The following is a 142,738-nucleotide window of genomic DNA, read 5'->3' as shown; positions in this document are numbered from 1 at the left end:
CACTGAGGGGCATGGAGGTGGAAGCACCTGCTGAGACAGCACATCACTGAGCACAGGGCCCAGCCACAGGCCCAGGTTCTTATTAGTTAAGGTCCTTAATGTGCAGCTACATTGGGATGCCGGGGCGGTCCCACAGCGCCCCCTGCTGGTGGCAGCACGCACCTGCCCTTGGCCTTGAGCTGAGTGCACAGCTGGACCTGCAGCTCAGAGGGGACTGTCTCTGGCCACACATCCTGGCCTGGTCCCAGGTCCTGTGACTCTGATGCCCTGTAGCCTCCCTGCAGCGCCTCACTCCCAGGAGGAGTCCCGTCTGTGGGAGGAGCCATCATGGACACACAGGACAGATTGATTGGTCTCCCCTCCAGTGAAGATGGTGCAAAAGTCAGTGCACAGTGTCTGATGTCACAGACCAGAGAAACCTCCGTCTGGCTACTAGGACTCACAGGGCTGTTCAGGGAATTTCCCGGGAACACACTCAGGCAAGGTCAAAGGAGGACTTTCCACCAGACCTTTCAGGTCCTGAGCTGCATGTGCAGGTCCATGGAGATCGGATCGATGGACTCAGACACAGTGTGGCTCCTCAGGCCTCACAGCGGCCAGCGGAAGGTGTCACAGCGCCTTCATTTCAGGAACTGACTTTTTATCTCGTGTGCGCTGATCTGCATTTCTGGGTCCTGTGTTTCTTCTTAGGATTTTCTTCGGTGTCCTAACATTTGTTCATATTTTAAATAAGACTTTACCTACTGTACTTTCTGACTCGTCCTATTTTTGTGACAAATGTGAGAGTGTGATGTGTGTATAGATGCAGTGAAATTGTGGGCGGTTGATTGTGTGTTGTCACCTCAGGATGGATAGGAAGCTGGTTGTGGTGCCAATTGGACGAGTGAAGGAGGGACAGGGATTCCTATGCATGGAGCTGTGAGCGACATGGGTGACATGTTGGAGCAGAATAAAGGCTAGACCAGCCCACATGCCCTCAGACAATCATTTCCCAGTTTCCTTCCCCCACGTCACAGTGTGCAATCCTGTGTTCACTGACACAGAGAATCAAACCCTTTGTTTTTCCTTCATGAACTCCGCCCCACCCCCTGCCCAAGCTCCTCTGTGGGACTTGGGGCTCAAGAAATGAATATTATCTTTTATTGTTCCCATGGTGGACCTTAAGCATGTATGAGTGTCATGGGACACCCGGTGACCTGACAGACTGTACGTTCAGTCGAATGTGAGCAGTCGATTGTCGGCCTTGTGCTCTGCAGGTCATGTGCCCGAGGGTGGCGTCCTGGCTTCCACCCTCATTGTCAGCTCCTCACCCGCCTGCCCCTCCTGTCTGCTCTCTGGGACCCCACAAATATGGAGACTCACAGGTGGGAGGCCTGGTCATGAGGTCATTCGTCCTTTATCTCATGTGTGAACTCCTCCCCGAGAGAATAAAGGAGGATGGAGCGGGGTCATGGATGTGCATTGGGTAGGTTTTAACTGTTAAGTGTGCTCCTAGTTTGGCCAGAAATGGCGCGCACTCTGGATGAGAGGGGATTGCACGTGACTGGGTCACAGGCTCTCTGACCTCAGGTGAGTTTGTGTCACTGTTTGGTCTGACAGGTGGGAACACACAGGCACAGGGAGACGGCACATCTAGTCCCCATCCAGCTGATGGGCATGAACAGGCCTGAAGGTCAAGAGCTGCCTAATAGCTGTGAACATGTGCTTTTAACAAGTGTTTCTCAAACTGGGGTGATTTGGCCCCCACGGGGGCTATTTGGAAATGTCAAGAGGTGTTTTCTAAGTGAGAACCTAGAGAAGAGGAGCTACTGCATCTTCTGTGTGGAGCCCACAGGAAGCTTCCAGATGCCCCACACGCGCAGAGCAGCCCCCTCCACAGGCCTCGCCCCCACCCCATCGTCAGACGTGCGGAGGCTCAGAAACCCTGTTCTGAACGAGCCCGCCCCCAGGGAGTGACTGCACAGGACACAGGGCCCATCCATCAAGACAGGGAGATCTCAGTGACAGACAGGGGCTCAGAGCCTCCCGTCTCACACAGACGTTCCAGCAGGAGGCAGCAGAGAGCACCCCCCGTGGGGCAGGTGAAGGCAGCCCCAGGACCCAGGCTCTGGGGAGTTTTTGTCTCACTTCCCCGTGAGCCTGGAGCCCTGTGTGCTTATAGCCACCATCATAGGACTGACAGTAGTAGTCGGCCTCGTCCTCGGGCTGCAGCCCCGAGATGGTCAGGTGGGCGGCGTTGGAGGAGCTGTCGATGGAGCCAGAGAACCGATCGGGGACCCCCGAGGGTCTTTCGTTATCTTGGTAGATCACCATGGTGGGGGCCCTGCCCGGGCGCTGCTGGTACCAGGACACATAGTAGCTTCCAATGCTGCCGCTGCTGGGGGTGCAGGAGATGACAGCCTTCTGTCCCGGAGACCCCGACACAGAGGGGGGCTGAGTAAACACAACCTCAGCCCAGGACCCTGCAAGGAGGGGCGACACAGACATCAGAGGGGACAGCACAGACCCCTGGCCCAGGGAGGGAGGGAGAGGTCATACTCCCGGGTGACAGTCAGGTGCCCCCCCAGACCCCCCTCAGGCAGCACCTGTGCAGTGAGCCAGGAGGGCGAGGAGAAGGGGAGCCCAATCCATGGTGCACACGCCCCCACACTCTGCTCCCTGAGCCGCACAGCCAGGCTGAGCCCTCACCTTCTTATGAGCCCTGATCCCCAGGGGGAGGCTCCATGCAAATCTGCCCTGTCTGCAGGCTGCTCAGCTCCTCCTTCGCACTGGGCCTTGGTTCCACCAGAGAGAAAAGCCTGAGTGGGCCTTATTCCCACAGAAGACCTGCCTGAGGCTGGGGGCGGGGCGGGGAGGGGGTACAGCTGAGCTACTGGGGAGCAGCCAGCAGGGGCTTCTACCACAGCGCCCCCTGGGGGACACGGGGCGCAGGTCAGCCCTTGGGGAGTGAGAGGGAAGCATGAGGAGGAGAGGGTGCAGGCCAGGCGCACAGCTGGGCCCAGAGTGGACTCGGCAGCCCTGCGCTCCCCTGGCAGCCTTGCCCAGGAAAGGGCTGGTCGTGGAGGTCTGGCCCCACTCCTTCTGGCCGCCCCTCTCCCTGCAGAGTCCCGGGCTGGGCGGTGCCTGACATTCCCGCACTGGGCCTCCCTCCGCCCCTAGATGGCCCCACAGCTCCTGCCCCTCCTGTCCCAGTCACGCTCTGGCCTTTCCCATGGTCTGACTTCCTGTCCTCTGCCCTGGCCGCTGGCTGGTCACAGGGATTTAAAAGCCTGTGTGGCCAGAGCTTCCACCACTTCCAACGTGACTCAGATTTGTGTGTGTTTGTTAAGCTCACCCGAGGGTATTTACCCACTGATGTTTACGGAGAGCGGATGGGAGCGGGAGAGACAGAGAGAAACATCGATGAGAGAGAAACACATCGAATGGTTGCCTCCTCCTGCAGGTGGACCGACCAGGCCCAGGCTGGGAGGAACTTGCAACCAAGGTACATGCCCTTGACCTGAATCAAATCAGTCCACAGGCCTACACTCTAGCCACTGAGCCACACCCTCTGGGGCCTAATGCGACTAACGTTAATACATTCAGTGTGCTGTAGACACTGACACCTTATAGCGGAATAATTAAGTAAATAAATAAGAAGCAAGAGGAACGCTGCTGGAGAAGTGAGCTGTTGCCTGAGAAACCCTCCATTCAGGATGAACAGGGAGTTACAAGAGCGGATTATTCCAGGCAGCGTTACCTCTTCTTTTTTTTTTACCTCAAATATTTCTTAATTTTTCAATTACAGCAGAAACTTCTCACTTTCTCTGAAACCCGCATGTCAGGTTGGAGTGAAGAGCTGAGGAGCCGGAGGGAGAGGAGAGGGTGAGGGAGGCAGCAGCAGAGGAGGGAAGAGGGGGAGGGAGGGTGTCACTGAGAGTCTGTGCTGGTGGTGACCAACCTTCTGTGGGTTTGATCAGAGAAGGAGAAGGTGGTGCCCATGACCAGGGTGGACACTGACATATCAGACAGGATGGGTCAGTGGTGACACAGGGTTCACACACATGACATTAATGTGTGGGGGAGCATGGCTGTCTGGGTGACCATGTGCAGGTGCAGACACAGGATGTGAGCTGATAGGAAACATACGCTGGTCTCGGCCCCTGGCCCCGGCACAGGCTCCTGAAACCGTTGTCACTCCCTGGGTGACGGGCGGGCCATTTGCTGATGAGTGGACGCTGGGTGGGATCCTGTGATTGACACCCTCAGTGCAGGAAGCTACCTCTGGGCCCAGACGTTTTGGTCTCACTTCCTCATCATCTGAGACACTGTGAGTAACGGTAGCTGCTCCCACTGCTATAGTGTGCAGCACAGTAATAGTCAGCCTCGTCCTCAGGCTGCAGCCCCGAGATGGTCAGGAGCCCCGCATTGGCCGAGGCGTCTTTGGATCCAGAGAAGCGGCTGGGGACCCCGGAGCCCTGGTGCTTATCTGAGTCTGATTTATATTCCAGGAGAAACCGGGGAGGGCTCCCTGGCTTCTGCTGGTACCAGGCTAATCAATAACCACCAACACTGAAGCCACTGCTCAAGGTGCAGGTGAGTGTGGCTGTGGCTCCCAGAGATGCAGAGAGGGAGGGCGGCTGAGTCAGCACAGGCTGGGAGAGGGACCCTGCAGACACAGACACTGTCAGTGATGGGCAGGGACCAGGGGACGGTTCCCAGGAGCCTGAGCAGGAAGGGAAGAAGCCGGGTCCCAGGCCTGTCCCTACCTGTGCAGTGAGAGAGGAGCGCGAGGAGCAGAGGAGTCCAGGCCATGGTGCTCACAGCCCTGAGCCCACAGTGGGGCTGGGCTGCCCAGGCCTCCTTTTCTCCCCCACCCTTTGCCAGAGGAGCGGCTGCCATGCAAATGGAAGTCCCTCCAGGGACTGCTCAGCCCCTCCCTGGGCCCTGGGGCTGGAGTTCAGCTCACACCCCAGACTGAGGGGCATGGAGGTAGGCTCACCCCTTGGGGGCCCTGGCAGGAAGCACCTGCTGAGACAGCACATCACTGAGCACAGGGCCCACCCACAGGCCCAGTCTCCTGGGATGGATGTGCCCCAATGAGCAGCTGTGCAGGAACCACAGGGCGGTCCCTCAGCGCCCCCTGCTGGTGGCAGCACACACCTGACCTTGGCCCAAAGCCCTTAGAGCCCAGCTGCACCTGCAGCTCAGAGGGGACTGTCTCTGGCCACACATCCTGTCCTTGTCCCAGGTCCTGTGACTCTGATGCTCTGGAGCCTCCCTGCAGCGCCTCACACCCAGGAGGAGTCCTGTCTGTGGGAGGAGCCATCATGGACACACAGGACAGATTGATTAGTGTCCCCTCCAGTGACGATGGTGCAAAAGTAAGTTCACGTGAGCTGCAGAGGAAACACCTTTTTTAACAGCTCATAGGCTAAGCTCCCTGTTCACCAATCGCAGTGTCTTGGTATCTTGGGTAGTAAGAATCCAAGAAGGTGATCTAGAGTTTTTCCACCCCACTCCTCTAGGAAAAAATGAAGGTCCGGTGCTTGAGGAGCTAATAAATGTTGTATCCTGCCCTAGCCAGATTGACTCAGTGGATAGAGCCTCGACCTGTGGACCGAGGGTCCAGATTCGATTCTGATAAAGGGCATGTGCCTAGGTTGCAGGCTCCTCCCTGGCCGGGGCCCAGGTCAGGGCTCATGTAGGAGGCAACCAATCGAAGTGTCCATCTCACAACGATGTTTTTCTCTGTCTTTCCCTCTCTCTTCATGATCTCTAAAATCAATGGAAAAATATCCTCATGTGAGGATAAAAAAAGAAAAAACAGAAGGAAAGAAATGTTATATCCTGTGAAAGAGGCATCTTGAAAATGCCTAAAGAAAGTTATCATTTTTCAGTGGTGAAGGGACTAGAGTCCGTGTTGATGAAAACACCTTGGCTGCTGTGGCAGCTGGCAGTGGCAGCAGCAGTGGGATGAATGGGGTGGTTCCTTCCCCTGATCAGCCAGTCACCTCCTGCAAAGGGAGGCCAGACTCTGGCTTAGGCCCGCTCCCCATGGACATTTTCTGAGGGCTCCCAGACTGTGAGAGGGGACAAGCTGGGCTGAGGGATGCTCCTCCAGTGCACAAATTTCATGCACCAGGCCTCTAGATTCAAATAAAACTTTACCTACAATACTTTCTGACTGATTGTCCTATTATTGTAACAAATGTGAGATTGTGATGTGTGTGCAGATGTGGTGAATGTCTGGGCTGTTGAACAAAGAAACCCTCACATCCTCAGTGAATGGAAACCACAGCAGGAACTTGTCACTTTGCCATGAAACCCTCACGTGAGGATGGAGTTAAGACCTGAAGAACCTGAGGGAGAGATGAGGAGGTGAGGGAGGCAGCAGCAGAGAGGGAAGAGGAGGAGGGAGGTGTCACTGAGAGTCTGTGCTGGTTGTGACCAACCTTCTGTGGGTTTGATCAGAGAAGGTGAAGATTGTGTCCATGACCAGGGTGAACAAGAACATATCAGACATGATGGGTCAGTAGTGACACAAGGTTCACGTACATGACATTAATGTGTGGGCGAGCATGTCTGTCTGCGTGACCATGTGCAGGTGCAGACACAGGATGTGAGATGATAGGAAACATCCGCTGGTCGCGAACCCGGGCCCTGGCACAGGCTCCTGAACTCTTGTCACTCCCTTGGGGAGGGGCGGGACTTTCCTGATGAGGGGATGCTGGGTGGGCTCCTGTGATTAAAATCTAAGAACAAACAGTCATCAACTCTGGTCACAGGGGTTTTGGTCTCACTTCCTCGTCATCTGAATCACTGTGACCATTGCTATGATATGCAGCACAGTAATAGTCAGCCTCGTCCTCAGGCTGCAGCCCCGAGATGAGCAGGAGCCCCGCATTGGCCGAGGCGTCTTTGGATCCAGAGAAGCGGCTGGGGACCCCGGATCCTTGGCCCTTATCTGAATCTGTGTAGTAATTCAGGAGGTACAGGGGAGGGCTCCCTGGCTTCTGCTGGTGCCAGGTTATCCTGTATATACCAACATTGAAGCCACTGCTCAGGGTGCAGGTGAGTCTGGCTGTGGCTCCCGGAGATGCAGAGAGGGAGGGCGGCTGAGTCAGCACCGGCTGGGAGAGGGACCCTGCAGACACAGACACTGTCAGTGACGGGCAGGGACCAGGGGACCTTTCCCAGGAGCCTGAGCAGGAAGGGAAGAAGCCGGGTCCCAGGCCTGTCCCTACCTGTGCAGTGAGAGAGGAGCGCGAGGAGCAGAGGAGTCCAGGCCATGGTGCTCACAGCCCTGAGCCCACAGTGGGGCTGGGCTGCCCAGGCCTCCTTTTCTCCCCCACCCTCTGCCAGAGGAGGGGCTGCCATGCAAATGGGAGCCCCTCCAGGGACTGCCCAGCCCCTCCCTGAGCCCTGGGGCTAGAGCTCAGCTCACACCCCAGACTGAGGGGCATGGAGGTGGGCTCACCCCTTGGGGGGCCCTGGGAGGAAGCACCTGCTGAGACAGCACATCACTGAGCACAGGGCCCAGCCCCAGGCCCAGGATCCTATTAGTTATGGTCCTTAATGTGCAGCTGCATATGGACCACAGGGCGGTCCCTCAGCGCCCCCTGCTGGTGGCAGCCCACACCTGCCCTTGGCCCAAAGCCCTGAGAGTCCAGCTGCCCCTGCAGCTCAGAGGGGACTGTCTCTGGCCACACATCCTGGCCTGGTCCCAGGTCCTGTGACTCTGATGCCCTGGAGCCTCCCTGCAGCGCCTCACTCCCAGGAGGCATCCCGTCTGTGGGAGGAGCCATCATGGACACACAGGACAGATTGATTGGTTTCCCCTCCAGTGAAGATGGTGCAAAAGTCAGTGCACAGTGACCCTCATGTCTGACGTCACAGCCCAGGGACACCTTCCTCTGGTTACTAGGACTCACAGGGCTGCTCTGGGAATTTCCCGGGAACACACTCAGGGTCAAGTTCAAAGGAGGACTTTCCACCAGACCTTTCAGGTCATGAGATACATGCGCAGGTCCATAGAGATCTGATGCGATGGACTCAGACACATCGTGGCTCCTCAGGCCTCACAGTGGCCAGTGGATGGTGTCACTGCTCATTTGTTAAGAGCTGAGGAGCCCGAGGAAGAGGAGGGGGTGAGGGAGGCAGCAGCAGAGGAGGGGGGAGGGGGAGGGAGGGTGTCACTGAGAGTCTGTGCTGGTGGTGACCAACCTTCTGTGGGTTTGATCAGAGAAGGAGAAGGTGGTGTCCATGACCAGGGTGGACACTAACATATCAGACAGGATGGGTCAGTGGTGACACAGGGTTCACACACATGACATTAATGTGTGGGGAGCATGGCTGTCTGGGTGGCCACGTGCAGGTGCAGACACAGGATGTGAGCTGATAGGAAACATTCGCTGGTCTCGGCCCCTGGCCCCGGCACAGGCTCCTGGACCCTTGTCACTCCCTGGGGGATGGGTGGCCTTTACTTGAGGGGACGCTGGGTGGACTCCTGGGTGAGGATGGGCCAGTGGAGAGTCCGGGAGGATTAGAAGCTTGGAAACCCCTCACCTGCCCCCCTTTCCCATGAAGGGGAGAGGGCTCAGGTCAGTTAGCAAATTCACTGAACTGAATGTAGGGTATGGTGGGTACTTTTGCTGTATTGCCAAGACAGTGGTTCTCAACCTTGGCTGCACATTAGAATCACCTGGGAATCTTTTTAAAATGCTGATTTAACAGAATTTCTGGAGGATGAGGCCCAGAAATCAGTATTTTAAAAAGACTCCCAGGTGATTCTAATGTGCAGCCAAGGTTGAGAACCGCTGAGACAAGAGGTTGTGTGATTCTTAGCCCCTCTCATCTGTGAATGGCACCTTGAGGGACTGGCCCTTTACCTGTGGGTCCGACACTGTCTCCAGCAGAGGCCTCCACAGAAGCTTCTTGCTAATGGAGGCTCAGGGCCACCATCTCGGGGCCCAGGGGTTTTGGTCTCACTTCCTCATCATCTGAGACACTGTGTGTAATGAAAGCTGCTCCCACTGCCATGGAATGTAGCACAGTGATAGTCGGCCTCGTCCTCAGGCTGCAGCCCCGAGATGGTCAGGAGCCCCGCATTGGCCGAGGCGTCTTTGGATCCAGAGAAGCGGCTGGGCACCCCGGAGCCCTGGGTCTTGTCTGAGTCTGATTTATATTGCAGGAGAAACCGGGGAGGGCTCCCTGGCTTCTGCTGGAACCAGTTTATCCAGTAAGCACTGATAGGATCCGTAGCACCACTCAGGGTGCAGGTGAGTGTGGCTGTGGCTCCCGGAGATGCAGAGAGGGAGGGCGGCTGAGTCACCGCAAACTGGGAGAGGGACCCTGCGGACACAGACACTTGTCAGTGATGGACAGGGACCAGGAGACGTTTCCCGGGAGCCTGAGCAGGAAGGGAAGAAGCCAGGTCCCAGGCCTGTCCCTACCTGTGCAGTGAGAGAAGAGCGCGAGGAGCAGAGGAGTCCAGGCCATGGTGCTCACAGCCCTGAGCCCACAGTGGGGCTGGGCTGCCCAGGCCTCCTTTTCTCCCCCACCCTCTGCCAGAGGAGGGGCTGCCATGCAAATGGGGTCCCTCCAGGGACTGCCCAGCCCCTCCCTGGGCCCTGGGGCTGGAGCTCAGCTCATTACCCACACTGAGGGGCATGGAGGTGGAAGCACCTGCTGAGACAGCACATCACTGAGCACAGTGCCCAGCCACAGTCCCAGGTTCCTATTAATTAAGGTCCTTAATGTGCAGCTACATTGGGACTCCAGGGCGGTCCCACAGCGCCCCCTGCTGGTGGCAGCACACACCTGCCCTTGGCCTTGAGCTGAGTGCACAGCTGGACCTGCAGCTCAGAGGGGACTGTCTCTGGCCACACATCCTGGCCTGGTCCCAGGTCCTGTGACTCTGATGCTCTGTAGCCTCCCTGCAGCGCCTCACTCCCAGGAGGAGTCCCGTCTGTGGGAGGAGCCATCATGACACACAGGACAGATTGATTAGTGTCCCCTCCAGTGAAGATGGTGCTAAAGTCAGTGCACAGTGTCTGATGTCACAGACCAGAGAAACCTTCGTCTGGCTACTAGGACTCACAGGGCTGTTCAGGGAATTTGCCGGCAACACACTCAGGGGCAAGGTCAAAGGAGGACTTTCCACCAGGCCTTTCAGGTCATGAGCTGCATGTGCAGGTTCACGGAGATCGGATGCGATGGACTCAGACACAGCGTGGCTCCTAGGCCTCACAGCGGCCTGCGGAAGGTGTCACAGCGCCTTCATTCCAGGAACTGACTTTTTATCCTGTGTGTGGTGCTTGCATTTCTGGGTCCTATGTTTCTTCTTAGGATTTTCTTCGGTGTCCTAACATTTGTTCATATTTTAAATAAGACTTTACCTACTGTACTTTCTGACTCGTCCTATTTTTCTGACAAATGTGAGAGTGTGATGTGTGTATAGATGCAGTGAAATTGTGGGCGGTTGATTGTGTGTTGTCACCTCAGGATGGATAGGAAGCTGGTTGTGGTGCCAATTGGACGAGTGAAGGAGGGACAGGGATTCCTATGCATGGAGCTGTGAGCGACATGGGTGACATGTTGGAGCAGAATAAAGGCTAGACCAGCCCACATGCCCTCAGACAATCATTTCCCAGTTTCCTTCCCCCACGTCACAGTGTGCAATCCTGTGTTCACTGACACAGAGAATCAAACCCTTTGTTTTTCCTTCATGAACTCCCCCCCCCCCACCCCCTGCCCAAGCTCCTCTGTGGGACTTGGGGCTCAAGAAATGAATATTATCTTTTATTGTTCCCATGGTGGACCTTAAGCATGTATGAGTGTCATGGGACACCCGGTGACCTGACAGACTGTACGTTCAGTCGAATGTGAGCAGTCGATTGTCGGCCTTGCGCTCGGCAGGTCATGTGCCCGAGGGTGGCGTCCTGGCTTCCACCCTCATTGTCAGCTCCTCACCCGCCTGCCCCTCCTGTCTGCTCTCTGGGACCCCACGAATATGGAGACTCGCAGGTGGGAGGCCTGGTCATGAGGTCATTCCTCCTTTATCTCATGTGTGAACTCCTCCCCGAGAGAATAAAGGAGGATGGAGCGGGTCCATGGATGCGCATTGGGTAGGTTTTAATTATTAAGTGTGCTCCTAGTTTGGCCAGAAATGGCGCACACTCTGGATGAGAGGGGATTGCACGTGACTGGGTCACAGGCTCTCTGACCTCAGGTGAGTTTGTGTCACTGTTTGGTCTGACAGGTGGGAACACACAGGCACAGGGAGATGCCACATCTAGTCTCCATCCAACTGATGGGCATGAACAGGCCTGAAGGTCAAGAGCTGCCTAATAGCTGTGAACATGTGCTTTTAACAAGTGTTTCTCAAACTGGGGTGATTTGGCACCCTCGGGGGCTATTTGGAAACGTCAAGAGGTGTTTTCTAAGTGAGAACCTAGAGAAGAGGAGCTACTGCATCTTCTGTGTGGAGCCCACAGGAAGCTTCCAGATGCCCCGCATGCGCAGAGCAGCCCCCTCCACAGGCCTCGCCCCCACCCCATTGTCAGTTGTGCGGAGGCTCAGAAACCCTGTTCTGAACGAGCCCGCCCCCAGGGATTGACTGCACAGCACACAGGGCCCATCCATCAAAACACGAGGAGATCTGAGTGACAGAGAAGGGCTCAGAGCCTCCCGTCTCACACAGACTTTGCAGCAGGAGGCAGCAGAGAGCACCCCACGTGGGGCAGGTGAAGGCAGCCCCAGGACCCAGGCTCTGGGGAGTTTTTGTCTCACTTCCCCGTGAGCCTGGAGCCCTGTGTGCTTAGTATCGCCACTGTCATAGTAGTAGGACTGACAGTAGTAGTCGGCCTCGTCCTCGGGCTGCAGCCCCGAGATGGTCAGGTGGGCGGCGTTGGAGGAGCTGTCGACGGAGCCAGAGAACCGATCGGGGACCCCCGAGGGTCTTTGGTTATCTTCGTAGATCACCATGGTGGGGGCCCTGCCCGGGCGCTGCTGGTACCAGTGCACATAGCTGTCCCCGATGCTGCCGCTGCTGCGGGTGCAGGAGATGACGGCCTTCTGTCCCGGAGACCCCGACACAGAGGGGGGCTGAGTCAGCACAAACTGGGCCCAGGACCCTGCAAGGAGGGGGCGACACAGACATCAGAGGGGACAGCACAGACCCCTGGCCCAGGGAGGGAGGGAGAGGTCATACTCCCGGGTGACAGTCAGGTGCCCCCCAGACGCCCCTCAGGCAGCACCTGTGCAGTGAGCCAGGAGGGCGAGGAGAAGGGGAGCCCAATCCATGGTGCACACGCCCCCACACTCTGCTTCCTGAGCCGCACAGCCAGGCTGAGCCCTCACCTTCTTATGAGCCCTGATCCCCAGGGGGAGGCTCCATGCAAATCTGCCCTGTCTGCAGGCTGCTCAGCTCCTCCTTCGCACTGGGCCTTGGTTCCACCAGAGAGAAAAGCCTGAGTGGGCCTTATTCCCACAGAAGACCTGCCTGAGGCTGGGGGCGGGGCGCGGAGGGGGCACAGCTGAGCTACTGGGGAGCAGCCAGCAGGGGCTTCTACCACAGCACCCCCTGGGGGACACAGGGCGCAGGTCAGCCCTTGGGGAGTGAGAGGGAAGCATGAGGAGGAGAGGGTGCAGGCCAGGCGCACAGCTGGGCCCAGAGTGGACTCGGGCAGCCCCGCGCCCCCCTGGCAGCCTTGCCCAGGAAAGGGCTGGTTGGGGAGGTCTGGCCCCACTCCTTCTGGCCGCCCCTCTCCCTGCGCAGTCATAAGGCCCTGGGCTCCCTCTGTGGTTGGAGGAGGCGGACAGCTGGTCCCGCTGTCCCCTGGGAGCAGCCTGGGAGAGGCCGCAGCTGGGCAGCCCCTGTCAGGAGGTGGGAGCAGGAGCTTCTGCTCAGAAGCCTCTGGGCCGGCATGTCCCTCTGTGAGCACAGAGCTCAGTCCCGGGCTGGGCGGTGCCCTGACCTTCCCGCACGGGGCCTCCCTCAGCCCCTGATGGCCCCGTGGCTCCTGCTCCTCTGGCCGCGGTCACGCTCTGGCCTGTCCATGGCTCTGACTTCCTGTCCTCTGCCCTGGCCGCTGGCTGGTCACAGGGATTTAGAAGCCACCACTTCCAATGGGACTCAGATTTGTGTGTGTGTTAATCCTCACCCGAGGGTATGTTCCCATTGATGTTTACGGAGAGTGGATGGGAGAGGGAGAGACAGAGAAACATCGATGTGAGAGAAATACATTGATTGGTTGCCTCCTGCAGGTGCCAAGCAGAATCTGGGCCAAGGAGGAGCCTGCAAACGGATGTACCTCTCCTTGACCTGAATCAAACCCAGGAACCTTTGGTCCACGGGCCGACACTTTATCCACTGAGCAACACTGGCTAGGGGCTAATGTGACTAATGTTAATATATTCAGTGTGCTGTAGACACTGATATCTTAAGGAGAATAATTCAGTAAACAAATAAGAAGAAAGTGGAACGATCTTGGAGAAGTGAGCTGCTGCCTGAGAAACGCTCCATTTTGGATGGACAGGGAGTTAAAAAAGCGGATTTTTCCAGGCAATGTTACCTCTTCTTCTTTTTTTACATTAAATATTTCTTAATTTTTCAATGACAACAGGAATTTGTCACTTTTCCCTGAAACCCCCCGTGAGGATGGAGTTAAGATCTGAGGAGCCGGAGAGAGAGGAGGGGTGAGGGAGGCAGCAGCAGAGGAGGGAGGAGGGGGAGGGGGGTGTCACTGAGAGTCTGTGCTGGTGGCGACCAACCTTCTGTGGGTTTGATCAGAGAAGGAGAAGGTGGTGTCCATGACCAGGGTGGACACTAACATATCAGACAGGATGGGTCAGTGGTGACACAGGGTTCACACACATGACATTAATGTGTGGGGAGCATGGCTGTCTGGGTGACCATGTGCAGGTGCAGACACAGGATGTGAGCTGATAGGAAACATTCGCTGGTCTCGGCCCCTGGCCCCGGCCCAGGCTCCTGAACCCTTGTCACTCCCTGGGGGACGGGCGGCCTTTGCTGATGAGGGGACGCTGGGTGGGCTCCTGGGTGAGGACGGGCCAGTGGAGAGGCCGGGGGGGATCAGAAGCTTGGAAACCCCTCACCTCTCCCCATTTGCTTGAAGGGAGAGGGCTCAGGTAGAGTTTGCAAATTCACTGAACACAGGGAGGGATCCTGGGAACCTTTGCTGTATCGCCAAGAGTTTGTGTGATACTTTGGACCCTTCACCTGTGATTGGCTTGTGGGCCTGGCCCTTTAACTGTGGGTCTGACACGGTCTCCAGCAGAGGCCTGCACAGAAGCTTCTCATTGAAGGAAAGCTCAGAGCCACCACCTCGGGGCCCAGGGGTTTTGGTCTCACTTCCTCGTCATATGGGACACTGTGGGTAACGGTGGTTGCTCCCACTGCCAACGGGTACAGCACAGTAATAGTCAGCCTCGTCCTCAGGCTGCAGCCCCGAGATGGTCAGGAGCCCCGCATTGGCCGAGGCGTCTTTGGATCCAGAGAAGCGGCTGGGCACGCCGGAGCCCTGGGTCTTGTCTGAGTCTGATTTATAGGCCAGGAGAAACCGGGGAGGGCTCCCTGGCTTCTGCTGGAACCAGTTTATCCAGTAAGCACTGATAGGATCCGTAGCACCACTCAGGGTGCAGGTGAGTCTGGCTGTGGCTCCCGGAGATGCAGAGAGGGAGGGCGGCTGAGTCACCGCAAACTGGGAGAGGGACCCTGCGGACACAGACACTTGTCAGTGACGGGCAGGGACCAGGGGACGTTTCCCGGGAGCCTGAGCAGGAAGGGAAGAAGCTGGGTCCCAGGCCTGTCCCTACCTGTGCAGTGAGAGAGGAGCGCGAGGAGCAGAGGAGTCCAGGCCATGGTGCTCACAGCCCTGAGCCCACAGTGGGGCTGGGCTGCCCAGGCCTCCTTTTCTCCCCCACCCTCTGCCAGAGGAGGGGCTGCCATGCAAATGGGGTTCCCTCCAGGGACTGCCCAGCCCCTCCCTGGGCCCTGGGGCTGGAGCTCAGCTCACACCCCCAACTGAGGAGCATGGAGGTGAACTCACCCCTTGGGGGCCCTGGGAGTAAGCACCTGCTGAGACAGCACATCACTGAGCACAGGCCCCAGCCACAGGCCCAGTCACCTGGTATGGATGTGCCCCAATGAGCAGCTGTGCAGGAACCACAGGCGGTCCCACAGCGCCCCCCTGCTGGTGGCAGCACACACCTGCCCTTGGCACAAAGCCCTGAGAGCCCAGCTGCACCTGCAGCTCAGAGGGGACTGTCTCTGGCCACACATCCTGGCCTGGTCCCAGGTCCTGTGACTCTGATGCCCTGTAGCCTCCCTGCAGCGCCTCACACCCAGGAGGAGTCCCGTCTGTGGGAGGCGCCATCATGGACACACAGGACAGATTGATTGGTGTCCCCTCCAGTGAAGATGGTGCAAAGTCAGTGCACAGTGACCCTCATGTCCGACGTCACAGCCCAGGGACACCTTCCTCTGGTTACTGGGACTCACAGGGCTGCTCAAGGAATTTCCCGGGAACACACTCAGGGGCAAGTTCAAAGGAGGATTTTCCACCAGACCTTTCAGGTCATGAGCTGCATGTGCAGGTCCATGGAGATCTGATGCGATGGACTCAGAAACATCGTGGCTCCTCAGGCCTCACAGCGGCCAGTGGGAGGTGTCACAGCGCCTTCAGCAAGAGCTGCCTGTTTATCATGTGTGCGCTGATCTGCATTTCTGTGTCCTGTGTTTCCTGTTAGGATTTTCTTAGTTGTCCTAAATATTTTTTATATTGAAATAAAACTCTACCTACTGTACTTTCTGACTCATTATCCTATTTTGTGACAAATGTGAGATTGTGCTGTGTGTGCAGATGTGGTGAACGTCTGGGCAGTTACCTCAGAAACCATCACATCCTCACTGAATGGAATCCACAGCAGGAACTTGTCCCTTTTCCCTGAAACCCTCCCGTGAGGATGGAGTGAAGAGCTGAGGAGCCCGAGGGAGAGGAGGGGGGAGGGAGGCAGCAGCAGAGGAGGGAGGAGGGGGAGGGAGGGTGTCACTGAGAGTCTGTGCTGGTGGTGACCAACCTTCTGTGGGTTTGATCAGAGAAGGAGAAGGTTGTGTCCATGACCAGGGTGGACACTGACATATCAGACATGATGGGTCAGTGGTGACACAGGGTTCACACACATGACATTAATGTGTGGGGAGCATGGCTGTCTGGGTGACCATGTGCAGGTGCAGACACAAGATGTGAGCTGATAGGAAACATACGCTGGTCTCGGCCCCTGGCCCCGGCACAGGCTCCTGGACCCTTGTCATTCCCTGGGGGACGGGCGGCCTTTGCTGATGAGGGGACGCTGGGTGGGCTCCTGGGATTGACACCCAAAGTGCAGGCAGCCCTCACTTCTGGACCCAGGGGTTTTGGTCTCACTTCCTCCTCATCTGAATCACTGTGAGCACCGCTATGATATGTAGCACAGTAATAGTCAGCCTCATCCTCAGGCTGCAGCCCCGAGATGGTCAGGAGCCCCGCATTGGCCGAGGCGTCTTTGGATCCAGAGAAGCGGCTAGGGACCCCAGTTCCCAAGCTTGTACTTGTGTAGTAGTACAGGAGGTACCGGGGAGGATTCCCTGGCTTTTGCTGGTACCAGCTTATGCCATAGCTGCCAACATTGGACCCACTGCTCAGGGTGCAGGTGAGTCTGGCTGTGGCTCCCGGAGATGCAGAGAGGGAGGGCGGCTGAGTCAGCACAGGCTGGGAGAGGGACCCTGCAGACACAGACACTGTCAGTGATGGGCAGGGACCAGGGGACCTTTCCCAGGAGCCTGAGCAGGAAGGGAAGAAGCCGGGTCCCAGGCCTGTCCCTACCTGTGCAGTGAGAGAGGAGCGCGAGGAGCAGAGGAGTCCAGGCCATGGTGCTCACAGCCCTGAGCCCACAGTGGGGCTGTCTGCCCAGGCCTCCTTTTCTCCCCACCCTCTGCCAGAGGAGGGGCTGCCATGCAAATGGGGGTCCCTCCAGGGACTGCCCAGCCCCTCCCTGGGCCCTGGGGCTGGAGCTCAGCTCACACCCCACACTGAGGAGCATGGAGGTGGGCTCACCCCTTGGGGGCCCTGGGAGGAAGCACCTGCTGAGACAGCCCATCACTGAGCACAGGGCCCAGCCACAGGCCCAGGCTCCTATTAGTTAAGGTCCTTAATGTGCAGCTCATATGGACCACAGGGCGGTCCCTCAGCGCCCCCTGCTGGTGGCAGCACACACCTGCACTTGGCCCAAACCCCTGAGAGCCCAGCTGTACCTGCAGCTCAGAGGGGACTGTCTCTGGCCACACATCCTGGCCTGGTCCCAGGTCCTGTGACTCTGATGCTCTGTAGCCTCCCTGCAGCGCCTCACTCCCAGGAGGAGTCCCGTCTGTGGGAGGAGCCATCATGGACACACAGGATAGATTGATTAGTGTCCCCTCCAGTGAAGATGGTGCAACAGTCAGTGCACAGTGTCTGATGTCACAGACCAGAGAAACCTTCCTCTGGTTACTAGGACTCACAGGGCTGTTCAGGGAATTTCCCGGGAACACACTCAGGTAAGGTCAAAGGAGGACTTTCCACCAGACCTTTCAGGTCCTGAGCTGCATGTGCAGGTTCATGGAGATTTGATGGGATTGACTCAGACACATCATGGCTTCTGCAGGCCTCACAGCGGCCAGTGGAAGTTGTCACTGCGCCTTCAGTCCAGGAACTGACCTTTTTTAAAAAAAATATATATTTTATTGATTTTTTACAAAGAGGAAGGGAGAGGGATAGAGAGTTAGAAACATCCATGAGAGAGAAATATCGATCAGCCGCCTCCTGCACATCTCCCACTGGGGATGTGCCCTCAACCCAGGTACATGCCCTTGTCCGGAATCGAACCTGGGACCTTTCAGTCCACAGGCCGACGCTCTATCCACTGAGCCTAACCAGTTTCGGCCAGGAACTGACTTTTTATCACGTGTGTGGTGATCTGCATTTCTGTGTCCTGTGTTTCTTGTTAAGATTTTCTCAGGTGTCCTAACAACACTTTATATTTTAGATAAAACTTTACCTACTGTACTTTCTGACTCATTGTCTTATTTTAGTGATATATGTGAGATTGTGATGTGTGTGCAGAGGTGGTGAACATCTGGGCAGTTGAACGCAAAAATCATCACATCCCCACTGAATGGAAAGTGCAGCAAGAATTGTCACTTTTCCCTGCAACCTGCCCTTGAAGATGGAGTTAGACCAAATAGCCATGGGAGAGGAGGTAGGCCGGCAGCAGCAGAGGAGAGAAGAGGAACGTGGGTGGGGGAAGGTGGTGCTGTCATTGAGAGTCTGTACTGGTTGTGAACAATTCAGTAGGTTTGTTCAGAGTAGAAAATGGTGTCTGTGACCAGCATGAATATTAACATCTACACTAATAAAAGAGAAAAATGGTAATTGGCATACGGCGATACTGTTTTCATTGGCTAATCAGGGCTATATGCAAATTAACTGCCAACTAATATTGCGGCTAATTTGCATATGTAGGCACACTGCAGGGAGGCGAAAGGGAAAGCAGGAAGAAGCCCCCTGCCACTGACAGTGATCAGAAACCCAGTGGGGAGGTAAGAGCTGGGGGGCAGGGCAAAGGCAGCCCTGGGGCCGCCTTTGCCCTGCCCCCCAGCCATGATTGGAGAATCAGGCGCCTTTGCCGCCCTGGCCAGTGATAGCAGGAAGTAGGGGTGGAGCCAGCGATGGGAGCTGGGCAAGGTTGAAGCTGGCAGTCCCAGGAGCTAGGGGTCCCTTGCCTGGGCCTAAAGCGAAGCCCACGATCGCGGCGCCCCCCGCTGCCACTGCAGTTCCCCGCTGCCTGGGCCAGACGCCTCGGCCAGAGGCGTTAGGCCTGGGCAGGGGCGGAACCTGCAACCGCGGGGAGCTGGGGGTCCCCTGCCCAGGCCTGACACCTCTGCCAGAGGCCTCAGGCCTGGTCAAGGGGCCGATCCGGTGATTGGTGATTGGAGGGTGATGAGGGTCAACTCCTCTGGCTGAGGCATCAGGCCTGGGTGGGGGGCGGAGCCGGGGATTGGAGGGATATGATGGTCCCCTTGCCCAGGCCTGAAGCCTGGGTCAGAGGCGTCAAGCTTGGGCGGGGGGTGGAGCAAGCGATCAGAGGGAGATGAGGGTCCCCTGCCCAGGCATGATTCCTGGGCCAGAGGCCTCAGGCCTGGGCGGGGGCCAGAGCCAGTGATCGGGGGGAGATGGGGGTCCCCTGTCCAAGCCTGACACCTCTGGCGGAGGCGTCAGGCCTGAGCAAGAGGCCGATCAGGCGATCGGAGGGTGATGGGGGTCAACACCTGAGGGCTCTCAGTATGTGAGAGGGGGCAGGCTGGGCTGAAGGACACTCCCCCCCCCCCGCCACGCCCAGTGCACGAATTTCATGCACTGGGCCCCTAGTCCTATATAATAAAAACCTAATATGCTAAGTGTCCACTCGTCCGGGTGGCCATTCAACCAATCAAAGTGTAATATCCTTATGATATGCTCAGGCCCTCAACCACTCGCTATCACACACACTGACCCCAGGGGGCAGACGCTCAATGCAGAATTGCTCCCTGTTGGTCAGTGAGCTCCCACAGGGGGAGCGTGGCTCAGCCTGAAGCCAAACTCACGGGAGCAGGCCTAAGCTGTCAGTAGAACATTCCCTGAAGGATCCTGGATTGTGCGAGGGGACAAGCTGGGCTGGGGGACACTCCCTCCAGCACGTTATTTTCGTGCTCCAGGCCTCTAGTTTTAAATAAAACTGTACCTACTGTACTTTCTGACTCATTATCCTATTTTAGTGACAAATGTGAGATTGTGATGTGTGTGCAGAGGTGGTGAACGTCTGGGCAGTTGAACGCAGAAACCATCACATCCTCATTGAATGGAAATCACAGCAGAAACTTGTCACTTAGCAACAAAGCCATAATGTGAGGATGGAGTTAAGACCTGAAGAACCTGAGGGAGAGATGAGGGGGTGAGGGAGGCAGCAGCAGAGGAGGGAAGAGGAGGAGGGAGGGTGTCACTGAGAGTCTGTGCTGGTGGTGACCAACCTTCTGTGGGTTTGATCAGAGAAGAAGGTTGTGTCCATGACCAGGGTGGACACTAACATATCAGATAGGAGGGGTCAGTAGTGACACAGCTTCACACACATGACATTAATCTGTGGGGAGCATGGCTGTCTGGGTGACCATGTGCAGGTGCAGACACAGGATGTGACATGATAGGAAACATACGCTGGTCTCAGCCCCTGGCCCTGGCACAGGCTCCTGAAACCCTTGTCACTCCCCGGGGGATGGGCAGCCTTTGCTGATGAGGGGATGCTGGGTGGGCTCCTGTGATTGACACCCTAAGTACAGGCAGCCCTCACCTCTGGGACAGAGGTTTCTGTCACACTTCCTCGGCATCTGAGACACTGTGAGCAGGGCTGTGAGGTGTAGCACAGTAATAGACAGCCTCGTCCTCAGGCTGCAGCCCCGAGATGGTCAGGAGCCCCGCATTGGCCGAGGTGTCTTTGGACCCAGAGAAGCGGCTGGGCACCCCGGAGCCCTGGCCCTTAATGGAGTCTGTGTGGTAGTACAGCAAGTACCGGGGAGCGCTCCCTGGCTTCTGCTGGTACCAGGATATATAGTAGCTGCCAACATTGAAGCCACTGCTCAGGGTGCAGGTGAGTCTGGCTGTGGCTCCCGGAGATGCAGAGAGGGAGGGCGGCTGAGTCAGCACAGGCTGGGAGAGGGACCCTGCAGACACAGACACTGTCAGTGACGGGCAGGGACCAGGGGACATTTCCCAGGAGCCTGAGCAGGAAGGGAAGAAGCCGGGTCCCAGGCCTGTCCCTACCTGTGCAGTGAGAGAGGAGCACGAGGAGCAGAGGAGTCCAGGCCATGGTGCTCACAGCCCTGAGCCCACAGTGGGGCTGGGCTGCCCAGGCCTCCTTTTCTCCCCACCCTCTGCCAGGGGAGGGGCTGCCATGCAAATGAGAGCCCCTCCAGGGACTGCCCAGCCCCTCCCTGGGCCCTGGGGCTGGAGCTCAGCTCACACCACAGACTGAGGGGCCTGGAGGTGGGCTCACCCCTTGGGGGGCCCTGGGAGGAAGCACCTGCTGAGACCACACACAGGTCCCCACTCTGCTGACTTTTTTAAGCCACAGAAGACACAGCTGCTGATTCCCCATTAGTGAGCTTAAGGCCCAACTGCCAGGCCCAGGCTATTGCTAGTGAATGGTCCTCCCTGAGCAGCTGGTGGAGGCCCAAGCGCCTCCTGCTGGTCACAGGCGCACACCTCCTCATGGACCAAAGCCCAGGAGCCCAGCTGGGGCCTTCAGCTCCCCAGGACATTGTCTCTATTCACACAGCCATGGTTTGATTGCCATGTACTTTGATTTTAATACATTGTCGGTATACACGTCCTCTTAGGTATTACTGAGCTCTATTTTGTAATCGTGTCTTCAGAGTTTATGTCTTTATTTGTGAATAATATCTTGTGTTATTTTCATGTTTTTGTATCAGGAAGTGTTTGGCACCGTCTCTTGATCAATAAATTTAGGAAGAAATAATATCGTAACCAAATTCAGAGTTTCTATCCACAAATCAGGAATACCTGTTTATTTATTCGAGTTTTCTTTCCTTTCTCTTGCAAGGTTCTATAGCTTTCCATGTTCAATACTGTTAGTTTTTCTCAGACTGTTACCAGGCTCAAGGGGTACGTTGGCCTGCACTCCCCTGAGCTGCTGTTCTTTGGGCCTCACACCCGTCTGCAATGGGAAGGGAGAGAGTGTAGAACTTTGTCATGTTTTTCTTCCTCTTTGCATCGCACACTTGAAAACCCCTCACGGAGGGAAGCAATGAAGGGGGGTCTCTTATACGTTCATGGGCTTTGTTAAAGGTTAAACATGTTAACTGCACACCTGGTCTGGCCACAAGTGTGCTCCACACTCTGGTCAGAGGAGAGTCCGTGTAGTTGGGTCGCGGGTTCTCTGACCTCACGCGAGTTCGATGTGCTTGTTTGTCTGACAGATGGGAGGGCAGAAGCACAGACAGATGTCACCTCTCGGCCCCTTTGTCCAGCTCAATGGCATGAACAGGAGTCAAAGCCAAAGGCCTCCTCGTCGCTGAGCACATTTCCAGTTCACTTGGCGGTTCTCAGACCCGGGTGGTTCCCTGCCGCGGTGGGAGGGGGCACTGGGAAATGTCTGCAGGGGTACGTGTCGGCCATGACTTAGAGAACAGGGCGCTACTGGCTCCTGAGGGGGGAGCCCTAGGATGCTTCTAGACGCCCCACATGCACATGACCGCTTCCCCCGCAGGAGTGAGGGCTCAGAAACCCCGTTCTCACTAACTCGCCTCCGGGAGGTGAGCGCAAAGCCATCAGGAGACCATCCGTCAAGACATGGGATGACATGTTCACATTATGGAACTAAAATAGAGGAACTCATGAAATTTCACTCTAGCATGGCAGCAGAGACAGGAGAGCGCCCGCTCCTGGTGGGTGTGGGAGGAGTGCAGCCCAGGACAGAAGGCTCTGGGGAGTTTGGGTCTCACTTCCCCATGGGCCTGAATCACTGTGCTTATAGCTGTCATAACTAGACAGACAGTAGTAGTCGGCCTCGTCCTCGGGCTGCAGCCCCGAGATGGTCAGGTGGGCGGCGTTGGAGGAGCTGTCGATGGAGCCAGAGAACCGATCGGGGACCCCCGAGGGTCTTTTGTCATCTCTGTAGATCACCAAAGTGGGGGCCCTGCCCGGGCGCTGCTGGTACCAGTGCACATATCTGTCCCCGATGCTGCCGCTGCTGCGGGTGCAGGAGATGACAGCCTTCTGTCCTGGAGACCCCGACACAGACGGGGGCTGAGTAAACACAACCTCCGCCCAGGACCCTGCAAGGAGGGGGCGACACAGACATCAGAGGGGACAGCGCAGACCCCTGGCCCAGGGAGGGAGGGGTCCTGCTCCCGGGTGACAGTCAGGTGCCCCCCAGACGCCCCTCAGGCAGCACCTGTGCAGTGAGCCAGGAGGGCGAGGAGAAGGGGAGCCCAATCCATGGTGCACACGCCCCCACACTCTGCTTCCTGAGCCGCACAGCCAGGCTGAGCCCTCACCTTCTTATGAGCCCTGATCCCCAGGGGGAGGCTCCATGCAAATCTGCCCTGTCTGCAGGCTGCTCAGCTCCTCCTTCACACTTGGCCTTGGTTCCACCAGAGAAAAGCCTGAGATGGGGCCTTATTCCCACAGAAGACCTGCCTGAGGCTGGGGGCGGGGCGGGTGGGGGCACAGCTGAGCTACTGGGGTGCAGCCAGCAGGGGCTTCTACCACAGAGCCCCCTGGGGGACACAGGGCGCAGGTCAGCCCTTGGGGAGTGAGAGGGAAGCATGAGGAGGAGAGGGTGCAGGCCAGGGGCCAAAGCTGGGCCCAGAGTGGACTCGGGCAGCCCTGCGCCCCCCTGGCAGCCTTGCCCAGGAAAGGGCTGGTCGTGGAGGTCTGGCCCCACTTCCTTCTGGCCGCCACTCTCCGTGCGCAGTAATAAGGGCCTGGGCTCCCTCTGTGGTTGGAGGAGGCGGACAGCTGGTCCCGCTGTCCCCTGGGAGCAGCCTGGGAGAGGCCGCTGCTGGGCAGCCCCTGTCGGGAGGTGGGAGCAGGAGCTTCTGCTCAGAAGCCTCTGGGGCCGCAGGTTCCTCTGTGAGCACAGAGCTCAGTCCCGGGCTGGGCGGTGCCTGACCTTCCCGCACGGGGCCACCCTCAGCCCCTGATGGCCCCCGGCTCCTGCCCCTCCGGCCGCGGTCACGCTCTGGCCTGTCCATGGCTCTGACTTCCTGTCCGCTGCCCTGGCCGCTGGCTGGTCACAGGGATTTAGAAGCCACCACTTCCAATGGAACTCAGATGGGTGTGTGTTTGTTGATCCTCACCCGAGGGTATGTTCCCATTGATTATTAGGGAGAGTGGATGGGAGAGGGAGAGACAGAGAAACATCGAGGTGAGAGAAATACATTGATTGGTTGCCTCCTGCAGGTGCCAAGCAGAATCTGGGCCAAGGAGGAGCCTGCAAGGGATGTACCTCTCCTTGACCTGAATCAAACCCAGGAACCTTTGGTCCACGGGCCGACACTCTATCCACTGAGCCACACTGGCTAGGGGCTAATGTGACTAATGTTAATACATTCAGTGTGCTGTAGACACTGATATCTTAAGGAGAATAATTCAGTGAATAAATAAGAAGAAAGTGGAACGATGCTGGAGAAGTGAGCTGCTGCCTGAGAAACGCTCCATTTTGGATGGACAGGGAGTTAAAAAAACTGATTTTTCCAGGCAATGTTACATCTCCTTCTTTTCTGTTTTACCTTAAATATCTCTTAATTTTTCACTGACAACAGGAATTTGTCACTTTTCCCTGAAACCCCCCATGAGGATGGAGTTAAGAGCTGAGGAGCCCGAGGGAGAGGAGGGGGGAGGGAGGCAGCAGCAGAGGAGGGAGGAGGGGGAGGGGGGTGTCACTGAGAGTCTGTGCTGGTGGCGACCAACCTTCTGTGGGTTTGATCAGAGAAGGAGAAGGTGGTGTCCATGACCAGGGTGGACACTAACATATCAGACAGGATGGGTCAGTAGTGACACAGCTTCACACACATGACATTAATGTGTGGGGAGCATGGCTGTCTGGGTGACCATGTGCAGGTGCAGACACAGGATGTGAGCTGATAGGAAACATACGCTGGTCTCGGCCCCTTGCCCCGGCACAGGCTCCTGAACCCTTGTCACTCCCTGGGGGACGGACAGCCTTTGCTGATGAGGGGACGCTGGGTGAGCTCCTGGGATTGACACACTAAGTGCAGGCAGCTACCACTGGGCCCAGATGTTTTGGTCTCACTTCCTCATCATCTGAGACACTGTGAGTAACGGTAGCTGCTCCCACTGCTATAGTGTGCAGCACAGTAATAGTCAGCCTCGTCCTCAGGCTGCAGCCCCGAGATGGTCAGGAGCCCCGCATTGGCCGAGGCGTCTTTGGATCCAGAGAAGCGGCTGGGGATCCCGGAGCCCTGGTTCTTATCTGAGTCTGATTTATATTCCAGGAGAAACCGGGGAGGGCTCCCTGGCTTTTGCTGGTACCAGGCTAACCAGTAACCACCAACACTGAAGCCACTACTCAAGGTGCAGGTGAGTGTGGCTGTGGCTCCCAGAGATGCAGAGAGGGAGGGCGGCTGAGTCAGCACAGGCTGGGAGAGGGACCCTGCAGACACAGACACTTGTCAGTGACGGGCAGGGACCAGGGGACGTTTCCCAGGAGCCTGAGCAGGAAGGGAAGAAGCCGGGTCCCAGGCCTGTCCCTACCTGTGCAGTGAGAGAGGAGCGCGAGGAGCAGAGGAGTCCAGGCCATGGTGCTCACAGCCCTGAGCCCACAGTGGGGCTGGGCTGCCCAGGCCTCCTTTTCTCCCCACCCTCTGCCAGAGGAGGGGCTGCCATGCAAATGGGAGTCCCTCCAGGGACTGCCCAGCCCCTCCCTGGGCCCTGGGGCTGGAGCTCAGCTCACACCCCAGACTGAGGGGCATGGAGGTGGGCTCTCCCCTTGGGGGCCCTGGGAGGAAGCACCTGCTGAGACAGCACATCACTGAGCACAGGGCCCAGCCACAGGCCCAGGCTCCTATTAGTTAAGGTCCTTAATGTGCACCTACATTGGGACCACAGGGCGGTCCCACAGCGCCTCCTGCTGGTGGCAGCACAACCCTGCCCTTGGCCCAAAGCCCTGAGAGCCCAGCTGGACCTGCAGCTCAGAGGGGACTGTCTCTGGCCACACATCCTGGCCTGGTCCCAGGGCCTGTGACTCTGATGCTCTGTAACCTCCCTGCAGCGCTCACTCCCAGGAGGAGTCCCGTCTGTGGGAGGCGCCATCATGGACACACAGGACAGATTGATTGGTGTCCCCTCCAGTGAAGATGGTGCAAAAGTCAGTGCACAGTGACCCTCATGTCCGATGCCACAGCCCAGGGACACCTTCCTCTGGTTACTGGGACTCACAGGGCTGTGCCCAAGGAGGATGTCCTGTCTCCAGCCCTCATTGTTGGCTCCTCACCTGCCTGTCCCTCTTAGCAGGAACTTCTACCACAGCGCCCCCTGGGGGACACAGGGAGCAGGTCAGCCCTTAGGGAGTGAAAGGGAAGAAGCAGCAGGCAGAGAGGGTGCAGGCCAGGGGCACACAGCTGGGCCCAGAGTGGACTCGGGCAGCCCTGCGCCCCCCTGGCAGCCTTGCCCAGGAAACGGTTGGTCGTGGAGGTCTGGCCCCACTTCCTTCTGGCCGCTCCTCTCCCTGCGCAGTAATAAGGCCCTGGGCTCCCTCTGTGGTTGGAGGAGGCAGACAGCTGGTCCCGCTGTCCCCTGGGAGCAGCCTGGGAGAGGCCGCTGCTGGGCCGCCCCTGTCGGGAGGTGGGAGCAGGAGCTTCTGCTCAGAAGCCTCTGGGCTGGCATGTCCCTCTGTGAGCACAGAGCTCAGTCCCGGGCTGGGCGGTGCCCTGACCTTCCCGCACGGGGCCTCCCTCAGCCCCTGATGGCCCCGCGGCTCCTGCCCCTCCTGCTGGGTCACGCTCTGGCCTGTCCATGGCTCTGACTTCCTGTCCGCTGCCCTGGCTGCTGGCTGGTCACAGGGATTTAAAAGCCTGTGTGGCCAGAGCAGCCATCACTTCCATTGTGACTGAGATTTGTGTGTGTTTGTTAATCCTCACCGGAGGGTATGTTTCCATTGATGTTTAGAAAGTGTGGGGGACAAAGGGATAGAGAGAAGAGCATCTAGGTGAGAGAGACACTTTGATTGGTTGTCTCCTGCATGAGTCCTGACCAGGACCCAGGCCAAAGTGGAGCCTGCTACCGAAATACATGCATCCTTGACTGGAATCAAACCCAGGCCCCTTCTGTCTGCAGTCCTATACTTTATCCACTGAGCAACACCGGCTAGGGGCTAATGTGACTAATATTAATACAGTCAGTGTGCTGTAGACACTGGCACCTTATAGGGGAATAATTCAGTGAACAAATAAGAAGCAAGTGGAACGATGCTGGAGAAGTGAGCTGTTACCTGAGAAACCCTCCATTTAGAACAGACAGGGAGTTAAAAGAGCAGATAATTCCAGGCAATGTTACCTCTTCTTCTTTGTTTACATAAAATATTTCTTAATTTTTCAATGACAGCAGGAACTTGTCCCTTTTCCCTGAAACCCTCCCGTGAGGATGGAGTTAGGAGCTGAGGAGCCCGAGGGAGAGGAGGGGGGAGGGAGGCAGCAGCAGAGGAGGGAGGAGGGGGAGGGGGGTGTCACTGAGAGTCTGTGCTGCTTGTGACCAACCTTCTGTGGTTTGATCAGAGGAGAAGGTTGTGTCCATGACCAGGGTGGACACTAACATATCAGACAGGATGGGTCAGTAGTGGCACAGGGTTAACACACATGACATTAATGTGTGGGGAGCATGGCTGTCTGGGTGACCATGTGCAGGTGCAGACACAGGATGTGAGCTGATAGGAAACATACACGGTCTCGGCCCCTTGCCCCGGCACAGGCTCCTGAACCCTTGTCCCTCCCTGGGGGGCGAGCGGCCGTTGCTGATGAGGGGACGCTGGGTGGGTCCTGGGTGAGGACGGGCCAGTGGAGAGGCCGGGGGGATTAGAAGCTGGGAAGCCTCACACCTGCCCCCCATTCGCTTGAAGGGGAGAGGGCTCAGGTGGAGTTTGCAAATTCATCGAACCCAAGGGAGGGGTTCTGGGAACCTTTGCTGTATCGCCAAGAGGTTGTGTGAAACCTGGGACCTCCCACTTGTGATTGGCACCTGGTGGGACTGGCCCTTTAACTGTGGGCCCAACACCATCTCCAGGCAGAGGCCCCCACAGAAGCTTCTCTCTGAAGGGAAGCTCAGAGGCACCACCTTTGAGCGCAGGAGTTTTGGTCTCACTTCCTCGTCAGCTGAGACACTGTGCATAACGTAGCTGCTCCCACTGCCATGTTCTGCAGCACAGAAATACTCAGCCTCATCCTCAGGCTGCAGCCCCGAGATGGTCAGCAGCCCCGCATTGGCCGAGGCGTCTTTGGATCCAGAGAAGCGGCTGGGCACCCCGAAACCCTGGTTCTTACTTGAGTCAGATTTATATTCCAGGAGAAACCGGGGAGGGCTCCCTGGCTTCTGCTGGGACCAGAGTATCCAGTTATCACTGATATCGGAAACACCACTCAGGGTGCAGGTGAGTCTGGCTGTGGCTCCCGGAGATGCAGAGAGGGAAGGCGGCTGAGTCAGCACAGGCTGGGAGAGGGACCCTGCGGACACAGACACTGTCAGTGACGGGCAGGGACCAGGGGACCTTTCCCAGGAGCCTGAGCAGGAAGGGAAGAAGCCGGGTCCCAGGCCTGTCCCTACCTGTGCAGTGAGAGAGGAGCGCGAGGAGCAGAGGAGTCCAGGCCATGGTGCTCACAGCCCTGAGCCCACAGTGGGGCTGGGCTGCCCAGGCCTCCTTTTCTCCCCCACCCTCTGCCAGAGGAGGGGCTGCCATGCAAATGTGGGTCCCTCTAGGGACTGCCCAGCCCCTCCCTGGGCCCTGGGGCTAGAGCTCAGCTCACACCCCAGACTGAGGGGCATGGAGGTGGGCTCACCCCTTGGGGGCCCTGGGAGGAAGCACCTGCTGAGACAGCACATCACTGAGCACAGGGCCCAGCCACAGGCCCAGGCTCCTATTAGTTAAGGTCCTTAATGTGCAGCTGCATTGGGACCACAGGGCGGTCCCACAGCGCCTCCTGCTGGTGGCAGCACACACCTGCCCTTGGCCCAAAGCCCTGAGAGCCCTGCTGCCCCTGCAGCTCAGAGGGGACTGTCTCTGGCCACACATCCTGATCTGGTCCCAAGTCCTGTGACTCTGATGCCCTGGAGCCTCCCTGCAGCCCCTCACTCCCAGGAGGAGTCCCGTCTGTGGGAGGCGCCATCATGGACACACAGGACAGATTGATTGGTGTCCCCTCCAGTGAAGATGGTGCAAAAGTCAGTGCACAGTGGCCCTCATGTCCGACATCATAGCCCAGGTACACCTTTCTCTGGTGACTGGGACTCACAGGGCTGCTCAGGGAATTTCCCGGGAACACATTCAAGGGCAGGTTCAAAGGAGGACTTTCCACCAGACCTTTCAGGTCATGAGCTGCATGTGCAGGTCCATGGAGATCAGATGCGACGGACTCAGACACATCATGGCTTCTGCAGGCTTTACATTGGCCAGTGGATGGTGTCACAGCTCATTTATTCAGGAATTGACTTATCACGTGTGTGGTGATCTGCATTTCCGTGTCCTGTGTGTCTTGTGAGGATTTTCTCTGGTGTCCTAATATTTGTTCATATTTTAAATAAATCTTTACCTATTGTACTCTCTGACTCCTTTTCCTCTTTTCGTGACAAATGTGAGAATGTGCTGTGTGTGCAGATTCAGTGAATATCTGGGCAGTTGACCTCAGAAACCATCTCATCCTCACTGAATGGAAACCATAGCAGGAACCTGTCACTTTCCTCTGAAACCCTCTCATGAGAATGAACCCTGACCTAGGACCTAAGGAGACCCAGGGAGAGGAGGGGGTGAGGGCGGCAGCAGCAGAGGAGGGAAGAGGGGAAGGGAGGGTGTCACTGAGAGTCTGTGCTGGTTGTGACCAACCTTCTGTGGGTTTGATCAGAGAAGGAGAAAGTTGTGTCCATGACCAGGGTGGACACTAACATATCAGACAGGATGGGTCAGTGGTGACACAGGGTTCACACACATGACATTAATGTGTGGGGAGCATGGCTGTCTGGGTGGCCACGTGCAGGTGCAGACACAGGATGTAAGCTGATAGGAAACATTCGCTGGTCTCGGCCCCTGGCCCCGGCACAGGCTCCTGAACCCTTGTCACTCCCTGGGGGACGGGCGGCCGTTGCTGATGAGGGGACGCTGGGTGGGTCCTGGGTGAGGACGGGCCAGTGGAGAGGCCGGGGGGATCAGAAGCTTGGAAGCCTCACACCTGCCCTCCTTTCCCATGAAGGGGAAAGGGCTCAGGTGCAGTTTGCAAATTCACTGAACCGAAGGGAGGGATCGTGGCAATGTTTTCTGTATTGCCAAGACAGTGGTTCTCAACCTTGGCTGCACATTAGAATCACCTGGGAATCTTTTTAAAATACTGATTTCTGGGCCTCATCCTCCGGAAATTCTGTTTGTTACTAATGTTGTGGCCCCACCCCATAACAAAGAAATAGAATTTCCGGAGGATGAGGCCCAGAAATCAGTATTTTAAAATGATTCCCGGGTGATTCTAATGTGCAGCCCAGGCTGAGAACCGCTGAGCCAAGAGGTTGTGTGATTCTTAGCCCCTCTACCTGTGAATGGCACCTTGAGGGACTGGCCCTTTACCTGTGGGTCCGACACTGTCTCCAGCAGAGGCCTCCACAGAAGCTTCTTGCTAATGGAGGTTCAGAGCCACCACCTCGGGGCCCAGGGGTTTTGGTCTCACTTCCTCATCATCTGAGACACTGTGAGTAATGAAAGCTGCTCCCACTGCCGTGAGTTGTAGCACAGTGATAGTCGGCCTCGTCCTCAGGCTGCAGCCCCGAGATGGTCAGGAGCCCCGCTTTGGCCGAGGCGTCTTTGGATCCAGAGAAGCGGCTGGGCACCCCGGAGCCCTGGTTCTTATATGAGTCTGATTTATATTCCAGCAGAAACCGCGGACGGCTCCCTGGTTTCTGCTGGAACCAGAGTATCCAGTTATCCCTAATATCGGAAACCCCACTCAGGGTGCAGGTGAGTCTGGCTGTGGCTCCCGGAGATGCAGAGAGGGAGGGCGGCTGAGTCACCACAACCTGGGAGAGGGACCCTGCAGACACAGACACTGTCAGTGATGGGCAGGGACCAGGGGACCTTTCCCAGGAGCCTGAGCAGGAAGGGAAGAAGCCGGGTCCCAGGTCTGGCCCTACCTGTGCAGTGAGAGAGGAGCGCGAGGAGCAGAGGAGTCCAGGCCATGGTGCTCACAGCCCTGAGCCCACAGTGGGGCTGGGCTGCCCAGGCCTCCTTTTCTCCCCACCCTCTGCCAGAGGAGGGGCTGCCATGCAAATGAGGGTCCCTCCAGGGACTGCCCAGCCCCTCCCTGGGCCCTGGGGCTGGAGCTCAGCTCACACCCCAGACTGAGGAGCATGGAGGTGGGCTCACCCCTTGGGGGCCCTGGGAGGAAGCACCTGCTGAGACAGCACATCACTGAGCACAGGGCCCAGCCACAGGCCCAGGTTCCTATTAGTTAAGGTCCTTAATGTGCAGCTACATTCTGACGCCAGGGTGGTCCCACAGCGCCTCCTGCTGGTGGCAGCACACACCTGCCCTTGGCCTTGAGCTGAGTGCACAGCTGGACCTGCAGCTCAGAGGGGACTGTCTCTGGCCACACATCCTGGCCTGGTCCCAGGGCCTGTGACTCTGATGCCCTGGAGCCTCCTTGCAGCGCTCACTCCCAGGAGGAGGCCCGTCTGTGGGAGGCGCCATCATGGACACACAGGACAGATTGATTAGTGTCCCCTCCAGTGAAGATTGTGCAAAAGTCAGTGCACAGTGTCTGATGTCACAGACCAGAGAAACCTTCGTCTGGCTACTAGGACTCACACGGCTGTTCAGGGAATTTCCCGGAACACACTCAAGGGCAAGGTCAAAGGAGAACGTTCCACCAGGCCTTTCAGGTCATGAGCTGCATGTGCAGGTTCATGGAGATCGGATGCGATGGACTCAGACACAGCGTGGCTCCTAGGCCTCACAGCGGCCTGCGGAAGGTGTCACAGCGCCTTCATTCCAGGAACTGACTTTTTATCACGTGTGTGTGGTGATCTACATTTCTGGGTCCTATGTTTCTTCTTAGGATTTTCTTCGGTGTCCTAACATTTGTTCATATTTTAAATAAGACTTTACCTACTGTACTTTCTGACTCGTCCTATTTTTGTGACAAATGTGAGATTGTGATGTGTGTATAGATGCAGTGAAATTGTGGGCGGTTGATTGTGTGTTGTCACCTCAGGATGGATAGGAAGCTGGTTGTGGTGCCAATTGGATGAGTGAAGGAGGGACAGGGAGTCCTATGCGTGGAGCTGTGAGCGACATGGGTGACATGTTGGAGCAGAATAAAGGCTAGACCAGCCCATATGCCCTCAGACAATCATTTCCCAGTTTCCTTCCCCCACGTCACAGTGTGCAATCCTGTGTTCATTGACACAGAGAATCAAACCCTTTGTTTTTCCTTCATGAACTACCCCCACCCCCTGCCCAAGCTCCTCTGTGGGACTTGGGGCTCAAGAAATGAATATTATCCTTTATTGTTCCCATGGTGGACCTTAAGCATGTATGAGTGTCATGGGACATCCGGTGACCTGACAGACTGTACGTTCAGTCGAATGTGAGCAGTCGATTGTCGGCCTTGCGCTCTGCAGGTCATGTGCCCGAGGGTGGCGTCCTGGCTCCGCCCTCATTGTTGGCTCCTCACCCGCCTGCCCCTCCTGTCTGCTCTCTGGGACCCCACGAATATGGAGACTCTCAGGTGGGTGGCCTGGTCATGAGGTCATTCGTCCTTTATCTCATGTGTGACCTCCTCCCCGAGAGAATAAAGGAGGATGGAGCAGGTCCATGGATGTGCATTGGGTAAGTTTTAACTGTTAAGTGTGCTCCTAGTTTGGCCAGAAATGGCGCGCACTCTGGATGAGAGGAGATTGCACATGACTGGGTCACAGGCTCTCTGACCTCAGGTGAGTTTGTGTCACTGTTTGGTCTTACAGGTGGGAACACACAGGCACAGGGAGACGGCACATCGAGACTCCATCCAGCTGATGGACATGAACAGGCCTGAAGGTCAAAAACTGCCTAGTAGCTGAGAACATGGGCTTTTAACAAGTGTTTCTCAAACTGGGGTGATTTGGCACCCTCAGGGGTATTTGGAAACGTCAGGAGGTGTTTTCTAAGTGAGAACCTAGAGAAGAGGAGCTACTGCATCTTCTGTGTGGAGCCCACAGGAAGCTTCCAGATGCCCCACACGCGCAGAGCAGCCCCCTCCACAGGCCTCGCCCCCACCCCATTGTCAGTTGTGCGGAGGCTCAGAAACCCTGTTCTGAACGAGCCCGCCCCCAGGGAGTGACTGCACAGCACACAGGGCCCATCCATCAAAACACGAGGAGATCTGAGTGACAGAGAAGGGCTCAGAGCCTCCCGTCTCACACAGACTTTGCAGCAGGAGGCAGCAGAGAGCACCCCACGTGGGGCAGGTGAAGGCAGCCCCAGGACCCAGGCTCTGGGGAGTTTTTGTCTCACTTCCCCGTGAGCCTGGAGCCCTGTGTGCTTATAGCCACCATCATAGGACTGACAGTAGTAGTCGGCCTCGTCCTCGGGCTGCAGCCCCGAGATGGTCAGGTGGGCGGCGTTGGAGGAGCTGTCGATGGAGCCAGAGAACCGATCGGGGACCCCCGAGGGTCTTTCATCATCTCTGTAGATCACCAAGGTGGGGGCCCTGCCCGGGCGCTGCTGGTACCAGTGCACATATTTGCTTCCAATGTTGCCGCTGCTGCGGGTGCAGGAGATGACAGCCTTCTGTCCCGGAGACCCCGACACAGAGGGGGGCTGAGTCAGCACAAACTGGGCCCAGGACCCTGCAAGGAGGGGGCGACACAGACATCAGAGGGGACAGCGCAGACCCCTGGCCCAGGGAGGGAGGGAGGGGTCCTGCTCCCGGGTGACAAACAGGTGCCCCCCAGACGCCCCTCAGGCAGCACCTGTGCAGTGAGCCAGGAGGGCGAGGAGAAGGGGAGCCCAATCCATGGTGTACAGGCCCCCACACTCTGCTTCCTGAGCCGCACAGCCAGGCTGAGCCCTCACCTTCTTATGAGCCCTGATCCCCAGGGGGAGGCTCCATGCAAATCTGCCCCTTTCTGCAGGCTGCTCAGCTCCTCCTTCGCACTGGGCCTTGGTTCCACCAGAGAGAAAAGCCTGAGATGGGGCCTTATTCCCACAGAAGACCTGCCTGAGGCTGGGGGCGGGGCAGGGAGAGGGAACAGCTGAGCTACTGGGGTGCAGCCAGCAGGGGCTTCTACCACAGCGCCCCCTGGGGGACACAGGGTGCAGGTCCGCCCTTGGAGAGTGAGAGGAAAGCATGAGGAGGAGAGGGTGCAGGCCAGGGGCACAGCTGGGCCCAGAGTGGACTCGGCAGCCCTGCGGCCCCTTGGCAGCCTTGCCCAGGAAAGGGCTGGTCGTGGAGGTCTGGCCCCACTTCCTTCTGGCCGCCCCTCTCCCTGCGCAGTCCCCGGCTCTGGCTCGGTGGTGCCTGACATTCCTGCATGGGGACTCCCACAGCCCCTAGAGGGCCCCGCGGCTCCTGCCCCTCCGGCCGCGGTCACCGTCTGGCCTGTCCATGGCTCTGACTTCCTGTCCTCTGCCCTGGCCGCGGGCTGGTCACAGGGATTTAGAAGCCTGTGTGGCCAGAGCTGCCACCACTTCCAATGGGACTCAGATGGGTGTGTGTTAAGCTCACCCGAGGGTATGTTCCCACTAATGTTTACAGAGAGCGGATGGGAGAGGGAGAGACAGAGAAACATCGATGTGAGAGAGACACATCGATTGGTTGCCTCCTGCACGTGCCATGACCAGGGCCCAGGCAGGAAGGAGCCTGCAACGGACATACATGCCCTTGACCTGATCGAACCGGGGGCCTTTGGTAGTAGCCTGATGCTCTACCCACTGAGCAAATCTGGCCAAGGCCTAATGTGAGTAATGTTAACAAAGTCAGTGTGCTGTAGACACAGACACCCTATAGGGGAATAATTCAGTAAATAAATAAGAAGCAAAAGGAATGATGCTGGAGAAGTGAGCTGTTACCTGAGAAACCCTCCATTCAGGGTGAACAGGGAGTTTAAAGAGCAAATTTTTCCAGGCAATGTTACCTCTTCTTCTTTTTTTACATTAAATATTTCTTAATTTTTCAATGACAGCAGGAACTTGTCATTTTTCTCTGAAACCCTCCCGTGAGGATGGAGTTAAGAGTTGAGGAGCCCAAGAGAGAAGAGGGGTGAGGGAGGCAGCAGCAGAGGAGGGAGGAGGGGGAGGGGGGTGTCACTGAGAGTCTGTGCTGGTGGTGACCAACCTTCTGTGGGTTTGATCAGAGAAGAAGAAGGTTGTGTCCATGACCAGGGTGGACACTAACATATCAGACAGGATGGGTCAGTGGTGACACAGGGTTCACACACATGACATTAATGTGTGGGGGAGCATGGCTGTCTGGGTGACCATGTGCAGGTGCAGACACAGGATGTGAGCTGATAGGAAACATACGCTGGTCTCGGCCCCTGGCCCCGGCACAGGCTCCTGAAACCCTTGTCATTCCGGGGGGACGGGCAGACCTTTTGCTCTGAAGAGGTGACTCTGCATGGGCTCCTGTGATTGACACCCAAGGGTAGACAGTCATCAACGCGGGAGCCAGGGGTTTTGGTCTCACTTCCTCGTCATCTGAATCACTGTGAGCACCACTATGATACGTAGCGCAGTAATAGTCAGCCTCGTCCTCAGGCTGCAGCCCCGAGATGGTCAGGAGCCCCGCATTGGCCGAGGCGTCTTTGGATCCAGAGAAGCGGCTGGGCACCCCGGTGCCCTGGTTCTTATATGAGTCTGATTTATATTCCAGAAGGTACCGGGGAGGGTTCCCTGGCTTCTGCTGGTACCAGGCTATCCAGTAACCACCAACATTAAAGCCACTGCTCAGGGTGCAGGTGAGTCTGGCTGTGGCTCCCGGAGATGCAGAGAAGGAGGGCGGCTGAGTCAGCACAGGCTGGGAGAGGGACCCTGCAGACACAGACACTTGTCAGTGATGGGCAGGGACCAGGGGACGTTTCCCAGGAGCCTGAGCAGGAAGGGAAGAAGCCTGGTCCCAGGCCTGTCCCTACCTGTGCAGTGAGAGAGGAGCGCGAGGAGCAGAGGAGTCCAGGCCATGGTGCTCACAGCCCTGAGCCCACAGTGGGGCTGGGCTGCCCAGGCCTCCTTTTCTCCCCACCCTCTGCCAGAGGAGGGGCTGCCATGCAAATAAGAGCCCCTCCAGGGACTGCCCAGCCCTTCCCTGGGCCCTGGAGGTGGAGCTCAGCTCACACCCCAGACTGAGGGGCATGGAGGTGGGCTCACCCCTTGGGGGCCCTGGGAGGAAGCACCTGCTGAGACAGCACATCACTGAGCACTGGGCCCAGCCACAGGCCCACGTTCCTGATGGTTAAGGTCCTTAATGTGCAGCTACATTGGGAGCACAGGATGGTCCCACAGCGCCCCTTGCTGGTGGCAGCACACCCCTGCCCTTGGCCTTGAGCTGAGAGTCCAGCTGGACCTGCAGCTCAGAGGGGACTGTCTCTGGCCACACATCCTGGCCTGGTCCCAGGTCCTGTGACTCTGATGCCCTGTAGCCTCCCTGCAGCGCCTCACTCCCAGGAGGAGTCCCGTCTGTGGGAGGAGCCATCATGGACACATAGGACAGACTGATTAGGTCTCCCCTCCAGTGAAGATGGTGCAAAAGTCAGTGCACAGTGACCCTCATGTCCGACGTCACAGCCCAGGGACACCTTCCTCTGGTTACTGGGACTCACAGGGCTGCTCAGAGAATTTCCCGGGAACACACTCAGGGGCAAGTTCAAAGGAGGACTTTCCACCAGGCCTTTCGCATCATGAGCTGCATGTGCAGGTCCATGGAGATCGGATGCGATGGACTCAGACACATCGTGGCCCCTCAGGCCTCACAGCGGCCAGTGGGAGGTGTCACAGCGCCTTCATTTCAGGAACTGCCTGTTTATCACGTGTGTGCTGATCTGCATTTCTGTGTCCTGTGTTTCCTGTTAGGATTTTCTTAGTTGTCCTAAATATTTTTTATATTGAAATAAAACTCTACCTACTGTACTTTCTGACTCATTGTCCTATTTTGTGACAAATGTGAGATTGTGCTGTGTGTGCAGATGTGGTGAACGTCTGGGCAGTTACCTCAGAAACCATCACATCCTCACTGAATGGAAACCACAGGAGGAACTTGTCACTTTTCCCTGAAACCCTCCCATGAGGATGGAGTGAAGAGCTGAGCAGCCGGAGGGAGAGGAGGGGGGAGGGAGGCAGCAGCAGAGGAGGGAGGAGGGGGAGGGAGGGTGTCACTGAGAGTCTGTGCTGGTGGTGACCAACCTTCTGTGGGTTTGATCAGAGAAGGAGAAGGTGGTGTCCATGACCAGGGTGGACACTAACATATCAGACAGGATGGGTCAGTAGTGACACAGCTTCACACACATGACATTAATGTGTGGGGAGTATGGCTGTCTGGGTGACCATGTGCAGGTGCAGACACAGGATGTGAGCTGATAGGAAACATACACTGGTCTCAGCCCCTGGCCCCGGCACAGGCTCCTGGACCCTTGTCACTCCCTGGGGGACGGGCGGCCTTTGCTGATGAGGGGACGCTGGGTAGGCTCCTACGTGAGGAGGGGCCACCTGAGAGGCTGGGAGGATTAGAAGCTTGGAAACCCCTCACCTCTCCCCATTCGCTTGAAGGGGAGAGGGCTCAGGTGCTGTTAGCAAATTCATCGAACTCAAGGGAGGGATCGTGGGAACCTTTGCTGTATCGCCAAGAGGTTGTGTGAAACCTGGGACCTCCCACCTGTGAATGGCACCTGGTGGGACTGGCCCTTTAACTGTGGGCCCAACACCATCTCCAGGCGGAGGCCTCCACAGAAGCTTCTCCCTAGTGGAGGCTCAGAAGCACCACCACTGGGCCCAGGGTTTTGGTCTCACTTCCCCGTCATATGGGACACTGTGTGTAAGCATAGTCGCTCCCACTGCCATGTTCTGCAGCACAGAAATACTCAGCCTTGTCCTCAGGCTGCAGCCCCGAGATGAGCAGGAGCCCCGCATTGGCTGAGGCGTCTTTGGACCCAGAGAAGCGACCTGGGACCCCGGAGCCCTGGTGCTTGTCAGAGTCTGATTTATATCTCAGGAGAAACCGGGGAGGGCTCCCTGGGTTCTGCTGATACCAGATTATGTTATAGACGCCAACATTGGAGCCACCTTTCAAGGTGCAGGTGAGTGTGGCTGTGGCTCCCGGAGATGCAGAGAGGGAGGGCGGCTGAGTCACCACAACCTGGGAGAGGGACCCTGCAGACACAGACACTGTCAGTGATGGGCAGGGACCAGGGGACGTTTCCCAGGAGCCTGAGCAGGAAGGGAAGAAGCTGGGTCCCAGGCCTGTCCCTACCTGTGCAGTGAGAGAGGAGCGCGAGGAGCAGAGGAGTCCAGGCCATGGTGCTCACAGCCCTGAGCCCACAGTGGGGCTGGGCTGCCCAGGCCTCCTTTTCTCCCCACCCTCTGCCAGGGGAGGGGCTGCCATGCAAATGGGGTTCCCTCCAGCAACTGCCCAGCCCCTCCCTGGGCCCTGGGGCTGGAGCTCAGCTCACACCGCAGACTGAGGGGCATGGAGGTGGGCTCACCACTTGGGGGGCCCTGGGAGGAAGCACCTGCTGAGACAGCACATCATTGAGCACAGGGCCCAGCCACCATCCCAGGTTCCTGATGGTTAAGGTCCTTACTGTGCAGCTACATTGGGACCACAGGGCGGTCCCACAGCGCCCCTGCTGGTGGCGCACACACCTTCCCTTGGCCCAAAGCCCTGAGAGCCCAGCTGGACCTGCAGCTCAGAGGGGACTGTCTCTGGCCACACATCCTGGCCTGGTCCCAGGTCCTGTGACTCTGATGCCCTGTAGCCTCCCTGCAGCGCCTCACTCCCAGGAGGAGTCCCGTCTGTGGGAGGAGCCATCATGGACACAAAGGACAGAATGATTAGGTCTCCCCTCCAGTGAAGATGGTGCAAAAGTCAGTGCACAGTGACCCTCATGTCTGACATCACAGCCCAGGGACACCTTCCTCTGGTTACTGGGACTCACAGGGCTGCTCAGGGAATTTCCTGGGAACACACTGAGTCCGTAGCCTTCAATCCGTTACCAAAGTAAGAAGGGGCATCTGTGAATTAAGCATTCAACTCAACTGTGGTAGAAAGTGAGAAAATAACAAAGGGACATAAGAGAAGTGAGATAAGAAAAACCATGGCGCCCGTCCAGCATGGCTCAGCGGTTGAGCATTGACCTATGAAGTAGGAGGTCACGGTTCGATTCCCGGTCAGGGCACATGCCCGGGATGTGGGTTCGATCCCCAGTGGGGGACGTGCAGAGGGTGGGGGAGAAAAGGAGGCCTGGGCAGCCCAGCCCCACTGTGGGCTCAGGGCTGTGAGCACCATGGCCTGGATTCCTCTGCTCCTCGCACTCCTCACACTGAGGGGCAAGTTCAAAGGCGGACTTTCCACCAGGCCTTTCATGTCCTGAGTTGCATGTGCAGATTCATAGGGATCTGCCTGCAACCAAGGTACATGCCCCTGATGGGAATCCAACCTGGGACCCTACAGTCTGCAGGCCAACGCTCTATCCACTGAGCCGAACCTGTTAGAGCCAAAGGTAATTCTTTTACTAAAGGATGTATACGCCTGGGGTATGACTACCCACCACCAGGCGCTGAGTGAGGGATTTATGCTCAGATCGCCCTGCAGGGTCACTTTTTCCCTCCACATTTCTCACATTTCTGGGTTTCACATTTCTTGGAGGCTTTTGTTGTGGGCCACACCATGTTTCTTTGTGGCTGCTCCTCCTCATACAGAAGATGTTGTCCCTGACGCCCTGACACCCTTCTTACACCTGCCATGAGTCAGCCCATCCTGGGCAAAGGGTCCTAACAGATCAGCATAATGACCACTTCTCATCCTGTTAGCACAGGCAGCCAGATATTCATAAAGGAGGGGAGCAGAGGGGAGCAGAATCAAGTGTAATAAACCAACGAGCTGAAGGGGACAGTAAGCCTGCGTCACCAGGACGTGGCAGCAGTCAAAGGCTCCTCACGGGACCGCTGCTTTAGGACCCAATCTCGGAAGTGGGCAGGAAGGTCCTTACAGGTTGTCGCCAGGGGAGAAATAAAAACAGCGGGGGAAATGCCTCTGCCAGGCTCAGGCCCAGTCGAAACCAAGAGGGCACAGGCGAGGTGCTTCTGCTGGTAGGCATATCGGCAGTGAGCAGAGGCCTGCCAGCTCGTCCCTCGGTTTATCTCTTCCCTTACACCTTTTCCTGCTGTGTCATATCAAGCCTATTTAGATTACTTGTTCCAGAAGAATATGCGGCCTTGGGACCCATGGATTGCATAATTCACTTCACTTTCTTTTTTAAAAAATATTTTTTAATTGATTTCAGAGAGGAAGGGAGAGGAAGAAGGAGCGAGAGCTAGAAACATCCATGATGAGAGAGAATCATGGATCGGCTGCCTCCTGCAGGCCCCCTACTGGGGGTCGAGCCCGTAATCTGGGCACGTGCCCTGACCGGGAATGGAACCGTGACAAGCTCTGGGCACAGGACAGTTTCACTTTCGAAGTTGTAATTCCTTGGTCAGGAGTCTTATCTTATCCGTAAGGGACTCTTACCCCCTGTCCCTGCTGATTCTTTTCTGGCCTTTTCACCTCTGTCCTTGTCCTTTTCACCTCCTCCTTGTCCCCTGTCATCGCTCCCTAATCCTCACCCAACCTGGCCACATCTTCTTACAGACCCTGTCTTTCCACGCAGGGAACACCCCACTCTGCACCTCCAATCTCACCCTCATTCCCACACGCATTCAGACCAGCTCTGCCTGCCGGAGGGCCAGGGTCTCAGGGCATCAGAGAAGGTTTAAAGGTCCCGTGCCCAGGAGCTGGTCCTGATAGCGTGCCCCACCTGCCCGAGGCTGATCATTAACCCAGAGCTCATATAAGGAGAGGGCCCCTCCTGGGCATGGGGACAGCACCGCCCGCAGCCATGGCCAGCACCGTGAGCCCCAGCACCGTGACCGGGACCCCGGGCCCCCCCGAGATGTCAGAGCGCATCCGAAACGCCGCCGACATCTCCGTCATTGTCATCTACTTCGTGGTGGTGATGGCTGTCGGGCTGTGGGTACGTAGGAGCCCAGAGGCGGTTGGGGGGGGGGGGCGCGTGGCTTGGGGTGAAACATCTAAGGGAGGGAAAAGTGACGAAGCTGAGAACATTCACAGCTGTCACCGATGTCATTGTCCTCCTCTCAGAATCATTTTCTTCTTCTTCTTTTTAAATATATCTTTATTGATTTCACAGAGGAAGGGAGAGGGAGAGTGAGATAGAAACATCAATGAGGAGAGAGGATCATGGATCGGCTGCCTCCTGCACAACCCCTACTGGGGATCGAACCCGCAACCCAAGCACGTGCCCTTGACTGGAACTGAACCTGGGACCCTTCAGTCTGAAGGCCAAGGCTTTATCCGCTGAGCAAACCGGCCAGGGCGACATCAGTAATGCTGACACTGGCTTACCTTCTTCTCCTAACCACGCCATCCTGTGCACGGGGCCAGCGCTGGGGACTCCAGGCTTCATCTGTTCAGCATCTCCAGCACACGGCAGATTGAATAACAGCATTATTTTTTAATATCTTTTTATTGATTTCAGAGAGGAAGGGAGAGGGAGAGAGAGATAGAAACATCAATGAGGAGAGAGAATCATGAATCGACTGCCTCCTGCACGTCCCCCACTGGGGATCGAGCCCACATCCTGGGCATGTGCCCTGACCGGGAATAAAACCGTGACCTCCTGGTTCATAGGTCGATGCTCAACCGCTGAGCCATGCTGGCCCGGCGCCATGGTTTTTCTTATCTCACTTCTCTTATTTCCCTTTGTTATTTTCTCACTTTCTACCACAGTTGAGTTGGATGCTTAATTCACTTTCTTTTGGTAACGGATTGAAGGCTACAGATTTCCTTCCGCACACAGCTTCAGAGACACCTCACGCACAGCGTTTTCCTGTTTTGTACTGTGGGCAGTGTTACAGCTATCTCCCCCACTGTCTTCCTAAATGAAACCAACCAGAGCAGTTAGGACAAACGCTGAGGAATATCATCCCTGAAGTCCCCGGGTTTCTGGTTTGGTCCTTTAAAAGTCGGTGCTATGCGGCAGTCTCCAGGAGAATGTTTCTTCTTTGGGGGACCTGGAAAGGGTCCGTTTCATCGGCACTGTGACCCGGCGCTGGGGGCACCTTGGTGCGGTGGCTGTGGTCTGACCGCCCCACGTCTTCCCTCCGCACAGGCCATGCTGAAGACCAACCGGGGCACCGTTGGGGGCTTCTTCCTGGCTGGCCGGGACATGGTCTGGTGGCCGGTGAGTGGGCAGAGCTTCCAGGAGATGAAGTGTGTGTGTGTGTGTGTGTGTGTGTGTGTGTGTGTGTGTGTGGTCTGGTGGCCGGTGAGTGGGCAGAGCTTCCAGGAGATGAAGTGTGTGTGTGTGTGTGTGTGTGTGTGTGTGTGTGTGTGTGTGTGTGTAAGAATAAAGAAAACATTGGGTGTGCTCATTCTTTTTTCAGAGAGGGAGGGAGAAGAAGGAGAGGGAAAGGGAGAGGGAAAGGGAGAGGGAGAGGGAGAGGGAGAGGGAGAGGGGGAGGGAGAGGGGGAGGGGGAGGGGGAGGGAGGGAGGGAGAGGGGGAGGGAGAGGGAGAGAAACATCAATGGTGAGAGAGAATCATTGATCAGCTGCCTCCTGCATGCCCCCTACTGGAGATCAAGCCCACAACCCGGGCATGTGTCTTGACCGGCGGAAATCGAACCGTGACCTCCTGGTTCATAGGTCGACGCTCAAGCCCTGAGCCACGCCCGCTGGGCCAGCTTTTTTGCTAACCATTCAGAAACGGAAGAAATGCTTTTGGCGCACCAACCCTACGGACACCTGGTTCAGGCGGCGGGCTGTAGTGTGCGGGCTCCTGGCCTCAGGGGTAGCGACGGGAACAGCGCCACGCGTCCCTGCGGGTCGGAAGCCTGATTGGAGTCTGTTAACTCTGACCCGCGTCTGTGCTCTCGGATTGCAGATGGGCGCCTCCCTCTTTGCCAGCAACATCGGCAGCGGCCACTTCGTGGGGCTGGCGGGCACCGGGGCGTCTTCGGGCATCGCCACCGCAGTCTTTGAGTGGAATGTAAGTGACATCATGGGCGAGGACACTCAGGGAGGACTTGCCGCAGACTCCGAGGCCGTGAGGCGACACGGCCCCCAGGCCAGGCCTCTCTGACGCCACCCTCTCTGCTTGGCTTCCTGCAGGCCCTGGTGCTGTTGCTGGTGCTCGGCTGGTTCTTTGTCCCCATATACATCAAGGCAGGCGTGAGTACCCGTGGGGGCTGTGGGCACGCCTGGTCGGCATCCATTTACACGCTCATTCTCCCTGCTCAGCCGGGAGACCTGGGTGAGACCGTTTGTTGCAGGGTCTCTGGGTTTACAATGACCCAGAGCCACTGCGTGCTGCCGGGCTGCTCCTGCGAACGGCTCGGCCACCTGCTCCCAGGCCTTCCTTGCCGTGAGGGCTCCCACTCGCCCACGTCCTCCCCAACTCGGGGCATTTTCCTTCCTCCTGATCCGTGCTATTCTGACACTTGTAAAGCGGTTTCATTTGTGATGAGGGGTAGGATGTACCGCAGCCGTGGTGGCTTCCCTTCCGCCTGCTCTGTCTCTCTGGGCCTTTTTTTGGTTTTTTTAACATATTTTTATTGATTTCAGAGAGGAAGGGAGAGAGAGAGAGAAACATCCATGATGAGAGAGAACCATGGATCGGCTGCCTCCTGCACGCCCCACACTGGGGATCCAGCCCACAACCCCGGGCCTGTGCCCTGACCGGGAATCGAACCCGTGACCTCCTGGTTCCTGGGTCGATGCTCAACCGCTGAGCTGCACCCGGCTAGGCTGCAAGTAATGTTTTAACTAGGCTGTCACATGACAGTGTGAAAATCATAAAAATTATCCATCGAGCGTTTGCCGTGCATTTGGCGGTGGCGCGGGTATTTTACAGCTACCGTCCCATGAAAACCCTACTTTACAGATGAGAAGCGTGGAGTCCAGGGAGAGGTCACTCGCTAAATGTTACATTTCTAGTCAGTGTGGGCGCTGGGAGCCCGTCCCAAGGTTGTCCGATCCCAGCGCCCGTGTCCACCCGGCTTTGCTGCTTTCCCGAGAGACGATGCCTCCCTCCCCTCCGTTTCCCGAGGCGCCACAGGCCTGCCGGCCCCGCGAGCTCGGTGATCGCGGAGGGACCGAATGAGCTGGGCCAGTGAGCCCCGCTGTCTCCGCAGGTGATGACCATGCCCGAGTACCTCAAGAAGCGCTTCGGCGGGAAGCGGCTCCAGATCTACCTCTCCGTCCTCTCCCTCTTCATCTGCGTGGCTTTGAGGATCTCGGTGAGTCCGTGCTCCTGGCGTGCTAAGCTTTGCAAGGCTGCTTTTAAATAATATATCCTTGTATTGCTTTCTGAGAGGAAGGGAGCGGGAGAGAGAGAGAGACAACAATGATGAGAGAGAATCATGGATCAGCTGCCTCCTGCACGCCCCACCCTGGGGATCGAACCCGCAACCCAGGCTTGTGCCCTTGACCAAGAATCGAACCGGCAGCCTCTAAGTATAGGGGATGGCACCCAACCAACTGCACCACACCAGCCAGGGCCCTTCATTTTTTCTTTTTTAATCTAAAGCTGCCCCTACACAATATATTTCACAAATACATGCTGAAAGAACTCTATGTGTGTGTGTGTGTGTGTGTGTGTGTGTGTGTGTGTGTGTGTTTAATTAAGTTCCTTGGAGATAATCAGGGAGGAAAGCAGGGAGGAGTTTGAAGAGTCAGCAGCAGTTGTAGAAAACACAGACAGAGTAACGGCTTGCTGCTGGCACATCAGTGACTCATGAGGTTATGGCCCGGGGTGCAGAGCCTGGGCCGCTCCTGCGGGAGGAAGCTGACTCCCCGATCGCTCTGCTGTTGAGCGGAGTCGGGGCTGGAAGTGAGCCAGCTGCTGGGATGAGGGGCTGAGCCCGCCTGGTGCAGCGTGAGCATCTCCCAGCGCTTCCTGTGCACGTGGCGCTCCGAGCCCGGGGGAGCGAGGATTCCTGTGCGCTAGGAGTTCACCACATGGTTAAGGAGTGAAGAATTTAACCAGAGCCTGAGCCAGTGTGGCTCATCAGCCCGTGGACCACAGGGTTCCAGGTTCGAATCCAGTCAAGGGCACGTACCTCAGTTGCAGGCTCCTTCCCTGGCTCCGATTGGGGAATGTACAGGAGGCAAGCAATCGATGTGTGTGTCTCTCTCTGTGTCTCTCCCCCTCCCTTCTGCTCTCTCCTAAAAAATCAATACAAAGCCCTAGCCGGTTTGGCTCAGTGCATAGAACATCAGCCTGCGGCTTGAAGGGTCCCGCGTTCGATCCCCAGTCAGGGCACATGCCTGGGTTGCAGGCTCGATCCCCAATAGGGGGCATGCAGGAGACAGCCAATCAATGATTCTCTCTCATCATTGATGTTTCTCTCTCTCTCTCCCTCTCTAAAATAAATAAAAATATATTTTAAAAATAAAATAAAAATTAATAGAAAAATATCCTTTGCTGGGGATTAACATAAAAAACGCACTTAAATAAAAACAATTTAACTATAAGATTGTTAGTACTGTATGATAATAGCTGCAGATATAGTCAGCGTGAGCTTGAGTGGAGTGTGTGGACAAGCACAGAAGACATGCTGTGGATGCCCAGGAAAGCGGGTGGGAATGGAAGTCATCTGCATGGGGTGCTGGGGGATTACACAACCCCCAGGCCAGGAAAGAGGAGGGGCCGAGGGAAGCAAGGGGCTCGCCATGTTCCCCAGTGGGCGGGGCTCAGTGACCTCCCAGGCCTCCCCTGGCTCTGACCTCTACAGCTTTGTGGTCCTCCAGGGCATGAACCAGACGCTGGGGCAGAATTCGAGTGGCTGAAGGGGCCCACGGGATGCAGCCTCCGGTGGCAGAAGGATCCGGTTGTGGGGGGCGGGAGTGAGATGGAATGATGGGAGCTGAGTGGAGGAGTAGGAAGGTCAGGGGCATGTGTGTGACTGACTGTGCAGGGTCTGTGGTCAGCTGAGAAGGTGCAGTAGCAGGAGTCCATCCTTACCTACAAGGTCATGTTTTAAGTGCTATTAATAATGATTAATCTTGCGCACAACCTTCTGTGCACTCTTGCTATTACACTCGGATAACAGATTGGGTCCTGGTTACTGGTTAAACCGATCATGATGAGGAGTGAGGACAGGACAGCCTCCCCAGGTTTCATTTCAAATCTTAGGGAGGAAAACATCTCCCATCTCCTGTGACACCCCCTCCAAATCCAGGTTCTCCAAAGGAATCTGCCTCTAACGCTTCGGATCCTGAATCCTGCCCCCGTACCCCTTCCCCTCACCTCACTCAAAACCAAAACATAACAAAAACATGGGAAATGGCATATAAGCATGTTAGTTAGAAACACCGAAGAAACATCGCTAGGTGCAGGCACAGGGTAAGTGGGAAACTGGATTTAGCCAGGGTTGGAGTTGGGCTAGGGGAGTTCAATGGAAGGAGAGATAGGCAAAGAGATTGAAGCTATGGGCCTGGCCAGTGTTGCTCAGTGGTTGAGTGTCGACCTATGAACCAGGAGGTCATGGTTCGGTTCCCGGACAAGGCACATGCCCTGGTTGCGGGCTCGATCCCCAGTGTGGGGCATGCAGGAGGCAGCCGATCAGTGATTCTCTCTCATCGTTGATGCTTCTATCTCTCTCCTTCTCCCTTCCTCTCTGAGATCAATAAAAATAAACTTTAAAAAAAAAGAGAGAGAGATTGAAGCTATGGGCTGATGGCCCCGCCTGTCTCATTACAGTCAGACATATTCTCCGGAGCCATATTCATCAAGCTGGCCCTGGGGCTGGACCTCTACCTGGCGATCTTCATCCTCTTGGCTATCACCGCCATCTACACGATCACTGGTGAGTCCACTGCGTGCTTAGCTCGGCCAGGCTACCTTCTGCTCGTGTCACCTGAGCGTTAGCCTTGTCGCTGCCAAGGTAAGGCTCTCCCTTTATTCCGCTCAGGGTCAGGCGCAGCCTAGAAACACAGCCAGAGCGTAGGAAAGCGGGTCCTGTATCAGTTATGGTCATCTTGATCCAGGATAACGATGTGATGGGTGGGACAGGGAGACGCTATTTGGGCTCAACGATGTGTTGCGAGCCCAGACTGGCATCTGGAATTCAGTGTGTCATACCCACCGGAGGCCAGGATGACACAGCAGCTCAAACATGAGACTGGCAAACCCACGGCAGGGCCCAGATGAATACCTGAGCATGATGGGGGCCCTGAGTGGCAGCATCAGAAAAGGGGGGCTGGAGCGGAGGGTTGATTGTGGGGAGAAGGGTATGCGGCGGCAATCTACACAGGTTTCCATGAACCAAACACATTGGTGGGGTGTCTCACGCACACCAGCTGATGCAAAGTAAACTCTCCCAGCTCAGCTGGAAAAAAAATAAAGAAAAGATAAAAGCCGCACAAGCAAGACAGTTCCGGAACCACGTTATGCCATGAGCGCGTGTTTCAGAGTCAGTGAGAGGTGAGGGCCTGGATCCCCTGTTTGCAGGCTCAATCTTGTTTCCCCGAGACCCTCTCATAAAAGAAATGTTGGATTCTCCTTTCTGACTCTGACTTGGTGGCTAAGCGCCCAGTGAGTCTAGAGTTGAAAGAGAAGTTGTTATTGGTGGTGGTGGTTATACGACATTGCCGCAAAACACAGGTCAACAGTAATATACGGTATTCCACTAATGAAACAATGGTCTGTTCCAACGCTGGAACAGAAATGGCTTCGCCCACTTCTTCAGAGCAGGTATCCTGTGCTAAATAGAGCAAACTGAGGGATTGTTATGGGAGATTTTCATGATATTAAAACCTGGCCTTTCCCCCTACTTAATATTCAAAAGCGCACACGAAGGTAGAACGCTACCATAATTGATAGCAACGTTGAGTGGAGGCAAGGCGAGGAAGACAGGAGCACCAATGAGACACGTACCTTCCAAGGAGATGATGATGATGCCACCAGGAGCTTCCAATCTGTTTTCTGCTGAGTCACTTCAGGGATTTGGGTAGAAGAGAACCTAAAGGTGAAGGCAAGTAGGGGAGGGCACCTGAGTCAAACATCCTGGCTCTTTTCTTCTCTCCACAGGCGGGTTGGCCTCGGTTATTTACACCGACACCCTCCAGACCATCATCATGCTGATCGGCTCGTTCATCCTCATGGGGTTTGGTAAGTGATGGTCGTGTGAACGGGGCCGTGGGGGTGGAAGTCATGGGACTGTGGATCCGAGAGAAGGGTCCTGAGAACACGACCAGGCCGATGGGAGGTGCCGGAGTGCCTCCCACCACTGAGGGGTCGTTAGGGAAGTGGGTGTCTCACATTTCTGTGGAACACTGTCTTGTATACGATGCCGTTTCAGCATTTGCCGAAGTCGGAGGCTATGAGAGTTTTATGGAGAAGTATATGAACGCCATCCCGACCGTAGTCGAAGGGGACAACCTGACAATTAGCCCCGCGTGCTACACTCCTCGGCCAGACTCCTTCCACATTTTCCGAGACGCTGTCACCGGGGACATTCCGTGGCCGGGAATGATCATAGGAATGACCATCGTGGCTGCGTGGTACTGGTGCACAGATCAGGTAAAGCGTGTGCGTGTGCGTGTGCGTGTGCGTGTGCGTGTGTGTGTGACTGAGTGTGTATATGACTGAGTGTGTGTGACTGTATATGTGACTGAGTGTGTGTGCGTGTGTGTGCGTGAGTGTGTGTGTGTGCGTGAGTGTGTGTGTGAATACCTTTATGCTGTTCTTTTTCTTCTAGAAAATCATCTAGTTTCACCATTTAAAAAGTCAAACACTTCGCCCTAGCCGGTTTGGCTCAGTGGATAGAGCGTCAGCCTGCGGACTGAAGGGTCCCGGGTTCGGTTTCGGGTCAGGGTACATGCCGGGTTGCAGGCTCGATTCCCAGTAGGGGGCGTGCAGGAGGCAGCTGATGCATGAGTCTCTCTCATCATTGATGTTTCCATCTCTCTCTCCCTCTCCCTTCCTCTCTGCCGTCAATATCAATATACTCTTTTACAAAAAGAAAGAAAGAACCCTATTTACAGATGAGAAGCCTAAAACTCACAGAAGTCAAATGCTCATGTGGGAGGAGCAGGGGTCCAAATCCGGATTTTCCTCCGAAGCTCATTCTTCTCTCGTCACCGTCCCACTTCTCATTGGCACGCTAGTCCCTGAAGAGGCGCTCCCCTCCCATGACGCGTCCTCCGGCTGTCCCATGACGAGGCGTGTTCTCCCGGCAGGTCATCGTGCAGCGCTGCCTCTCCGGCAAGGACATGTCCCACGTGAAGGCCGCCTGCATCATGTGTGGGTACCTGAAGCTGCTGCCCATGTTCCTCATGGTGATGCCAGGAATGATCAGCCGCATCCTGTACACAGGCAAGTCCGGAGCCATAAGCTCCCATCATTTATGCTTGAATTACGAATCGTGGTTTTAAGATGTTTTAAGGCAGCTAAGAGTAACTGCTAATGTTGAAAATCTCCCTTAAAAATCTTTATGATGCCCTCGCCAGTGTGGCTCAGTGGATAGAGCATTGGCCTGCAGACCCAAGGGTCCCGGGTTAGATCCTGGTCAAGGGCATTGCAGGCTCCTCCCCAGCCCGGGCCCTGGTCGGGGCTCATGCAGGAGGCAACCCATCGATGTGTTTCTCTCACATCGATGTTTCTCTCTGTCTCTCCCTCTCTCTCCCACTCTCTCTAAAAAAATCAATGGAAAAATACCCTCAGGTGAGGATTAACAAAAATAAATAAATAAAAATAAACTGACATCTTTTCTTTTTTTAAAAAATGTATTATGAGGAGTGAAGGAAACACAGAATATTTCTTGCCTAATCCGAGATGGCTGGTGTTTATTAGGACAATCCATCAGATAGCACTAAACTCACTTCATGTTTTCGCAACTGGTCCTGGAGAAAACGTGTTTATTTTCCTGAAAACCTGTTAAGAGGAGAATCAAGTGAGCGACATTCCTGCTTATTGCAACATTCTGGTGTTGTCTACAGCAATAAAGAACGGATAGATATCCAGGGAGTAGCCAAAGATAGGATTGTTCACTATCTCAAAACGTGGGGCCATGCTGACGTCATCACGTTGGATGTAAACAGCAGACTATAAAATATCATCGCAACAATGACCGTAGTTGTGCCATAAACACATTTCTTTCCGGAAAAGGATTAGAAAGGAATAATAAACTAAGAGGAGCCCTTGTACGAAGGTGTTAGAATTCTGGGTGGTTTTTTATATATACCGTTTTTCTATCTGTTTTCATAATGTCATTTTAGCTAAAATATCAGCAAGGTATTGTGCAACTGCCACAATGAGTGAGGCATCATCCCACAGGGGCAGTCGCCCCAGCATCACCCGTGGCACCTCTTCTTAGATGTGGGAGAAAGATGCTGGCGGAATGATTGCACGCAGGACCAGCTGCCTGAGGGCTGTGTTGCTGCTGTTTGACCTGTGGAGTTCTGTGCTCCGGGGAGGACGTATGCTCTTGCACCTTTTCTGGAGGGGGAATCGCTCCCTCTAATGCTCTAATGCTCTAGCTGGGTCACATCCCAAGGCGGAGCCTGCCCCACAGGCCAGTGCCAGGGGAGCTACAGCTGTGACGCTTGGAAAGGTGTATTCTAGCCAAAGAGGAAGCAGATCGATTGCCTGCAGTTCAAAGTTGAGCCTCAATTTCCAAGCAGACGTCTTTCCTCTAACTCATGACCTTCCCAACTGTCTCTGCGGCCAATGGTTGTAGGTCTTACCTGCTTGGGCCCCATTCACTGAACCCACTTATCTGAATTCCTCTTCAGAGAAGGTGGCCTGTGTTGTCCCCTCTGAGTGTGTGAAACACTGTGGCACTGAAGTCGGCTGCACTAACTATGCCTACCCAATGCTGGTGATGGAACTGATGCCTGACGGTAAGAAAATGTCCTGCTCAGGTAAATGGGTAAAGACAGTGTGATGAGCCCTGGCTGGTGTTTCTCAATGGTTAGAGCATCGGCCTATGAACCAGAGGGTCTCAGGTTTGAGTCCCAGTTTAGGGCCCGTACCTGGGTTGCAGGTTCCATCCCCGCCCCCAGTCACTGCTCCCAGTGAGTGTGGGAGGCAACCAATCGATGTGTCTCTCTCAAAGACAAATACTGCATGATGTCACTTATCATGGAATCTAAAGAAACAGAGAAGTAGAATGGTGGTTGCCAGGGGATGGGGAATGGGGAAATAGGAATCTATTGGTCAAAGGGTACACACGTTCAGTTATACTATGGATAAGTTCTGGAGAACACAGCATAAAGACTGCAGTTAATAATAATGTCTTATGTACTTGAAATTTATTAAGAAAATAGATCTCAAGTATTCTCACAACAAAACAAGGTATTAGTTACTATGTGATGTGATGACTGGGTTCATTAGCTTGATTGTGGTAACCATTCGCATGATGTATCTATCAAAACATCAAGTCGCACACCTTAAATACATGCAATTTTTACTTGTCAATAATTCTGAGAATCACCAGGAAATATGCAGAAAATGCTACACGATGGCATGTATCCATGGGCACATCAATTAGAAAACAGTCCGTGTGACATTTTACCTTTGAATGGCCCTCTGGTTGGCAAGTGATCACAGCTCATGGCGTCCAGTTCCTAACTCATGGTTGCCTCCCCTTCCGGCCGCAGGGCTGCGAGGCCTGATGCTGTCAGTCATGTTGGCGTCTCTCATGAGCTCCCTGACCTCCATCTTCAACAGCGCCAGCACCCTCTTCACCATGGACCTCTACACGAAGATCCGGAAGCAGGCCTCGGAGAAAGAGCTCCTGATCGCTGGCCGGTGAGAGAAGCCTGGTTTCTGTCTTAAATTTCTCTGCAAAGGTAGAGACATCGAAGTGAAATAGAGCCTCCTCATTGGGGGGTTCAGAGAAACTACTCAAAGAGCTCTGAAGTGGGTAAAGGAACATTAGAGGATATTTAACCCAACTCTTTCTCTTTCTAGATACAAAATTTGGGACCATACGTACCAAGGAAATAGTTTCTTTTGTTCTTTTTTTAAAAAATATATTTTATTGATTTTTTACAGAGAGGAAGGGAGAGGGATAGAGAGTTAGAAACATCGATGAGAGAGAAACATCGATCAGCTGCCTCCTGCACACCCCCTACTGGGGATGTGCCCGCAACCCAGGTACACGCCCTCGACCGGAATCGAACCTGGGACCCTTCAGTCCACAGGCCGACGCTCTATCCACTGAGCCAAACCGGTTAGGGCAAGGAAATAGTTTCTTTTTCAGATTTCCAAATGCCTCTGATTGTCTCTTTATTCCTCCTGTCACACCCGCTCCCAACCACATCTTCGTGAAATCCCATCAATGTCTTTCATGGGGCCTAAAGTTTCCATCTACTCTCACAGGCTAAGGCATCATCTCTAGAAGTTTCCATGCATATCACAGGCAGGAAGTAACAGATGAGGGACCTCCACACACTACCACAGATGAGTTTACCAACTGCGTTCATTAAAAACGGGGAGTCAAGAGAAACTAACCTCCTCTTTAAAAGATGATGCATTGCTGGAGATAGTAACAGTCGCTTTGGTAAATAAAGCACTTGGAGAAATTCCAAGGGCTCGGTTGGTCCAGATCGTGACTCTAGATAAATGCTACAGGAGAGGAGGACCATAAGCTCTGTGTTTCTGTGGTAGAAAGTGTTGGGCTAGAGTTCAGTAGGTCCAAGATGCAGTAGTCCACGGATGGGTCAACGATCTTGGTTATGAATCACCTCTAAGGCTCATTGATCTGTTAATGAGTTTCTCTTTTCCTCTCTATCTTATTAAATGCCTACTATCTCCAGGAATACAAATATGAAAAAAATGGCATATATATGAAAAATAAGTTCATGCTTCATGGGATTTATGCCTTGGTGGGGAAGATAGATCATAAATATAATCTATATCTGGTGACAAAAAATGCTAGGAAGATGCCCAGCCGGCATGGCTCAGTGGTTGAGCATCCACCTATGAACCAGGAGGTCACAGGTTTGATTCCCAGTCAGGGCACATGCCCAGGTTGTGGGCTTGATCCCCAGTGGAGGGCGTGCAGGAGGTAGTCAATCAATGGTTCTCTCTCATTATTGATATCTCTCTCTCTCTCTCTCTCTCCTCCTTCCTCTCTGAAATCAATAAAAATAAATTTTAAAAAACGCTAGGAAGAAAATTAGAGCAGGATTAAAGGATGGGGACTAACTTAACACGGTGCTCAGGGGGTCCTCACGGAAGAAGTGCCTTTGAGCAGAGCCCTGGGGAGAGTGGGGGGGGACCCCCGAGGCTCAGTGTGGAGGAGCAGTCAGTGCTGCCTGCAGTCCTCCACAGTCACGTGTGGGGTGTGTGTGAGGACAGCAAGGGGTGAGGCTGGCCCGTGAGAGCGATAGGAAACAAAATCAGAAAGGTGGGGGTCGGGAGATCACGCAGGGCTATTCCGGCCATAAGAGGACTTTGGATTTTATTCTGTGTGTGACAGCAAACAGCTGAAAACAGCTGAAGATAAGAGAGCACAGGACACACACCGTTTGCTTTCGGATGATGATGACAATGACGATAGGAGGTGTTATTTCTTGAATCTTTACTGTGTTCTGGACCCTGTGCTCGGACCGCCCGTGGTTTATCACGCTTAGTCATTGCAAGGTTGCAGAAGTTTTGTAGAGCTTAAATGAGGCCCTGTGCCTCAGTCTCCCGCCCAAATGCTTGTCCCCGGTTCCCCCAACTCCCACCTTTCTGTTTCCGGTGAGCACAGACAAGCCATGGCCTTTCACAGAGAGTCCCGTAAATTATTATTATCTGTTTATTCATATCACAAGCACAGAAGAATATTGCAAAGTTTTAAAAAGTGAACCTATTTGGTTTTGCTCCTGACCCCCAGGAACAAAACCGAATAGATTTTTGCTACATCTCAATATTTTAACCAATTCCTTCTACCTGCCAAAGTACTCAAGCAGCAAAAACACACAAATTAGCATTTCTGGCTAGTTCATTCAGCATTCTGGGACAGAGGATATTTTAATTCTAAAGCATCCTGACTCAGTTTCTCTCAGCTAGGAAAAAAGACCAAAACAGGAGTCTGTTTTCTGTGTCCTACAAATAATTACTTAGACTTAGTGCTGTGTGTTTCTTTTTCTAATTGCTATAGTGCATGAACTGTATTAGAGAATTATTAACCGAATGCTGACATTGGAACTGTTTTTATAAATGAATACTTAATCTCATCGTTGAAGCTATTATGACTGATTATAGAATAGCAATTGCTTTATTGGCATTTTACTCACCAATAGTCCTACGCAATGGCCTGCCATGAGGTTTCAAGGAGCTTGAATTTCTTTGGGGGGAAAAAATCAATGAATGGCCCCAAGAATGCATTCAATAACTCAAGCACAGTGGATGTACCAGTGATGCTTCCGCTTAATCATCCCTTCCTTTTGTTTGCTTCCCAGGCTGTTCATCATCCTGTTAATTATCATCAGCATTTTTTGGGTCCCGGTGGTACAAGTGTCTCAAAACGGACAGCTGTTTCATTACACAGAATCCATCTCTAGCTACCTGGGGCCGCCCATCGCCGCTGTCTTCCTGCTCGCCATTTTCTGCAAGCGAGTCAATGAACAGGTGAGTGGAAGTGCGGGGACTTCTTTTCCTGCTGGAGTAGGGGGAAACGTCTTTCTCTCGCTGGGAGGGAAATGCATCCTTTCCACCCAATTCATACAACTCAAGGCCCGTCAACTCTGCAAATTGCATCACATAAGTCAGAGTTCTGTTCATGCTACAAAATCAGTCACAAGTGTTTGAATCTATGTACAACAGAAAAGTCACGGTAAACTTAAACTTGGGTCAAAGTAAACTGTACAAGTTTCCCCTGTTATCCGTAAGCCGAAATGGCATAAAGTGAAGAGGCATGTACCCTTGATTTATATGGAAATTTTTTGAGAATTTCAGACCCCCCAAAAATATCCTCTCAGACCCCCCAAAAATATATATATTATTGATTTCAGAGAGAAAGGGAGTGGGAGAGAGCAAAACATCAATGATGAAAGAGAATCATTGATCAGCTGCCTCCTGCTCCCTACTGGGGATCGAGTCCACAACCCGGGCCTGTGCCCCTGAACAGAATCAAACCCAGGACCCTTCAGTCTGCAGGCCGACGCTCTATCCACTGAGCCACACCAGCTAGGGGCCCTACCTCTCTTAGGCTTTTGATACATTAGGACACATCTTGCTAACGGACTCACAGAACACATCAAGATGAAGCACAGATGCTCACAGGCACAGCGCAAAGCTAGGCGGCCTGACGCTGAGCTGCTGGGTGTGGTTCTGGGGAAGGAACTTGGCGGGGTCACTCTCATGGCTCCCCTGCATTTTGCCTCTTTTCGACTTCTTTTCATAAAAGTAAAAACCCTCTTGGAATTCCTTTCGTTCAGCGAAAACAGGTACTAAGGTAGGTCTTTGGCGAAAGCAAAGTGGTGTGTAACTCAAACTTCTGAAAAGCGGGGCGTCCCTGTAGTGCCCCGAGTTGGAGAATGAACAGTGCCATGGTGTTTCAAGCCACGGAGGGAAACAGGCCACTAGCAACCACACGCATTGGCATCTTTCCCTGCTTCGGCCTTGCCCTCAAGGTTAGCCATGGATTGGTTCTTTGTTGTTGTTGTTGTTAATCCTTATCCAAGTATAACTTTCCATTGATTTTTAGAGAGAGTGAGACAGAGAGAAACATCGATGTGAGAGAGACACATCAATTGGTGACCTCCCGTAGGCACCCCAACCAGGGTTGGGATCAAGCCCGGTATATGCCCTTGACTGGAATCGAACCCGGGACCCTTCAATCCAGAGGCCGATGCTCTATCCACGGAGCCACACCAGCCAGGCCCTGTGTAGTGCTTAGTGAAGAAAGCAGGAAGGGTGGTAATTATGACCTCCTAGAATGAGCTTCTCCTCTCCTCTAAATCCCCTGGTTTTGTTCTTGCTTCTCGCGCAGGGAGCCTTCTGGGGTCTCATCGTTGGACTGCTGATGGGCCTGTTTCGTATGATTGCAGAGTTTGCCTACGGAACAGGGACCTGCCTGGCTGCCAGTAACTGTCCCAAAATCATCTGTGGCGTGCACTACCTGTACTTCGCCATGATTCTCTTTGCAGTTACCATCATGGTCACCCTGGGAGTTTCCCTGCTAACAAAACCCATTCCTGATGTGCATGTGAGTGAGGAGTCACAGCTATATGCTCCTTTTATTCTTTTAAATATATTTTTATTGATTTCTGAGAGGGAGAGAGAGAGAGAGAGAAACATCAATGATGAGAGAGAATCACTGATCGACTGCCTCCTGCACACCCCACACTGGGGATGGAGCCCGCAACCCGGGTATGTGCCCTGACCGGGAATCGAACCCTGACCTTCTGGTTCATAGCTCGATGCTCAACCACTGAGCCACGCCAGCTGGGCCAGAAATAATGTCAAATAGTGTGCTTTGGTGAATGAGTGTGGTAGAAGACCTCTTCTTTGTTGTGTATGTCTTCCCACGCTGTGGGATTTTTTGCACTGTACAGTAAATGTGCTGTTATGTTATTGTAAACACTTGTTCATCACTCATGGGTCTGTCTGTGGTCTCTGGACAGTTGTATCGCCTGTGCTGGTCTCTTCGGAATCGGACAGAGGAGCGAATCGATTTAGACGCAGAAGAGCAGAGACAGGAAGAAGCTGCTGATGATGCTGATGAAGGTAATGTCTGGTTTGCCTTCGGTCTGAGAACTCTCTCTCTTGCTTTGAACTGTTGATTCATCGCTCTAGTGTGTTTACAGGGAGTTGTTTGTAGGATGTTCTCTAGTTCAAGAAACTCATTACTACAAGGATATCACACCCTGTGTGATATAAGATGCAAATGTTTTCCCCAGCTTGGCACTTGTTTGACTGTTTATTGGGCTCTATGCTATGCAAAAGTTTTCTATTTTTCTTTTAATATGTTTTTATTGATTGCAGAGAGGAAGGGAGAGGGAGAGAGAGAAACATCAATGATGAGAGGGGATCATTGATCAGCTGCCTCCTGCACGCCCCCTACTGGGGATCGAGCCTGCAACCTGGGCATGTGCCCTGACTGAGAATCGAACCGTGACCTCCAGGTTCACAGGTCAACACTCAGCCACTGAGTCACGCTGGCCGGGCTCCATTTTTCTATAACTGGAGTTATGTGTTTTCGCAGGGATATTCCTCGAAGGCATAGAAGTAGTTGTCGTCATTCTTTGCCATCATCTGCACGACCTGGATTTCCCGAGCTTTGTGATCATTTGTTTATCTGTCTTTGGTTCAGATTATCCCGGGGAAACGCCGGGGTGCTTCAGGAGAGCGTACGAGGCGTTCTGCGGTTTGCAGAGGAAAGGGCCCAAGCTGAGCAAAGAGGAGGAAGAAGCCCTGAGGCAGAAGCTGACAGACACGTCCGAGAAGCCCCTCTGGAGGACCGTGGTGAACGTCAACGCCATCCTGCTGCTGGCCGTGGCTGTCTTTGCTCACGCCTATTTCGCCTGAACCCCACCGGGGCCACTAGAGGCTGTAGGAAGCAGAGGACAGCATTGATCTTTCACCTGTAGAGTTTGTTGTGATGCAAAAGGGAGATATGCGGTTGCTAATTTTATCCAATAACTCTAGGCATGACGTTTAGCTGTTCCTTTGTGTCAGTGGAGAAAGGGTTGATCATTTAGAAAGCCGGTGAGCTGACTCCATATGTGTGTGTGTAAACTAGGAGAGTTCGGGAATAAATTATTTTTGTATGGAGTCATCAGATAGATTGCCCTGTGTCAAACTTGCTTCCTGCTCTTTCCAGAGATTTCCACGTAGAAGGACTACCTCCCCCTACTCTGCCTCGCCTAGGACTCCATCATCGGAAAAACAGTGACATCATCCTCCCGAATTCACCTCGCTGATCTCAGGGGCTTGAAAAATAGGAATGGTTCCAAGTAGTTGAGGGGAAGAGAGCTGGACATGCCCGTGGTGACTATTTTTATGAACTTTTTAGAAATTATTCGTTTCTGCCTTCAATGAACTCATCCCCCACTAAAATTTAGCATATCGAGCCATTGATTGTCTTAAACCACTTTATTAAAATATAATTCACATATCATAAAATGTATCTGTTTCAAGTGTACAGTTCAAACAGACTCAGGTACATAAAACAGACTGACAGCAGTCAGAGGGGAGGGGGTTGGGGGACTGGGTGAAAAAAAGGTGAAAGGTTACGCAAAAACAATATATATATGTATATATGTACATATATATATATATATACGCACACACATACATATAACACATAGACACAGACAACAGTGTGGTGATAGCCAGAGGGAAAGGGGGAGGGCAGAGGGAGGGAGGGGTAAGGGGGAGGTGGGGAGGTAGAGGTAGGCAAAGGGGGGATAAATGGGGACGGAAAGAGACTTCCTTTGGGGTGATGAGCGCACAGTGCAGTGGGGGCAGATGATGTTTTCTTGAGCTGCACTCTTGAAACCTGTATGGTTTTATTCACCGATGTCACCAAAAAATTCCATTAAAAGATAAATAATAGAGTGTACAGTTCTGTGTATTTTAGAATTGTCACAGTTGCCCCCCACCCCAGATCAGCAGCTTCAAAACGGTCTGGGAGCTCGATAGAAATGCAAATTCCCAGGCCCTCCTCCAGACCAAGTGATTCAAAAACTCTAAGGCTGCATCCCAGCAGCCTGTGTTGTAGTAGCGCTATGGCTCGAAAACCACTGCACTAAGCTCTTTGATTCTGAAATGCATGTGAACGGGCTGCCAGCCTTCATGTGTAAAGTGGTCCCTTTATCAGGTGAACATTTGCCACCAGTTCTCCAAGCCTGGGATGAATTGCATCAAATTACTTGTTCTTGGAGTTGCTCTTAAGACTACAAAACTGTCTGGGGCCCGGCCGGGGTGGCTCAGTGGTTGAGCATCAACCCAGGAACCAAGAGGTCATGGTTCAATTCCTGGTCAGGGGGGTTGCAGGCTTGATCCCCCATAGGGGTGTGTAGGAGGCAGCCAATCAATGATCTTTCTTTCTCATTGGTGTTTCTATCTCTTTATCCCTCTCCCTTCCTCTCTCTCCCCCAAAATCAATTAAACAAGAAAACAAAAAACAAAAAACGGGCTGGGTCAGGCTAAACAGCACTCACCTGCACCCTCCAGAACCAGCCAAACATGTTGAGAGTCATCCATAGTTCAAGAAGCTTGTGTTGCCTGACAGGGCATGACTTTTTCAGCTCTATAAACTGAGCATTAATAAGCAATCACAGCCCTGACTGGTTTTGCTCAGTGGATAGAGCGTTAACCTGCGGACTGAAAGGTCCCAGGTTCGATACCGTCAAGGGCATATACCTTGGTTGCAGGCACATCCCCAGTAGGGGGTGTGCAGGAGGCAGCTGATCGATGTTTCTCTCCCATCGATGTTTCTAACTCTCTATCCCTCTCCCTTCCTCTCTGTTAAAAAAAAAAATCAATAAAATATATTTTTTTAAAAAATAAGCAATCACACCCTAGCCGGTTTGGCTCAGTGGATAGAGCATCAGCCCTCAGACTGAAGAGTCCTGGGTTCAATTCCAGTCAAGGGCACATGCTTGGGTTGCGGGCTCGATCCCCAGTAGGGGCTGTGCAGGAGGCAGCCGATCCATGATTCTCTCTCATCATTGATGTTTCTATCTCTCTCTTCTTCTCTGAAATTATATATATATATGGAAAAATATCCTCGGGTGAAAATTTAAAAATAATAAATAAATAAATAAATAAATAAATAAGCAATCACTCTGCCCCATAGCCCATTTTTAGTCTGAAGAAAAGAATAGCTCTCCCCTGCACCCTGAGATTATTCTGGTCCAGTTTATCACTTATTGGTCCTTGGGCACCCCCGTGGCTCAGTCTGTTCCCACAGGACATGGTGCGGCGAAGGTAGAGCGACTCCCCTCGCGTTTACTGGAGACTGTGAAATAGAACTTGCCTACCTTTTGTTCAAGTTGCTCTATTCTGTTCTCGGTGGCCTCGGTGCCTGCTTCCTAATCTATATCTCACCCCAACCACAGCTCCCCACAGACACGGTTGGTATTTGTCTAGAACAGGGGTGGGCAAACTTTTTGACTCAAGGGCCACAATGGGTTCTTAAACTGGACCGGAGGGCCGGAACAAAAGCATGGATGGAGTGTTTGTGTGAACTAATATAAATTCAAAGTAAACATCATTACATAAAAGGTCACGGTCTTTTTTTTTTTTAGTTTTATTCATTTCAAATGGGCCGTAGTTTGCCCACAGCTGGTCTAGAACCTCTAGAGAACAGGAAACCTGGAAGTCATGGTTTTGGGTGTGTTTATTTTTATCAAAGTAATACATTTTCATTAGGGGACCAAATGCGGTTTAATAGGACACCCGTACGGCATCTCTCCTGGATGTATCTCCCATTCCCATTTCCACGCGACCGCGTCGCACCCAGAGGAGGTAGGTAGATACTATAAGCACCAAGGTTCCTGTTTTTCCAAAGAGAAAAAAATACACAGTCGAAACAAAATAATTTATCACAACAGACACGACGAATCATTAGCAAAGCCAGACTCGGGATCCAAGACAATCGAGCTGCTTCGTGCCCACGCCGTCCGCCAGCCGTCGACCCTGGCCCTGTATCCTCTCCAACCTCAACAGTACCGCACACTCCACACAAAGCCGAGGGCGCCGAGCAATGCCAGCCACGTGGAACTCTCCACGCTTCCCTCTCCCCTTCCTAGCTTTAGGGGAACAGAAGGGCTCGGCAAACAGTGGCCTCTGGGGTTCCTGCCACAAACGCAAGCCACTCCTTTGCCTGCTGAGCCGTTTTGCACCCAGGGATCACTCTCAGCTCCGTGCAGCTCCAGACCCCAGCTCTTCTCTCAGCTCGCCTGAGATCAGTCCATGCTAACTAACATCCTGACCTTTTCTGCACGTTCATGAGACTCTATTACCATATCGTTGAGATTTCACAGGTGGAATGGAAAGAATTCTATTTAAAGTCATTGCATTTTAAAACCTTCTCCCTGGGACACAAACACGTTCAACGAGAAATACACTCCACTTAGCGAAATATGTGGAGCACGCCCACCCGGAATGGAGACCACCTGGCGTAACCTTGGTCAATCGGTGATGGCCAGTCTAGACAACTGGAAAGAGTAAGGGCTGTGGTCACGTGAGCTCACGGGGAGGAGGATCTCAGCGTGATCCTGGACAGCGTGGCGGCTTTGAGATGAGGGACCACCCCGCCCCCCCCAAGAGGCACATTTGCTGTGGGATATGACACAGAGTCAACTTCTCAGTCAATATGTCAACACCCACATCATGAGGAAGAGTGGACCCTGGAAATGCATGACAGTCACTCCAGAGTGTACTTTGTGCAGCCACAGAGAAAGGTTAACACCAAAACAAAGCATGTGTTCATGAATAATGCCCATATTAGCCATTCAGCCCACACACACGTTGCCGAGGGGCTAGAACATTCCAGGCACCGCGAATGCCAACGTGAGGGAAATCCCAAACACGTGGCACCCCCACTGGACATTTTTAAGGAGACCAGAAAATCCTCTTGACTCAAAATTATCCCCCCCTACACACACACACACACACACACACACACACACACACACGGGCCTTGAGAGTTGTGGATGGTTTGCTCAGTATCATTATTCTTGACTGACTGCTTTTGAAAGGTTGCCTTGCTGGCGGTCGCCGGTTTGTGGTCTTTCCTCTGAACTTCCGAAATGGTAAAAAAAAAAAAATGCCTCCGTTGTGACAGCAATACTTCCATCTGGCTTTGTGCCACTTTGAGGTAAGTACTAATCTCAGCCCCACCCCCACCCCTTCCGTTCTCTCCTTCAAAGAACAAGCACCCAGGATAGGAACCAGCAAGCTCCCACCCTCAGCTTCCATGAGTGATCAGTTTACCAGATTGATTTTTCTTGTGCCAAGAAAACAACTTGACAGGGGTATGATGAGTGAAATCTTTCTTTAAAAAAAAAAAGGATAAGGGGGATCCGATAGAGAAAGTGGCAGGAACCAGGGAGGCCACAACTCTGGAAACAAATAGTCAAGGGTCACAAACAATGTGGACACGCCCAATGGACCTGAGACCCCGGCTTTGCGGGGGTTTTGTTTCTCAGTCTGCATTCCCATCAATGAGCGGACTTTTCTCCCGCGGCTCTGACACGCTACGTCCAGCTGACTGTCTCACACTGGCCTCAAATACCTAAGTTCACAGCAAACCCGTTACCTGGGTCCGGCTCTCCTATAATGACACATGTACACATTTATCGACTGGGCAAAATTTACAACCGGCTGGTTCCCCCTCAACACCCCAGGATGGGACTAGCGGGGGGCAGAGTAAACAGTCTGGCCTTTACGAGAGCGGTCAGTCGGCAGCCCAAGGCAGGACTCAGGCGAAAAACGCGTGGCAGAAGACGGCCACGGCCAGCAAGATGATGCCGTTGATGTTCACCACTGTCCTCCATAGAGGCTTCTCGGACGTGTCGGTCAGCTTCAGCTTCATGGCGGCCTCCTCTTCCTTTGTCATCTTGGGGCCCTTCTGCTGGTCCAGGCCACAAAACATGTCGTAGGCCCTCCTGCAGCATCCTTTCTTCTCCTCGGCCACATCTGTGTTGGGGAAAAGGAATAAAAGAATTGTTGGAGCCCTAACCAGTTTGGCTCAGTGGATAGAGCGTCGGCCTGTGGACCAAATGGTTCCAGGTTCGATTCCGGTCAAGGACATGTACCTTGGTTCTGGGCACATCCCCAGTAGGGGGTTTGCAGGAGGCAGCTGATCGATGTTTCTCTCTCATCGATGTTTCTAACTCTCTATTCCTCTCCCTTCCTCTCTGTAAAAAATCAATTATATATATATATAATTGTTGGAGGAACTAAAAGGTGTGGCTCAGTGGTTGAGCATCGACCTATGAACCAGGAGGTCATGGTTCAATTCCCGGTCAGGGCACATGCCCGGGTTGTGGGTTCACTCTCCAGTGTGGGGAGTGCAGTAGGTAGCGGATCAATGATTCTCTCTCATAACTGATGTTTCTCGCTCTCTTCCCCCCCCCCTTCCTCTCTAGAATCAATAAAAATATATTTTTAAAAATTCGCTTGGGGACAAAAAAACTCTCCATGTGGTCACCTCTGGGCCAAGTAATGGAAGTGGGACCATTTTTACTTTTTAATGTAGAACTTTCTGTGTTGTTTGTTTTTAAACCATATACATAAGTTATTTTATTTTTTTAAATATTTGGATTGTAAAAGACCTTGCCTTCTGCAGAAAATATTCCAGAACGTCTCTATGTCTCATTTTACTCATCTGTAAAATTGGAAGAATTATACTTGTATTATCTGCTTTTTAAAAGGATGATGTGGGGCCAAAATGAAACACTAGACTAGAGTAAGATATTCATAATTAAAATACATTGTGGTCATACCATTGTCTGCCATGATGCTGGTGGTGCTGGTAACAATGATATAGGGGTGACTTCTCATACTGCTGTTTTTTTAGAGAATGATGAGGGGACACCCCTTGTTTATAAAAGCCCTCTAGAGATCTTAGTTTATTGTACTTTAAAGGCGGGACATTCAGTATGATTTCGCCATAGGTTCACCAAGAAACGACAGAATTCAAGTACTGCCACAAACCTCAGAAGTCACTAAGCTAAAATTCTCCAGCCGGCGTGGGAGTCCCCTCTAAGCCTCCCTGATGGATGCACACTGGCTGCTCCCGCCTTTCAGATAAACTTGGAAACCTTTTCCTCCGTGGCCATCACAACGGTATGATGGTGCCCGATTCTGTTGCGGAGCATGCTTTCACTCAAGGTTTGCAACAGCGCTGTGAAGCCTAGGCTACCACCGAGAATACTTGCGTGTGAGGAGCCTGAGCTTTAGGGAAAATGGAATCACTCACCCAGGGGAGTGAGTAGAGAAGTCAGGATTCAACCTCAGTGCTTTCTGAATCCCACTACCACAGGCTGTCTCTACACGAGCTTGCCTCTTTGGGTTAAAACTGGGTGAGTTCTTTCCAACCAGGTCTTAACCCTGTCCTCTGGTGCAAAAACAAATCTATACTAATAAAAGGGTAATATGCTAATTAGACCAGATAGATCAGACATCTTCCAGACGTCCCTCCAAACAAAGCCACGGTGGCGGGCACCAAGAGAGAGGCCATTAGGGGAGACCAGGCAGGCAGGCAGAGCAGTTAGGGGTGATCAGGCCGGCAGGCAGAGGGGTTAGAGGCAATCAGGCAGGCAGGCAGGTGAGCAGTTAGGAGTCAGCGGTACCGGATTATGAGAGGGATGATTGACTGCCGGTTGTGGGATCGAGCCTAAACCGGCAGTTATACATCTCCCAAGGGGTCCTGGATTGGAGAAGGTGCAGTCCGGGCTGAGGGACCCCTCCATGCATGAATTTCGTGCACTGGGCCTCCAGTAAATTAATAATAATCTTTTGCCTGCACGAAAACATTCAAAATACTCCTCATTGCATGGTGAGTATTTTAAAGTCTACGGTGTTCTCCCTCAATGTGGGGGCATTTCTGGAGGTGGGAGAAGTGGGGGCCATGCCAGCTCCCGGGAAACAGGAAGGGGCTGCCTTTTCCAGCACCAGGATCAGCTGCCCTACGTACGGCTGAGGCTCCTTTGGCACTTCCTGTGTAGCCACAGGTGTCAGAACGGAAAAGTCTTTCGAGATCAAAGGCAGATTGTGTCAGAGCTGAGGCCATTGGCAAAGCCTCTCTATTCTGGGGTCTCCATGTATATGCTTTCAAAATGAGGTGATAAGACCAACTGGTCTCTGGGCCCTTTCCAGAGCTAGGGTTTTCTGATATTCCTGACAGCCAGATGCAGGACTTGTTCTGCTGTATGTGCACTCCCTTCAGGTGGCGGGATGAGACCTTCTGCCCAAAACCAGGTAAAGAGCACATGACCTTGCTCTAGCCCATTTGACGCTGTGGATAGAGCATAGGCCTGCAGACCAAAGGGTTCCATGTTCCTTTCCAGTCAAGGGCATGTACCTTCGTTGCAGGCTCCTCCCAGGCCCGGGCCCTGGTTGGGGCGCATGCAGGAGACAACCAACCAATGTGTTTCTCTCACTGATATTTCTGTCTGTCTTTCCCTCTCTCTTCCACTCTCTCTAGAAGTCAATGGAAAAACATCCTTGGGTAAGGATTAAAAAGAAGAAGAAGAAGAACGAACATTTGCCCTTGAGCTCCCACACCTGTGCACACCACACATTAACACAACCATTCTCCGTGGAGGGGAAGAACATAGAAGTTGAGGAAAGCATTTCTCCATGAGCAGGATGAGTGTCTGAACGCTGACCGAGAATTATCTCAATGGACTGCCTGAGAAATTTGGTTCTCTAAATCTTAGGCAGGTAAGACATAAGATCCTGAGCTTCTATTCCATCCTGCTGATGTCATTCGGACGAACCACAGTTGTGATTCCATCTGCTTTCAGTTCACAGGCTATGTCAGAAGAGCTCTGACTCTTCCCTTGGCCCTGGCCATGCCCCAGATCAAGTCAGGGTGGCAAATTCCTCACCCACCCTTCATCACTGAAGGTTGTACACGGTGAGGGCTGAGGGAGCTGCAATGATTCTGTACCTCCCCTTCTGTACCTCCTCCTCTGTACCCACAACCTTTGAGCGGATGTCCCAAACCCCGTTTCCTCCTCTCACACCTCCCCAGCCCACTCCCATCTCCCCTCTAGAAGAGAGATCTGGGCTTTGATGAAGACACTCACCTATTTCAAAGGTCTCCTCTGGGGCTTCATTGACGTCCTCCTCGGTGGCATCCAGGTCGATCCGCTCCTCTTTGCTGTTGCGCAGGCTCCAGCACAGGCGGTAGAGCTGTGGAGGAAGCAGAACAGGTCAACAGGGAGATCCCAACAGGGCCTTGGGCCAAGCAGCTGGGAGGACAAAGAGCTATGCATCAAGAAAGAAACAGGAATGTGGCCTCTCAGTACCAATAAGAACATAGATAACAGTTCCCATCCACAGCATTATATCTTAATATGCCAGGGACTTAGGTATAAATCACAGACGTGTACACATTAGCCCCTGTGACATATGCATATTCGGAGGCTAAGAAGATGCCTTGAATACAGAAATAAGTGGTTTGAATGAATGAACTCTTGCTACCTAGGAGAAATGAATTCGTTCCTTTTAGCACTGGTTCTGAGAAACAAGACTAGACACCTATCTGTCCAGACCAACCGCATAAGATCACATTGTTGTACTGTGTGTGTTTGTCATAGTATGGGGAGAAGCTATAGAATCAAGAGCTACTTAGAATTGGGAAGAACTGGAGGCACCATCTCTATTGACATGAGTTAACAAAACCCTTTTTTCTTTCTCTATGGACGAATATGATCTTGCTCTGTTCCTTGGGAACCTGGAAACGGTGGAATGCCAGCTGGATTGGGTTACCAGATTATATTGCTTATGGTGAAAATAGCCTATCATTGGTCATCTTCATCTGCATTGGGAGGGCTGTGAATACACCCTACACCAAGGGCGACATCTAGAGTGAAAGACGAGTACTTGCGGTTTTTGAAGTCTTAAATCAATTGGACTTTAGTATTGTTTGAAATTTCTTTTGAATTCTACGGGCAACTGTTTAGAAACTTGATTAGGAAAAAGATAAAGGGTAAATCATACTTCAGATTTCTCTGAGTGTAGTGATTTTTGTAACCAGGGATGTCCCTTGCTGGAATCCCTGGAAGTTCTGACCATGGAACTATTACGAGAAATAGAAGTTCCTATCTGGGGCCTGGGCATCTAAGCCAGTGTAGCCCCGTACCTGCCCTAGTGACCTCATACTCTTACACCTGAGCTGTCCCTTGGGGAGCATGAGTCAGAGAAGATCCCCTGGATGGAAATGTAGAGCGTTTGAGGACTCCTGCTGAAGACACATGCCTGAGACTGTGCAGCCGGCACGCTGAGCTTCCTGTCCTGTATGCTTCTGCACTACACCAGTGGCAAGGGTGCACTATGAGTCATGTGAGTGTGAGATGTCTCATTGAGCCGAGGGCCAGCAAGATGGGCATTGCAGCCTGAAATGGGAAACAAGGACAGGACAGGTTTCCCAGGTGGGTACTCACGTGCACATCGGGAATGGGCTTGGTGCAGAGGGAGACGACGAGGATGATGACGACAGAAATGGCAAACAGGATGATGGCGAAGTACAGGTAGTGCACACCACAGATAATCGTGGGGCAGTTGCTAGGTTCCATGCAGCTCCCAGTTCCATAAGCAAACTCGGCGATCATACGGGACACCCCAATCAGAAATCCTATGATCAGTCCCCAAAAGGCTCCCTGGGAAAGAAAACCTTGGGTTACCAACTGCTGAACACACAAGACAGCTGTGCACACTGGAGGGGCAGAGGCAGGAGAAGAAAGGTGAGAGAAAAGATAGCTCCAGGCCATCTGAAGCCGGAGCACGGGAGTGCGGAATATGGGAGCACTGCCATCCAAACCCTCAGTAGCGCACCCATTCCCGCTGGAGAGCGCTGGGAAACAGAATCCCTCCCGCAGAGAGCAGGCACATCCCGGTGGGAATTTCTGCACCAGAAAGGACCTTTCCGGCTGCACACGAATGCTACCTACGTGTTCATTGACTCTCTTGCAGAAGACAGCAAGCAGGAAGACAGCTGCGATGGGGGGTCCCAAGTAACTGGTGATGGATTGGATGTAATCGAAGAGCTGCCCACTTTGTGCTGACTGTACGATGGGCACCCAGGCAATGCTGATGCCAATCAGCACCAGGATGAACACTCTGAAAGCAAAGCCCCCACAATAGTGTCAATAATTGGCTCTACATGAATAAATCTATATATATAAAAGCTTAATATGCAAAGTGTCCCCTCAGGAGTTCAACTGCTTGCTATGACCTGCGCTGACCACCAAGGGGCAGCGCGGAACGAAGGAAGGCCCCAGCGGGCAGCCGTTAGCAACCCTACCTGTGCACGAATTTTGTGCACTGGGCCTCTAGGATATATATAAAATGAGCAAGTATGTATACACACACACACACACACACACACACACACATACAATGTGACCACAGCAAGGAAACATAATTAGCAAATTCATTCTTGAAGCTTTTGTTCTCCCATATTCTGCCTCCCCGAGAAAGTCATCTGTACCTATAAGTGAAACGCACTTGACTTTCAATAGTCACCTAAACCAGCCGCTACCACAAGAGATCCCACTTTGAGAGGCAGCCGAGTATAGGAACAAAGGGGTGTGGACTTTGGATCCAGACAGTTCTGGATTCAAATTGTTCTTCTCTCTTTGTTACATAGGACACCTTGCCTGACCTTGGAGAGTCTCAATTCTCTCACTGTACGCTGGGAATGATATCACTGACCTTGCAAGGTTGGGATGAGGATTAGCTATAGTCAAACCAATAGTGGGCAAATAGATGAGCAAATAGTAAGCACTCATTTTGCTCATTGATAAATTGGGAGTTAGATTAGATGGTCCCTGATGTCACTTCTCACTCCAAAAGGGCATTTCAAAGCCGATGCCACTGGAAGGAAAATATAACTGGCCAGAGGCTACTCCCACGCTACCCAAGCATCCGCCGTCTTCCCTAGCTGGAGGGAACCCTATACAGTAATTATTCAAGCTTCCTGGTGGGGGCAGGTGGGAGCTTCATTTACCTTCCTGCAAGCATGAGCTCTTTCTCTGTTGCTGTCTTCCGGATCTTGGTGTAGATGTCCATGGTGAAGAGGGTGCTGGCGCTGTTGAAGATGGAGGTCAGGGAGCTCATGAGAGACGCCAACATGACTGACAGCATCAGGCCTCGAAGCCCTGGAAGAGAAGGGGGTTCTGAGTGGTACCCACCACGCCTCAGCTCTTCTGCACTTGGAACATGGGAGGACTCAATGTTTGTTTGCTTTCTGAAATCATGCCATGGTTGGCCTTTGATGTATCTCTCCAGAAAAACTAGACATTTTAAGGAATGGACTGTGGCTTTACATTCTATTGCAATCCCACAGCAGTCAACAAGAAGGTAGGAATAAAATATATATGAGGTTAACACTTTGCAGTTGGATGATGGTGGTGATGGTGTGTGTGTGTGTGTGTGTGTGTGTGTGTGTGTCCATCTGAGCCGACTTTTATAAGATCTCTAATTCAAAAGATCCATGATATAGCAGAAATATTTAAACTAGGATTTGCCCTAGCCAGTTAGGCTCAGTGGATAGAGGGTTGACCCGCAGACCAAAGGGTCCCAGGTTCGATTTCGAAAGGGCACATGCCTTGGTTGCAGGCTCCTTCTTAGCCTGGGCCCTGGTCAGGGCTTATGCAGGAGGCAACCAATCGATGTGTTTCTCTCACATCGATGTTTCTGTCTTTCCCTCTCTCTTCCACTCTCCCTAAAAATCAATGGAGAAATATCCTCTGACAAGGATTAACAAAACAATTAAAAAGTAAAATAAAAGAGCCATGCGACTCTCACTAATTGCAACCTTAATTAATAAGCAGCCCTGCTAAGTGGAATAGTTAACTATCACTCCCATGTTTATAGAATTTGAATCCAAATGGTTTGCCCAAGGTCATGCATCCAGTCTTTTATTTTTTTTTAAGACCTTCTCAAATTCCTCAATTCCAGCCTTGAGCAGAATTATACAAGCCAGACGCTGAGTTGCTGTGTGGCTTGGAAAAGTCACTTTCCTTCTGTGGACCCCAACTGCAGAATGAAGAAGTTTGATGAGATGATCTCTACATTTTCTTTCAGTAATAAAATCGTGTAGAAGTTTCTTCTAAGTTTTCCTGACCAATACCTTTGAATTTTGGATCTCCTGAGACCCCCTAACCTAACTAAATCTGCATCTCTTGAGCCAGAATTAGATTTTTCTTCCTTATGCAGTATGAAAAGTAACCCCACAGATCTACCCCAAAACTCTAACCAAAGTAGACTCTATGTTCTCAGTCTTCTAGGAGAACACATTCTCTATAGTGAGAAGTTGTATCCCATCCATCAACTACCTCACACGTCCTCATTCTAGAGCTAAAACCACTCCTTGCCTTTCTCTCCATGTTTTTCATTCATTCTCCAGGTAAAACTCCACTTAGTTCAAGCCGCCATGTCAACATCTGTGGGAGAACTTGGAAAGACCTTCCAGATGAAAAGCCATGATTTCCCCTAATGCATTTTCAGATCATCTCCTTTCCGAGCCTGACTGACAACAGACCAGTGCCAGGTCTGAGAGCCAAACCTAGTCCTGTGTCTGCTTGCCACAAGGTAAGACCTACTCAAAAACTGAGGACACCTGGAGTGAGGCTTCCCCAACTGACCTCCGGGTATGGAAATGGCCTTGCCCAGAAGGCCCACAGAATCCAAGAGAAGCCCGAGCCCAATCAGCCTTCCAAGAAAGACCCCGCCAGTGGGGACGAATCTCACCATTGGGCATGAGCTCCACCACCATGGTCGGGTAGGCGATGTTGGTACAGCCAACCTTGGTGCCGCAATATTTCTCACATTCCGAGGGGAGCACACAGGCAATTTTATCTGGAGAGAGATGAAGAGCCGTGTCAGCGAGCACACATCAGGGAAATACGTTCAAGATTCACTTTCTTTCTTAAAAATATGTTTTCGCTGATTTCAGAGAACGGTAGAAAGAGGGAGAGAGAGAGAGAGAGAGAGAGAGAGAGAGAGAGAGAGAGATAAAAACATCAATGGTGAGAGAGAATCACTGATCAGCTGCCTTCTGCACACCCGACACTGGGGATCGAGCCTGCAACCTGGGCATGTGCCCTGACCAGGAATTGAACCGTGACCTCCTGGTTCAGAGAATTTGCAAAAGCCAGGGAAGGCAATTCTGTGGCTTCTGTGACCTCAAGTTGCTCACTGTCTAGAGCAGTGGTTCTCAACCTTCCTAATGCCGCGACCCTTTAATACAGTTCCTTATGTTGTGGTGACCCCCAACCATAAAATCATTTTCGTTGCTACTTCCTAACTGTAATTTTGCTACTGTTACGAATCGTCATGTAAATATCTGATATGCAGGATGTATTTTCATTGTTCGCGACCCACAGGTTGAGAACCGCTGGGGGAGATCAATAATACTTGGCAATGCATGGCAAGAAAAGAAGGAGGAGGAAAAGGAGAAGGAAGAGGAGGGGCAGGAGGAGGAGGAACGGAAGGAGCAGGGAGCTACAGGGCTTTTGAAGTGTCTCAGAGCCAGGAATGGGGGAGAGTGGCCACTGAGTCCAGCAGAAGGCATCACCTGTGTACAGGATGCGGCTGATCATTCCTGGCATCACCATGAGGAACATGGGCAGCAGCTTCAGGTACCCACACATCACGCAGCCCGCCTTCACGTGAGACATGTTTTTGGCTGACAGGCAGCGCTGCACGATGACCTGGCAGGAAAGGCGGGGTGAGGTGCCGGTCCTGACGCCTTCTGGCCACCCCAGCTCCCCTCCCCCACATCCTGGGTGCTTGGCCTGGCACTCCCATGTTACCAAGGCTCAGTGACCCCCAGACCACATGAGCCCTGCCCTACCTTTCCCAACCCCACAAGGCACAGACAGACAGACAGACAGGAGTTCCTGCAGCACCCCGGGAGAGACCTTGTCCCCCCTTCACATCCAGTGCGGGTACCTGATCTGTGCACCAGTACCACAGGGCGAGGATGGACAGCCCAAAGATGAGCCCCGGCCACGGCAGGTCTCCCTTGAGGGGGTCTCGGAAGATGTGGAAGGAGTCGTTCCTGGGCATGTAGCATTCCTTATTGATGGTGATGTTTCCATCAGAAACTTTGGTCGGAATGGCGTTCATGTACTTTTCCATGAAGGCCCCATACCCTCCCACTTCATTAAAAGCTGAAAAACATCAGTCATAAAAATCAGCATCCCTGAAACTCTCCACTCTCCACGGCAGTTTCCCCTGTGGGTGCCCGAGACACCGAGCGGTCCTGCCCCACAGCCAGGGCCCTCCGTGTGGCCTCGGGCAAGTCACTCTCTGGCCTGGGCTTTGTCATCCTTACCCCTGCCCAGCCTCCTCGGGGACTGCTCTGAGGCTCCAAAGCAATGACCCGTGAAAGGACTCCAACCCTAAGCATCGTTACAAAGGAAAGCTACTTGGCTTATTAGAAGAAAGACCTGGGTTTGGAACCAGGTTCAAAAACTCTGTTTTCCCCTCCCCCTCTACTGTCAGCAGTGGCCTCTGGGACCCCAGACACAGACTAGAGACACAGACTAGGCCCTGCCACCCCTGGTCCCAGCCAAGTGCAGGGATGAGCAGAGCATGGGTGAGGAGCCTGGAGCCCGGCCCCCTGGTGACTGTGTCCTTGAAGAAGGCATTCCAGTCCCTGTCCTGCCGACAGCCTCCTCTGCTCCCCCCCAACCTCCCCCCCCCCCCGCCCCACAATCCCCCGGGGGCATTGCTGGGGAAACCCAATGGAAGCTCTTAGAAGATAGAAGGCAGATCAGAGGCTTCACAGGACACCCCGAGAACCTGGGCTCCTTCAGAATACAATGCATTTTCTATCCTCCCATATGGACTGCCTCTAGAGCGAGGGTGTCTAGCCTTGCCTTTAGGGTTCCACAGACAGATGACAGTTTACAACATTAGGGGGGAGAGGGGCCAATAGAGAGTGGCTGAGCTTTAAAAATGTTGTCAAATAAGGACATAAGCAAGCAAATAATCACTCACTATCATCGATTCATAAAAGAAAGGACATTTGACACCAAAATGTAGATAAGATATAACCTGAGATTTAAGACACATTTGAATATATTTAATATTTAGTCTTATCCTTTCTTTTTTCCACCCAGTTTCTCTGTGGAGAGGAGACTACATCATCACAGACTCACAGTGGGGACCACTGGCCCCAAGTGTCTAGAAGGGGTAGCAGGGAATACAGGTGTTGTCTGGGGCCAGGCCCACCCTGGGACCTCCAGGGCTGAGGAAGGTGGCCCCTGCACACCCACAGTGATGGCCGCTCTGGTCTGGACCACTCCCTGGGAAAGGCAGGCAGAGACCCTGGACTTGATTTTCTCTCCCTGGGCCTCTACCTCAGCCTCCCCGCCTCCGCAGCTCCACTTACCAAACCCGGTCAGGATGAAAGACCCCACGAGCATGATGGCCGTCTGCAAGGTGTCCGTGTAAATCACAGCCGCCAGGCCCCCTATGCGGACAAGGAGACAATGTATCTGACCTCACGCAGGAGAGCAACCAGGCAGCCTACCTCCTGACCCACTGCTGCCCCTCTCGCTCTGCACACCGTGTGAGCACACCCCTCCGTCGCCCGCCTCCCCTTCCTTCCTCCTGTTTTCCTGTGACAACAGTCTGCCACCCAGCATGATCCAACATCTCCACTCGTCACAGCAATGCTGGGAAGGCCTTGAGGAAAGGAGAAATGTTTCTCCCTATTGGAGGAGGAAGAGCTCGATGTGATCCTTTTAAGTCAGGAGATGGCTCCTCTGTAGTAAGAAAAAGCATCTGGCCCAGCTGGTGTGGCTCAGCGGTTGAGCATCGACCTAGGAACCAGGAGGTCATGGTTCGATTCCCAGTCAGGGCACATGCCCGGGTTGCGGGCTCGATCCCCAGTGTGGGGCGTGCAGAAGGCAACTGGTCAATGATTCTCTCTTATCATTGATGTTTCTATCTCTCTCTCTCCCTCTCCCTTCCTCTCTGAAATCAATAAAAATATATTTAAAAAAAAAGAAAAAGCATCTGCCACAAATGAAGGCAGGAAGAGCAAAGAGCTGACATCTCTACAAAATGTCTGAGGACATTACCAAATGGACACATTTAAAGGGCTACTTGTATGTTGACTCTATTCTCAGACCCTCTAAGTACTTCTTGTCCCCAAAGCTCATATGAAGCTCCAGCTGAGCAGCAAGTTCCGTCACTGAGCCTGGCCCCTGGACTGGGCAGAGCAACACCTCCTCAGAGGTGCCCCCAGTTGTTACTCATGTCATCAGCTTCCCCCGTCACCTCCTGAGTCTTCCTCTAAAATCTCTTTGCATGTGTCACCCCCTTCTTTCTTCCTCACAGTGCCTCCCAGTCCTGGTCACATCAATTCCAAGACCTCTGTTTGGCTTCTAAGGCCCCTGCCCTGTGACCTCATTTGAATTATCAGGCCCTATCATACCCTCTCCCCCCCCCCAACATACACACACACCTACCTCCCATTGACCACCCTCCTCCAACTAAATGCATCTGCTCTCACCCTGCCTCTGCCCTGTGTCATGCCCATTCCTGCCTCCATTCCTTGCTCTCACCTGTCCCTGCACCTGGCACTCCCTCCCTGACTCTCCCAACTTAGCCAAGTTCTCTCTTCACAACCTGCAAGGGCAAGCCCTGCCCTGGAAGAAGCTATCTTGACTATTCCAGCCAACCTTGGAGTTTTCTGGGGGCAACCCATATAACTTGTTAGGGTCAGTGATTCCCAAATCATTGTACAAGCCAATCCCCCATCCTCGACCTGTTTCCTGGGTGTATCTCTTTTCCTCAAGAGAAGACACTCCCTTCTCTCCTTCCCAAGTGCCTACCCCTGGACTGGTCTTGAGTCAAGTCATTTGAATAACTCACCTGTGATTGTGTAAATGCCAGTGATTGCCAATAAGAGAAAGATGGCCAGGTACAGATCCAGGCCCAAGGCCAAGTTGATGAAGATGGCCCCAGAGAAGATGTCTGCCTGGAAGGAGAGGAGAGGTGCGTTAGGGGTGAGAGAGACCAGCTGGCTGCAGGGCCAGGAGGTGAACTTGAAGGAGCCACCAGAAGCTGTCTCCTGGGGAATGTCAGCGCCAGTGATTTCTAGGGTCTAGTATTGACCCACACTCATTTGCCCTTTGGCTGAAATACCACAATGAAAGGTTCATCTTTTTAACCCCGGTTAAGAATATGAAAGACAAGTACTGCACAATTCCATGTATATCTAAAATAGCCAAATTCATAAAATCAAAGACTGGAATGGTGGGTGCCAGGTGCTGGGGGGGAATGGGGAGTTACTCATCAGTCGGCACAGAGCTCGTAAGATGAACAAGCTCTCGGCGTCTGCTGCACAACATTGTACTTAGAAGCCGACAACAGTCAGTGGTGCACTCAAAACCTGTGACGGGGACAGCTCACATGCTGAGTGCTCCTCTCACAATGAAATAAAAACAAAAGGATACGAACACCCGAGAGTCCTGCTGTCTCCCTAAGCTTTCCACAAGCTTTATTTAAGGTCGTAATAGATATCCTAGGAGGAGAAAAGGATACTATGGTCAAAGAGGCCTGTGAAATGCCGGATTAAACAACGTTAAGGCAGTTTCTTTACCACACAACTCTTCTGAGCCTTTAATACACAGCGTGTACTGTGAACCCCGGGAGGGAAGCATAGTAAAGGACCCTCCACAAAGACATTGAACTGTGGAACTCTGTTTGCCAAGGAACAATTATTTTTTTATATTTTTTATTTATTTCGGAGAGGAAGGGAGAGAGAAACTTCAATGATGAGAAAGAATCATTGATCAGCTGCCTCCTGCACACCTTGCACTGGAGGATGGAGCCCACAATCCAGGCCTGTGCCCTGACCAGGAATCGAGCCATGACCTCCTGATTCATAGGTCAACGCTCAACCACTGAGCCATGCAGGCCAGGCCAAGGAACCACTATCGATGCCTTGGGGCTCCTCCCCATGCACCTGTGGACTGCTGCTCTAAGCGATTATCCACTGTTTACACCTTTGTGTGCAAAGGTTTTTCAGGTCTAGTCCCAAAAGCAAGTTGGCGTGCTGGAGAGTCCCGTGGGAGGGAAACCCCAGCCCCACCCTGGAGCAGAGAGACATTTGAGCAACATCATGACTGTATCTCTCCAGCCCAGATGGAGTCCATCTTGACCCTAACACAACCAGAACCTCGCCAAGAACCTCTTGCATGGCAGGCTTGGTGCGAGGTGGTTTCATCTAGATTCGCTCATATAACTGGAGGGAGAATTGTTCCCTTTGCACCCCTAAATTCACCAGTTCTTGATACAGTGCTTTTTCTCCTCCCTGCTTCATTTAGCCACATATAGAACCTTCTACCTGGCTGGACAGTGCAGTTGCTAATTTAAACCAACAGAGAGCGCTAGAGTCACCCAAACGGAATTTTCATGGCATCTCCAAAATACCACCAGGTGAATCTTTTCCTCTCTCTAGGTAGGAAAGAAACTAGACTGCCCCTAGATGCAATGGACGAGATGTTTTATTGCTGAGATCTAATGCATTTCAGGGCATGTAAAGGGCCACCCGTTCAGAGCCCTGGGAAACGGGTGCTCTATTCTTATCTTCTCCTCTCTGCCTCCTTCCAGCTCCTCAGGACCCTCCAGTGACTTGGGTCCCCACCAATCAAACCTCCTGTTCCCTGCCTCTGCGTCATCTCCAACTCCAAGCCTATGTGTGAATACATGACCCTCCCCCAAGAGGACCCTATGCCTTGGGTCCCCTACAAATTCTCTAGCCTCAGGGGATCTAATGTCATTGTATTTCCTGGTGGAGGAGAAGAGGCAGAAGCAGGAGGTAGGGAGAATCATGGTGACTTAGAAAGAGAACTCCCCATCACCACCAACAACAACCTCAGGGCTGCTGGTGAAAGGGCCTGGAATTTAACCCCAGCACTGCCACTCTAGGCCTGAATAAAACCTGTGGATAAAACATTGTGCCTCTCCATGTCAGAGGTTGAGCATCCACCTATGAACCAGGAGGTCAGGATTCGATTCCCAGTCAGGGCACATGCCCAGGTTCAGGCTGGCTCCCCATTGTGGGGCTTGCAGGAGGCAGCTGATCCATGATTCTCTCTCATCATTGATACTTCTCTCTATCTCTCTCCTATTTTCTTCCTCTCTGAAATCAATAAAAATATATTTTAAAAAATAAATAAATAAATAAACCCTCAGTGGCCGGAAGTGGGGAAGTCCCGCCATTAAGGAAGATATTTCTTTCCCGGGTCCTAGACCTGGTCCACCCTGCCCTCTGCAGCAGCTGAGAAAGCAGAGTCCCCAGCTGCCCCTTAGCCGTGCTAAGGGTGAAATGGGCACCGACTCTCCACACTGGGCCACTTGAAACTGTGATGAGTAATCCCAAGGCCCCTCCCAGCCCTCCCATAGCTCCGTATCTTCTTGTAGTTACTCCCACTGAAGGGCTCCGTTCACTGATTTCAGTGGAATGCTGTTAAGTATGATTCAGTAGATTAGTTAATGAGCATAGTGAGCAAAAAATGTATATATTCCAAGATTACTGCTGCCATTTAAAATACCCTTGATTGGTTTATTTTCCAGAGTAGTTAATTTGTCATGCTTTATGACAACATATCATAGCCTCATTAATATTTGTGATAGCCTCATTAATATTTGCCTGGCTGTTATTAGCCACAAATAAATAACACACAACTCCTAAGATAAGCTATAAACAAAATCTATAAACACTTACGAGAAGTGCTGGGCTAACAGAGACCTTGGTTTTTATAATATGCACTCTACTTCCAGCGAACTGGGCACATAAAGAATCCTAAGGAAAACTCCCTCCTAAATAGGAAAAAACCCTAAGATAAATTCTCCCTCCCATGAGTCACCCCTAACTTCATGGAGGAATGCCTTCTGCCCTTGGACCCCGAACGCCACCAGGAGCGCCTGGGGGACCACAGCCACGCCCACGTTAGCCTGGGTGCTCTGACATTAGCCTTTGGATCTCCTGGGTGCCCACTGGGTATCGTGCTTCGTAGGGTATTTTTTCCTCCACATCCAGGTGATTTTACACTTTACCAAGAGCGTTTAGACACACGCATTGTTTGGATCCCCAAAATAAGGTGATGGAACAGGTACACAACTCCGATTTTCAGATGAGAGAAACAAAGTCAGTGACTTGCTCACGGGCTAAAATCCAGACTACCTGTCACCAAGTCCAGTGACTTTCCAACAACTTTGAAAGGTGAGGGTCCTTCTTTCTGGGATATTTTCTGCAGAGGGCAAGATCTTTTTTAATCCAAAAAAAGTTTTTAAGTAAAATAACTTATGTATATGGTTTAAAAATAAACAACCCAGAAAGTTCAACATTGAAAAGTAAAAGTGGACCCACTTCCATGACTTGGCCCAGAGGTGACCATTATTGAGAGCATTTTGTCCCCCAGAGAATTTTTTTAATTTCATTTTCCATTTCCTGGAAGAGAAAACCAAGTCTCAGAGAAGTTTGTCCCAAATCACAGCTGGTGTGAGGCAAAGCCAGGATTGAATCTTGGGTGTCCCTGGTCTCAGAGTCTGTGTTCTCCGCACCGTCCTGCTCTGTCTTGGATGGCATGGAGGCAGAGGATGACAGAATGGGATAAGTCATCTAGTCCCATGTTCCCCTCTGGACCTATTTCCTTTCTTCTTAAAAGGTAGACACTGTCTTGAACTTGGTATGTATTCTTCTGGTCTATGATTTTATATTTTTCTACATATATGTATATCCCTAGATCCATAAAGAATACATTGTGTTTTAAAATTCCTGCTCCCCCAACTTTTAAAACTGTAAAAAGAAAAGTAACGACGGTATTTAAGGAAATCTAGGTGGATTGTCCCTCAATAAAGAGCAGCGATCTTCCGTCCTGTGCACTTTTCAAGGGAATGCTGGGGATGGGAAGCAGGTGGAGCAGGTAGGACACTGGGCAAGGCCCCCACGAAGGAGCCCCAGAAATCACCCAGAGCGGGAACATCCTACACGAAGCCCCATGTAAAAGCAGAATTCCAGAAAAGCTGACTGCTAGGGAATGGGCTCCATCAGGACCTGAGCCGAGGGAGGCTGCCCTTCAGCTACCTGGGGGCTCCCATGTCCTGGGAGGTTTAATCAGTAACCTGAGCAATAGGAGAGTTGGTCGGGAAGGCAGGGAGTGAGGCTGGTACTCCATGTCTTTATATGACTACCCCTCTACTCGCTGGGAGGGCAAAAAGTGCCCTTTCCATAGCAACTGTAGTCAACAGACTTTCACCCGCCTGAACTGTGGACTTGGAGAAGTCTTGCTTCTGAGAAGGGGAGTCCAAGTGTCGTGCTCTACGCGTTCATTAAACAGGTGACAGCTCACAGGCTGAGCCGAGGAACTGTTCCCTACCAACTGCCCCCAAGTTCAGGGTGACCTCCCCACCTCCCCGCTTACATTTCTTTTCCTCCTCTCACATTGCTGCCCCTCTCCCCTCAGGAAGGCTGGTTTCCCTGCCCCCCGCCCCTCAGTACTTCCTAGTGCAGTGTCCGCACATTGATCTCTAATGGAATAGGACTGTAACTGAAAACTGACCCCGAAAGAGGGAAGGAAAAAGTGGAGGAGGTGGAATCATCACTTGCACAGGGAAAGCACAGAGCTACCAGTCAGGGGCGTAGCAGTTTAAAGTAGGAAGCTGGGCAGGGAGAGCACAGTAATCTTGGGCATCAGTTCCAACTCCAAGACAAAACCCTATGGGCCAGAGCAGGTTTTCAATGAGTTGTGTGAAAAACATATGTGCAAGACCATTCCGTGGGGAAATTATAGTCTCGTCACAAAAAAAAAAAAAGTGGTGCTGGTAGAACTGGAAATCCACATGCAAAAGAATGAAGTTGGACCCCTACCTCACATCATACACAAAAATTAACTCAAAATGGTTCAAAGACCTAAATGGAAGAGCTAAGACTATAAAACTCTAAGGAGCTCACATAAGAGTCAATCTTCATGACCTCAGCTCCGTCAATCGATTTTTTTGGTGTCACACAATCAGTGAATTTGGTGACGACCTAATCATGAGCAACAAAAGTAAAAGTAGTTAAAATGAACTCCGTCAAGATTTAAAACTTTTGTGCCTCAAAGGACACTATCAAGAAAGTGAAAAGGCAACCTACAGAACAGGAGAAAATATTTGCAAATCATACATCTGAATGGGGTCTACTATCCAGAATATATAAAAACTCTTTCAACTCAACAGCATTAAAAAAAGGCAACTTGTGAAGAAAAGGGAATCCCTTGTGCAGTGTTGGCGGGAATGCAGATCGGTACAGCCACTGTGAAACACAGTATGGAAGTTCATCAAAAATTAAAAATAGAACTGCCTAATGACCCATGGATTCCACTTCTGGGTATCTATTCAAAGAAATCCAAGACTCTGAACTCAAGCGGTTTCCTGAGTCTTTTGCTTTGTTTTGTTTTGCCAACCAAGGAAATTGATTTGCACACTTTTGAGGAAGGAAAAGTAAAGTGAAGAAGGAATACATGTCTTGCTCCAGTGGGTCGGCCCAGAGCGCTGTCCAGTTCTTAAATACACCCCCATGGCCAGCCAACCTCTGAGGAGTCTCAGCTCTGGAAATCGGTGCCTGTAGCTCCAGGTTGGCAAGGAGATGGGCTAAATGATAGGGAGGCAGTGGACTCACCGAGATCTTGGTGAAAATGTAGAGCAACAGGGACAGGACGGAGAGGTATATCTGGATTCGTTTGCCTCCAAATCGCTTCCTCAGGTACTCTGGCATCGTCACCACCTGCACAGGATGTCAGGGAGGTCACGGCCAGCCAGAGTGACCAGAAGGCCCAGAGCAAGCAGAACAGTGGCAGCCACAATGGTGTCAGAAGTGTGATCTAGGCTTAACCCTTGTTGGTCACAGAAGTTTGTGATGTGGCCGGGCAACTGTCCTCCAGCCCGTTGCTCATTTCAGTCCCACCTGCCTTACTGCAGAGGTAACTGTATTATCCCAGGACATAGAAGGTGCCTGATAAACACATAACCAAGGAGGCAGATCTGTGCCCTGGAGGAGGTGGGGGTTGTTAGATAGATATTCCTAGACAAAGCACCTACTGTGAACAAGACACCATTTAGAGACCTTTTCAATGCACCAAACAAGGTGGCCAGGCTGGGTGTGTGCTTGCCCTGCTCTGCACACAGGCCTTGCCAAGGGTTGTGGCTGCGGGCCTGCTCAGCTCTTCTCCAAGTTCCTTTCTGCAAATGCCAACCACACTCTGTCTTGGTCCCTCAACCCTGAGCCTGCTGTTTCCTGGGATCACACAGCTGTCACGGACAGCCTGCAGAAGTTGCACCATCTGCCTCGTGCTTCTTCCATATCGCTTTCAATGGACTTACACGTAGTAGGTGCTCATTATATCTCACTGAAGAGATGACACTAAAGCTGCCTGAGGTAAAATGGCAGCGCTTTCTTCGAGAGTCGGGGCATGCACTTGGTAGCTGAGTGCCAGTTGCACGCTCAGCAAACGAACCTGCGGGCGGACGTGAATGAAGGGGAAGTGTGATCCTTTGCTCATGCTGCTTCCCTTCCGGGGCAGAGGCACACACCACAGATCATGCGCAAAGGCAGGGCAGTGCCTTGTAAATACACACCCAGCCTGAGAGGACGGGATGTGGCCGAGGGCTCTGCCTAGAGTGAGGCTGCTGAGGAAGGCTTCCTACAGGGACGCGGCATGGCTCAGTGGATCTAATTAGTGTCCCTACCGAGGCACAGGCTTTCTCTGCCGTTTATCCTGTATAGTCTCCTCTGTCTTCTAGGAGGACTGAGCGTGTGTGTGTGTGTGTGTGTGTGTGTGCACGCGTGTGTGCACACGCGCATGTGTGTTGATGTGTATGTGTGTGTTTATGTGTGTAAATGTGTGTGTTTGTGTTTATGTGTGTGTTTGTGTGTGTTTGTGTGTGTGTTTATGTGTGTATGTGTGTGTGTGTGTGTGTGTGTGTGTATGTGTACACGCACGCAGTAGATACTTACCCCAGCCTTGATGTAAATAGGGACAAATATCCAGCCCAGCACAACCACAAAAATCAGGGCCTAAAACCAAAAAAGAAATAGAGTCAGATCACGCCGCCTGGGGGCCCCCAGCCACTGCAGAGCATTCCCCCAGCGGTTCCTCTTTGGGCTCTGAGGACAACTCCCTGTGTGGTCATCGGGGCTGGTGGGGTCTTTGCTGCCTGACTGGCCCAAGGGAATGGTAGCTGAGCAACAGTGAAGGGGACCCCTGGTGACTGCCCAGTGACATCGCAACTCCTTTTTCCTCTTCCCTGGTTTACAGGGAGAAAAATACCATTTAGAGACCTTTTAAAAAATTAATAATAATAACAACAACAACAACAATAATGGGGATCTGGTAATAAACATTTCCAAGCCTCCAATATGGCTGAAAGGGTAGAGGAGTGCTTGGCTTTTTAAGAGAAGAAAGAACCACTGTAGCCTTCATATCAGCGGTGTTCTCATGCTACTCCAGTGGAAGGGGAGCGGGACCCGGGCCCTGAAGGGCTGCTCCTTCATCTGCACCGCAGGGTGGCGGGGAGAGGTTCCCTAACACCTACAGCATCGACCTCTGAGCAGAGGTTCAACCGGCTGACTGACTGCTAGGGCTCCTTCCGGCGCCAGGACATGGAGTCTCTGATGTTACTCACATTCCATTCAAAGCCCCCGGTGGCAATGCCTGCGGCTGCTCCCGTCCCGGCCAGCCCCACAAAGTGGCCACTTCCGATGTTACTGGCGAAGAGAGAAGCTCCAATCTGGAAACACAAAGATGAAGGAGGGTGAGGACGCCATGCCCCATCGGGACACTCGGGGGCGAGCCAAGGAGGGAAGAGACGTGCCAGGCAAGAGGAGGACGGGAAAGAGCAGAGACGGGCCAGGAACTTGACTGTGCTGGAGGTGACGGTGGGGACTTGGGTGATAATAATGAAGATGAAAAGGAAAGGATTAGAGGAAGGGCTGGTAGGCTGTATCCCCAAATCAGATTGTCTGTGAGTCCTTTGTGAGCCCAATGCACAATAGTGAAGAAGACCTGGGAAGCCCACAGCCCAGCAGGCCTCCCCTGGAAGTCAGCCACTCTGAGATCAGAGGGAAAGCAAAGACCCCTCAACGGGAAGGTCATCATGGTGGAGAAGCAGGACCAAGGTCAGAGTGGCTGGAGTGTGGTGGGCAAGGAGCAGGGTGGTGTGAGATGAGGCTGGAAATCTAGGTGGGGATACATCCCATAGGTCTTAGCAAGCCAGGATAGCAAGTGTAGATTTTATTGCAAGTGTGATGGGTTTCAAGCAGGGTGGGGACATGATCTAATTTGCTTTTTATTTATTTTTTTAATATATTTTTATTGATTTCAGAGAGGAAGGGAGAGGGAGAGAGCGATAGAAACATCAATGATGAGAGAGAATCATTGGTCGGCTGCGTCCTGCACGCCCCCTACTGGGGATCGAGCCCGCAACCCCAGCATGTGCCCTTGACCGGAATCGAACCTGGGACCCTTCAGTCCGCAGGCCAACCCTCTATCCACGGACCCAAACCAAGTAGGGCTAATTTTCTTTTGAAAGCTAGCTCTCAAGCCTGTGGAAAGTGTAGTGTTGGGGACAAGGGAGAAAAGAGAAACCATGCGGGAGGCTATTGTTGCATCTGGGTGAGAGAGCGGCAGCAGGAGAGATGAAGACAATCGCAGAGATTAGGGTGTGCTTTAGAAACAAAGCTGAGGGGCCTTGTTGATGGGTCAACTGTGGGAAGTGATGGAAAGAGTCATTAAGGGTCACTCCTAGATTCAGGATCTGAGTAACTGGGCAGACACCATTAAGAAGGGGAAACTGTGTACTTTGGTTAGTGCCATTGAAGAGTTTTAATCTTTGGTCATCTGTACTTTACAGGGTGTTGTACAACGTAGGCATGCTTGCCTTTGCTAAAAGAATAGGACCGGCTAAAATTTGCACAAGAAATAAATTACTATTGCCTCTGCCTGTAAGTGGAATTCTCAGGGTGTGAAAGTTCCATTGGCCCAGACTGCATCTTGTCCTCCTTGTAACACAAACATTAAAATGTTTTGTATGTTCAGAGAAAAAGAAGAAACAGGGAGAGGAGGAGGGGGAAGAGGAGGAGGGAAGGGAGAAAAAGGAGGAGGAGGAAGAAGAGAAGAAGGAGAGACTGGGAGGAAAACAGGCTATTTAGAGATCCACCTTTTTCTCCTCAAAGCTTCATGGGGATAACAGTCCGCTTTAATCAAAGTTCCCTCAGGCCTGCAGCCTGCCCATCCTGACCCATTATCTCTTCATTTATCACTTGATGAATTATTAAGCCTAATGTACTATTAAGTGCATAATTACCAGTAATGATTAACTGCATAGATTAACCTTAAGTTCAAGAATCCTCTCCAACATCCCCCAAAGGGGTGCACTGGACTCTAAGCAGTTACAGGCTTCCTTGAGGTACCTCCTCACCACCTGATGGAATGGGGGCCGGGAGAGCTTTGGGGGTACCCGATGAATTGGGTACCCCCAAACTCATTTCATTTCCATCAGGGGTGCTGTTGTCCTCCCAGTTGCTCTCCTTGGCCTCTTCCTGGACTCCCTCCCTTTGCCCATGGCCTGCACTCAATCATTTACCAAAGCCTGACTCTGACCTCACAATGTCATGGGAATCTAGCACTTTCTATATCGCCCTTGCTAGCTGTCATTATCTCTCAACAGTGTCATGGCAACAGGTTCTAGATGATCACCAGTCACCCACACCCACACTTCCACACACGGCCAGTTACCTCCCCAAAGCACAACTCTGATCACGTCTCTTCCCTATTCGGAGACCCTCCCCACACCCCCAAATGGACCTGCCAAGCAGGCTTCTTGGCAACTCCAAGTTTAAAGACACAGTCCCTAAGAATTCAGCAAGGTTTCAATAGAAGTCCCCTCCCTGATATGGTAGCATGAGCTTGTAAATTAGAGTTTGAATGCTTTCTGGACCTCTTACTATCTGGGTGATCCTAACAACTATGAGCTTCAATCTTCTCTCATGACAGGGTTGTACAGGAGCCAAATAAAGTCACGAATCAGTCATGACTGACACTCAGCTGGCCCTCCATCAGTTCCGTCCTCCTCTCCAAGGGGACAATCACTTCACCTTCAAAGGCCATTTACAAGAACTGCAATGAACACTATTTTGGTCTGAAGTATGCTCCCCCAAGATGGATATGTTGAAGCCCTAATCCCCAATGTGACTCTAGTTGGATATAGGGTCTTTAGGAGGGCAGTTAAGGTTAAAGTGGGTCATAAGGGTGGGTCTCTAATCTCATAGGACAGGTCGATGCGCACACAGAAAAGAGGTCAGGTGAGTCCTGAGAGAGAAGGCAGGCATCTACAAGCCAGAAAGAGACAGGTCACCAGAAACCCACCCTAACAACACCTTGATCATGGATTAATAACCTCCAAATTGTGGAAAAAAAATACATTTCTGTTGTTTAGGCCACCCAGTCTGTGATGTTTTGTTATAGCAGCTCATGCAAGCTAATACAGATGGACACCATGGCTTTATCATCTCTCTCCCACACCAGGACTGCACACTGCCCTCCCTCTGATGGGAGCTCATTACCAATGCTTTCATCACCCTGATTTCCCAAAACACTCTCCAAGCCCACTCCTCACCCACGTTCGTGCCCATCCGTGAATCGTGCCCCAACCAGGGAGTCACCCAGTGGCGTGTTCTTCTCTGTAATCTCCTCCCACATTCCTTCAGAATACAGGATTGCAGATTGGATCTAAAATTTGCCCAGCTTGACCTTGCTTCTGACTAACTTCTCTGCCAGCCTTTCTCATCCCCTGTGGGTCTCAGGATTGCAAGCATTCAGGTGGTTTTGCCGTCGCTGTACAAGAGTCTCACCAAACCCAACAGGGCTGTTTGATAGCGTGGTAACTGGTGGATAACATGATGTCACATCACAAAAGGCGAAAAGACTGTGTTTGCCTTTGACTTTAGGGAATTCACAATCACATTTTACTGCCTCCATTTCCTATCAGGACACAATTTTTTAAAACCTTCAACAAGAAAGGGCAACAATGCCAGAGCTGTGTCAGTCAATCACACAGCCTGAGACCTGGGAATAAGTCATGCAGGGAAGTTACCTATTTCTTTGCAGGGGGAGAGGTTTATAGAAAAAGACATGAAAACGTCATTGAATGCTAACTAAAATTTTGTTTTGTGTGACAGGAAACAGAAAATAGACATCTTAGCCCAGGCATCTTATGCTGGAATTATCTTGGAAATGATTAAGGTCAACCTTTCATTTTCAAGGGAAAACAAAGAAATAGCCCAGAGAAAGAAAGTAATTCAAGTTTACACATTAATTTTATTTTTACTTCCATACCCTCAGGAAAGTAACAGCATGTGTACACTCAACCACGAGCCCAGGAGTCAAGAATTGCCGACCTCACGTTGGCTGACCTTGGCCTGAAATTCCCAGGAGGCCCCAGGGCCAGCACACCGTGTAGACAGCTTCAGTCCACAATGAGGCACCACCCAACCACCTCTACAAGCGGCACACTCAAGAGGCAGACTCAGCAGGCACCGAAGCCCCCTGAAGTAAGTCCTGCTCCGCGGTGATCCTCCATGGTGGGCGCAGCCCGTCCTTGTAGTCACTCAGCCTTAGGAGTAAATCCCATTGATGTACCAACAGCAATCAAGGCTTAACTATAACAGGAGGGCGTACCCAGCTCACATGGGGGGGAGGGGAAGGGGAGAGGGACCACCTGGATTGCCCAGTTCAGGGAACAGGGCGACTGTTCCACTGGACCCTACAGGACACCTATTACATAAGGCCACTCTCACAAGGCCAGGAGACATAGCAGCTCAACCTAATACATAGAAACAAATACAGGGAGGCTGCCAGAATGAGGAGACCAAGAAACGTGTCCCAAATGAAAGAACAGAACAAAACTCCAGAAAAAGAACTCAACACAATGGAGACAAGCAATCTACTAGATGGCAGAGTTCAAAACACTGGTTATAACGATACTCAATGAATTTAGGAGAAGAGTTGATGAACTTAGTGGGAAGTTCAACAAAAAGATAGGAAACAGAAACACAGAGCTAGAAAGCCCTGGCCAGTGTGACTCAATTGGTTGGAGCATGGCCTGGACACCAGAAGGTCACAAGTTCGATTCCCAGTCAGGGCACATACCCAGGTTGTGGGTTCAATCCCTAGTCGGGGCATGTGCGGGAGGCAACCAATTGATATTCACTCTCACATCAATGTTTCTCTCTCTCTCCATCCCTCTCTCTCTAAAATCAATAAAAACATGTCCCCTGGTAAAGATTAAAAAGACAGAACTAGAAAACATTAAAAAGAAGCTGTCAGAAATGAATACATTAACTGAAATATTCAAAGTGATGAAAAGCAAGGACCTACAACCATGATTACTCTACCCAGCAAAGCTTCATTTAGAATTGAAAGGCTTTTTCCACACAAGAAAAAGTTCAACCAAACCAGTAATACATGAAACGTTGAAGGGTCTTCTTGAAGAAGAAAAAGATTACAAATATTAATTATAAAATGGCAATAAATACATTTCTATCAACAACTGAATCTAAAAAACAAAATAAATGAACAAACAGAACAGAAGCAGACTCATAGATACAGAGAACATTTTGACAATTGCCCGATGGGCAGGAAGTTGGGGGAATGGGTGGAAAAGGTGACGGGATTAAGAAGTACAAATTGGTAGTTACAGGATAGTCATGGGGATGTAAAGTACTGCATAAGGAATATAGTCAATAATACTGTAATAACTATGTATGATATCAAATGGTGCAAGATTTATCGGATGACCCCTTAGTAAGCTGTATAATGTCTAATCACTGGATTGTACACCTGAAACTAATATACTATTTTATGTCAACTGTAACTGAAAAATAAAAAATTATTCACAGTAAAAAATAATAATAATTGCCCCCGTCAATGAACAACATGTCTGTGTGTCTTCTTAACATCAGAGGCTGCCAATATGATAGAGCGCCCTGTATCACACTTGAAAGCACAAGTAATGGTGTGGACCCCCTCTTCTTCCCTTCTGACATGGTTCTCATCTTGATTCTACCAGAGCAAATCATGTGACCGTGAACCAATCACTCTACTGCCTTGTGCCTCAGTTTCCTCCACTGAAAACCCAGGATGAGAATCCTTCTTAACCGACCTCAAACGGATACTCCCAGGCTGAAATGAACTGATAAAATGAGAAACTTTTAAGAAACTTTTGCCCCACGTATGTATGTGATGCTGAAGAAATATTATTCTTGATGCTTTGACACAGCCCCGTTTTCATGGAGCGCCCTGGATTTCCTGAAGGGGTCAGAATGGTCATTTTCTCTTGGAGGGAGCAAGACCTTCACAGTTCTAATGGCAAATGCACTCCGCTGCTTTCAGGGAACTGCTTTCTTTGTTTGTGGACCATGTAATAGCCAGAATGGCCAGAGCTCTGGAGATGGTTTCTGCTCCCAGCTTCTGCCTTCCCTTTTAAGAAAGGGAAAGATGCCGAAACCGGTTTGGCTCAGTGGATAGAGCGTCGGCTTGCGGACTGAAAGGTCCCAGGTTCGATTCCAGTCAGGAGCATGTACCTGGGTTGCGGGCACATCCCCAGTAGGAGATGTGCAGGAGGCAGCTGATCGATGTTTCTAGCTCTCTATCCCTCTCCCTTCCTCTCTGTAAAAAATCAATAAAATATATTAAAAAAAAAAAAAGAAAGGGAAAGAGGGTGGCTAACTCTAACAGAGCCTCCTGTAAGCCGAGTGTGGGGCCAGGCACTTCCTTCACGTTATCTTATGTTAATCGCACAACAGCCTGCGAGGTAGGTATTATTCTCGTCTTAATTTTACAGGTGAGGAAGCTGGGGACGAGAGCAATGGCATGATTTCCACAAGATCTTACAGCCCAACGTGACCGACAGCCAAGGGACAGAAGGGGAGGCCAAAGGACCATGCCAACGTTCATCCTTCGCCAGGCATTCTCCTCCAGACTTCCACGAAGGGCACAGTAGAGTCAGACGCTCTAACGCTCTCACTGTAAACTCAGGAGCAGCACATGCCTGCCTGCATTTCTGCCATGTCCACCTTCTCTCACAGAATCACACTTCCTGGCTTGGGACAGAGGAGAAGGTGAGGCTTGTCTATTCAGACTATTTTATTTCTGGGATTCAGGTAAATATTTAGACACAGGCCCTGTTCCAGACACATTATAATCTCTGTTTACTCTTCATCAGCTCCCATCCCTCCTGGGTCCCCCATGGACAATGGGTGCCTTTCACTCATTATCTTCACCAACATCTCTCCTTGCGCCAAGAACCAAAGAGGCAAGAAATCAGGAAACCACTTTCATAGTGGCATTTTCCCACAGGTTATTTTCACAAAAGGCAGATAAGGCTTTCTGTTGGCATTACAGGTCAAGGAGGCTGGAGACCATCCTTCTTATCAATTCAGATGCGCTCACCTTTGCAGTCATCAAGAACTTGAGGCCCCTAACCCATACGCATGGTCTCTCCCCCACACTGACCCCTTTCAGTTCCTCCAATATCCCAAACTCCTTTTCACTTCAGGCCTCTGACCATTCTGTTCCTAACAAGGTTGCTGGCTCCATCCCCAGTGTGGGGTGTGCGGGAGGCAGCCGATCAATGATTCTCTCCCATCGTTGAAGTTTCTGTCTCTCTCTCTCTCTCCTTCTCCCTTCCTCTCTGAGATCAATAAAAATATTTTTTAGAGAGAGAGAGAAACACAGGCTCAGCCCTGGGGTAAAGGAAAGCACACACAGCTACCTGCAAATGGAAAGCAAGCAAAGCCAGAAGGGAGGGCCACCAGGGCTTGGCACACACCTCCACCCAGGCTCATGAAGGCCAAGTACTTGTCTGCCTTATGCCTTCCTGAGCCTGGCTCCATGGTGAGCTCACTGCCTCTTCTATGACCATTTGCCTTATTCCCATTCTTCCTCTCGCCTCTGTGAGTTCCCACCGAGGTCTCAGGCCTGCTAGGCTCTTCCAGGACGGCCGGTGGCCACTCTGATAGCATCCTATGTGGCCGAACTTTGATGGGATCATTAGATGTTAGAGACTTACAGCTACAATGAGATGCATGTTACTCAAGAGAGTTTAAGGAGCGTGAGAAGCTGTCCTCTTTCCTCAGAGAAAACTTCCATGGGGTCTCTGGTCAGCCCGAAATGAAAGAATTTCTTGGTTTTCAGACAAACCTTTAGACATACCTATTGGTCTCATAGATCTCCATCTCAAAGGATGAGGAGAAAGGGACTTGAATAACCAGAAGAACAGAGAGAGCCCTAGCTCTGGCGTTAATCATGTGTGAACTTGGGCAACCCCTGGGGTTAATCATCATTCTTGCTGGATTCAATCAGATAGGTGATGTGACAGTCCTTCAAAGACAAGAGCTAAACCAGAGAGTGCTGTGTGCCAGGCACTGTTCTGAGACTGTGCATGCATCCTCACAACTTCAAGTAGGCACTAGTATCCCTGTTGCAGAGATGACCAATGTAAGGCACAGAGATGTTTAGCAGCTCATCCAGGGTCACACAGCTAGTTAAATGGCAGAGGCTGGATTCGAACCCAACGAGCATGACTCCAGAGCCCAGGACTGGGCAAGGGGTCAACGAATGAGGGTCTATGGGCCAAACCTAGCCCTCCACCTGTTTTTGTAAATAAAGTTTTATTCGAACATGGCCCTGCTATCCATTTATGTATTATCATGGCTGCTTTCACGCTAGCAGCAGAGTTGAGTCGTTGTGATAGAAATCAAATGGCCTCCAAAAATAGTTACAGCCGGGCCCTTTACAGAGAAAGTTTTCCATTCTTACCCGAGACCATTTGATACACTCCTCTATGACGACTATCTAATAATAAAGGAAGGAAAGAAACTGGGCTATTGGGAGACACGAGCATTCCATTTTCAAGACCCTCCCTGGTGATGGACTGACCAGCCTGCCCACACCCATTTCCGTCATGCTCGTCCCCTCCTCTGTGGTGTGGAGTCTTAGAATTTTATTCCTGGGAGAGTCTTTGAGACCCTCAATCTGACTGTCTCCCCTTGGAGAGGAGACCCCCTGAGGTTCAGAGTGGCTAATGACTTGCCTGACATCACAAAGCTGGGACAAGCCAAGTGCTTTGGCTCCTGTGAGGTTCCCACTCCCTTTGGAGTTCTTCCTTATGTGTTGAAGGGGGGTGTGGCAAGGTTGGCTCAACCCCATTGCACCCGCTGCTGCTCCCGTGGAGCTGCCTCTGGTATGTAAACCAAATCTCCTCCAAAACAAGAATCCTCCATTGGCCTGTGTCCCTGGGGCCCTGTAGTTTCTGGCACCACTAGCCAAGGACGGGGGAATGTCCCCTTCCAAGCTCGCACTCTGCTTTCACCTCTCTCACATCTCCAAATAATCGATACAACACAGCTCACAGGCAGCTGTTTGCTAAAGGTGCCATCAACAAGGGAATCCTGGACCGCAAACCAGCCCACAGTGATGACAGGTATAGCTTCGTGGTTTCATGTTACTCGGTTGGCTTGGCTAGCCTCATGTGTGACTCAGGCTACTGTGGGCCTGCCTGGCTGGCTCCCTGTGTAAGCTGACTCCTGCAGTAACCCAGCCCTGGAGTTCTTGCTCCTCCTCTCCAATTGTCTCTCACGTCCAGCGCCAGGCCAAGGCGCCAGCCACTTCTCTCTCTGGGCCTTATCCGTGTTTTAGGAACAGGGTCTTTACCCAGAGCTCCCGGATCTTCACCTGGTGCAGGTCACAACCGCTCCTTTCAAAGTCCCCAAAGCTCCCCGACTGGCCTGTCCTCTGTCCAATCTCTTTTCAGACTTTAGGAGCTGTGATTTCCTCCTGCCTTTTTTCATGGCTGACGACCCAAGCCTTCCAGGCCTGGGATGTATCAACCCAAGGTCAACTCAGGTCCATCCTTCCTTAAATTCCCCAAGGATTCTCTTTCCAATGCTCCTCTGGTTGCTAACTCTTCCTCTAGCACATAGGAGGGGGCAAAGTGTCCCACTGGAGGGCCTTTCTTCCATATCCTACTGTTCCCATTTACTGAGCACTTGCCAAGCACAGTGCCGAATGATGTACATGCAGTGTCTCATTTAATCCTGATAAGAACCTTTGTTAATATTTTTTTTTAAATTTTGAGACAGAGAGGAAGAGAGAAGGAGAGAGAGAAACATCAATGTGAGAGGGCTGTCTTCCCCATGCATACCCACTGGGGATCAAACCCGCAGCCCAGGTATGTGCCTGGACTGGGAATTGAACCGGCAACTTTTCAGTGCACAGGACAATGCTCAACCAACTGAGCCACACCAGCCAGGGCATTATTCTCCTCTTTTCTAGAAGTAGAAATGGAATCTCAGGGAAATTCAGCAACTTGCCCAAGTCGCACCACTAGTAAATGTGGCAGGTCAGATATGCTGACTTCAAAGCCCATGTCGCTCTACTTTCTAGAATATTCTAGAAAATTCTAGAGCTGGGAGAGACTTAGAGGTCACAGCTTCCCCATTTAAGAATCTCCCTTCCCAGCATCCCTAACAGATGGTGATGTTTTCAGTAAGTCTGACCAGATAGAGAAGAATCTACCCAAACAAGTGATTGTCAAACCTGCCTGGTCATCAAAAGCATCTAGGATGCTTTAAAAAAGTGCAGATACCTAGGACTATCTTGTAAGGTGTGTTTTTTCCTGAGTAGGTCTGGGATGCAGCCCAGGGATCTTCATCTTTAGGAAACACGCCCAGGTGATTCCGATACACGGGCAGGTTTAGAAACCAGGAGTGCCACCTCCTGACCCCTTACGTCGATGCAAATTATCGTTGGGAGAAGAAAAGTTGAATTTCAGCCTCATCAAGGAAGCAGTGACTTCTGCACAAAAAAAGAATGATGCAACGTTTCTCTGTTGGTTAGAATCGCTCGATACTGAGACATGAGTAAGGAAAACACCATTCACAGGAAACCCCACAAGAACCCTTGAACTCTGCCTGCCTTGGGTGGGGCTAATTCCTCTTACCAAACAACTCTCAGCCCAGACCCACACCTGGGCACTATCAGGAAGAGGGTCATCATTGCCGGTGAAGGTATGGGGTGGTCCCAGGCCTAGCCCAAAATGCCCGTCTCCTAAGGGGGTTCTGCCCCATGCTTCCCCCTCATTGGCTTCCCCCAAGAGACTGGAAGCTAAGATCTTATCCCCAATAATTCTGTCATCATGGGGGGAGGGGTCAGGAGGAGAAAAGGGGGACTGGATGAGCACTTGGCAGGTTTACTGCAGGGAGGACACTGAAGTATTCGATGGGGTGGGGGTACACTGTTTTCAAAATAATTAAAGTAAACTTCAAGGTTCTCTTTAGCTGTCTAATTCAGCAAACCTCCAGCCCACCAGGATTTCATGCCAGCCTTGCCTCTGACACCTGGAGAGCGCCTCTGTCAATAGAACTTTCTACCACGCTGGAGGCATTCTAGATATGCACTGTCCGCTGTGGTCAGGGATAGACCATCCATGAGGGGCCCACCACGGAAATCAGCCTCTATCCACACGCACCTATTAAGCACTTGAAATATGGCAAGTGTGATTTGAGGAAAAATGTTTAATTTTATCTCATTGTAATTTTAATTTAAATAGCCATCCAGGCCAGCGTGGCTCCGTGGTTGAGTGTCGACCTATGAACCAGAAGGTCATGGTTCGATTCCAGGTCGGAGCACTGCAAGGGAGTGAGGGTGAGCCAGACACCCATTATCAGGGGCCTAAGGCGGGAAGGAGGAATGACCGCCACTCCAACCCTAGGAGAATACGGCCTCCTACAGGGAATATCGCAGTTAGGCGAGCAGTATTTCAGAGAAAACTTACCGGCCACCACACCATACTTCGTCCTGCCAGGAAGAAGCCTCCAACGGTCCCACGGTTAGTAGAAAACATCGCCTGAGGAGGAAAAGGTCAGAAGTTTAATAGAAAACTAGAACAGAGTGACCTTGCCAGCCAAAGGGACACACCTCCCCATAAGTTCGCGCTTTCTTCTACCCACTTCACTTTCTGAAATACTTCCCCAGTCCTCGCCCCTGGGCTCCAGGATACCCAGACGGAGGAGGGAGGGACCTACACGTGACAGACAAGGACACGGAGGCTCAGCTTGCCCTGGTGCGAACTCTGCAGTGAGCTGACGGTGTGGCTTCGAGCAACTCACTCCCCCTGGGTCTGTGTGTTTCCGCTAGATAAGGGGACGTGGGCATGTGTATGGCCGTTTTACAAACATACTGACGGTGCACGATGAAGTGTCATGTTTTAAAAGCACCATTTGGTATGTGAATTCTACCTCAGTAACACTGGGGGGGGGGGGGGGAGAGAAAGAAGAAGAAAAAGAAGGAGGAGGAGGAGGAGGAGGAGGGGGCGGAGGGGGAGGGGCAGGAGGGGGGGAGAAAGGGAAAGGGATGGGGAAGGGGAAAGGGGGAGGAAGAGGAAGAAGAGAAGGAGGAGGAAGGAAGGGAGGGAGGGGAGAGAGGGAAGAGGGAAGGAGGGAAGAAAAGAAGTTATAAGAATGCACAGTTTGAACTTAATATTACATATAAGACGGGGGCATGGCGGGGAAAGGAGAGATGTTGGTCAAAGGCACAGAGTCTCAGTTATAAGATGATTAAGTTCTGAGAGCTCATGTACATCACGGTGACTATAGTTCATAATACTGCATGGCATCGTTAAATTTGCTAAGCGAGTACATTCTAAGTGCTCTCGCCACAAAAAAATACTGTAACCACGTGAGGGGATGGATGTGTTCATTAGCTTGATTGTGGACATCATTTTACAAATGATGACCCTCCATAGTGCTTAATGCCTTGTGCATGGTGCATGGTCAGTACAAGTTAAATGAATGGGCTTCTCAGTTCCCTCAGGTTCCACTCCTCCCCTTTCTCCAACACACACACACACACACACACACAGATGTTCTGCAGTCAGCAGCAGCATTTGGTAGGTGTTTCTTGGCGCATGCATAGCAGCTCATGTCCCCTGCCTCCCTTCTCCCCGCTGGTCATTCCCTACGAATAGGAAGACATCATCTCCATGAGCACAGGATGCTCAACAGCAAGCTCTAAGGTTCAGACCCCACTCTGTAAACCACGGCAGGGGGAAAGGCGAGGTCATGCAGAGAGGAGCGCTTCGGGAATCTTAAGACCTGAGTTCTAGTCCCCACTCTGATACTCGTGCATCTGAGCGACTCTTGGTCACCCTCTCTGACCCTCATCTGTGAAATGAAAATGTCGGGCTCCCCCAGGGCCCATTGCTACTCAGGCATCCAATGATGCCATTCGTGCAAACGATCCCATAAGCCAGGGGTCAGCACATGTTTTCTGCTCATAAAAAGGGTCAGATAGTACATGGGTTTTGTAGGAAACATATGATCTCCATCACACAGCCTTCTTGTTGTGCTTTGTATTTTATAACTGCTTAAAAGTGTAAAGACCATTCTTAACTTGTGAGCCACACAAAACAGGCTCTGAGCCAGATGTAGCCCATGGGCCATAGGGAACAACCCTTGGCTTAAAGGGTTTGAGGACAGCTTAATGAAATCTTCCAGAAAGAATAGGTTAAGAGATTGGGCCTAAAAGGATACAAAATCTCCCAAGAAACAAATTGAGAAAAAATGGAAATATATAGTTGATTCATGAGCAACATGGGGGTTAGAGGTGCTGACCCCCACAAAATTGAAAATCCACATATAACTTTTGGCTCCTCAAACACTTAACTACAGTGGCCCCTCAGGATCCACAGATTGGTCCCAGGACCCCCGTGGGTACCAAATCCACAGGTGTCCAAGTTTCTTATACAAAATGGTGTAGAACAATGTGTACAGTCAGCCCCTTTGTATTTGTGAATTCCCAACCGAGGATTGAAAACAGTTTTCTAAAGCCAAGCTGAGAAAGACAAATATCACATGATCTCACTTATTTGTGGAATGTAATGAACAAAATGAATCGACCAACAAAACAAGACCCGAAGCAGAGAACAGACTGACATGCCTCCATGTGGGGTTGGGGGGACGAGAAGAGATAAACCAAAGAACTTATATGCTTATATGCACAGTCCATGGACAGGCAATAGGGTAATGAAGACTTGGGGGGTGGGAAGGGGCTGGGAGGAAGGGAGAGAAGGGGGGGAAATGGGAGATATCTGTAATACTATCAACAACAAAAAATATATTTTAAAATGGGGGAAAAAGAAGAATATAGTGTCCTATCTGCAGTTGGTTGAATTCACGGATGTGAAACCCCAGGATACAGAGGGTCGACCAAATATTTATTGAAAAAAACATTCACGTAGAATCGGACCCACAGAGTTCACACACGTGTTGTTCAAGGGTCAACTGGACACTGAAGAATAAGCTCACGCCCCAATATGATTGGACAAGGCAGCGTTGAAAGCGGATAAAACAGGACGAAATAATGTTGGAAGAGGTGGGATGGTGACGGGGGGACAGTAGTCGTGTCTTTTCTACGGTGAGGAAGCACAGAGGGGCTGGCTCGCTCTGTCTCTGCAGCTCAGGGATCGTACAGGAGTCAGGACACCTGTGCCTGGACCAAGCCACTCGTGATGCTCCAAGAGAAAACACGGGGAATGTCAACGGGAAGGAATCCAGCACGTTCAGTGATCCGGGTCCGGAGGCACTGACTGATGGGGGGAGAGTGAACGTGGACAAATCCTGGCGGGCTCGTTAAACAGCGTTTAGCAGGACAAGTGATCCTGAATCGCAGATTTGTGAGAAGTGCAAACAGCATCATCGTCAGGACTGGCGGGGCTAAATGAGATTGCTCAAGGGAAGGAGATTGTCGGCGATTGCCTGGGAAACGGGCAGTATGAGGAAGCTAACAAATGACCGGCTCTCCTCCTGGCTCCAGCGCTTCTAAGCTGAGGAGGGGCAGGGAGGGGAAGGCAGGCCAGGTAGTGAAGTACCTGTTGCCGTGGAAAAGAGGCCCGGGTTCCAGGAACAGTTCCCTGCACTGCAACCTCGGACCAATCACAACCACGTGGGGCTGCAGTTTCCTCTCCTGTGAAATGGGGACTCACATGCCTGCCCGCCCTGTCTCCTGGCCTTTTTTTTTTTTTTTTTTTTTTGTCAAGTTGTCCTACCCAGCTAACCACTTGTGTCCATTTTACTTAAGAGAACAAAAGTAATTCAGGGCCTGGGTCATAGGCCCTCGAGGGCAAATAATAACAGTATATTTAAAGATGTCTAGCACCCATACTGAGCTTTCAGATTCATCTCTGCCGATCTTCACAACCACCTGGGGGAGGCAGACGGATAGGTAAGATTGTGTCCGTTTTACCGGGAAGTAAACTGGGGCTGAGGCGGGCTACCCAAGGTCACGTGTCCGAAACCATGTCAAAGCCGTGACTAAACCTGAGAATCCCGCGACTGGTTGCACACTTCAGAGAGGCTGAGGGTTTGGAGGAACAGTCAGCCCCACCAACCCCTTGTGACACCTGGGGAGGCTTTGAGTCACCTCTGCTTTCTACGGTTACTTTTAAAAAGAAATCTTCCTTTTATCCAAAAAAACAAACAACAAAAAACCCCAGTGGCCACGACAGGGTTAATGTCCACCCTCCTCTCTCCCTGGCCTGCCACCCACCACAAACACCTTTTCGAGTGGCTGTGATTTCTGCACATTTAAAAACACCTCCTTGTCTGGGTGTGCCAGACTCCGTCACAAGTGAAATTTCCATATTCCCAGCTGCTAAGAACAAGTTCCTCTGGTTTGGTGTGTCCCCACAGTCCCGAAGGGGAGCCACCGCATTTCCTTCCCTCTTCCCGGTGCAGGTGCCGGCTACTCTCTCTCCTCCTCCTCCTCCTCCTCCTCCTCCTCCTCCTCTTCCTCACCAGCTTTCCCAACTTTCACTCACTCCAGCCCCGGGGATCCCAGGGCACCAGGCCTTCAGGTCAGCCTATCCCAGGAGGGGACACCAGGCAGCCCTCCCCTTGCACACACACCTGCAGCGGCAGAGGCTGTGTCCTTCCTCAGCTACAGTTTCTTTCCCATCGGAACGGGATGACTAAGAGGCAGGACAACAGTCACCTCCTCCCAAGCCTGGGGACCCTCCCTGCAGCTACAGGCTGGCCCTCTCCTGCCCCTCACACCACTGAGCCCCATCTCCCACCCTCCTTCTATGCGCACAGGCCCCAGGCGCCCACCTTCCGTGCTGGCCAGCACCCCTCTCCCTCTGCTCATCCTCGCTCGCCCCCCTCACCTCCCCCTGTGCCCCCTGACCTCCTCCTCAGCGCCTCCCAGTCATTTCCACCCCGCGCGCTCGCCCCTAAGGCCATCCTCCCTCCCCTCTGGCACCTGCTCCTCTGCGTGCCCCGCCTCATCCCTCCCGCTGGCCCTCGCTCCCCATCAGTGTCCCAGGGCCCCCACCTACCCACAGCCCGACGGCCATCACCACCACGAAGTAGATGACGATGACGGAGATGTCGGCCGCATTGCGGATGCGCTCGTGGGGCGCGAGGGGCGCCTCGGTGACGGCGGTCGTGGGGCTCCAGGTGGTACTGTCCATGGCTGCGGTGGCGACCAGGTGTCCCTCCCTCCGAGGCCACTGGGTCCTTATAAGGCCTCCGGGTTAATGATCAGCCCGGGAGGAGGACGCCCGCGAGGTCGGGGCAGCCGGGAGGTGGTGCGTCCGTCGGGGACCCCTGCGCAGAGCTGTGCTGCGCTGTCGCCGTTGGGGAGCAGAGAGCGGGAGCGGTCCTGAGCTCGGAGCCCGCTGAACTGCTGGCGGGTCGGCTGCGGGCCGGCAGGTAAGGGCTTACCTGCCAGCGGGGAGGGGCCGGCCAGGGGGTGGTGCCCGCCTGGCACAAAGGCCGGCTGTGCTCCCTCCCGCAGCGGCACGGAGCCGGGCTCGCCTGGACAGCTGTGGGGCCGGCCCCTCCCCAGCTGAGCGGGAGCGGCTCCATGGAGGAAGCGGGCTGCCTGGGGCCAAGAGCCCAGGGGCTTCGGAGCACCTGGCACCTGCCCTGGGACCGGTTCCACGTCCTCTGTGGACCTGGCTGCTGCTCCACGTGCCAAATGGGTGCAGGACTCACTGTGCCCAGGAGTCAGCCAAGTTCCTGGCCTCCGTGTGGAACCTGCGGGGGAGGATGGGAAGTTGGTGAACGTTGCTGGTAAAAGTTCCGCACAATTGCATTCTCTTGGCGGCTGGATGGCCGCCCACCCACCCACATTTCTGACTCCCCTTCCGCAGCCTGCAGCCCCCAGGGGCACTGTTCGTGCCGCTGTGCGGAGGAAGAAACGGAGAGGCGAGGGAATCCCACTAGGAGCTATTTCCTTGCCCCGCACTTTGCCCAATAAGGATTCGGGGTCCTTCGCAGGTAGGCAGGAGGGAAAACACTAGAGAATCCTCTCCAAGGAGTGCACCAAACCCTGACCCTTCCTGGGGACTCGATGCATCTGCAAACACACGTCTGAGCTGAAAGTCAGGGCTCGGAACAGAGACAGCAGAGAGAGGAGGCACGAGTCACCCACGATCATGATCACACGTTGAGCCGGTGATAAATGTGGCCCCGCGGCCCAGGCCAGGGCAGGCCCAGTTCAGAAGATGGTTGGGGGATGCTCTCGGAGGGGCTGGTGCTGGGGGCACAGAGCAGCCCCTTTTGGGTGGGGGGAACTTTGCTGGGGTGATGAGGTACAGGAAGGGGAAGGACCACACAAACCCTGCCCAGATGCTGTTCTGCCTCAGGCTCCCTGGATGCCGCCAGCCGACAACCACCCAGGACCCAAACGCCAGCAGCCTGTCCCTTCACCCCTCCTGCCTCTGAGGCCCAATCCCCCCCCTCCCTCATCAGTGCTCCATCTTCCTACTGAGGCTGTGACTTCCCCGTTTCCCCCCACCCACCACCCCAGGACTGTAAACTCTGAGGCAATGTGCAGGGCCTGTCATGATGCCTGACCACAGGGAGCAAGAACTCTCTTTCCAGGGAGCCTGGCAGCCAGGGGCTCTTCTCCAAGCTCCTTTCAAGCTCCTCCACCGCGGATGCTTGCGTAGCTTGGAGTGCCTCACCCTTCATCGTGTCCATTCGTTCCCGCATTCAGCAAAGCTTTCGTACCCAACTCTGTGCCAAGCAGAGTCCTTGCCCTCAGGGAACCAGCTTCTGGTCTGATTGGGAAGTAAGCCCATCCACAGGGAAAATCCAGCCCTGGGTACTCCCACCCACCCCCCTACACTCCGATCCTCCGCGCTGCAGGCAGCAGGCCCCTGCCAAGTTCAAGAGGGAAGTCTGTGGAAATGAACAAATCCACAATGTGAGCAGGAGTGAGAACTGGAAGTGCTAACAGACCTCAAAGGAGGGACCAGGACCAACCGTTGATCTGTCTAGGAGAGCAGAACATGGGTGGCCAGAGAAGGAAAGGGATGGTAGCCCGGGGAGACCAGAAAGTGCAATCATTCATTCATTCATTCATTCACTCTTGCAACAGAAGGGCCGCTTCTGAGGCTATGGCTGTAAACAAGACTTACAGGGTTCCTGCCCTCACAGGGCTTCCAGACCATTGTCAGAGACAAACACCTGTAAGACCAGTATTAGGACCTGTGTTTTGAAAGAGAAGCACTAATGCTCCTTCCTAGCAAGGATTTCGACCTGGGGATGGGTGAGGTTGGAGGAAGGCCTGGAAAAGCGCTAGTTTGGGCAGGGCCCTGAAAGAGAAGGAGTGAGTCAGGTAGGATGGGAGTGAGTGATGTACCGGGAAAGGGCAAGTATGGGTGGAGGGAGGCTGCCCATAATGTATAGGGAGGGACCAACTGAGGTGAAAAATTAAAAAATAAAACTATGGCCCAGCCTGTGTGGCTCAGTGGTCGAGCATCACTATGAACCAGGAGGTCACTGTTCAATTCCCAGTCAGGGCACATGCCCGGGTTGTGGGCTCAATCCCCAGTAGGGGGCATGCAGGAGGCAGCCGATCCATGATTCTCTCTCCTCATTGATGTTTCTATCTCTCTCTCTCTCCCTTTCTCTTCCTTTCTGAAATAAATTTAAAAAATATTTTTTTAAAAAAATAATAATATCTAACATAAATGAGAGAACATACGGAAAACATTTTGGTGCACTGCCAAGCACATATGCGGTGCTCAATAACACGTTAACTTTTATCTTTATCATCATCTCCTTACCTAGACCTTGGGATGTGGACCCCCGAGCTGGAGCCCTGCCCTCACAGAGCAGGAGACAGGTACAAAAGAGAAAACATATACCGTGTGTTGGACAAGTGGAACAACTTTGGTCTTCACAATGACAGTAGTATTGAATCAAAGGCAACTTCAAAATACTTACAAGGATGAGTAACTCGGTGTTATTTCATGATCACAGTTGGCATGCGTCCGTGAAAGGATGATGTCTGACACCGTAAGCTGCCGCTGACTAAGAAGGATGAGGCTTTCCTGGAGTAGAAACCCTGGGATGGAAGAGAGTGATCATGTTGGGGAAACCACATTCAGTGTCAAGTACGCAACAAACAAGACACCTGTCAAAACAGCAGAAACAGAGTCCCTGACATTTCAGGACCTGGAGCCATAGCGGCTGCCGGCAGTGAATGGTTCCAGACGCCAGAGAAGCATGAGTGAGTGAGAAGCATGGAGCGGAGACTCTGAGGATCCTGAACTCGGCTCTGAATCGGCCCACAGGACTTTCTCCGCCAGAGTCTCACCATCCATAACCAACCCCAATAGAAAAAATAAAAATAAATAGTTCGTGTAAAAGGAAACACAAATGGCACATACACATACTAACAGACACCTAAAATAAAGTCCACTAAAAAGTTAAACATATACACACCCTTTGACCCAACAATTTTAGAATTTGTGCTCCAGATAGGCTTACGTAAGGACAAAAATGACCTTTGTCCCAAGTTATTTATTGCCGCAATATGTATAATGGGAAAAGATAAAGATTAGGGGCAGCCTAAATGCCCATCCATAAAGGACCAGTTACACATGTCACAGTTTATCCACCTAGAGGAACAATACGCGCAGCCATAAAGAAATGAACGCTCTAGCATATTGATATGGGTTGGTCTCAAAGGTATTTTGTTAGGTTAAAAAAACCGAAGTGTGCAAAACGACATATAATATGCTAAAACTAGTGTAAAATATCAGGAGGTGGGGGAAGAATATAGGTACATATTTGCCTACAAGTGCATTAAAAAATATCTCTTGGGAAAAAATATATCTCTTGGATATACAAGAAACTGGCAAAACTTATTGCCTTCAGGGAGAAAATTTGGAAGACAGGGGAGCTTTCTCTATGTATGCATGTGTACTTTATGAACCATGAGAATGTATTATTTACAAGATCAACAGATAGGAGGAGGAAGGGATGGAGAGAGAGAAAGAAAATAAATACTACACTAGGATCACTGAATAGCCAAGCAAGCAGGGACCTCAGAGATCTTCAAACTTGTCTCCATGATGTATTCACTGACTCAGCAAATGTCACCTGAGTGTCCTACAGATGCCTGGCACTGCTCTGGGTACTGTAGGAGGAAGGTGCAAAGATGTGGGAGAACACAGTCTAACGGAGAAAGACCTTACAGTTTACCAGTGAGAAACTGAGGCCCAGAGAATGGACGGACCTGGGTCAAGGTCACCCAGGTCGCTGGTGGGAGAGTTAGGGATGAAATCCATGTCTTCAGGCTCCTGTTTGGCTCTATTATCTGTACGGCTTAAAGGACAGTGAAGGAAATGGACTTGATGACACACCCAATGTTTGCAAATGTAAAGAGAAATGAACCACAGAACTGGCTTTCCCAGAGAGAGCTTTCTTCTCCTACACAATTTCAAACAGACCTTGTCCCTGCTGAGTCACCAAAAATGTTCAGACGAAGCAATAAGGCAGAAACTCAAAGAATGATCTTCAGTCCGGCTGGTGTGGTTCAGTGGTTGAGTGTTGACCTATGAACCAGGAGGTCACAGTTCGATTCCCAGTGGAGGCACCTGCCCTGATTGTGGGCTCAATCCCCAGTAGGGAGCGTGCATGAGGCAGCCGATCAATGATTCTCTCTCATCATTGATGTTTCTCTCTCCCTCTCCCTTCTTCTCTGAAATCAATAAAAATACATTACATTTTTTTAAAAGTATGTGTCCACAAATTATACATATACCAAATCATCACATTGTACACTTTAAATATATACAATTTTATGTGTCGATTATACCTAAATAAAGTTGGAAAGAAAAGGGGGGGTGGGGAATGTGCCCAGAGAGAGTGCCCTGGGAGAAAAAATACGCTAGGAGGGAACTCAAAATGCAGGCTTCCAGGTCCTGCTCCACCCCTGCCTCACAGCGTCACCCTGACAAATCCTTTCCCCTCTGTGACCTGCTGCTTCTCTGTGAAACCGTGAGCTCTAGCAACACGCCTCCTCCTGCACCTCCCTGGTCCCTCAGCCATCGGCCTCCTTCATCCTTTCTGGGGTCCCGGCATCGTGCCGTGACCCCTCTTCCCACATTCCCAGCTGCGCCAGACCCAGGTTCTGACCGGGGCCCAAGTCTTCACAGCCTGTGGGCGGAGGGATGGAAAGGAGATTCCAGGGTGCTCCGCTGGCTCGGCCCTTTCTCCGCGACCTTTAGCAAGGCCCATAACTGAGCCTTATCGCACCGTAAGTCTGGTACTTTCAGAGGCCAATAAACCACACACTCCCCTTTCCGAAGGTACATCATTTAGGCAATAACCTAGGTCATGCCAACATGCCCCCACTGCAAAAAAAAAAAATGCTTAAAGGAGCAGAGTATCGAATGCTGTTATCACAGCTCTCTGATTACACACATGTAACAAAGCCATCACAGCTCCTCAGCCATCCCACCCAGGAGCCCAGCGCTGACATCTTGGGAAAGCCAGCTCACCGCCTCCAGGAAGCCACCTGGGCTGCATTTTCAAATCTGCCCACCTCGGTCCCAGCTCTCTGAGCTTCTTGCAAAGACCTGGAAATTACATGGCTTGAATGTGAGCCCTGGAAAGGCCACTAGAGATGACGTAACGCCTCTTCCACCTTTCACAAAGGGGCCACTGAGGCCCAGTGAGGCTGTGTGCCTCAGCTGGCACCAAAGCCCAGGCCTTCTGCCCCAACACTGCCTCCTTGATACTCGCCCCCATTTCACCCTCAGCCAGTGTCTAGAGCCCACGGAGCCTCCCTCTCTCCCTGCGAAGCCTCTCCAATTCTCCCCATTTCTTTTTTAAAATTTATTGATTTCATTTTTTTATTTTTTTGTTAATCCTCACCCAAGGATATATTTCTGTTGATTTTTAGAGAGAGTAGAAGGGAGAGGGAGAGACAGAGAGAGAGGAATATCGATGTGAGAGAGACACATCCATTGGTTGCCACCCACACATGCCCCAACCAGGTTGCCTCCCACACATGCCCCAACCAGGGCCAGGGATCAAGCCTGCAATCAAGGTACGTGCCCTTGACCGGAATCAAACCCTGGACTCTTCAGTCTGCGGGCCAACACTGCATCCACTGAGCTACCTGGATAGGGTTCTACTTTCAATAGAAGTAATTGCTTCCTCCTCTCAACCCTATGGGAGGTGGATCACCTTGGACCTTAGGTATTCACGTACCTGTTTTCTCTCCTAGCAGGATGCAAACCTTTTTAAAAGCAGAATACATACTGATTTGTCTGAATGTTTCTCACAGGCCAAGCATGGCGCCTTTTACTCACTGATATTTTTTTTTTCATTACTAATTTACTGCACAGAGTTTTGGAGTCTGAGAGACCTGACTCCAAGCTCTGTCACTCGCTGGTGCTATGACCTTGAGCAGTGTACTTTAACCATTCTGAGCTTCAGTTTCCTCCTCTGCAAAATGGGGGTAGTAATACCTAGTTCACAAAGTTATCGTAATGATCGATGAGCTCACATAGGGTATATACGTAGCACCCTGCCTGGCATCTAGCAAGTGTGCAATTAATAGAGGTGACACTACTTACATTAAAAATAAACATAGCTCCTGCTGTGCACCTGGAATTGTGAAGCATGCTGGGGGTACAGAGATCAAGCAAACTGGGCCTGTAGCTCTGAAGACTCAGAGACTAGCGGGGAAGCAGACAACAAGGGGACAGCGGACCTCCATAGCACACAGGGTGATGAGGGCTATGACCAAGACCCCCACACAGTGCTCAGAGTTTCCAGAAAAGACACTGATGGGCCTGTGTCCTGGGAAACAGGGCTCGAGGAAAGCTCCCCAGAAGAGTGATGTGAGTGGAGTCTGGAAAGAACAGTGATAATGACCCAGGAGAAGGGAGCAAACTGGACAAGCTGAACAGAAAGCACATCATGAGAGCCCTAGCTGGTTTGGCTCAATGGCTAGAGCGCTGGCCTGTGGGCTGAAGGGTCCTGGGTTTGATTCCAGTCAAGGGCACATACCTAGGTTGCAGGTTCCCCCGGCCCCGAACAGGGTGCGTGCAGGAGGCAACCAATCGATGTGACTCTCTCACATCGATGTTTCTCTCTGTCTCTCCTTTTCCTTTCCACTCTCTCTAAAAATCAATGGAAAAAATATCCTCAGGTAAAGATTAGCCCAAAAAAAGGGGAGAAACAGAAAGCACATCATGAGACAAGGAGCACAGAGACAAGTTGCAGCACCACGGCATCCTGTACACAGCTGGTGCTTAATAAGTACTATATTTGCCACACAAGAGGCAGCCCGGGGTGGAGGGCAGTCATGGGGTGTATGTGATGTTGGGGAAGTCCCACCCCTGCCCTGTCTTCTCTGTCCTCAGGTGATGCGTGAGGTCAACCCCATTCCGTGGGGCGAGATTTGGGAAGGAACGCTGGGCCTTGGGTTGGGACTCCGCCCCTCCTCCAGCTGAGTCAGGAGGCACATGTTTTCACCCACTCCATTCAGGAAGACTTTGGTCTAAGAGGCTGGCTGGTGCCACCCTCTCCGGGTCACACCTGTCTCTGAAGCAAGAAACACTAATCACTTTGGGTGCCTTGTCACGCCCTCTCCCTGGGAAATTTTCCTCTTCACAGCTGGGGTGGGGAGCGCAGACACTACGGGGAGCAACTTGGCTTCAGAGTCCATCTACAGAGCACCTCGGGTGGGTCAGGGACAATCGCAGAATCCGGGGCAAAAATAAGCAACTTCGGCGAATGTAAGTTTGGTTAATCTGGTGAGAAACAAATCAATGACACTTTAAAAGAATCCTTTTAAAGGGAAAAATGCTAAATGACATAAAACTAGACAACTTTGTCAATTCAGTATATTTGCCTGCTTTGTTGAGGTATACTTGAGATATAACAAACAATATGTAAATTTAAGGTATACAGCACGATGGTTTGATACATGTGTATATTACAAAATGATTCCCACAATAAGGTTAAATGCTCACAATTTAAGCCACGTTTTCTGTGGATGGTGAGAATATCAAAGATCTACCCTCTTAGCAACTTTCCAAGTATATAATAATACAGTATTTTTAACTATAGTGCAATTCAGTGTTAAACTAGCTGCTTGGTTTATTTTTAAGTCTTCGTATTTGATTTAAAGAATTCCATCTCAATCATTTGCATCATGAGAAAGAGATAGAAATGTCAACGATGAGAGAGACTCATTGATCAGCTGCTGCCTCCTGCACGTCCCTCACTGGGGATCGAGCCCACAACCTGACTGGAATCGAACCATGTCTTCTTGGTTCATAGGTCGACGTTCTACCACTGAGCCACGCTGACCTGGCTATTCTCTTATGGTTTTGACTCCACGGTCAGAGACCTGAAACCAGTTTCACCGGCTGAAATCAAAGTGTCAGCAGGGATATGCTTTTTCAGGGAACTTATAGGAAGGAACCTAGGATATGGCAGGAAGTTCTGGAAAGTTCATGTGTGTAAGGTTGGAGTTAGAATTTAGAGCCCCTATCCTCCTTGTGTAGCACACTGCTATTATTTCAAAGGCACAGCAGAGACACAAAATTATTTGTAACTGTCTGAAATCTGATGGAAATTGAAATAAAACAGTCTGTAATAAATCATTTTAAATTGTGAAGCCATTTTTTTTATTTGTTGAGTTTTATTTGTTGAGTTACAGTGTGTGCACATTTCAGACGTTTTCTATCAAGATAGAAACTTGAAGCAAAGGAAGTGACAGCGCCACCTTGTGGTGAGACCCAACGCTGCACTGAGATAGTTGTCCCCGCCCCCAGACCATTCAGTTGCCTGTGCCTTGTCTGGGTCTGAAATCACTGGATGGGGGTGAGGGTCAGCAGAAGCTAAGAACAGACCTGATCAGGAGTCAGGAGGCCCCACTCTGTGACTCCCTTGAAGTACTGGAGGCCTCCATCCTTCCCAACATACTTCAGGCAAGATCAGGACAGCCAAAATCAGAAAGCCTGAAAGGTAACTAAATGGGGGGGAGACAGGAGGAGGAGTATAAATACCCTTGAGGTTCCTAGGTGGTGGAGCAAGCTGGTATTGATTATCTATGGGCCTCAGACCTTCTTGAAAAGTAAACTAATCCCTGATAGCAGAAGCAAGGATCCTCAGCTAATAGGCCAATAGTCTTCATCTCAAGTGTCAAGTGTCTAGTAATTGTTGGTAACTAATAGAACATTGTGCTGAGTAGGATTCTGAGGCAGAGTTGGAGTTCAGTAGAAAGCCATTAATGATTAACGTGTGCCTCTGGTATGGGAGGGAGGACTAACAATTCACATATCCTAGTGACAATTGATGAAGATCTCTATGTAGCTCCAACTTCTCTGATGTCAGTTTTTCTCATTATAAAATGAGGACCATGATGCCTTCTGGCCCTATTTTACAAAAAGGAAGACCATGGATTTGAAGGGTCTTGAAAAGATCTAAGAATATATGTGTGAGATGGTACAAGCGTTTCTGTTGACTTCCCTACATGATCCAAAGAGCAGAAGACTCTAGAGCTGTTAGTTGCCTTTCCCAACCTAAACACCCCTGAAAGACCTGAAAGATGTTGTTTGAAGAATGTTAGGGGCTTGACCAGCTCATAACACTGAGCCAAACAAACTGGGTAAACGGGGATCTAAAGAATTTAAATCATTAGCTGTGAGGCTGGTGCTGTAATTTTTTTCAGAGAATGGAATAAAATGAAATCAAACAGCATCATTGAGGGACCCGTAGAGTAATTCACTCAACAATCACTTATCAACCATCCACTCGTTTGCTCATTTTATAGATATTTACCGAGTACCTACCATGGACCAGTTCTGTGATAAGGTTAGGAATAGAGTTGAAGATAAAAGTTAAGTACTTGCCCAAACAGATTTACAGTCTAGAGAGAAAGCCTGTAATATATAAATAAGTACCATAAAATGATGTGTTGTGAAGAGAGAAATATGAGGTGCCCGGACAGCCTCCTTCCAGAGAATGGGGCTTTGTAGGACAGGGGTTGCCAATTCCTGGTGCCAGGGACAAATTCAACCACAGACAACTTTCTTGGCCAGCACCCTGTTTTCAAAGCACCTGAATGGCTTCAGTGGGACATGAATGCTCCAGTTTTTCTGTCCCCACCACTCCCTACTGTATTCTGCTCAGTACTCTTTCATAGTGATGTAGTCTGGACCCTGAAAGACATGCCTTGAAGAAGAGCGCCAGGTGAATGGGGTGGGACATGGGGTGAGAAAGTGTCCCAGGTGAACAAATGCCCAGAAAAGACGGAGATGGAGGTGCATCAGAGGGATTGGAAGGTTCATGTAGCCAAAGCATGGAAGAGACCACAGGGTTCAACTCTCGTATGTTATATATGAAAAAACAGATGCTGAGAGCGAAGCGACTTGGTCAACTCACACAACTAGCAAAGCAAAGAACAGACTCAGGACTAAACCCCAATTCTCCTGCTCTCCGATGACAAATTCTTTCCAGGCAACCCTTTCCTCTTACCCGTTAGGCCCACTAATCCCTAGCAAAATCCCAGGGAACATGCAGGAATCCAGTCTCATTCACACCAGCTGCCCACAGGACTTCAGACCAATCAGGCATGAGGCCCTGTTGCCCAGGGTTGCTCCACAGCTTCCTCCACCACATTGTCAAGTGTGAGTCAGGGCTGAACCTAGGAGCTGGCGAGTTTCTGGGGCTGGGTTCAGGACCCGCCTTCTCTGTACTTTCCTAGGTGGTGTGATGACAGGGAAATACCTCACCTAGACACATGGGGAAGCCTGGCACCCCACTATCCATTCTTCCTTCCTCTGGCCTGAGGCTCTGTCCCATGTTTAAATGCAAATACCCTCGAAAGAAGTATCACTTCCACCTTAGTGTGAGTGTAGCATCAAATCTGGAACAAAACCTGAAGATTAGCCAAGCCAGTCCTCTTACCATACTTATGGGGAACATGAGCCCAGAGAAGAGACTGGCCCAAGACCGTCCAGGGTCAAAGCCAGTGTGAAACCCTGGTCCGCTGGTTCCTGGCCCAGGACTCTTTCTACGGCTCCTCAGTTTCTCACTGGTTCCTGTTCTGAGGATGTTTTCCTGGAGGAACAGAGGAGGGAAAGAAAGGGGACATCACAGCAAAGAGGAAAGGCATTGGAGGAGAAAAAGGAGGAGGAAGAGGGGAAGAGGAAGAAGAGAAAACTTAACTGATTCAAGAATGCTCCTCTATATATTGAATTATGATGTAGTACACCTAAAACCTATATAATTTTATGTACCAATCTTACCTTTAAAAAAAAGAAAAGGCGCCGAAACCGGTTTGGCTCAGTGGATAGAGCGTCGGCCTGCGGACTGAAAGGTCCCAGGTTCGATTCCGGTCAAGGGCATGTACCTGGGTTGCGGGCACATCCCCAGTGGGGGATGTGCAGGAGGCGGCTGATCGATGTTTCTCTCTCATCGATGTTTCTGACTCTCTATCTCTCTCCCTTCCTCTCTGTCAAAAATCAATAAAATATATTAAAAAAAAAAAAAAAGAAAGAAAGAAAAGAAAAGGATGCTCACCCTAGTAGGTTTGGCTCAGTGGATAGAGCATTGGCCTGTGGACTGACGGGTCCCAGGTTCGATTCCAGTCAAGGGCACATGCCTGGGTTGCAGGCTTGATCCCCAGTGTGGGGCGTGCAGGAGGCAGCTAACCAATGAATCTCTCTCATCATTGATGTTTCTATCTCTCTCTCCTTTCCTCTCCCTTCCTCTCTGAAATCAATAAAATATATATATATTTTTTAAAAAAAGAATGCTCCTCTAGACTTGTAAACCCATGCTGAATCCCTTCAAGTTTCTGACTACAGCACCACTTTGAGATAATGTTCTCCATGTGAACTCTTTGCCTGGTGAAAGGAGAATCTTTCTGGCCTTTTGTTCATCTTAAAGCTGCTCCTTCTAATTCTTTTTTTCATATATATTTTTCATTTGATTTCAGAGAGAAAGGGAGAGGGGGAGAGAGATAGAAACATCAACGATGAGAGAAAATCATTTATCAGCTGCCTTCTGCACACCCTACGCAGGGGGTCAAGTCTGCAACCCCGGCATGTGTTCTGACCAGGAGTCGAACTGTGATCTCCTGGTTCATAAGTCGATGCTCAACCACTGAGCCACACTGTCGGGCAGCAACCTCTAATTCTGGTACATGCTGCAACGTAGGTGAATCTTGAAAACATTCCACTCTACATGAAATACCTCGAATAGGTAAATTTATAGAGACAAAAGGTATAATGGTGGCTACCAAGGGATTGAAGAGGGGGAGTAGAGGAGAGTTTAATTGTTTAATGGGTACAGAGTTTCTGTCTGGGATGACGAAGAAGTTTTGGTAATAGTGGAGATGGTTGCACAATATCATGACTGTACTTAATACCATTGAAATGTACACTTAAAATGAGTTCATAAGTAGAGTGTATGTTGTGTATATTTTACCATAATTTCTTTTTTTAAAAGTAGCTGTTCCTTCTAAGCGAACAATAATGGCTATGGAAGATGTCTCATGCTGCTGTTCAGTAAAAATTAAATCCATGTTTCTTCTCTCTTGTCCCTGCCATGGAAATACAGACGGATAAGATCTTCGTAGTTAAGAACAAATGTTTCCTAGTCAGCACACAGGTGCATTCAAAGTTTGCTTCTGCACTGCTGATGGGAATGCAGACTGGTGCAGCCATTATGGAAAACAGTATGGAGTTTCCTCAAAAAATTAGAAATGGAACTGCCATTTGACCCAGTGATCCCAGTTCTAGGAATATATCCTAAGAAACCCAAAACAGCAATCAGAAAGAATATATGCACCCCTATGTTCATAGCAGCACAATTTACAATAGCTAAGATTTAGAAACAGCCTAAGTGTCCATCAGCAGATGAGTGGATAAAAAATTACATGTACACATGGACTACTATGCAGCAATAAAAAAGAAAGAACTCTTACCATTTGCAACAGCATGGTGGACCTGGAGAGCATTATGCTAAGCAAAACAAGCCAGTCAGAGAAAGACAAGTACCACAGGATCTCACTCATATGTGGAATCTAATGAACCAAATAAACTGATGAACAAAAATAGGCCCAGAGACACAGAAGCATGAACAGACTGTTGAACCTCAGAGGGAAGGCAGGGGTGGGTGGGTGGGAAGAGGTCAACCAATGAACTTGTATGCAAATAGGCATCACCCGTGGACACAGATAATGGGTTGGGAAGGGTCTGGGGGGAGTGGGCTGGAAAAGGTGAAGGGTGGGGGGGAAAGGGAGGACCTACATAATATTTTCAACAATAAAGATTTAAAAACAACAACAGCAAAGTTTGCTTCTGTGGTTTCCTAGTTGTGTGACCCCGGGCGAGGTACACAACAAGGCTTCCAAACTTGGATGTGCATGCAAACCCCCGGGGCTTCTGGACTTCACCACAGCCTCAGTCTCCCAATGGGAAACAAGGGGAAGCTAACATCTACTTGATAGAATTGCTGTGGTGATCAGATGAGACAGTATATGTAAAGTGCTTAACTTGATCACCAGCATTTGGTGAGCACTCAATGAATAGAAATTAATATTCTTCTTATTATTTTTTCCACTTAGTTTCTGTCCTTCCGAACTTAAGAGCCTTCTAAGGGTGTGGGTGTGGGTGTGATTTTATTGTGGTTTGGCTTGGTTTTTGCTGTGTGCGCACAATTGGGTAGATAAGATCTCTTGCACGTGTGGCAAGTTTCCGGGAGCACGTGGGCCAGGATAGAGGTGGCCAGGGAGACACGTGTTTGCATGTTGGTAGCTGAGCAGTGTGTGTGAATGTATATCTGTGTATATACAAAACATTGTTTCCTGCCCAGCTGGCATGGCTCAGTGGTTGAGAGGCGACCTATGAACCAGGAGGTCACGGTTCAATTCCCAGTCAGGGCACATGTCTGGATTGCAGGCTCGATCCCCAATAGGCAGGAGGCAGCCAATCAATGACTCTCTCTCATCACTGATGTTTCTATCTCTCTCTCTGAAATCAATAAAAATATATTTTAAAAAAACAAAACACTGTTTCCTTAGAAGACTTTGTTATCAATGAAATTATTCAAAAGTCATTTCCTCTTACTTATCAACCAATGTTAGTGAGTAAGAAGATAATTAAAAATTGATTGGTCAAAGGGGAAGATTATATGTTGATTGATGTCTCTTATCCTATCCAAAGGTTCTAGATATTGAAGAGAATTGTGATAACTGATTAGAAACATTCTGTTCTAGCCTGACCAGTGTGGTTCAGTGGTTGAATATGGACCTGTGAACCAAGAGATTACTGGTTCAATTCCTGGTCAGGACATCCTGGTTTCATTTCGAACCCCAGTTGGGGGTGTGCAGGAGGCAGCCAATTGATGTTTCTCATTGATGTTTCTATCTCTCTATTCCTCTTAGTGTCTGTACCCAGAAACAATCAACAAATGCATAGAAAGCCAGGATCCAAACTTGCAGCATTACTGAACACTAAAGTCCCAATCCCAGCCCCACACTAGGGATGGAGCCTGCAACCTGGGCATGTGCCTGACCGGGAATAGAACCGTCACCTCCTGGTTCATAGGTCGACGCTCAATCACTGAACCACACGAGCCCCCAGTCCATTTTTAAGATCCAGAAAAGGCACTAGACTGGGGAGACCTGAGTTCAAATCCCAGCTCTGCCACTAACTCCCTGGCTAACCCAGTCTCCTCTCCTGGCTCAGTTTTGCCTCGAGAAAAGGGTCTGGCTTGGACAGGGTGACTTCCAAGCTCCCTCTCAGCTCTGCTCTGGGCCGCCCCACATCCTCCAGTTGTGTGTGTACGTATGCCTGGGACAGGGTCCAAGTAATTCCTAAAGGGTCAGACGATTAACCATTGGCCTGGGCCAGTTCCAGAAAGGACTCAAAAATTAACCTTGTTCCTCCTATTTTCCCTTTTAATCTTTACCATTTGTAACTCTGGGAGGCATTGCTTCTCTCCTGTCTCCGTGGTCTAGCTGCCATCCTGACCCTCCACCCCTAGCCCTCCATCACCCCAACTCCTCCTCCCCACAACTAAACTTCGCCAATCCTCACTTCCTCCATGAAACCTTGTCTGACTCCCCGAGGCCCTGTGACCCACAGCCCTCTGACCGCCTCACGATACTATTACTATATCCCACGGTGAGGTGCTTAGAGGGTTTGTAGTGGCCTCCCCCTGGGGACTTCTTCCCACTCGGCTACTCGCCTTGGGAGCTGAGACTGTGCTGTGTTCAACCTCTCATCCTGTGCACAGATTCAGTGTGCAGGATGCTGGGACACTTAAAACGCCTTGCACCAGGCTGAGAAATAAGCCCTGGCCACTAGGAGAAGTTCTTAACTCTTCAAAGCTCCTGTGAGTTCTCTTTGCTCCCTGATCCTCACTGTGAGGCCGCAGACCACTCAGCTGGAGTGTGAGGCACTTCACATGGAGGTGAAGCCATCTCCCTGAGACCATGTGGCAGGCAAGCTGTGGTAGAGCCCGAACCACGCATCAGAGTTCCAGCCTCCAGATCCTGGGCTTTGGGCAGTGAAATCACAGCCTTGCCCCTTTTTAAGAAGCTGCAGCCTGGGGCCAACCCTACAACATGTGAATACACACACACACACACACACACTTTATAAGTACCTCACACTGGCTCTACCCTGCTTGAGGCTTCTCCCCTTTAGGCTCTGACGTTGTTTTTCTCCCCTCTTTTATCATCATTCTCTAAGGTGGGGGGGGGGGGACCTTTTTTCTACCAAGGGCCATTTGAAAATTTATAACATCATTCACGGGCCATATAAAATTATCAACTTAAGCCTTAACCGGTTTGGCTCAGTGGATAGAGCAATGGCCTGCGGACTGAAGGGTCCCAGGTTCGATTCTGGTCAGGGGCATGTACCTTGGTTGCAGGCACATCCTCAGTAGGGAGTGTGCAGGAGGCGGCCGATCGATGTTTCTCTCTCATCGATGTTTCTAACTCTCTATCCCTCTCCCTTCCTCTCTGTAAAAAATCAATAAAATATATATTTTAAAAAAATAAATAAAAAAATAAAATTATCAACTTAAAAGTTAGCCTGCTGTATTTGGTCAAACATTTAATTAGCTCACCCCTAATGCCTTGCCAGGGCCAGACCAAATGATTTTTGCGGGTCTTATAAGGCCCACGGGCGGGACGTTCTCCACCTCTGCTCTAAGGGAATAGAGCCTAGAACAGTTCCCAGGTCAATACATTTTCTCTAAGAGAGCTAAGGGGTCAAGAGATGCTGAACTTGATCCTACTTACTCTGGTATGCTCCTCTCAGCCCCTGCCCTCCTGCCCCTGTGCACCATCTTATCACGGAGAGCAGAGGAGTGAAAGCTTTGCAGTGTGTGCAAGCTTCCCAGCTCACAACTGGGAGATGGGCTTCTCCGCTGAAATGTCACCTTGGCCTGCTCTGAGTCCGTGGAACCATATTCTCTCCTCATAGCCATCACCTTTGCTGTTTAGCAAGGTCATTGGGGAATCTGTAAATCTATACACACTAGGGGCCCAATGCATGAAATTCGTGCAAGGGGCTTGGCCCTCGCAGCCCCAGCTTTGTCCAGAAGGTCGTCTGGCTGTCCAGTATAATTAGCATATTATGCTTTTACTATTATAGATACTCATATACATATGACTAGCAGATGCAGGTGTGTATGTATAGGTGCATTTGTGCTATTTTGTTTAGTTTGAGTGTGTGTGTGTGTGTGTGTGTGTGTGTGTGTGTGTGTTATAGGCATACTGTGAACATCCATGGGTTTTACAGGTACCTTCCTCAAAATGTATACACATGTGGCCCGGCCAGTGTGGTTCAGCAGTTGAGCATCAACCCAGGAACCAAGAGGTCACCGGTTCGAGTCCCGATCAGGGCATATGCCTGGTTTGCAATCTCAATCCCCAGTAGGGGGTGTGCAGGAGGCAGCCAGTTGATGATGTTTCTCTGTCATCAATGTTTCTATCTCTCTACCCCTCTCCCTCCCTCTCTCTCTAAAAACCAATAAAAACTTTATTTTTAAATGTATACACATGTGGACGAGTATGTGGGAGGACATAAACATTTTTCATTCACTATTCACCCATCAGTCCAAGGAAGATGTCCTGATCTTGCAAGCACTGTGCAAGTTCTGGGGTGAATAAGAGAGCATATGGATGTTTATAGTCCTGGGTACATGAGTGGTAAGCGTGTTTTCTCAGTACTATGTAGATGTCTATGAAATCACTGTACATATGTACGTGTCCATCAAGGCCCATGGCAAACTAGGGGAGCTCCTGATTGCATAAGTGAGGGCACATCTTTGGTTGATGCTGAAAGATGCTGCTGTGTTCTCTCTCCAAGCCCCCGAGATCAGATTCTAAACAGTCCTCAGGCAATAGAGGCATCCTCTGCCCACCGCGCGGCCAGGGCGGAAGCCTAGAGTGGTGGGTCCCCCACAGTGTTCCAGCCGCTCCACCCTCCCCACCCATCAGGAGCAGAGCCAGCGTTTCCTAATAGCAGGGCACAGAGAGTTCAGGCCGCTGGGAGCCACCTGAGCTTCACGTGTTTTTATGGTCTCACAGTTAATGTTTGGCCCTGGGTTATTTCTGCTCTAGGAGGTCAGCCAGAAGAGGCCGGGAAGAAATGGGGGCAGGGGAGATAAGGTGCCAGGTCACCTGCAGGAGGCACCTGCCCTGGCAGCCGCCTTCGGACCCACAATGCCACAGGATGCCAGGTCCTGCCGAAGGAGGGAGCCACCCAAAGGAAAGAGGGCAAGGGCTTCTGGGAATAGGGATGGCAAAGGGAGCCTTCGAAGGGATTCAGGAAGCTCCTCTGTCAACATGTCGGCCAGTCTCTGCTTGGTCACCTCTGAGGACACGAGGAGCTCACCACCTCCAAATGCTCTCAATGTCTGTTATACTAGAACAAATGTCTACCTCCCAGCAACTTCCATTTAATGGTCCTACATTCCCCTCTCAAAAAAAAATTAATCTTCCTGGGAATAACCACCCTTTGGTTAATGTCTCCAGAAAGTCCCTATTTCAGATGCTAATATATAACCTGGGGAAAACACAGTATTACTTTATAGCTTATTTGAGGACTTTTCTTTCCCACTTGAAGTCTTTAAATTCCTTAAGAGTAGGGAGATTATATATATAGTGTTGACCCTTGAACAACACAGGTTTGAACTGCATGGGTTCAGTTGTACATGGACTTTTTTCAATAAACACTGTAAATGTGCTTTCTCTTCCTTATGATTTTCTTTTTTTAATCTTTATTGTTGAGAGTATTACAGATGTCCCCCATTTTTTCCATTGACCCCCACCAGCTGGTTTCTGCCCCACCCCAGGCCTTCATCACCTTATTGTCTGTGTCCATGGGCAATGCATATATGCATATACGTTTTCTAGTTAATCTCTTCCTGCCCCCCCCCACCCCACCCCCTTCCCTATGATATTCTTAATAACATTTTCTTTTCTTTAGCTTATTTTTGTTTATTTTTTGTGTTTTTTAGCTTATTTTACTGTAAGGATACAGTATATAATATATGCAACATACAGACTATGTATTTGTTGACTGTTATTGGTAAGGTTTTGGGTCAACAGGAGGTTATTAGTAATTAAGTTTGGAAGGAGTTAAAAGTTATACATGAATTTTCAATTGTGTTGGGGGTCAGTGCCTTGAGTTCAAGGGCAAGAGCCCTTTCGTGAACTCCCACAGGGCAAGGTCTTCATACAGGGCCTGGGGGAGAATTCAGCAAGCTCAGATCAAGAGAATCTCAGAATATGCCACAGGCACATCGAAGAAACTACCCTGGATGAGTCAGTTCTTCCTATCAGAGCTTGATTCTATCCAGACAGGGCTAGATTCGGCCCAAGAAAAGACAAGCGTGACAAACACATGAAAAGAAGCTCAGCATCACTAGCCATTAGAGAAATGCAAATCAAAACCACAGTGATATACCCCTTTATACCCACTAGGTTGACTATACTCAGTCTATCCATCAGGAGCATTGGTGAGGATGTTGAAAAATCAGAACTCTCCTACATTGCTGGGGGGGGGGGGGGGTGGGGATGTAAAGTGGTGCAGCCAGTGTTGGGTGGTTCCTCAAAAAGACAGACATAGAATTAGCACGTGATCCAGCAATTCCACTCCCAAGTATATACCCCAAAGCGCTGAAAACATGTCAACACAAACACTTGTACATGAATGTTCATAGCAGCACCATTCACAATAGCCAAAAGGTGAACCCAAATGTCCTTCAATTGATAAAAGAATAAACTAAATGTGATCTGTCCACACAACAGACTGTTATTCGCTATGGAAAGAAAGAAAGTATTGATGCCTGCTGCAACATGGACAAGCTTGCAAACATTATACTGAGTGAAGAAGACAGATACAAAGGCCACATATGAGCCCAGCCAACGTGGTTCAGTGGTTGAGCATCGACCTAAGAACCAGGAGATCACGATTCAATTCCCAGTCAGGACACATGCCCAGGTTGCAGGCTCGATACCCAGCGTGGAATTTGCAGGAGGCAGCTGATCAATGATTCTCTCTCATCATTGATGTTTCTATCTCTCTCTCCCTCTCCCTTCCTCTCTGAACTCAATAAAAATATATTATTTTAAAAAGGCCACATATGATGATCCTATATATATGTGAAATGTCCAGAATACGTAAACCCGTAGAGACAGAAAGCAGATTAGTGGTTGTCAGGAAATGAGGGAGGAAGAAATAAGACATGACCACATGTTTCCCTTTAGGGTGATAAAAACCTTTTTCAACTAGATAGAGGGGATGATTGCACAACAATGTCAATGTATTAAATGCCACTAAATTGTACACCTTAAATAGTTAACTTTATGTTGTGTGAATTTCACCTCAAATTTTAAAAATAAGATCTGGGCTATCAGGGATTCTCAAATAACTCTGCATAGGCATTGCCTTCTCCACCAAGGTGGACACCAGGCCTCTGCCTAACAAAGTCAGGGAGTCATAGCTAGGGACCTTTACCAAACAGGCCAACCACTGAGGCAGAGGGCCCCTCATGGCTCCCCTCCTCTCCACCTCAGCAACTCTCCCTCGGCTTAGTGAGGCCACAAGTGCCCCCTCCCACCCCCGGAGCCCACAAGGTGTTAGAGCAAGAAATGAGGGGAAAGGGCAGCTCCTTAGTGCTGGCCTTCCTTTGAACTCACTGGGTGGCCCCTTCACGGGTTTGCACATTCAATAATTTACCAACTTGCCAAGGCGCCGGTGCTATTAAAGGGGCCTGAGCTGGTGAGGGACACTCTCTCTGCTCCCCCACCAGATAAAGACCATTCACTGATCGTCTACTAGAGACCATCACAGTACATGGGATTTTACTTAATTATCATCTTTAATCCTCACAATAACCCTTTTAGGTGGACGTTATCAGGATTACAGTAGGACTTTTGTGGATGCAAAGTACTGTTGCCTCATGGGTCCCTTTCTAAACAAAAAATAGCCGAAACCGGTTTGGCTCAGTGGATAGAGCGTCGGCCTGCGGACTGAAGGGTCCCGGGTTCGATTCCGGTCAAGGGCATGTACCTGGGTTGCGGGCACATCCCCAGTAGGAGATGTGCAGGAGGCAGCTGATCGATGTTTCTCTCTCATCGATGTTTCTAACTCTCTATCTCTCTCCCTTCCTCTCTGTAAAAAATCAATAAAATATATTTTTAAAAAAATATATATGTTAAACATTCTATTTCATGACTGCATTTGTATAAAGATATTATTGTTGTCTTAATGTTGTATAGTAAGACATTTTCCTTGACCTAAATGTTCACTTCTGTTCTAATTTGGAAAAAAAAAAAAAAAAACTAAAACATTTTCATGGACCTCTAACAACATCATAGCCCCTAGACATTAAGCCTCCTGTGCTTGATGAATAAGTCATTCTGGATATTATTGTCACCATTTCACAGATTATAACACCAAGGCTTATATTACAGAGTTTAAAAGTGGTAAGAATATATGAATGGTCAACTGACTTCTGACAAGGGTGCCAAGATAACTCAATGAATTAAAGAACAGCAAATGGTTCTGACAAAACTGGGTATCCGCATACAAAAGAATGAATGAAGTGGACCCCCTACCTCACACCCCACACAGATCAGTTCCTCCTCCAACAGCTCTTAAGAGACTACAATCTGGCCCCGCTGGCGTGGCTCAGTGGATTGAGTGTTGTCCCATGCACCAAGAGGTTGATGGTTCAATTCCCAGATAGGGCATATGCAGGAGGCAATTGATCAATGTTTCTATCTTCTCTCCCTCTCCCTTCCTCTCTCGCTAAAAAACATCAATTTAAAAATTTTTTTAAAGAGACTACAATCTGAAGAAAAATCCCCCTAACCTGGAAATCCAGGCCTCTCAAGATCTGGCGAGAACTTTCTTTTCCTGGGACTTGTTCCACATGCCCAACAAACAGTTTTGTCTGCACTTACCTAAATCAGGTATTTTCCTGCTGTTCCAGGGGCCTGGAGAACCCTCTCTCCACACCCCCCACTGCATGGTCAAACCCTACCCCTCTGCTCTGATGCCACCTTCTCTGAGGTCAAACTTAAACACACACACACACACACAGACATTAATTTTGCTTCCTCTGTGCTCTCATAGATCTCTATTTATACCTCCATGCATTTGTTCCTGGGTTAGGCAGGGACAAATATATTTGAACATACATTACTTGAGGACAGTTCAATCAGCACCTCGAAGCACCCAGCACAGTTTCTGGCGCACAGTGGGTGCTCACAAACGTCACACCAAACTAACTGGCGCCGACTCCCTCTCACCCCCAGTCACCTCACTGGTCTTTTTCGACTAATGGCAGTTTTCCTGGCAACTAGAAACACCACAGGCAGTTTGAACAAGGTGTTTAGAATGTTAATGGGTGAAAATGGGTTCCAGTCACATCTATTTCAGATAAATTATGAGTTTTATGGCCTTGGTCGCCTTGACTACCCAGCTGTTGGTTGGCACACCCTGCTTAGTCCCAGGGGTGGAAACGTTCCCCTGGCAGGACGATGTCTGCCAGGGGTGATATGAAGGGGGTGAGAATTCAGTACCTAAGGTCCTTCACACTGTCCCCATATCGGGACCCTTCCTGACCCTTCCTCACTTCCAACTGAGACGGCCAGCGGGTTGGGGAGTCTAGAGGGGTGTGCTACAGCTGTGCCATGAGAAAGTCTCAGGAAAGAGAGAGAGCAAGGGAGAGCCAGGCCAACAACCCCCACTCCGGGTGTGATGTAGGCTTGTCCTCTTTGGAAGTGCCCTTCAAATTCCTAGCCACTGCTGCCCCCTGGTGTCCCGATCCATCATATCTTACAACTCTCGACTCGCTAGGACAGCACTTCCCAATAGAAATACTACTGTGTAAACCACAAATGTAATTTTCAATGTCTTAGTAGCCACATTTTTTAAAATATATTTTTTATTGATTTTAGAGAGGAAGGAGGAGGGAGAGAGAGTTAGACACATCAATGATGAGTGAGAATCATAGATCAGCTGCCTCCTGCACGCCCCTCACTGGGGATGGAGCCCACAACCCAGGCCTGTGCCCGGACCGGGAATGAGCCAGGCCGGGTGGGGCAGTAGCCACATTTTAAAAGGTAAAAAGAAACAGATTAAATTAATTTTAATTATTTTATTTAACCCAAAATATTAGCACTTCAACATGTAGTCACTATAAAACATTATTAATGAGATAGTCTGTGTTCTTTTTTCCATGCTAAATCTTCAAAATCTAGTTTGTAGCCCGACTGGCGTGGCCCAGTGATCGAGCATCGACCTATGAACCAGGAAGTCAGAGAGCACAGGCCTGGGTTGCGGGCTCCATCCCCAGTGGAGTGGTGATGTTTCTCTCCCTCTCACTCTCCTTTCCTCTCTGAAAATCAATAAAAATATATTTTTAATACAAAACCTGGTGTGTGTTTTTCACTTGCAGGACACCTCAGTCCAGACAAGCCAAGGGCCCACGGCCACACGTGGCTAGTGGCCACTAGCAGCCAAATACCGTCTCCCCTGAGGTCCAAGGACAGGCCTTGCCAGCTCTGCCTGTCACCTCCATGCCGTCTAACAGAAATCTCTGTAAGTTCTCCTTCCACAATTGCATTCTCGTTTTCCACCGTAAAATCTTCCTCCACAACATCAACGGCATCGCCACCCAGCTGTTTGCTGGAATTGAAAATCCAGAGAGTCCTCCTTTTCCTTCACTCCTGCCCGGCATCCCGACAGGCATCAAGGCCTTTCAGTTCCGCCTGTGGTTATAGCTATTCACCGGCCTCCACCATCTCACCTGGACTCACTGCTTCCACTGCTCCCCTCCCAGCACCTGGAAGACCCCAGGGGAGGGAGGGAGAAACCAAGGCTGGGGACTGCCACTCCCTCCCCTGCAGGGTGCAGGCCCCCCGCACCAGGGCAGAGGTGACAGGGCGCCGCGATGGCCGCTGAGAGGCCCACAGACACTTTACAACTAAGGGACTGAAGGAGAACCTGTGGGGGCGGCGGCGGTGCGACGTTACTACCTGCCGGTGGACTGACAGGCTGGCTGACGGGACTGATTGACAGGCTGGTTGTATTGGCTGACAGGCTGGATGACAGGGTTGACTGACAGGATTGACAGACAGAGAGGACTGACAGGCTGACAGGGTTGACTGACAGGCTGACTGACAGGATTGACAGACAGAGGGGACTGACAGGGTTGACTGACAGGCTGACTGACGGGACTGACAGACAGAGGGGACTGACAGGCTAGCTGACAGGGTTGACTGACAGGCCGGTTGTACTGGCTGACAGGCTGGCTGGTGGGACTGACAGGCTGAGGGGACTGACTGAGGGGCTGACTGACAGGCTGTACTGACTGGGCTGCTGCTGAGGGCGCTGCCGCCGGCCGCCCGCCTCTCCGCCTCCCGGTCACTTCGCGTCCACTCACCGCGCCGCCTGTCGCATCAACAACCGGTTTCTGGTTTCTGAGCCGAAGCGCACGGAGCCCGGTGGGCGCCCGGCTCCTTCCAAGGGCCGAGGTGGAGCCCGGGCGCGGCGCCCCCTGAAGGCGGCGCTCGGGAGGGAGGGGCCGGGCGGGGGCGGGGCTGTGGGCGGGGTCAGGGGAGGGCCCTGTCTCGGGGGCGTGGCTAACGCGGAGCCGGGAGCTGCGGGCTGGGGCGGGAGGGGCTCCCCGGCACCCTCTTTCCCAGAACTCGCCTCTCCCCTGCCCGTCTGGGCCCTTATGATTCCAGGGCATGTACGTGTACACACAAACACACACATACACATCCTTTATGCATTAGTCCTCCGCCCCAGGGCCTCCCTTCCTGCTCTCCAGTCGGAGTGGGCCGTCCCCTCCGGAGCCCGAGTCGCCCTGCAGACCTGGGGGCGGGAGAGAAGTTCCCGCTTCCGCCTGGCACCCTGGCACCCTGGCACCCTGACGGCCCGGAGCCCCCTGGGCAGGGGGCGGCGGGACCCTCCCAGGCCGGGATGGCCGCAGAGCCCCACGGGGGTGGAGGGCCCCGAAGTCCCTGATGACTGCGGGGACCTGGGGGGCCAGCGCCGTGGAATTTAAATTGTCTCTGTTCCTGGGCCCAGAACTCACACACACACACACACACACACACACACACACACACACACACACCATTTGCTTCAAACACACCGCCTGCCCCACTCCCCCATCGGCTGGGCCTCGGCCTCTCACCTGCACTCACCTGCCTTCGGAGGGAGAGCGTGTGGGCATCGGGGTACCCCTAGGTGGCAGCAGAGGCCCGAGAAGGTGAGCCCAGGATGGTCTCCCTCCGGCCCTGCCGCCGGGCAGGTCTGCAAGGACACTTCACTCCTTGCACACACACACACACACACACACACACACAATCTCTTAATATTCATCTCCTATTGGTACTGTTTCTCTGCTTGAACCCTGACTAATGCATAAAGGAAATGAGGGGTGTGTATGCGTGTGTGTGTGTGTGTATACGCACATGCCCTGGAATCATAAGGGCCTGATCCTCCTGTTTATTCACTCTTTTTAAAAAAATACATATTTTTATTAATTTCAGAGAGGAAGGAAGAGAGAGATAGAAACATCAATGATGAGAGAGAATCATTGATCGGGTGCCTCCTGCACGCTCCCTACTGGGGATCAAGCCTGCAACCCAGGCATGTGCCCTTGACCGGAATCGAACCCAGGACCCTGCAGTCCACAGGCCGACGCTCTATCCACTGAGCCAAAGCGGCTAGGCTTCACTCTTTCTTAGACTCAGGGTGCTTTGTGCCTTTCCGAATCCTGCAGTTGGAGGCCGTAGCAAAACCATGGAAATCTCAGCTCTGTGGGGCTGAGAGTGGGCCTAGGATGGGGGCAGAGGGCCCAAGCACAGGCTGCTTAGTTCCTTCCACAACCCCTGCCCCAGGCTTAGGCCTCTTGGATGCCACCTCCTTGTTTCCAACCTTTCCCTACAGTCTCTTTTCCCAAGGGAGGCCGTGCCCATCCTCCTCCGCCAGCAGCAGGTGTAGGGTTGGGAATGAGGGGTACAAACCATGCTGTCTCCTGGGGAGCCAGCTGGTGAGGAGGAGGCGGCGTCTCCCTCGGCCAGCTGGTCCATATGTCACTGTACCCAGCCTCTCCCGCCTCCTCCCACAGGCCGTGTCCTGTGCACACCCACACCCCTTGCCCTCCCGCCGGATTCTAACAGCCCCTAAGATCCATCAGTTGCATTTCCTTTCGCCTCAGCACCAACCGATGGGGCAGACGTTGCTGCTGTCATCATCCCCATTGAGGCACAGAGGTGTGTTCTCGGCCTCCCACCTGTCCCTCCTCCTGGGGAGACAGGCCTGGGCAGGACCTTAAAGGCCAGTGGAGAGCACCCGTGGTGGAGAGGAAGCAGCCGTGATGGGCTGAGGGTCTCATCCCCTCTCAGACCCTCTGTCTGCTCCTCAGCACACGTGGTGGTGGTGATGATCGAGGAAGTGGCCGTCCTGACAGCCCTCGGCTTACCTTCCTTCCTTCCTTCCTTTCACGGGGCACTGGGGAGGCTGGTAAAACGTGGTCAGCAAGCCCTTGTCTGGGTTCCGGTGCAGCCACTTGCAAACCGTGCCGACTTCGGCAAGTTCTGGAACCGGTCTGAGCCTCCGTTTCCTCATTTGTAAGAGGGGCTCCCGTGGGTCTAGGAAAGCAGCTGGTGCCCATTGGCGCTCAGGCCTCAGGTCTGCCACCTGTTCTCTCCACGTTTATTGGGGGGGTTGGTGAAAGTGAAGAAGCCACGCCGCCCTTAGTCCCAGTCCCTGCTTCCTCACCTCCCCCCCGCCCCCAAGTCACTCATGCCAAGTACCGTCCTGAGTCCTTCCTTCTTTTTTTTGGTTAATCCTCACCTGAGAATATTTTTCCATTGATTTTTAGGGAGAGTGAAGGAGAGAGGGAAAGAGAGAGAGAAACATCGATGTGAGAGAAAACACATCCACTGGTTGCCTCCTGCACCTGCCCTGACCAGGGCCCGGGCCGGGACTCAGCCTGCAACTGAGGTACGTGCCCTTGACCGGAATCAAACCTGGGACCCTTTGGTCCGCAGGCCGACGCTCTATCCACTGAGCCACACCAGCCAGGGCCTGAGTCCTTCCTTACCCTCACCCCATACTGGTCCTTCCGCAGATCCTCTCGGCTCCACCTCCCAAATATATCCACTGTGCCCTCCATTTCACTGCCGCCACCCAGGTCCCCACCACTGCTCTCCCTCCTGGGCAATCTACTCTCCCACTCTGCCCGTGACTCAGCAACGGGGAGATTTTAAAAGTACAAACAGGACCAGGCCTCCCGCTGCTGAACACATTTCCCTGGGGCCTCCCAGTGCTCTGGCCTCCAAAGTCCCGTGAGGCCCGGTCCCTGCCACCCTCCCCACCCTCATGCACACCTGGCTCCCTCCTGCTCTCTCCTTGGCCTCGTTTGAGCGCCTGTACTCTGCACACTCCCTTAGCGCGTGCTGTTCTCTTTGCCAAAACAGGCTTCTCCCTGACTCCATCCCACACCCTTTCGTTAGCTCTTCTCCTGTCCAGGCTGCTTCTGGTACTTTTGTCTTTGGGGGTTTTTTTATATATTTTTTTTATTTCAGAGAGGAAGGGAGAGGGAGAGAGAGAGAAACATCAATGTGAGAGAGAATCACGGATTGGCTGCCTCCTTCACGCCACCCACTGGGGATCGAGCCCGCAACCTGGGCATGTACCCTGACCCAGAATCGAACCGTGACCTCCTGGTTCATAGGTTCAATGCTCAACCACTGAGCCACGCCGGCCAGGCTGGTCCTTTGGTTAACACATCCCTGGCATTCTGTGTCTTCCCTTCTGGGCACCGCTCTCAGTCCGCACCGCAGCATTCACCGAGTGACTGGGGGATTACCCTCGGCCCCAGCACACACCCGACTGTGAGCTCCATTAGTTCAGGGACCGGCTGGCTTTGCTCCCTGTGGTGTCCTGGTGCCCACACGCAGGAAGAGCTGAACTGATGCTTATGAGGCGAGGGAGTGAGGGAGGCACCTCCCTGATTATGGGCGGGGTCCCATGCCCTGGTTTACTTAAAAAGGCCCAGTTTTCACCTGTCATCCCAGCATCATCATCATGATGCCCCAGTTCATGCTCCAGTGTCCCAGTTTGGTGACATATTATAGGTCAGCCTAGTTATTGGAAGGGAAGGATGGGGATTCACCCGAGAGCCCCTGCTCTTCCCCAGCTCCACGCTGGTTTCCCGCGTCTCCCCTCTAAGCCCAAAGCTTTTTCTTCTTGCTCCTGAGATGCTTTTGTGTTTTTTTTAATATTCTCCATGCATTGCCCCCAGCCCCCAGAAATATGTAAGTATTCTGTTGCCCATTTCACTGCAGAACTGTCCTCCTGGATGGTTGCCATGGTGATCAAATGATGTCACTGCCCTGGAAACAGTTGCCTAGGAGATGAGTGATGTCACTTCCAGATGATTGCCATGGTAACCATCTCAGTGGAACTAGGGGGTGGCCAGGAAAGCGAAGAGGGTGGAGGGCGGATGCAGAGGGGACAAATGTGAAGGGCGGAAGGAAGAGGGGGGCAGCGCAGGGGGAAAAGGCCAGGAAGAGGATGAGGACCATCCCTGAGCAGTTGAAAATAACAGAATCTCAGAAACAAAGGCACCAGAGACCCCCAAAAGCACTCGCCTCCTTTTTAGGGGCTGCTGAGAGGCCAGAATTTGCTCAAGGTCAAACCACCAATTTAGAGATGATGTTAGAACCAACCCTGAGGCCTCATGAACCTCAGACTCATATGCCTCATTGGTAATAGACTTGGGTGAGAATATAAAGGATTCCCTTTGGTCACTGCATTTTTTAAAAATTCTGCCCTCAAGTCAATCAATTATTCATGAATTTTTAAAATATATATATATTTTTTATTTCAGAGAAGGGAGAGGGAGAAATAGAAACACCAATGATGAGAGAGAATCATCGATTGGTTGCCTCCTGCACACCCCACACAGGATCAAGCCTGCAACCCGGGCATGTGCCCTGACCAGGCATCGAACTGTGACCTCCTGGTTCATAGGTCGACATTCAACCACTGAACCACGACGACTGGACATTCATGAATTTTTTCTAAAAACAAATTCTTATTGTGAACTGTGTGCTAGGCCCTGGAAAAGGACCTAAGTGCCATTTTCATAGTTACTTTATTATTTTATATTTTTAGTGTAGCTCCCCCACTGGAATGTCAGCACCAGGAGGACAGGTAACTCACCCAGGTACCCCTAGCACCCGCCCAATGTCCACCATATAGTGTTTGCTGAATGAGTGAAGACGAAGTGGTGTCAGGTGTGGCACAGACCGACAGTACAGGAGCCCAGAGAGGGGCAGACTGCAGCAGGCAGGAGAAGGTGGGATTTCACAATGAGGGTTTGAGTGGGCCAAGAGAAGAAAGCCATTCCAGAGAGGAGAGTAATGGCTTGAGCCAAAGTGAGAGAGCAGGCTGAACAAGCTGAGTCCAGCCGGGGAAAGAATTCAACTGGTGGTGGATGGGTCCACCTCTGAGTCATGCTATAGCTGTAGCACCTACAGGTACCTCCTCTCCTGGTAGAAGGCGCTCCAAGGAATAGGAGGAGGAAAAATATCAGGGCCCTGGATACGCCTGGTGGTGGGAGTGGGGCAGCAAAAAAAGACCAGGCAGCCCAATCGGCGCGGCTGAGCGTCGACCTATGAACCAGGAGGTCATGGTTCTATTCCTGGTCTGGGCACAAGCCCGGGTTGGGGGCTCAATCCCCAGTAGAGGGTGTGCAGGAGGCAGACGATCAACGATTCTCTCATCATTGATGTTTCTATCTTTCCCTCTCCCTTCCTCTCTGAAATCAATATATCAATCGAGACCAGGGAGTGGGGCCTGGCTGAAGAGGCAAGCGAGGTAAGTCTGGTTGAGGAGGAAGAGGTCCCATCCAGGAAGACCTGGAGTGTCAGGCTCCCACTGTCTGCCTGCAGGCAACATGTTTTTGCAGAGAACAAGGGCCTTCGGGCTCTGCCACTTGCCAGTTGTGCAATCACAGGAAAGTCACTTTTCCTCTCGGAGCTACAACCTTCTTCACAGAAGGTCAGCTTTGAATTGTCCACTAAGTAAGGCCCCACAGAAGGCAACCAGCAAATGTTACTTCCTTCCCCCTGCTTTGCACAGTGGCACGGCAGCTGTACTTTGGGGAAATAAACTTAATGAGGGGCTGGAACCTTGAAGGCCGTGTGGCTTGTCAAGGCTGCCTGGCGCACAGGTAGCCGAGGGCGGGGAGAGCTCTGACTTAGCAGAAGTCTTGGGCAGAGGCGGTCCTCCTGACTTCCCAGCTGTGTGAATTCGAGGTCCACAGCTCTGCTCCTGTTTCATCATCTGGAGGGTGGACACAAAACCTTTCACAAGACAGACATGAAATGAAAGATTTCCCACAGCCCCTGCTCTGAGGAGCACTTCAATGTAAGAACAGTTTTTGGTGTGTTTTTTATTGATTTCAGAGAGAAGGGAGAGAGAGAAACATCGTGAGAAACACTGGTCGTTTGCCTCCCACAGAGGCCCCATTAGGGGATCGAACCTGCAGCCTACTTATGTGCCCTGAGCAGGAATCAAACCGCCACCTCTGGGTGTACAGGACGACGCCCCAACCCAGACACACCAGCCAGGCCGTAAGAACACGTTTCGTGTCCAGGTTTGTCGAAGCCCAGTGTCTTGGCCACGGAAAGCTTGTAGCTTTAAAATACCTGACCTAATTGAAGTGAGACTCAGTAACCATTTTAGCTAGCAACTAGGCCAACTTGGAGCAGGCTTCCTAAGGAGTTTTTATTAACACGTGGGTCATTCCTCTACTTCAAAATGAGAAAACAGGTTAAACTTCCATGCTTAAAAGTTCTGTGTGCCACCACAATATAAGCTCAAGGACAGAAACTGGGTCGTTTCGCCAGGCTAATACCAAGCTTTAGTCAAGAATAAAGTAGTTAAGCCCTGGCCGGTGGCTCGGTTGGTTGGAGCATCATCCTGTACACTAAGTGGTTGGGGGTTCGATTCCCGGTCAGGGCACATACCTAGGTTTCGGGGTAAGGGTGTGTATGGGAGGCAAGCGATGTTTCTCTCTAAAATCAACTGAGCCAATCTGTTGGTTCCAGGCACGGCACTGGAGGTGCTAACAATTGTGAGGGGCTGGAGTCATCACCTGAGGAAGAGTCCAACTGGTAATGCTGAACCTCAAGTCTTGGGGAGCAAGAAATGGGGAGCATGCTTAAGAGCAGGGGTCCTCAAACTACGGCCCGCGGGCCACATGAGGCCGGCCGAAAACATTTATCCGGCCCGCCCGGTGTTTTTGCCGCTGCCTGTCCTGCTTAGCAGCCAACTCGTCCCGGGCCCGCAGTGCGCATGTGTGGAATGTCTGAGGGACAGTGAACTGGCCCCTGTTTAAAAAGTTTGAGGACCTCTGCTTAAGAGTTTAGGTCTTTTTCTTTTTAACTCACACGGAGGTTCATTTTTCAATTTTAAAGACTACTCAAAGCTTTCTTAATATTAATCAGTAAAGGTTATTTCAGGAATCCAGGTTGTGTCCCTAACATTTTATGACACCTAATACAGGAAAAATATTAAGAAAATTTGAGGGCCAGCTGGTGTGGCTCAGCGGCTGAGTGTCAACCCCAGCACTAAGAGGTCGCTGGTCGTTTCCCAGTCACTGGCACATGCCCAGGTTGTGGCTCAATCCCCAATGTCAGGCGTGCAGGAGGCAGCCAATCAATGATTCTGTCTCATCATTGATGTTTCTATCTCTCTCCCTCTCTCCAAAATCAGTATTTTTTTTAAAAAAAAGGTTTAAAAATAAATTTTTGAGGACATGTATAAGCTCAGTATGTACCTTGAGTTTAAATACCAACCAGCATCCATAGGGTGGGACAAACACCCTCCCTCCCAAGCTAAACTCGGGCCTGGCCTTTCAGAGGCTCCCATTAAGCACCAGTTTTCAGGGAGAGTGAGCGGGTAAGAGAGGCTATGTTGGTCCTAACCAGTTTGGCTCAGTGGATAGAGCATCGGCCTGCGGACTGAAGGGTCCCAGGTTCGATTCCGGTCAAGGGCATGCACCTTGGTTGCGGGCACATCCCCAGTAGGGAGTGTGCAGGAGGCAGCTGATCGATGTTTCTCTCTCATCGATGTTTCTAACTCTTTATCCTGCTCCCTTCCTCTCTGTAAAAAGTCAATAAAATATATTTTTAAAAAAAGAGAGAGAGGCTATGTTGGCTGGGCTCACAGAAAACTATTTAAAATGCAGGAGTCTTATGTGTATATTACAAAATGTGTAATGGAACCAGCAGGTAAAAGAACTTATTGTGTGAAAAACGCTTCATATTTGAGACACAAACCAGGATTCAAGGTGGTGAGCTGCTACACAGCTCCTTGAGGAGGGGAAATGAAGACCACACGCCTAGCGATATCCCCAAAGCAGCATTTATTTACCCACTGAATTCCAAAACATTTAATTTAGAAGTCTGGCATTTCAATAATTACCCATCTTGATTGACAGGGGCTGACACACGTGGTGCTGTCAGGATACACAAGGACAATAGCCAAAGGGTTACAAAAAATAAATCCATGATTCTTAAACAATCGCAACCAAAACAAAGTTACAGGTATCAAAACTTTAGATGCACTGCATTTAAGAAGGTTTGTGCACATCATAACTTAAAGAGGCAAAACAAGGCGCTACTGAAACCTCACGTGAACAGTTTATATAAAGCTGACGGAAAGAAGGGAGTGTTCTCTTTGTATCAGCTTCCCTTAACAGTTTTCCATTAGTTGAAGGAAGAAGAGGTGGGAGGGATGAATTCTTTTTTGCATGCACAAGATGTACTGCTTATTAACAAAACACTATCAGCTCATTTTAAATGGATCTTTTAAATATCATTGTAGCCGGTTTTGGCTAATTCTCCTTTCTAAACTTCCCCATCGCTTTCACAACTACCGACAGGCATAGTAAAATGCCTCATTCAGAACGCACTTGTCTACACAATTCAAAAGAAAGTTCCCGTGGGCTCCAAGCAACCATCGATCCAGCTATGCCCATGAAGATGGATCTGAAACTGCTTCCCAGGGGGCGGGGGAGCAGATCTGAGTAGCGGCGCTGCCAATACAGAGAGGTTTAGCACTAGATATTTAGTGATTGTGGCGAGGAAGAATCAGTGATGAGGGGGGCGGTGGGTGGAGGAAGGGCGGGAACCTGCAGGCTCTTCAGTTGCCTTCTCCTGCTTCTTCATCCTGCTGGTCGCTCGTCCAGAGGGTGAGGTTGTCTCGCAGCAACTGCATGATGAGCGTGGAGTCCTTATAGGAATCCTCGTTTAGTGTGTCCAGCTCAGCTATGGCGTCATCGAAGGCTTGTTTGGCTAAGAGGCAGGCCTGCTCGGGCGCATTCTGGATCTCATAGTAGAACACGGAGAAGTTGAGGGCCAGGCCCAGCCGGATGGGGTGCGTCGGCTGCATGTGCTCTTTGCTGATTTCAAAGGCTTCCTTGTAGGCCGCCTCGGAAGCTTCGACCACACTGTTTTTCTTCTCGCCGGAAGCCACCTCCGCCAGGTAGCGGTAGTAGTCGCCCTTCATCTTCAGGTAGAACACCTTGCTCTCGTACTGGAAGTCGTTGCAGTTCTTGATGAGGAACTTGTCCAGCAGGGCCAGGACGTCGTTGCACACCGTTTCCAGCTCCTTCTCGATCTTCTCCCGGTAAGCCTTCACTTTCTCCAGCTTCTTCTCGTTCCCGTCGGCCATGGTCTTCTGCTCGATGCTGCTGATGACCCTCCAGGAAGATCGCCTGGCGCCAACCACGTTCTTGTAGGCCACAGAGAGGAGGTTTCGATCTTCATTGGAGAGAGGTTCGTTGAGCTCTGTCACCTGCAAAATGCCGAAGATATTAACACTGAGATCCTAGTCCGAAAATCTTGGAAAGCCTTCCCTTCATTCTAACCAACAACCCTTCTCGAAAGCAAGATTATGGACAAGCCAGTCTGGAGGAAAACCAATCAGACACGGATCCTATCTGAAGGAAGACTGTAAGCTCACCAAATAAACAAATACTTGAGACTCATAAGGGTTTTGAGAAATCCCTAATCCAGACCTTATAAGATGTTGCCTTCACCTTGGCAGAGGTATGGGGGGAAGGTAACCATGGGAAGGTTGTGAGGGGATGGTACATAAAGGTGGGTGGAAAAGCCCGAAGGTTCAGCTATTCTGCAAAAGATATTCTCGACAATAAGATCGTGCGATTCCTTTGTCAAATGTTCAAAACTTACAGATCAGAAGTCTGTTCCAGATTCTACTCCCAGCTTTATATTCTAGAAAGAAGCAATGAAACCGCCCTCATATACATATTAATAGGTAAGCGCTTCACAGAGGAGATCAAACACCACACAGTCTAAGGGCCAGTTTCAGCCCGTGTGGTTCCGTGGAATCCCACTGGGACGCCCAGCCCTCCCTCCGCTAAGACAAAGCGGATGCATTAGGGACAGTAAAGTGACCCCGGCCTCCGCCCTGAAAGGAAGTAGAGCTACTCGGCAGCGAGCTTCGCTCCACCTACCTGACAGGAAACCCTGACTGGCCATCAAGGATGGAAGCACCAACTGCTTTACCTGGTACTGTTACATGTGACAAGCTGCAAGTTCCATTACGTAGTTCTCCATGCCGCCACCTCCAAGCTATGTCATTGGTAGAAGAACAATGGACTGTGTTGTTGCTAAACTTTGTCCCCCAAAAAGTTCTGTTGAAGTCCGAATCTGTAGCACCTGGTTATGTGACCTTATTTGGAAGTAGGACCTTTGCAGATATAATCAGTTAAGATGAAGTCATACTGCATTAGGGTGGATCCTACATCCAATGATTGCTGCCCTTATAAGGAAAAGGAGGTTTCGAGGCAAACAAACACAGAGAACACCCTGTGATGGTGGAGGCAGAAACTGGAGTGCCGTGTCTACAAGCCCAGGAACACCAATGACAACCAGGAGCTAGGACAGAGGCGAGGGGAGTTCTGCCCCAAAGCTTCGGAGGGAGCACAGCTCTGCACGTTTCTGCTGTTGGAAGCCACCCAACGGGTGGGACTTTGGGGGGCAGCACTAGGAAACTAATGCAAACTTGGAGTAAAAAAACCTCGGTCCAGGCCTCAGCAAGGCCAGGAAGTTGCTACACTGGCCTGTATCGTCTATAAAGTAGGGCGATTCCTTAATTATATGACCTGCTGGTCAAGAGAAGCACTTGGGAAACCATAAAATAACCAACAACAGAAAGGTCTTACTGTAAGTCAAACCAAGTAAGGACAGAACCTCCTCCAGTGGAGGGGAAAAGCCAAGTTCAATGGAGAAAGCTATTAACAGCATATTAAAAACAGACACGCTTAACACGGACTGAGGAGACTGAGCAGTGGAGAATCCGAGATTTTAAAAACGAACATAAGCAACAAATGTAATCATTTTGTGTAAAATTAGGAAACTTGTGCCAAGTTCTTAAAAAATGAAACAAGCAATTATGCACTACCGCCCAACTCTTCAACAAAGCCCGGACAAAACAAAAATACCAGCTCCCTCTCTAATCTATTTATTTCCCTGTCCCCAGTTCCCTATTCCTTTGCCATGATCCTTAGCCTGGATTTTCTCCTCCTCTGCCAACTCAATGATGCCAACCCCCTTCTCTCTTCAGCCTTGTCTTTGCCTACAAGCCGCCTCCTGCCCATTCCCCCAGGGCAGCTGCCTGCAGCCAGGTTCCCCATTCCTCCTCATGCCGGCCGAGTGGGGTCTCTTAGCTCTGTGGTCTCTGTGATCTGCCAGTCTCTCTACTCACCCACATCCATGCTCCCTTCAACTCGTTGAAGACCTGTAACCCGACTAGTTTTCCCCAACAGTCAGTACCTTTAATCATCATCTGTTTATTAGAAACATAGTCTTTGTAGATATTTGTTTGATAATTTGGTCTTTTAAGGAAGAAACCCTCATAAATCGAAATTCTGTCTCAAATACTCTGAAGTCTCAGAATGCTCGAATCCTCTAGATTCTCGAGTCTAGAATAACTCTTTTCCAGGGCCAATAGTCAATAAAACATAACCTGAAGCAAGAACAGAATTTGGAGAGCCCCCTAGATCTTGCAGTAAGTACATCTGACTAAGCCACTTGACATGAAAATGCTAATGTCTCCATCCGGAGTCCCGTTACTCTCCATCCTTGACTGATGAAGCTGCTTGTTAGGCTGCTGCAAAGTTACACAAAGTAACTCTCCACAGTGCATATCTGAGACACATTACATACCACACAGGATGTTCGTACCAAGGCCACCTGGAGTTTAGCCTGAGCTCGGGTGTGACCCGGCATAAATCACCTTTCATCAAAAGCAAAAGGGGGATCAGCCCAAATGATCTCCAAGGACCGCAGCGCCCAAATCCGAGGCTCCCATTTTTCCTGACAGATAAAAGGCCTGGTGAAGGCACGAGGCTGATGTCACTAATGTACATGAAATGTGGGTGTACCTGTGCATTTCAGGAATTCATGCAGCATTCCCTTTCTCCCTCAGAAATAAACTGCCAGAGAAGGCTACTGGGCAGTATTTTTAATGACACCTCCACAAGGAAAATAATTTACTAGGAGGTTTCGTGTTTATGTAACAATCACCTGGTTGCCTGCCAGTCTGAGTGAATCACCGTCAGCATCAGCTGAGGGTGACTAACATCACCAGGCAAGCCCTGTGCCCAGAACCCCAGCCAGGACCCAACTGGATACATTTAAATATGGTATTTCCTTTATCATCCTGGCTTACAACTCAGTTAACAAAGAGTAACTTATGGAATGAAGATAGGTTTATTACTTGATCAAATAACTCAAGAAAACTGGGAGTGTTCCCAGATGGGAAGAAAAATTATAGGTCAAAGGAAAATCAGATGGCCCATTAAAACAAAACAGATTCCTAGCCGGTGCTGACTGGCGATACTTGTTGTAAATAACCTTCATAATATTAGTTAGCCCAGTTCCCAACACTTCAAATTCCAAAAGACTGGAGCCAGGAGACCCAGAGAGAAGTCTAGTCCTGCACTAAGCGGGGCAGACACTGGGAGGCGATGTGGCCTAATGGGAAGAAAGGAAAGCACTGCCTGCTGGTCCCACCCACACGGACACGGAACCAACATGATCATCTGGGGATTCTATGGGGATGACTTCCTGCGTCTCTGTAATCATGGTTCCCAATGAGGAACATGAAGGCAAGACAGAGAATTGTCAAGATGGAAGAGACCTAGACCATGGCCCTCAACCTTCCTTCCGCTCTGATGCCGCAGGTCAGCTGCCCTCTTGCAGCGGCTCAAGGCACTAAGCCTTCGCATGTCACCCCATCTGTGAGGGCTCCCCCACCTCTGCTCACAGCCCCCTGCCTTCTCCTCCTGCTCTCTCCCCACCTCGTTCCCTCCTGCTTACACTCCTCTGTAAATCTTGAATTGGTGGGCCCTGCTCTCCACTTCCTTTAAGGACGGGCTCCTTGTCAGCCACAGGACTGGTATCCTTACCACACAGCCTTGGGCCACACCAACTCCCAGGCCTGGGCACTCCCTTCCCCCTTCTCTCTGCTTCCACATTACACAGCATGACGAAGAAAAGTCACAAATAACCTGGCCTACCATGAATTCACTTCTCTTCCTATGACACTGCTGGCTTACTCAGAAATCCCTCAGGGCCTCCTCCCACTAACTCACCAGGCAATAAACTATTCGTTTGCGAGTAAAAATAGATCCACTGCTAAAAATAGCACAGGGAGTATTTGGGAAAACTTAAAGTTCTTATTCTGGGAAACAGCCAGCCTTAAAAGTAATACTGAGCAAACAAAAATCCCATCCCCGAGCGGCCAGGCCACAGCTGAGGCTGTTACTTCCCCTGAATGGCACTCCCACCCTTCACAGCTACTCCACACACTACCACCCCACCTTCCATCGTTGCCCCACCCACACACTACCAGCTAGTTTGCTTTTGATACTAGTTTATAACAGAAGAAAACGATTTTCATAAACAGATAAACAACCACATCACAAAATCTTCAGGCTTCTGTGGCAGAGTCCTATACATCTGTACATGTTTTCTTTTTTAAAGTGAGTTAGAGGGATGAAAGCTTTCTTGGCTGACTCTCCCTCGAGTCAAAGCCCTGAAAGTGAGGATTCTGCCTGGTTCCAAGCTGGCAAGTCACCATCCGTCACCACTTGCCCAGGCCAGGAAAGACCGCGCCCTGTCCTCGCCAGGGTGAGGCTGCAGGTCTGTAAGGCCACCAGGGGCTCAACTGCCAGCTGAGAGCAGATGAGTTCAGGTAGTTAATATCTACTCAAGCTTAGTATTCATGAAAACAGCCACCCTTGTACCACTGAGACTGCCTGGGTCCTGCTCTTGACCTGACTGGACATTTTTGCAGGAACTGGCAGGAGTTGAATACAACCCCATGTGAATGGCATTACTGCAGCACCACACTGAAGGTTTCCGAAGCTGTGCCAGGCTCTGATCACAGGAAAGTGCCAACACCCATCACCAGAGAGGAATGCCATGGCAGCAAGGAGGAGGGCGACAGAAAATAGGTGGCCTCCACTTGGACACTAACGATTTTCCTAACAACCTAAAGCCTGAAATCTGGGGGTCTATGGGCTTATAAAATATAAAGGCAACACAGAAAAACAACTGGTGCCAAGTGCACCCGTTTCTTAAAATACATTATAATTTAACACAGCCCTGCACTTAATTCATAGCAGGGACTCAAAGCCCATTAGTATTTTCAATTAAGCTTAAAAAATCTTGGTCTTCAAGAGAATAAGCAAAATCCTGTCCTGACCAGCTTTCTCAGTGGTTAGAGCATCAGCCTGCAGACCAGAGTCTTGTGTTTGATGCCCCCAGTCAAGGGCAGGTACTTGGGTGCCTGCAACCGTGTAGGAGGCAACCAATCAGTCACTCTCGTTGCTCCTCCCCCACCCCTCCCCCACTCTCTCTAGAATCAATGGAAAAAATATCCTCGGGTGAGGAAAAAAATTAAAGTAACTCGGTTGGTTGATGAACCAGGTGGTCACGGTTCCATTCCAGATCAGGGCACATGCCCAAGGTTGCAGGCTCAATCCCCAATAGGGGGTATGCAGGAGGCAGCCAATCAATGATTCTCATCATTGTTTTTCTCTCTCAAATCAATGTATTTAAAAAATAAAATAAGAGAAAAAGCAAAATCCAAATGTGTGATTTTGCCTTTTATGCTCCTCTGCTGCAGCTAAGATCTGTTAAGTAGTAGATTCTGGTTTTATTTTTTTAATTGACTTGAAAGGAAGGAGGGAGGGAAAGGCAAGCATTGATTTGCATTCATTAGTTGATTCTGTATGTGCCCTAACTGGGAATAGAACCTGAAACCTCAACATATTGGGATGATGCTCTAACCAACTGAGCTACCGAGCCAGGGCCAGTAGATTCCATTCCTAATCAAACGGCAAAAATAACTTACATCTAATAGATGAGCTTTTGTGTTCAGGAAGCCCACTGACGTAAAAGGCTTAGAATTTCATCACTGATAATGACAACGGCTAATATACCAGAACGTATACTAGAAATATTATCCCTTAGCCTCACGGGGCACTAACATATGGTAAAGTGAGAGTTCTAAATTTAAGAGTTCAAATCCTGGCTTTACAACTTGACCATGAGAAAATTAAACTCTAAATTCCTTTTGTAAAATAAAGTTAACAGTATCTATCCAGAGTGGTTATGAAGATTGACTGAGAACGCACACATGGAATAACAGACAACATTTACTGAGTGCCTAATAAGTCAAATGATAAATTCCACAAACTTGATGAATTATAACATGGAAAATACATTTGGGGTACTCCCTTACAAACTATATTCTGGAAAACAGCCTACCACTAATATAGAATTCCAGACAGGAGAAAATACCTTTTGGGTTCCTTTAAGGCAGTGGTGGGTTCCTTGATTGTGGGAGCTCTTCTGGAGATATTTCAGAAACCCCAAACCCAGACAGGGGCCACCACTCTCACTTCGTGCAGCAAAGCTGTGAACTGTTCGCTATCTGAAGCGCCTTTTAACTGAGACATTGCAAGAATCCAGAGCCTTCTTCCTTCCTCAGACAATAGATGACAAAGCCGTAATTAAATTTCAAATGTCTGCTTAGTGGGAAACGGGACTCGCTCGTTTCCATCTACATTTCGGGCTGTAGTCCCCGTGTGGTTTCAGGGTTTCACACTAACCACAGTGTTGGTGCGCCTCAAAGCATGTTAGCTTTACACTCTCTCGCCCGGGCCACTCGGCAGCTCTCCTTTCACACGGCACCTGCTCACCTCCCATTTTCCATATCTCACAGCTGTCGGATAAGCGCCCTTTGCCCCCGCCTGGGCCAGGTGCCTCTTCCTCTCTGACTCCTGCTTCCTTAACCGCAGCTTTGTTTCCTGCACTACCGATCCCCAAGCCCTTCCCATGGATTTCTGCCCATGCTTTGTCAGGGCTGAGAAACACGTGGGGTTCTAGAATCTTTCGATGTCTCTTCCCACTATCATCCTCCATATAAGCTACTACGTATGAGGTGAGGAGCTTGAAGGCACTCCTGTATTTTGCCTGAGACATTTCCTGCCTCTTCAAATTTAGGAGTGAGTGGGGAATGGCAGTTCTCAGCTGATTGAGACACCGATTCCGATGCCCATGACTTTTCTTAGTGCTTACCCACAGCCTCCTCCAGGTGGCGCTGGTATCATTAAAACATGGATCATCACAAGCAGGCAGTATTATTAGATGCCCATTTATATGATAAAGGGAAAAAGAAAAGTTAGAGGAACGAAGACCGAAAATCAGCGTGACAGTTACACCAACATTAGCTTTACACTGCAGAGGACCCAAAGCCCAGATATGTTTCAAGGTCACAGAGTGGTGGCCTCAGAACACTCCTCCACTCAGGTGTGCTGCTCCGTTCTCCTCACAGCAGTCTACTTACCTGCCTGGGGGAAAACCCACATAAAGCCAGAGGGCTTCTAGAATTCACTCTTTTCAAAAGCTCTTAAGGCCTGTGACATTAATAAAATGGAGACTTGAGTCTTCTCAATAACATTAAGAATGTAACATACAGCCCTAGCCGGTTTGGCTCAGTGGATAGAGCGTCTGCCTGTGGACTGAAGGGTCCCAGGTTCGATTCTGGTCAAGGGCATGTACCTCGGTTGCTGGCAAATCCCCAGTAGGGAGTGTGCAGGAGGCAGTTGATCGATGTTTCTCTCTCATCAATGTTTCTAACTCTCTATGCCTCTCCCTTCCTCTCTGTAAAAAAATCAATAAAATATATGTATTTTTAAAAATGTAACGTACAAACATCAACTTAGTTTTCCCACTGACCCTGCCAAGTCCTTTCCAATAAACATATTCCACTAATTTCGATGACAAAAATATTTTTTAATAGAAGAAACAAGCATATTGACACATAAGAAAGGTTCTTATTTTTTTTTTTTTTTTTTTACAGGAGTTACCTTGAGGAAGTGGCTTATCACAATTCTGAGATGACATGATTACAGCTTGGATTGACTTTTTGATGCTGGCTGGCTTATCCAGCCCATCCATCAGTTCAGTCCGGCTATCAGATTCCCCACACATGGCGGATCCGTGGGTTTGTGAAATACTATACCCCACAAGCCTCAGAGAAAAACTGGACACAAGTCGCTGCGAGAAAGCCTTTTTCCAAGCCTGGATATGAAGAACAGAAAGCCCACGTTTTCTCGCCCCAAACTATTTCTTCTGCTGTTTCTCCCTCCCTTCTTCTCTTCCCTCCCACTTGCGGGTGCCTCGGTTTCCTATCGCCCAGAACACACCTTCTAGTCCTTTTGCCGTAACCTCCATTCACCTTCTTTCAGGCCTCATGCCTTCATTCCCCAAAAGGCTCCAACACCCACAGGGTGAAGCCAGGGCCCCCCTAAAATATCCAGAGAGGCCCCCCCCCAATCCCAGCACCACTCAGTTACTGGGGAGAAGAGGTCACTTAAGTGACTCGCTGTGTGGACAGAAGTGGCTTTATCGCCAAGAAATTAAAGCTCAGGGCCTCTTCCAAGGAAATGAGGCCACACGGCCAGTCCTGATTGTGAAAGTTTTCCAAAACGACTATCTTTTCCATTTATTTTCTTAAACAGGGCCTCCAGAACCGCAGACTGCAGTTCCAAAGCCAGATGGCCCAGGTGTGGGTGAAAAGCCCTTATCTAACCCACACCATGCCCTGTCACCACTGAGCCAACAACTGGGCTGCGGGTTGTGGTTTCCATTTCCAAACCCGCCTTGTTCGTGGGCACTCCTGGAAACACAACGCTTCAAGCGTGTTTCTTACCTGGATAATCCCAAACCCCGACCTCATCAACATCCTCCATGTCACATTAATATCAAAAGCCTTACAAGGAGCTTTTCGGATGACTCAGAAATTTCAGGGTTCCTCTGGATGTGTCGCTTCTCCCCTAAAAAATCCCCTCACAGAGGCCGTCAAAAAGGGCAAATGAGCTATGACCGAGGGAAGTAATTCTCAAACTTCAGCCCACTAAAATCTGCCAGGAGAGCCAGTAAAAAATGCAGATTTCTGGGGCCCACCCCCTCCCTCCCCCATAGTCTGAGACTCTTTGGGTCTAAGGTGGGGCCCCGGCGAATCCTTCCAGGTCTCAGGAGGTTGCACACGGGATGCACAGATAGGCTGGTGGCCGCGGTTGTAGCTCTACCCCTGTGTGACCTTGAGGCAGAGAGAAGTAACGTGCATTTTAGAGAGAACGTGAAGATAAGGTTGAGAGACAGGGACAGTAACAGGATAACTGCAACTCCCAGAAACGCAGGTGGAGGGTGTCTGAGCCACGGTTAGGGTGTGGCTGCCCCCACCCCCCACCCCCGAATCCTCCACCAGAAATCAGGCTGCAGAAGCGATCTGTGGGGGTGATCCCTGAGGGTCTGGAGCCTGCAAAGGCACTGGCTCCTCGCGCTCAGGAGTCACGCCTCATCCTCATCCTCAGCTGCGGGCAGATGGGCACAGCCTCACACCAGGGAGCGGGGCCCCAGGCCCGCCGTCCTCCCGCCCAAGCCCACGCCCAGGCTGCAGGAGGGGAGTCTCCCGCACACAAAGCCGGACCCCCGGGCGTGGGGAGCTGGGACAAGCACGATTCGAGCGAGCCGAGCCGAACAGACCCGGAATTACAGACCAGGTCGTGGCAGCGAGAAAACAGGAGAGACAGGGCGCCACGAGCTAGGCGATTCTTTATTGCAAGTTGGGGTGCGGAGGACGGCAAGCGGGGAGTGAGCCCCAGGTCTGCAAGAACGCTCTAGGAGGACCGTGTCTGCCCCCCCGACCCCTCGGGCCACCCCCGCCCCCCAAGCGGGGCTCCGAGCTGGGAGGCGACGACCCCCACCCGCCCACCCACCCGCGGGGGACCCCGTCACCCGCCCGCCCATCAGGGCTGCACGCGCGACCCCGACTGGCTCCCTCCCGGGAGACCCCACCCGAGTCCGGCCGCAGGAAATGGCGGGGACGCCCAGCGGGCGCGGGAAGTACGGGCTACGGGCGGGCGGCCGCGCCCAACGGGGTCGCGGGGTCGCCCCGGGCCCGGAGGGAGCCGCCGCCGGGCCTCCCCTCCCGCCCCCACGCCGGGGCCCCCCCGGCCGGCCACCCGGGCTCTCGGCGCGCTCACCGCCTTCATGGCGGAGGCCATGTCGTCGTAGCGCTCCGCCTGCTCGGCCAGCCGCGCCCGCTGCAGCAGCTGCTCCCGGTCCCCCATGTCGCTGTGGCTCGGCCTCGCCTCGCGCCCCGCACCGCTCGATCGCTAACTCGCTCGCCCGCTCGCTCCCGGGTCGCCGAGGAGGCCGCCGCCGCGCACGCGCACTGGCTCGCCGGCCGCCCGAGGCTCCGCTGCCGCAGCGCCGCTCGCGCCCTCTCGCTGGCTCGCCCCGCGCGCTGTGGCCGCCGCCGCCGCCGCCGCCGAGGGAGGAGAGGCTGCTGCCGAGGGGCGGGGCGCGCTGGAGGGCGCCTGCGCAGTGGGAGCCGCCGGGGCGGGCGGCGGGGAGCGGCGGGAGTGGGAGGGGGGAAGGGCGGGCCGGCCCTAACGGTCTATTTCAAGGTGACGTCACCTACTATAAATAGCTGTCGCCGCGGCCCCGCCCCCCCGAGCCGCGCATGCGCCCTGTGCGTGCTGCAGTCTGCCGCCGCAGCGAGAGGTGGGAGCGGGGACGCGGGGCGCACTGCGGGCTGGAGGAGGGGGCGCGGGGGTGGCTCCTGCGCCGGCAGCGCGTGGGCGCACCCCACCCAGAACAGCGCCCCCGAAGCCAGGCGAGAGGTCTGGCCGGAGAAGGACCCGAAACGCAAATAAACCTGGTGCTTGGAGCATCCGGGAGGCCGAGTGCCCGGAGGGGCGGGTCGAACCCGCCCAGCCCTCTCGCCCGCCCCGAGCCCCGCTGGGCCACACCCTGCACCGGCCCGGGCGAGATCGCGTCGGGCCTTTGGGAAAGTCCCCCCCCCTCCCACGCACACACACACCCAGATCAATGCGCGACCTGCCCCACCCAGATCAATGGCGTTAGGCATTCTGTATTTGCCTTGAGAGGAGGGACACACCTACTAGGGGCCGGCCCTAGGCCATGCCTTTAGGGTACAATCTCACAACCCACCGGGCAGGTGGGCACGGCTGGGCTCTCCGTTCTTTCAAAGCCAGGCTAGTGACTTGCTCAAGGTTACACAGCCTGTGAGTGGGGGGGACCAGGATCTGAGTTCAAACCCAGCCTGGACTTCCTCCTGTGCCAAAGAGAGGGGTGAAAGGCTGGCTGGTCACTAAGCCCCTCCCAGTGCTGCCATTTGGTGCTGAGATGCTGAAGGTGCCTCATGCCAGGCCCTGGGCTGGGCCCGCCCTGGACAAACTAGGAAAACCCCAATGACGAAAACAGGCGCTACCTTAAGTACAACATGCAAAGAGCAGCCCAGGACAAAGGGCCTTGGGCGCTGAGAGTTTAACTGAACACCTACTGCGTGCTCAGCACCGGGAGGGGGAGTGCCTACAGAGTTAAGTCATACAGCCGTGCATTGGAAGGGAGAAGGGAGTAACTGGAAAGTGGGTCTTTTCTGG

The 142,738-nt window shown here is 51.6% G+C and overlaps 3 protein-coding genes across 3 annotated transcripts; 1 reads left to right on the top strand and 2 right to left on the bottom strand.

Moving 5' to 3' along the window:
- Positions 1–42,215: 42,215 nt before the first annotated feature.
- LOC308535230 (solute carrier family 5 member 4) lies at positions 42,216–58,136 on the top strand. The gene is made up of 14 exons (XM_081114027.1): positions 42,216–42,266; positions 42,967–43,071; positions 43,194–43,253; positions 44,216–44,320; positions 46,786–46,891; positions 48,115–48,195; positions 48,386–48,606; positions 49,266–49,401; positions 50,820–50,927; positions 51,687–51,837; positions 54,480–54,648; positions 56,012–56,227; positions 56,646–56,748; positions 57,335–58,136. The coding sequence occupies exons 1-14, from the start codon at positions 42,252–42,254 to the stop codon at positions 57,547–57,549; spliced, it is 1,791 nt and encodes a 596-aa protein (XP_080970153.1). The 5' UTR covers positions 42,216–42,251; the 3' UTR covers positions 57,550–58,136.
- Positions 58,137–62,452: 4,316 nt separating this feature from the next.
- SLC5A1 (solute carrier family 5 member 1) lies at positions 62,453–98,298 on the bottom strand (the record flags this gene model as incomplete). The annotated part of the gene is made up of 15 exons (XM_081114053.1): positions 62,453–62,670; positions 65,784–65,895; positions 67,149–67,364; positions 67,656–67,824; positions 68,714–68,864; positions 70,459–70,566; positions 71,285–71,420; positions 71,662–71,882; positions 73,109–73,189; positions 74,599–74,704; positions 80,396–80,500; positions 81,731–81,790; positions 82,399–82,503; positions 93,607–93,678; positions 98,164–98,298. The coding sequence occupies 15 exons, from the start codon at positions 98,296–98,298 to the stop codon at positions 62,453–62,455; spliced, it is 1,995 nt and encodes a 664-aa protein (XP_080970179.1).
- A 31,774-nt stretch (positions 98,299–130,072) lies between these two features.
- On the bottom strand, positions 130,073–141,589 carry YWHAH (tyrosine 3-monooxygenase/tryptophan 5-monooxygenase activation protein eta). The gene is made up of 2 exons (XM_081114075.1): positions 141,314–141,589; positions 130,073–131,520 (listed from the first exon to the last, which is right to left on the bottom strand). The coding sequence occupies exons 1-2, from the start codon at positions 141,398–141,400 to the stop codon at positions 130,867–130,869; spliced, it is 741 nt and encodes a 246-aa protein (XP_080970201.1). The 5' UTR covers positions 141,401–141,589; the 3' UTR covers positions 130,073–130,866.
- Between the last annotated feature and the right edge of the window lie 1,149 nt (positions 141,590–142,738).

This window comes from Myotis nattereri (genome assembly GCF_964212035.1).
Source record: "Myotis nattereri genome assembly, chromosome: 19".
NCBI lineage: Eukaryota > Metazoa > Chordata > Mammalia > Chiroptera > Vespertilionidae > Myotis > Myotis nattereri.
This window is presented reverse-complemented; position numbering and strand designations above follow the sequence as displayed.

Coding starts and splice junctions, on each gene's coding strand:
- YWHAH (XM_081114075.1), bottom strand. CDS start 141,400: ATGGGGGACCGGGAGCAGCTGCTGCAGCGGGCGCGGCTGGCCGAGCAG. Junction 131,521..141,313: donor TGGCCTCCGCCATGAAGGCG/GTGAGCGCGCCG, acceptor GGCATTTTGCAG/GTGACAGAGCTCAACGAACC.
- LOC308535230 (XM_081114027.1), top strand. Junction 48,607..49,265: donor GGTACTGGTGCACAGATCAG/GTAAAGCGTGTG, acceptor TTCTCCCGGCAG/GTCATCGTGCAGCGCTGCCT. Junction 51,838..54,479: donor GAGCTCCTGATCGCTGGCCG/GTGAGAGAAGCC, acceptor TTTGCTTCCCAG/GCTGTTCATCATCCTGTTAA.